General features: G+C 47.5%; 1 protein-coding gene across 1 annotated transcript; it reads right to left on the bottom strand.

Moving 5' to 3' along the window:
* Positions 1-3,267: 3,267 nt before the first annotated feature.
* On the bottom strand, positions 3,268-115,313 carry PIK3C3 (phosphatidylinositol 3-kinase catalytic subunit type 3). The gene is made up of 26 exons (XM_056848007.1): positions 115,226-115,313; positions 112,756-112,944; positions 111,621-111,764; positions 110,634-110,763; positions 106,207-106,233; positions 95,974-96,060; positions 94,758-94,853; positions 92,804-92,875; positions 91,469-91,573; positions 87,473-87,565; positions 86,688-86,873; positions 83,003-83,157; positions 82,122-82,212; positions 80,981-81,048; positions 79,915-80,020; positions 76,780-76,896; positions 75,805-75,936; positions 73,115-73,243; positions 71,584-71,653; positions 70,645-70,709; positions 67,902-67,986; positions 66,847-66,921; positions 51,613-51,781; positions 35,206-35,296; positions 16,447-16,572; positions 3,268-3,298 (listed from the first exon to the last, which is right to left on the bottom strand). Exons 1-26 carry the CDS (start codon positions 115,291-115,293, stop codon positions 3,284-3,286), a joined length of 2,691 nt encoding a protein of 896 aa, XP_056703985.1. The 5' UTR covers positions 115,294-115,313; the 3' UTR covers positions 3,268-3,283.
* Between the last annotated feature and the right edge of the window lie 28,866 nt (positions 115,314-144,179).

Genomic DNA, 144,179 nt, shown 5'->3' on the forward strand with positions numbered 1-144,179 from the left:
CATCCCTGACAAGTGCTTGTCCAGCCTCTGCTTAAAGACTGCCAGTGAGGGGGAGCACACCACCTCCCGAGGTTGCTGAATCCACTGTCGAACAACTCTTACTCTAAAAAAAAATAAATCCTTAATATCCAGGTGATACCTTTCCGCCAACAATTTATACCCATTCTTGGGAGTCCTATCCTCTGCTGCCAACAGGAACAGCTCCCTGCCCTCCTCTAAGTGACAGCCCTTCAAATACTTCAAAAGAGCAATCGTGACCCCCCTCAACCTCCTCTTCTCCAGACTGAACATTCCCAAGTCCCTCAGCCTTTCCTTGTAGGGCTTAATCTCCAGGTCCCTGATCATCCTCGTCGCTCTCTTCTGCACCCACTCAATTCTGTCCACATCCTTTTTGAAGTGGGGCCTCCAGAACTGCTCACAATACTCCAGGTGTGGCCTGACCAATGCAGTGTACAACGGAACTATGACATCTTGCGATTTGGATGTTATGCCTCTGTTGATGATTACTTACACATGGGGACACCCTGGTAGCCCCCCCAAACCATCAGCCCACCACATTTCCCCCAGTGCCTTCATAGCCCATCTGCCCCTGCACGCTGGACCAAAATGGAGAAGGGAGTTTAGCGTCTCTTTCAGCCTAGAGATTCTTCAGAAATTATTGCATTGCTTACATCCGTGCTCAAAATGACCAGATATATTGGTAAAAGCCGAAGAACCACCTTTCGATAAGAGGAGAAATATATATATTTCTTTCGCATGGAAATTGGAAGTTCCATCCCATTCTTCATCCTCTTCTGCTGCTGTCAAGACACGCCATGCCTCTGGGATTTCACTAATGCACAGTAGGAAGGCACATGAATATACAGTTTCATATTGGTGGCAGATAGCGCACTGTTTTTAATATACAAGATCTTTTGATTCTGAGTCTTATTAAATCAACAGATATAATTAAAAAAAATAAGGCTGGGTAGAAGATCCGAGTCCCCCGCTTATTCTTTAACTAAGCAGACCCAATATTTCAGAAAGCTAGGCTCTAGTCTAGACAGATCTCAGCACAATGTCCCCAGGAGAATTAAATGCCCACCCAGCTACTGACAAGTCCCACCAAGTTGTAAGCAGAAAAGTGTTGGGTGCTGGGGAAACAGTTCATGTTCGCAAAGCTAAAACCTGTCCGGCCACTATGGTCATCTTTGGAAGCCCTGCTTTGGGTGCTCCCACCTTCTGAGGTTAGGCTGGTGGCAACTTGAAAGAGGGCCCTCTGGGTCATGGCACCTTCTCCCCAGAAGAACAAAAGTTGGTTTTTATATGCTGTCTTTCTCTGACACTTAAGGAAGAATAAAACCAGCTTGCAATCACCTTCCCCTCCCCACAACAGACACCCTGTGAGGTAGGTGGGGCTGAGAGAGCTGTGACTAGCCCAAGGTCACCCAGCTGGCTTCGTGTGTAGGAGTGGGGAAACAAATCCAGTTCACCAGATTAGCCTCCGCCGCTCATGTGGAGGAGAGGGGAACCGAACCCAGTTCTCCAGATCAGACTCCACCTCTCCAAACCACCGCTCTTAACCATTACACCACGCTGGCTCTCTGGGTAGTTTGTAGGATCTGGGTAGTTTGTGGGGGATCAGAGGAAATTTATTCCCTGGGGGTCACTACCCAAGGTCCTGAATACAAAACCCAACCAAATTCTTGCTTACTGTCCCACAACATGTAACCTCCACATAATTATCTTCAACAGGCAATAAATGAACAAAGACTGTGTTCTGTAACAAGGACAAACTGGTCCTTTGGGTTACCGAGCTGATTCTGCTTGCAGACGATCCTCTAGAACGTCCCGTTTTTATTGCTGCAATAGACTGGGGGGCGGGGGAGCTGAGCCCCTCCTGCAATTACAAGCTCTTCCGAGGCAGAAACCTCTGTGCGGCCTGCCGCTGGAAAAGAGCAATATTGCTCTGTATAGCCCAGGAGAACAATCTAATTTTACAGTTTCCACTCTCCCTCAAAGATGACAGGTTTTTAGTGCTGGCGATAAGAAGGATAGCGCCAAGTCGAATGTGACGTTCGGATATGAGAAAAGGAAAGTGGTTTGGCTGTTCGAAGTATTGCTCAATCTTTTTTTTTTTTTTTAATGAAACGAAATATTTAGACTTTCCACGGGGCTAGGGTTTGCAAAATGGCAGCTCTGTGATGAGACCCCACCCCCCAATAGCTAGTAAAATTTATTTTGTTACTGTAAATGCCAATAAAGGTTCTGTATTCTGTATTCTGAATTAGTAAAATTTATCACATGTCCCGGTGTTATTACAACGTGTGATTTTGCCACCCCAAGCAAAATAATGCCGCGGAATGTTGTTAGCCCAATGGAGCTTTTGCCTATGGACCGTTAATTAGGAGAAAATGCCATTTAAATTTTCTCTGATGATCTATTCAGACGTACAGGGGCCCATTTCTCCAAACAATTAAACCCCTGGAAAAGTGACTGGGGTTTCTAACGTTGTTGTAATATTGCCTTGTAAAAGGACCCCAATGTACATAGCATAGCCTCAGGAACAAAGACCGTTAGTAACACTTCAGAATCGCCACTAACCTGGAGCACCGAGAGCAGAGGAATGAAAATTGACAAATGAATCAAGAGGAATCAAGGCTGCATCAAAAGTTTTATTAGATTTAGAATATTTGGTCACTGCACATAATTTGTCATTGAGAGCAAACCATGAGAGCGCTCTCTCTCACTCTCTCTGAGGCCTTTTCAAGACCATGGACGCTATATTCTTGCAGGTGGGACTTGTAGTGGCTCTTGGTAAACCTTCTCTATCTCAATGAAAGAACCCTACAATTTCTCCCCCCCCCCAAAGTCTAATTTGGACAAGTCCCACAAATGTCCCCCTAGGTTTTGTTCCTTCTTCACAAAACTTTCATGACGGCTTTTCATCCAAGAGAGGAAAACTTGATAACGCATACATTGACAGTCAACATCCATGTCCAGGTGAAGTGCAGAGATACGTTTCGTCTTCTCGGTCCAATGATAAAGCAACATAATGCACTTAGAAAAAGTTAGCCTTCTTCTGTAGATGTCTTCTGGCCAATTTAACAGGTGGTTGCTTATTTTCCAAATGTTAGGCCAGATGTCTAGATGGGGAAGCATATCTTTGATCGAATTTTCATAGAAACCCAGACGACGTTACTATCTAAACTACCAAAGAGTCAGTTTACTCCTTCACGTGACCTTGTGAATCAATTGACAACCACCTTGTGTATGAATTGCTGCTATCAGAAGCTGATGAGGTTCACTTCCTCCAATACTGGGTGGGGAAAAGAAAGAAAAATAAAAAATAAAACATAAAGTAAAATATGCAGTTAGTTTGGATAACTCCCTCTATTTTTTTCTAATACAAACAAGAAGCAGTATCTTGGGGCTGGCTGTGATTGAACCCTATAACATCTGAGTAAACTTTAGCCTTAGTAGAAGAAGAAAAAGACTTGGTTTTTATATGCCGACTTCCTCTACCACTTAAGGAAGAATCAAACTGGCTTACAACCGCCTTCTCTTCCCCTCCCCACAACGGACACCCTGTGATGTAGGTGAGGCTGAGAGAGCTCTTAAGAGAACTGTGACTAGCCCAAGGTCACCCAGCTGGCAGCCAAGGCAGCCACCCTCCCCAGTCCAGTTCTGGGCTGGAGAGTCAGCTGTGGGCTCAGCAGCCAAGGCAGCCACCACCACCCCGTTTAAAATGTGAAAAAATAAATAAATGCGAGGGACTAGACATCCTAACTTTATAGAAGACACAGGCATTTTATGGTATTTATTTATTTATTTGGTACACATAGTCGGCCCGACCAAGCGACATTTATGTTATATACGGCCCACCTTACAAACGAGTTCAACACCCCTGGTCTAGATGGAAACTCTTTTGATTTAATTTCAACCCGTTGGTTCTGGTCCAACCTTCTGGAGCAACAGAAAACAACTCGGCACCCTCCTCTATATGACAGCTCTTCAAGTACTTGAAGATGGTTATCATGTCCCCTCTTAGTCTTCTCCTCTTCAGGCTAAACACATCCAGCTCCTTCCACCTTTCCTCAGAGGACTTGGTCTCCAGACCCCTCACCATCTTTGTTGCCCTCCTCTGGACACGTTCCAGCTTTACATCTTTCTTAAATTGTGGTGCCCAAAACTGAACACAATACTCTAGGTGAGGTCTAACCAGAGCAGAGTAAAGCGATACCATCACTTCGCGTGATCTGGACACTATACTTCTGTTGTTGCCCTCCTCTGGACATGTTCCTACTTGTCTACATCTTTCTGGAATTGTGGTGCCCAAAACTACTACTAGAAGAAGAAGACAACGAAGAAGAAGAAAAAGAAGAAGGAGGAGGAGGTGGTGGCGCCGGCTTTTATATGCCAACTTTCTCTGCCACTTAAGGGAGACTCAAACTGGCTTACGATCACCTTCTCCTCCCCTTCCCACAACAGACACCCTGTGAGGTAGGTGGGGCTAAGAGAGTGTGACTTTCCCAAGGTCACCCAGCTGGCTTCGTGTGCAGGAGTGGGGAAACAAACCCAGTTCACCAGATTAGCCTCCGCCAGGGAAGGAGAGCCTACCACCTCCCGAGGAAGCCTGCTCCACTGAAGAACCGCTCTAACGGTTCGAACGTTCTTCCTAATGTCTAGACAGAAACGTTTTTGATTTAGTTTCAACCTGTTGGTTCTGGTCCGACCTTCTGGGGCAACAGAAAACAATTCGGCACCCTCCTCTATATGACAGCCCTTCAAGCACTCAGTCGTCTTCTCTGTTATTTACCTCCATGCCATGGAAAGGTTCAGCTGTGCATTTCTATACATTAGAGGTCCCCAACCTTTTTGAGCCCCTGGGCAACTTTGGAATTCTGACACATTGTGGTGGGTGCAAAATTGCTGCCGCAACTTACGTTCAATCACACACTGAAAATACTCGTGGTGTGGTGGCAGCTGCCGCTGAAACAATGTTTTTTTTTAAAAAAACAACAACAACAACTGCACAGCCAATCAAATATCCAGTGCCCAATCAGAAACCCTGCTAGGGCAAAAGACCCACCTGGCTCCGACCACTTTCTCAAAACACTTGGCAGAAAAAGTGTTGGTGGGCACTGCAGCGCCCTCACGCATCACATTGAAGACATCTACCATTCTTTAAGTCTGTTAAAGGGACAAGCCACTTTTTCCGCAGGGCGTTGGCCCAACACCCCATCTCTTAATTGAGTTGTATTTCACTTTTTCTTACTTAATCAGGTTCATGCTTCATTTTTTGGTCCTAACTTTCATAAAAGGCACTGAAGTTCTTTTTCCTCTTGGCCAGTGGAAATTCCGTGTGTAGCAAGGAGTCATAGAGCCAATGCTTAACGGGGTTTTCGTAATGCTACCTATCCAACATGGTGGCTTAATTCCCCCCCCCACAATGCTTTGGCTCCTTTCATAGCATCTGAGCATTTTACACATGGTGTTTAGGAATCTCAATATAATTGCTAGCTAACTTGAGGAAGTCCTCTCCCTCCCTTTCACTCACAATGAAGAACAGAAAATCCAATGTTAGCGGCACAGAATTTCAGTCTCCGGATACCGCTGTCTTTATTTTATTAATGCTGTTGGTTCTTTCGGAGAAAGGAAATTGCTAAATCAGATTTTTTTTTTTTTACCATCCCCAAATGAACGAAGCAAGAACTGCCTCGCCTCCTTTATTTATTCTTCAGATATCTGTATATAAATTACAAGCCCAGAGACTGTTGCTTCTCTGGATTATTAGGTTAAAGAGGGGCTGTAAACCCGTTTAGATTTCTGCCCAGACACAGATTAAAAGCCTTCTGACAGATTGGTGCATTCTCTTTTGTGGGCTGGGAGGAAACTGGAGTCACACTGGATTGTGTTTTGCTAGGACATTTCTCAGACGTTTTGGAGTCTGTGTTACATCCCAAAGCTTTGTGTTCGGGGTGTCTTTCTCCCCCACAGCATTAGGACTTGATACAAACTGCCTCATAACCAGCTAGTCTAAAGCTTGCTCTGCCTTTCCTTCCTTCCTTCCTCTCTCTAAGTTGCGACATAAAAACTTTTGCTGATAAAACTGAATACAAAGACCCCAAGGGAGGAACCTAACCTAACCATGAAGCCAACTGTCTGTTTGCCAAAGCTATAAATATCCAGTGACTTCTTGACTGTACACGCAAGTCCTTAATTCATAATCCTTAGAACCCCAGTGTGAGGGTCTCTGTCTATGTGTCTCTGCTTCCCATCACCTGCTTTGTTATCAGTGAACTCGTAAAAGCAGTTCACACCTTCTGGTCTCAGGCGCCAGGCCTGATTGCCCCAAGTATCTTCCCCCCGCTGTTCTTCCTGTCAGTACTCCCTCAGGCCGATGCGGCCTTGGAAGTGTGATAGCTTCACCAGACTTCCTGGGACTCGTCTGATGTTTTGTATTATGCCAAGCTTGTAACTTCCCATAACAATAAGTGTGAACCCCAGTGCCCCAGTGCCCTGGAGTCAATATATTCTGTAAACCCGAATAGCCCCTCACTTGCAACTTTCTACCTGTGCCTGTCTCATCTCCTGATGTCTTCAATAAATCCTTTGTTTCTTTACCACCGTCTGAACATTTGATTTGGAGAAGCAAACTCAGAGAGAGGGGATCTCTCACATTAAGTTGCAAGTCCTTGCCTCTCGGACTGCTGCTGTACCTTTTGGGACAGAATGCAAGGCGACGAGGAAAACACCCCTACTACCCCTGTGGCACCGAAGGAACCGGTGGTGCCGGAGAAACCGGACCCCAAGGAGGAGGGTGCCAAGCCAAAGAAACCTAGGGATCCCATCCCCGACCAAGGCCGGGACGGACGTCCCCGAGGACTTTTCAACAATTGGCTGGACTCCCCCAAGGGTTGGTCTCTCTCCCGAACCGCGGCGAAGGATCGCCGATTAGCCTTCCCCAGCACGGGACTCGAAGGGGACCCGGCACGCAAGGAGGCCCTGATGGAGGAAGAACGCAAGCAGTGGCAGGAGGATCGCCAAGCTATGCAGGAGCAGATGGAGACCATGCAGCGTGTGATGGGTGAGATGGCAGCGGCCCTTGACGCACTGAAAGTGCAACCGCCCGCCGGCAATCTCCCGGACGGGGCACCGGCAGCCCCTCCCGCACCTCCTAGCCTCCCGTCCCGTCGGGACCTGAAAGTCACGTATGACGGTTCAGGGGACCAGTTGACCTTTTTCATGGTCCAAGTGGACATTTTTATGCGAGAACAAGGCCGAACCTTCACTTCCGAGGAGTCCCGGGTGCAGTACGTGGCTTCCTTACTGCAAGGGGAGGCGGCCGCCTGGATGGTGTTGCAGTATGAACTCCGCTCGCCGGTGCTGCGAACCCTGGACGAGTTTATGGTAGCACTCCGAAACCGCTTTGAGGACCCGACTCTGGGTGAGCGGGCTAAAGCCTCCCTGATGCAACTGCGCCAAGGGACCAAGTCGGTGGCGCAGTATGCAAGTGAGTTCCAGTCACTGGCCAGCCGAATCCTGGACTGGAGTGAGGCCACTTTGGTACAGTGTTTCAGGGAGGGCCTCAACCCGGACCTCCAACATTGGGCCTTTATGCAAGGGAACCCCCCGGATGTGGAAGGTTAGGTTCGCCACGCTGCCGACATCGAGAATCGCAAACAACTTCTGACCTTGTCCAAACAACGCGTTGGACGAGACCCGAGACCCCGGAGCGACCGGGGCCGAGACTTCCGACTGGGGGGCAGCGGGGGTCCCTCGGCCGCTGAACGCCGCAAGCGTTTTGAGACCGGTGTCTGCCTGACCTGCGGAGGTAAGGGACACTTTGCGTCGCAATGCCCCTCTCGTTCGGGCCGTCCCAACCCCCCACGCCAAGCCCCGACCGAACCACAGAAGGCGGCTGCCGAGGACCAGCCCCGCCGCAGGAGCGGACCACCGGGCCGACGTTCCGGCGCACCCTCCGCTCTCCATGCGCGCCCCCAGGACGGGGTCTCCACTTCTACTGGCCCAACGGGGTCCCGGATTACAAGTACTACTTTTGATTCGGACGGGTCCCCGACCGCCACCACTCCTTCCCCCTCTTCCAGCGAGGAGGAGGAGTGGGAACAGCCGGCAAAAAACGCCGTCGGTCTGCTGTAGAGGGGGCTCCGCAGCAGACCGCCCCTGTTGTTGTGCAAGGAGCTCCACCGATGGTAAGCGCCCAAGAGGACAATGTATATGTGCGTGTTCACCTTTCCCTACCAAAAGGGGGTCCCAGTTTAGAATTCCCCGCTTTGGTTGACTCGGGGTGTGCCCGCACCATGATTAGTGAGGACACTGCCAAGAAACTGGGAGTCCGGCGCAAGCGGCTTCCGGGACCCCTCCGTTTTTCCCAAATGGACGGGAGTGATTTTAAACGGGGCCCGGTGACCCACAGAACTGCAGCCGTGATTATGTCCGTGGGGGAGCATTGGGAACGCTTGTATTTCACCATCGCTCCTATAGTAACCCCTGTGGTGTTAGGGATGAACTGGCTACGGGGACACAACCCATCCATCGACTGGGTTGAACGGGTGCTCTCGTTTCCCGAAAACCCCTGTAGGTTACATGACAAGGAACGGGTTGTCCGGTCTCCGGCCGCCGCTGTGGTAGGGTTCCCCCCCCAGCCACCGTTCCTCCTCAACTGCCCACTGAATACTCGCAGTTTGCGGACGTCTTTGATGTTAGGGAATGTGACGAACTACCCCCCCACAGAGAGACGGACTGTGCCATCGAAATTGTGGGGGAAGGCAAACTGTCTAAAGGGAAGATCTACCCCATGAGCCCTAGTGAAAAGGCGGTGTTACGGGACTATCTGGATGCCAACTTGGCGAGGGGTTTCATACGCCCTTCCAAGGCTCCTTATTCGGCCCCAGCCTTCTTTGTGAAGAAAAAGACGGGAGATTTAAGACTGTGCATTGACTTTCGTAGGCTAAATGCCGTCACCCAGTCTAACGCTTACCCTCTCCCTCTTATTCCCGACCTTCTAGCACAATTAAAGGAGGGCCGAATCTTCACCAAACTGGACTTAGTGGAAGCATACCACCGCATTCGCATTAAAGAAGGAGACGAGTCCAAAACAGCCTTTTCCAGCTGTTTTGGAATGTTTGAGTACCTAGTCATGCCTTTCGGACTTTCGGGGGCTCCCAGTGTGTTCATGCAATTAATTAATGAGGTTTTACATGATTTGCTGTTTCGGGGGGTGGTGGTATTTCTCGATGACATCCTTATTTACTCTGAAACCATGGAAGAACATGTGCGCCTAGTGCGAGAAGTGCTCCAGCGGCTGCGGGAGCACAAACTATATGCTAAGGTATCCAAATGTGAGTTCCACCAACCTTCCATTACATTTCTTGGGTACGTGATTTCCCACCAAGGGTTAGAAATGGACCCCGCAAAGGTACAGGCGGTGCGGGATTGGGAACCCCCCACTACCCGCCGCCAGCTTCAGCAGTTTTTGGGATTCGCTAACTTTTACCGAAACTTCATTCCCAACTTTGCCCAAGTTGCGCTTCCTCTCACTGCCCTGTTGCGTACCAAGGACAAGGGGGCTAGCGCCGCGCTTCCCTCAGCCCGTTTGCAATGGTCCCCCCAGTGCCAACAAGCTTTTGAACGTTTAAAGCTGCTTTTTTCATCCGAACCCGTTTTAGCTCACCCGGATTGCACCAAGCCTTTTGTGGTGCAAGTGGATGCCTCGGATGTGGCCATGGGCGGGGCCCTATTGCAGAGGGATGAAGGGGGGCGGTTGAGGCCATGCGCCTACTTCTCCAAGAAGTTTTCCCAGTCCGAAATCAACTGGGCTATTTGGGAGAAGGAGGCGGCGGCGGTCAAACATGCCCTCACCATATGGAGGCACTTTTTAGAAGGTGCCGAACTGCCGTTTGAAGTGTGTACCGATCACAAGAATCTCGAGGCTCTCAAGGGAGCTAGAAAGCTCAACGCCAAACAAATTCGGTGGGCCCAATTCTTCGCAAAATTCCGGTTCACCCTCAAGCATGTCCCTGGCAAAGAAAATGCCCTAGCCGACGCTTTGTCACGACTTCCCCAGTATCGCAACGATTTCGATCGCCCAGTCGACTCCCTGTTCACTCCCGAGCAGCGAGGGGAGGTTCCTAGCTTAGCCGTCACTACCCGGTCCCAAGCCCAACAACCAGAGACCCCCCCTACGCTCAAAGGTATCCCGGAAGCCTTCCAACAGCGGCTCCGGGACGCCTCCTTACAGGAGGAGGAGCACCATCTCCTCCCCACTGGCTTGGAACGAACCAACACCTGGTGGGTGCAAGGGGGGAAACTATATGTCCCATCCTCCCTTCGTAAAGAGGTATTGGGACTTGTACATGGTGCCAGGTTGGCGGGTCATTTTGGTTTCATAAAAACTCTTCACCTGGTACGAAGGCAGTTCTGGTGGCCCGGTATGAGATCCGATGTAGAGCTGTATGTGCGCAGCTGCCCCACTTGCGCCACAGCTAAAAGACGGATGGGAAAACCCCCAGGGCTTCTCAAACCGCTTGAGAACCCCTCCCGTCCCTGGGAAGTCATTGCCATGGATTTTATCACCGACCTACCTCCAAGTCGGGGAAAGACGGTTCTCTGGGTAATCACGGACCTCTTTTCCAAACAGGTCCATTTCGTTCCATGTGCAGGTCTTCCTTCAGCCCAGGGCTTGGCTAAACTGTTCGTCACACACGTCCTCAGGCTACACTCGATCCCGAGGAAGGTCTTCTCCGACCGGGGGGTCCAGTTTGTTGCCAAATTTTGGCGAGCCTTCCTAAAGCTAATGGGGGTGGAGGAACAGGGCCTTTCTTCCGCCTATCACCCCCAGACGGATGGTCAAACTGAACGAGTAAACGCGGTGGTAGAATGTTATTTGCGTTGCTATGTAAATTTCCACCAGGACGACTGGGTCGACCTGCTGCCATTTGCCGAATATGCGTACAACAATGCGCCTCATTCCTCTACCGGCTTTAGTCCCTTCCAAGTAATATACGGGACGGAATTCGGTCCTTTCGGTTCCGCTCCCGTCACGCCAGATCTCCAGTCCACCCCTGACCTTCAGGAGTGGATTCAGGTAGTCAAATCTACCTGGCCATGGCTGCTCAAGAATCTTGAGAGGGCAAAAAGCAAGTACAAGGAACAGGCAGACAAACACCGGTCTCCGGGATGGGAACTTAAGGTGGGGGAGCAAGTCTATCTGTCCACTAAAAACCTCCGCTCTCTTCGTCCCTGCAAAAATCTGAGCGACCGTTATGTGGGACCTTTCCCCATTACCAGAGTAATCAACGAGGTTACCGTGGAACTGGAACTCCCAAAGACCCTCAAGGGGGTCCATCCAGTCTTTCATATAAGCCTCCTCAAACCTTATGTGCCAGCTCCCCAGTTCCACCCCCCTCCCGCACACGAGATTCCTACCGTGGTAGGGAGGGATACCCATTTGGAAATATCCAAGGTTTTAGATTCCAAATGGAAGAAAGGGAAACTGTTTTACTTTGTTCGTTGGAAAAACCTTGGGTCCGCTCACGACGAGTGGGTGGCCGCACCCCACATGGCGGCCCCTCGCTTGATCCGAGAATTCCACCTCGCTTATCCCGATAAGCCTCGCCCTCTCGAGGACCCTGGAGGGGGGCCTTAAGGGGGGCAGAATGTGAGGGTCTCTGTCTATGTGTCTCTGCTTCCCATCACCTGCTTTGTTATCAGTGAACTCGTAAAAGCAGTTCACACCTTCTGGGCTCAGGCGCCAGGCCTGATTGCCCCAAGTATCTTCCCCCCCGCTGTTCTTCCTGTCAGTACTCCCTCAGGCCGATGCGGCCTTGGAAGTGTGATAGCTTCACCAGACTTCCTGGGACTCGTCTGATGTTTTGTATTATGCCAAGCTTGTAACTTCCCATAACAATAAGTGTGAACCCCAGTGCCCCAGTGCCCTGGAGTCAATATATTCTGTAAACCCGAATAGCCCCTCACTTGCAACTTTCTACCTGTGCCTGTCTCATCTCCTGATGTCTTCAATAAATCCTTTGTTTCTTTACCACCGTCTGAACATTTGATTTGGAGAAGCAAACTCAGAGAGAGGGGATCTCTCACACCCAGCTTCTAAAATAAACGTGTTTCTAGTCCTCAAGGTAGTGAGGAAAGGTTTGGAAACACCTAGGCCATGTCTGGGAAAAACTGTCAAGGAAAAGGAGGGGTTTCATGGACCCTTATAATTCTCTACACTCCACCTTGAATGCAGAATAAATTATGACTTGATAAACGAAGCTGTTTGTTTCTTTCATTTGCATGGTTTCAACGCCGTATAACTGGTGTTTCTTGGCACAGAATTTGGGATGCCTGCTATAGAACATCTGAAGGGAAGGTGATTGTAAACCAGTTTGAGTCTCCCTTAAGTAGTAGAGAAAGTCGGCATATAAAAACCAACTCTTCTTCTGGTGAGCCTGCAGCTGACTCGCCAGCCCAGATCTGGACAGGGTGGTGGTGGTGGCTGGGTGAATAAAATAAAAGAATAAAAAAGAGGGAGAGGGAGAAAAAAACAAAGAGGGATGGGGGGTAGGTGGCTGGGCTCGCAGGGCACTGCAGCCCGGCTGTGCATAGAAGGGGATGGGGATAGCTGGGTGGCTGGGCACGCCAGGACACTCTGGCCTAGCTGCGCTCAGGAAAGAAGGGGCGGGGTGGGTGGTCGCATGGGGCCGCTCAAGGCTCACAGCACCCGGGCGAGGTGGGGTGGAGAGGGTGAGTGCGCTGGGCCACTTAGCCCTCGCTGCACCTGGGAAAGGCGAGGCAGGGCTGGGGAGGGTGAGTGCGCCAAGCCGCTCATCCCTACTGTGCCCGGGAAAGGAAGGCGCGGCATAGAGGGCAGGTGCACCGGGCCGCTTGTCACTCCTGTGTCCGGGAAAGGCGCAGTGCGGCACGGAGGGTAGGTGCACCAGGCAAGGTGTGGAGGGTGGGCACGCCGGGCCGCTCGTCCCTCCTGCGCCTGGGAAAGGCGAGGCGGGGTGGGGAGGGTGGGCATACCGGGCAGCTCAGGGTTCGTAGCGCCCAGAAAGGCAAGCAGCGCTGGGGAGGGTAAGCACGGCGGGCCGCTCGGGGCTCGCAGTGCCAGGAAAAAATGAGCAGGGGTGGGGAGGGTAGGCGTGGCGGGCCGCTCAGCCTTCCTGCACCTGGGAAAGACAGGGCGGGGTGTGTGGGTGGCAGCACGGAGTCCCTCAGGCCGGAAAGGTCCGGAGGAGGATAGGAAACCCAGAAAGGGAGTGGGGAGTGGGGGCTGTCTGCCTTGGTTTGCGGGCCGGAGAAGAGCCCTCCGTGGGCCGGATGCGGCCCGCGGGCCGCATGTTTGACACCCCTGATCTAGACATTAGGAAGAAATTTCTAACAGTTAGAGCGCTTCCTTGTTAGAACAGGCTTCCTTGGGAGGTGGTAAGCGCTCCTTCCCTGGAGGTTTTTAAGCAGAGGCTAGGTGGCCATCTGTCAGAAATGCTGATTCTATGAACCTAGGCAGTTCATGAGAGGGAGGGCATCTTGGCCATCTTCTGGGCATGGAGTAGGGGTCACTGGGTGTGTGTGGGGGAGGTAGGTATGAAATTCCTGCATTAGGCAGGGGGTTGGACTAGATGACCCTGCTGGTCCCTTCCAACTCTATGATTCTATGATTCTTATTCTTTTCCTCCTCCTCCAGCTTCTCTCCTTTTCGAACCAAGCAAGACCAACATGGCTTGATAGCACCACTTTCCATCTCAGACTGACCACAATTTCTGCTTTATCTTTAACAATGCAAAGCACATAGCTCCGAGACAGAATGCCGGGCTCCAAATGCCAGTCACAACTTTTTCTTTTTTTTTCTTTTGCTGCGGTTGCCAGTTTTAATCTTTTCTTTAAAAAAAAGAAAAAAGGTTAGAGTCCACTTCCGTGTGACCCTGCCAATTGGTTTCCAATGGCAAATGGCCAAGGCCTGCTACCAAAGCCCCCGAAAACTACCTGGAAAGAGGAAAAGGCTTGTCTTGATCCTTCCAGTTAATTAAACTTGATATCCATCAGTAATAACATATATTTACTTTTGCTTAAAAAGGCTTGTAAACTAAAAAAAGTCAAACAAAACTGAAGCCGGGGTTGTAGTTTGCGGGCAGCGGAGATAAGGGCTTTTAATAATGTCAGCTGTTATAAAGACTGCATTTTGTTGGCTTCACGTGTCAGAAATTAAAGATGCAATTATTTTCAACCTTAATTAAAAAAAAAGTCTTAACAAAAATATCTTCTGCTATTGTGGAATATACGAAGTTTGAAATGAACGCTTTGTAAATAAAAACTACTGACGTTTCTGGACTTTGACATGGTCATCATGGGGATACTTTAATTTCGCCCAAAAAATAAACCATGGCTACCTCCCCATCCGAGAGCCAATGTTGTGTAGTGGTTAAGGTGTTGGACTAGGATCTGGGAAACCCAAGTTCGAATCCCCACTCTGCCACTGAAGAAAAGTTGGTTTTTATACCCTGATTTTCTCTACCTTTAAGGAGTCTTAAAGTGGCTTACGATCACCTTCTCCTCCCCTCCCCACAACAGACACCTTGTGAGGTAGGTGGGGTTGAGAGTGTTTGGAGAGAACTGTGACTAGCCCAAGCAAGCCCGAAATTTCCCTACGCGCTGACAAGGCTCAATTCGAAACCGCGTCCGAAGGCTACATTTCAAATGCAGAGTAACAGAACAGAACATGCTTGCCGTTTTAAAACGGTTGGCCAAAGGAGGAAGGGAGAGGTTATGAATGAAGGAGCCCGTCTGAAAAAAGCAAAAATGGATGGCCGAGATCAAATCTGGAAACTCTGATTTATTAGCCCAACCTGGAAAACACATTAGCAGGCCGCGGGGAAAAGAGGGCTGAGAAATGAGGTCCTATCACAGAGGTATCCAAAAGAAATCAGCGCTTCTGGCCCCACGGGGAAGACAGAGAGGAAAAAGGTCTTTCTGGCTGGTCATTCGCCCCTTGCTTATTTGGGGTCCAATTATTTGTCTCAAGGCATGCTGACATATCTCTTTGAAAGAGTGTAGTGCTACCAAAAGCTTTGGGAGTCGCTAGGTCAATGGAAATTCATGTTAAGAGGCCAATACCCCTATATCCAGACACTGGGGGCAAAAACTTGCCTTCATGTCTTGTTTGAGGAGGAGCTTTGTCTCAATAGAAGAGCATCTGCTTGGCATGTAGAAGGTCCCAGGTTCAATCTCCGGCATATCCAGTTAAAAGGACCAGGCATTAGGTAATGTGAAAGACCTCTGCCTGAGACCCTAGAGAGCATTTACTTGGTATGCAGGAAGTCCCAGGTTCAATCTCTAGCATCTCTAGTTAAAAGGACCAGGCATTAGGTGATGCGAAAGACCTCTGCCTGAGAGACCCTGGAGAGCTGCTGCCAGTCTGAGTACACAATATTTGACGGATCAATGGTCTAAATCAGTATAACACAGCTTCACAGCTTTGAGACCCCTTAAAGGTAGAGAAAGGTGGAGTCTAAAAACCAACTCTCCTTCTTCCTAATTGCAGTCTGTCGGCATTACCAGACTCAACAACCCCTCTAGTTTTGAACCAGCCGGGCTTTTATGGCACTCATAAGAAAAGCCAGGCTGGATCAGACCAAAGCCCATCAAGTCAAGCAGTCTGTTCACACAGTGGTCAATCAGGTGCCTCTTGGAAGCCCACAAATATTCTGTAACTCCACTCTTTTTACTGTAGACCAGGCAGGAGAAGGTCAAGTGAACATACGCTGAAAGGGAAACTTCCTTCATTCCTGGAGCCAGAGCAGAAAACAGAGAGAACCTGATGAAATCCAGGTGACAGGTAAGACCACTGGAATTCCTCCTTTCCTCTCATGTATTTGGTTGATTTGGAAAGGGAATGCAAAACCCTATTCCAAACTATCAGGGCTCCTCCCTCCCAACAAACAGGTTACTCGGGAAGCTGGCAAAAGGGAAGTCCGTTTCTTCGCTCACGGTTCAATCCTCAGATAACTTGCTATCGGACATTTCAACTATTATTGCTCAGCGTTATACAAATTCGAATACAGAGCTATATATAAGATTAGCCTAATGTACAGAATGCAGTATTTCCAAGTCAACACGCACGTCTCTGGCGGCAACGTTTTAGGACCATCACGTTGGAGACAGACAAAATGGATAACGAAAGGGAATTCACGGCCCCAAAACTGCGAGGATGGCTTTAAAAGGCGATTCAGAACATTTAACAGGGGAGAGGTCTGTTACCCAGGATAGCTAAATGTAATCTCCATGCTCCGAGACAGTGTACCTCTGAATACAAGATTCGGGGGTCAGACAGCAGATGAAGAGAGTTGCCTTTGTGTATTTCCTGCGGGGACTTGGTTGGATCTGGCTGGAAACAGGATGCTGGAGCAGATGGACCTTTGCTCGGCAGGAATGTGCTGAAGTGCTTACCTGAGCGAACTTGTGGATCTGCTCCACCACCGCTGCAAAGAGCGCATGGACACTTTCATCTATTAGACTCTGCATGTAATGCACTGCCTCTTCATCGGAGAGGTCCAGACGGAACTTGTCTTGCACCTGGATAGAAAAGAGGACAGGGACATCTTGATGTGGGGATGCATCACTCCCTACACATCTCTCTTTCAGATACACCCCCCCACACACAACAGAGATGCTTAGAGTTTCACCATAAACATGTTTGACAGTCAATCTTACCATATTTTAGGGTTTTGGTCAGAGAGCCAGTGTGGTGTGGTGGTTAGGGTGTCAGACTAGAATCTGGGAGACCCAGGTTCGAATCCCCACTCTGCATTGGAAGCTTGCTGGGTAACCTTGGGGCAGACACAACCTCTCGGCTTAAGAGAGCCAGCGTGGTGTAGTGGTTAAGAGCAGAGGACTCTAATCTGGAGCACCAGAAAGGTTTCCCCACTCCTCTACATGAAGCCTGCTGGGTGACCTTGGGCTAGTCACAGTTCTCTCCAAACTCTCTCAGCCCCACCTACCTCACAAGGTGCCTGTTGTGGGGAGAGGAAGGGAAGGCGATTATAAGCCAGTTTCAGACTCCTTTCGGTAGAGAAAATCGGGGTATAAAAACCAACTCTTCTTCTTCTAACCTACCTCACAAGGTTGTTGTGAGGATAAAAGCGGAGAAGGCTATAAGCCACTTTGGGTCCCCACTGGGAAGAGCAGAGTGTCAATGAAGTAAATAAGTACATAAACAAACATAAGCTAAACGTGCTACTGATTTGTGCCGAATAGCAGCGAACATTGCCATATAGCTTTCCATTGGGTTGTTTGCAAAACTGTGCATGTGCAAAGGCTGATTCAAATTGATTGTCAGCCATTAGTTTCACCAGGGACTACTCAGACAAACGCTAAAGATTTGGTTTCTATTAAAGCACAGCATTTGCTTACGACTGATTTATATGATTGGTAAGTGATTTGTCTAGGGGCTATGGCTCAGTGGTAGAGCATCTGCTTGGCATGAGGAAGGTTCCAGGTTCAATCCCCGGCATCTCCAGTTAAAGGGACTAGGCAAGTAGATGACGTGAAAGACCTCTGCCTGAGACCCTGGAGAGCCGCTGCCAGTCTGAGTAGGCAATTTTGGACTTTCGTGGACTAAGGTTCTGTTTCAGTATAAGGCAGCTTCGTGTGTGTTCATGTGACCTTGGACTGTTTTCCTGATTATGCCACCTGCCTCTGGCCCTTGTTTCTGCCAGCAGTCCGGAAAGAACCCATGTTTCGTTTCTCCCTTTGACAGCCGGTGATGGAAATGTGGCGGCGAGAAAGTGTCGCGCTGGGCTTCAACGGCACAGAAGTAAGACCCTCAAAGCCCCAGTGTTCAAATCAAACAGACGCAAAGGCCTTCCGTCGGGGAACGCAGCGCCTGTTTTGCACGTGGAGGGGAAATGTCAATCGCGTGCTCCCCATGGGTTCCAAGGACGCTGCTCAACAGCCACCGAGCTGCAAAACTGGACCAAGGACAAGGAAGGGTCCCTGTGCAGCGGGATCACATTTTTTCCCCTTCCAAGGAATCATAAGGGCAGACGTGAGAGCAAAAAGGCCGTCTAATCCAACTCCCTCCTGTGAGGTTAAGAGCATTCATTCGCCAGCCCCCTACCGGTTAACCTACACAATCCAGGCCACGGTGGGTCAAAAGCAGGTAGCGGATGAACCAAAGAGAAAGAGCTTAACAAGAGAAAGGGCCGTCGGAGACGGAGCCAGGCCCTCCGCTAGATGAAAGGCATTCTGGTGTTGCAAGAACTGCAGGGAGTGGAAACATACATGCAGTTCAACTGTCCAGGCTCTGTCGCTTTGTACAAAGCTGATTATTGAGAACAGGGACTGGCAAACTCACCTTTCTTGGTTTCTTTCTTTCTGATTTTCAATGTTATCATTTGTCTCACACACACAAAGTACAGAAGAGGGCAACTAAAGTGAAAAAGAAGAAGAGTTGGATTTTATACCCCGCTTTTTCTCTACTTTTAAGGAGTCTCAAACCGGCTTATAATCACCTTCCCTTCCCCACAACAGATACCTTGTGAGGTAGGTGGGGATGAGACAGTTCTGCAAGAACTATGACCAGCCCAAGGTCACCCAACAGGCTTAATGTGGAGGAGTGGGGAATCAAACCTGGTTCTCCAGATTAGAGTTGCTGCTCTTAGCCACTACACCACACTGGCTCTTAAGAGGTTGGAGAACCTTCCCTATTAGGAAAGGCTGAAGAGTCTGGGACTTTTTAGTTTAGAAAAGAGATTAATAAGGGGGGGCACTATGACAGTTTATAAAATTATGCACCGAGTACAGAGGGGATGCCCTGACCTGGATAGCCCCAGGCTACTCTGATTTCGTCCAAACTGAGAAGCTAAGCAGGGTTGGCCCTGGAGCGAGTGCGCGCGCACATAGGGTGATATCACCCTATGGTCAGGAATGACCCAGTGCTTGCACAGGGGACTACCTTTATCTTTTAAAAAGAAATAAGATAGGGTGATCTTTACGCTGATGAAGTTACCAGCACAGCAAACTGTATTTCCTAGGGTCGTCCGACCAATCCAGGACAAGGATCTCCGTCTTCCTGTTTGGAAACTAAACTTGCCCACAAGGCAATAACCTCTCCCGGAGGGATAATGGAGAACAAAACTAGGGCGAACGCTCGGGATCAGCCTTCCCAGCATCGCTGGCGTCAGCTCCTCGGGGCCCGGCGATATCAATATTTAATGACCGCAGATTCCGAGTGGAGTACGAGAGAGGAAAGCGTTGGCGGCAAGTGCCCAGCCTGTAGGACGAGCCCCCTTCGGTGCGCCCCCGCCCCTCAGTATTTCATTCACACGGCTAATTGTCAGTCAATCACTCTGAAAGGTACCTGTGGCTACGGCAATCAGCCTCCAGCACGGTTAATAGGCATTGCCCACTCTTGCGCTGATGAACGAACAGCTTAATAGAAATCTTTGCCTGTTGCAAAGCCGACAGAGCAAAATTGGAGAAGGCGGCGGCGGCCCCCACAATTTACGACCCCGCTGGAAAAACAAAACAAAGCAACTTCTCCAAACCTGGAAAAGGCGGCATCCCATTTTTGGAAAGAAAAATCCCAAATCTTCTCCCAGAACTGTGACTCCTGCATTTGAAACCCTGTAAGAGCCCCGTGGCGCAGAGTGTTAAGCTGCAGTACTGCAGTCAAAAGCTCTGCTCATGACCTGAGTTTGATCCCGACGGGAGTCGGTTTCAGGTAGCCGGCTCAAGGTTGACTCAGCCTTCCCTCCTTCCGAGGTCGGTAAAATGAGTACCCAGCTTGCTGGGGGTAAAGTGTAGACGACTGGGGAAGGCACCCCGTAAAGATAGTGTGCCTAGTAAACGTCGGGATGTGACGTCACCCCATGGGTGGGTCAGGAATGACCCAGTACTTGCACAGGTGTTTATCTTTATCTTTAAGACTAAACTGGGGCTATCAAACTTTGGTCACATTATGAGAAGACCAGAGTCATTGGAAAAGACAATCACGCTAGGAAAAGTGGAAGGCAGCAGGAAAAGAGGAAGGCCCAACAAGAGATGGATGGACTCTATAAAGGAAGCCACGGCCCTCATTTTGCAAGACCTGAGCAAGGCTGTTAGAGATAGGGCCTTTTGGAGGAGATTGATTCATAGGGTCGCCATGAGTCAGAAGCGACTTGACGGCACTTAACCCACACACAAGACAAATTTTGATTTTCCAGCTAGGAAGACAGGTTGCTATGCAGGGGTATGTATTGTCCTGCTGTAGCGCGTAGGTCTCAGGGGTGCATGGCAGCATCTCTGACTAGAAATATTTTCAGGTTTCCAACTACCGTGGGTGACCCAGTGTTGTTCCTGCAGGTGTGGGAAGAGTCCCCAAACCATAGCACTTCAGAATGCTCAAAGCTGCCATCTTGTCAGGAACAGGAAAGAAGAGGGCCTATGGAGTTTGACTCACTTTAAGAATGATGTAGGCAAACTGGCATGGGTTCAGCGGAGGGCGATGAGGATGGAAAACAAATCCTACAAGGAGTGCATGCTTAGGACTGTTAACACAAAGCTGCCTAATATTCGATCAGACCCTTGGCCCATCAAGTTCAGTCTTGTCTACTCAGACTGGTAGCTGCTCTCTAGGGTCTCAGGCAGAGGTCTTTCACATCACCTAATTGCCTAGTCCCTTTATCTGGAGATGCCGGGGATTGAACCTGGGACCTTCTGCATGCCAAGCACATGCTCTACCACTGAGCCACGGCCCCTCCCCTAATTTTTTGAGCTGGCATGCATGCATTACTCACAGGCCCTCAGCAGCGCCATTGATGGTTCAACGTACACAAAAGTATTTAAAAATATTGTTTAAAATCACATTCAAGCTATGTGTACTCTGACCTGGAGAACCGGGTTCGATACCCCACCCCTCCACATGAGCAGCGGGCTCTAATCTGGTGAACCAGGTTCAATTTCCCACTCCTCCACACGAAGCCTGCTGGGTGACCTTGGGCCAATCACATTTATCGCTGAACATATCTGTTGTAGTTTTTTAATTGTTACTATAACCCGCTTGAGTCCTCAGAGAAAGGTGGGTGAGAAATGTCTTCATAAGTAAACGTACATATTTTAAAACGTGCTCTTGAAACACCTTAAGTATCAGATGGAAGAGGCCAAAGACTGGATAGCCGTTGTTCCAGAGACCTCGGTCTAAGTGACTTCAGCTAAAGTGGGGAAGGTTCTGGTTGACGATTAGGTCAAACGTTCTACTGGTAACAGCAGTCAAAACCAATGACCTGGGAAGATGGATGACTCTCTCTCGGTGGAGCTGTTCGTCTAGAGCACTGGTTCCCAACCGGGGGTCCGCGGACCCCCAGGGGTCCGCAAGAACTAAATTTAGGTCCGCGAAACAAAGTTATAAACCCATAATAAATTAATATTTTCAATTAAAAGTTCTCTATTATAAAAAAACATATTCAAATGTTATTCTAAGTTTAAAGTTTAACTAACAGTTATGATTAAAGTTTATTTTCAAATTCTCGGATTTTTTATTTTGAACCTTGGGGTCCCTGCACCGAACAAAAAAGTCCTAGTGGTCCCTGGTCAAAAAAAGGTTGGGAACCACTGGTCTAGAAGGAATGCTCTAATTTTGGATTTCCTGCATGGAGCAGGAGTTTCAAAGCACCTTCCAACACTAGGGGTCTAGAAAGCAACATGTGGACCTCATTCTGCTATCCATATCTGGCACTGACATCCGCCACTTCGTCAACTCGGATTCCAGCCGGGAGGGGACCGGCTGCCGAAAGACATGGCTCTCTGACTCAGCCATTTTTCATCTTCACAGTCCCCCTTTCCCCAGTGACTGGAGGAGCCCAGCCCAGAGACTGGGAGCAAACCTCAATTCCTTTTTTTAAAAAATCCCTGCCCGAGTTTTCATACGCCAAAGACAAGTTAAAATTTTGTCCAGGGATTCTGACTGAGCAAAGATTGGATATATTTTAAGCATTATTATATATGCACAGGAGAGCAATGAGGATGACCAGGGGCCCAGAGACCAAGCCCTACGAGGAAAAGCTGAGGGACTTGGGAATTTTCAGTCTGGAGAAGAGGAGGCTGAGGAAGGACATGATTGCACTCTTGAAGTATTTGAAGGACTGTCCCTTAGAGGAGGGCAGGGAGCTGTTCCAGTTGGCAGCAGAGGATAGGACTCACAATAATGGGTTTAAATTGAGGACGGAAAGGTACCGGCTGGATATTAAGGGGGGATTTAAAAGTAAGAGTAGTTCAGCAGTGGAATGGGTTGCCTAGGGAGGTGGTGAGCTCCCCCTCCCTGGCAGTCTTCAAGCAGAGGCTGGACAAGCACTTGTCAGGGATGCTCTAGGCAGATCCTGCACTGAGCAGGGGGTTGGACTAGATGGCCCCTATGCCCTTTTCCAACTCTATGATTCTATGATCCTCTGGGGCTACTCAAACTGGGCTGTCACCTTCGGTCTACGACACTGGTTCCCAACCGGGGGTCCGCGGACCCCAGGGGTCCGCAAGAACTAAATTAAGGTCCGTGAAACAAAGTTATAAACCCATAATAAATTAATATTTTCAATTAAAAGTTCTCTATTTTTTTTTATATATATATATATATATATATATATATATATATATATATATATATATATATATATATATATATATATATATATTCAAATATTATTCTAAGTTTAATGTTTAACAGTTATGATTAAAGTTTATTTTCAAATTCTCGGAATTTTTATTTTGAACCTTGGGGTCCCTGCACCGAACAAAAAAGTCCTAGTGGTCCCTGGTCAAAAAAAGGTTGGGAACCACTGGGGATGCTATCAATTTAAACACAGAGACACCCACACTACCGCACAGAGCAAACAATTAAATAACGCTATCGTCTTATCAGGGCCCCGAACTCCCGTTTTAGAAAACGCAATGCAGCAGCGCCCCCTACTGTGAGATCAGGAACAGCTGGAGCGGGGAGATTTGGCAAGCTGAGCGCTGCCCGTCCGAACACCGGCCGAGTTGGTTTTGTCTGGCAATCAATGATTGGTCCCGGAAGCTTTCTCGCATAAAGGTCACGTTTGCTATGAAAGGCAAACGCTGAACGATGAGGCAATTCAGCTCAAAGAGCTTTCCCCTCCCCATGCACAACCAACAACGAGTAAAGATGTTCATGTTCTGGGGTTACCTGGAGAGCAACGTTCCCTATGCTTCGCCCACTTTCTCCCCATGCCTGGCTTCCGACAGTCTTTGACAATGCCGTTGTTGTTAGCGCGGAGGTTTATGCGCTCAAACTGGGAGAGGGAGGAGAAAGGCAAGCAGACACAAGGGGGGATTTTTGCCAGCAGCAATACCCGCTTCTTCCTCCAAAGCAGGGCTGGCTTGGAAACGAGCATTAATCAATGAGGTTTTCATGAGAAACCGACAGCTGCAGTAGGCGGGCAGCGCACATTTCTCAACCGTTCGATCACTTTGGGTAATCAGGATATTTGATGGTGTTGTGGTGTAGTGGTTAAGAGCGGTGGACTCCGATCTGGGGAACCGGGTTTGATTCCCCGCTCCTCCACATGAGAAGTGGACTCTAATCTGGTGAACCAGGTTTGATTCCCCACTCCTCCACACACAGCCTGCTGGGTGACCTTGGGCTAGTCACCGTTCTCTGAACTCTCTCAGCCTACCTCACAAGAAGAAGAAGTTGGTTTTTATATGCCGACTTTCTCTACCGCTTAAGGAAGAATCAAACCGGTTTACAATCACCTTCCCTTCCCCACGACAGACACCTTGTGAGGTAGGTGGGGCTGAGAGAGCTCTAAGAGAGCTGTGACTAGCCCAAGGTCACCCAGCTAGTTTCATGTACAGGAGTCGGAAAACCAACCTGGTTCACCGGATTGGCCCCCGCCGCTCATGTGGAGGACTGGGGAATCAAACCCGGTTCTCCAGATCAGAGTCCGCCGCTCCAAACCACCGCTCTCAACCACTACACCACGCTGGTTCCCTCTATGGAGGTTGTCCCACCTTCAGTCATACAGCGAAGATCTACGTGGTTGTGGTGGCAGCTGCTTGCCAAAGCAATTCCCCCCCCCCAAAAAAATCTGCCCAGCCAATCAGATCTCCAGTGGATAATCAGGAGCCTTGCTGGGCAAAAGCCCCACCTGGCCGCCCCTACTTTCTAAGAACACTTAAGAGAACTGTGACTAGCCCAAGGTCACCCCCATGCTTTATGTGAGGAATCGAACCCGGTTCACCAGGTTAGAGTCCCCTATTCGTGTGGAGGAGTGGGGAATCGAACCTGGTTCTCCAGATTAGAGTCCCGTTCATGTGGAGGAGTGGGGAATTGAACCCGGTACTCCTGGTTAGAGTCGCCACTCTTTACCACTACACCATGCTGAAAGACCTTGCCTGAGAACCTGGAGAGTTGCTGCCGGTCTGAATAGACAATACTGAGCTAGAAGAAGAGTTGGTTTTTATACCCCAATTTTCTCTACCTTTAAGGAGATTCAAACCATTTTACAATCTCCTTTCCTTCCTCTTCCCACAACAGACATCTTGTGAGTAGACTTACCAATTGCCCAGTGGGCAAAAGCCTGCCAATCCACCAGGCTGTCCACCAACCAGCTGAGGGTCAGCGGGCAAAAGAGGGGGAGGCACGCAATATGCACGTGCGCAACTTGCGCACTGCGCTGACATCGCTTCTGGGTTTACCTAGAAGCGACACTGACACTCTTGCTACCTCTGGCTAAACTCTATGAAAACCATACAGTTTCTTGGTTCTTGTAGGTTATCCGGGCTGTGTAACAGTGGTCTTGGTCTTGGTGAAAGCCTTCGACAATATTTCCATACAGTTTCGCTGGAGATTGCTAGATCATCCGTGTCGCTTCTGGGTCAACCTGGAAGTGGTGTTGACATGTCGTGCGGGGTGCGCGTGTGTATCATGCGCCCCCAGCCACTCCCCTGCAAAGCTCCTGCTGGTGGAGCAAAGAGAACTGGCAACTCTACTTGTGGGGTAGGTGGGGCTGAGAGAGTTTGGAGAGAACTGTGACTAGCCCAAGGTCACCCAGCAGGCTGCATGTGTAGGAGCAGGGAAAGCAGCCCGGTTCTCTAGGATAGAGTCCACTGCTCCTAACCACTACACCACACTGGAGGAGCCTACACGTCTCACATCCTTCACAGGTGACCTCCTCCCAGGCCATAAGGTTCAGGAGATAAATCTCCAGGTCCAGCAGGTGACACCCACAATTCACAGGCACTATTGGGGAGGGGCTGTGGCTCTGGTGTAGAGCATCGGCTTGGCGTGGACCTGCTCGAGTCCCAGGTTCAATCCCCGGCATCTCCAGTTAAAGGGACCAAGCAAGTAGGTGATGTGAAAGACCTCTGTCTCCGTCCTTGGAGAGCCGCTGTCGGTCTGAGTAGACAATACTGACTTTGATGGACCGAGGGTCTGATTCAGTATAAGGCAGCATCATGTGTTCATTTTGAATTTCCACCCTTAACAATCCCCCATGGGTAAGACCAAATAGCCTCTGTTGTTCCTGCCAAGAGATAAATGGAAGAACCCTCTCCCCGGATGAAAAGGGCGAACCCCTGACTCGCTCCGCTCATCCCGTCCTGTGCCATAAACCACGCCAGACCGGCATCAATCTCGACGGGTCTTACAGAAGAAAGATGTACGTGGCGCGGGTCTGCCGTTTCCAATTTTTTTTTCTCCCCCCCCCCTTAATTCCCTTATTCTCATATTTCACCGATCCCGTTTCGCAGCTAACGGGCAGAAGAGAGAAGCGGGACAATTTGCTTCCAGTTAGATTGTGAAGGTTGATTATCAAATTGCATTCTTGCCAGCCGGCCCCTGAGGAATTTCACGGATGTTACCGGGCGGGCAGATGATTCCTGGGAGAAAATTGTCTCAATTTATAAAGGCCTCGCCTGTCTGCCTGTCCAAATAGCAGCTTGCTTGTGTGTGTGTTTTTCCCTCTCCGGAGGGCTGTATGTTCTTGTCGGAAGAAAACCTGGCCGGCTACTTGCGATAAATGTGCATTGCAGCCCCCCTGTGTTTACTGACTCTGCAGCAGAGGGGCCTGGGTGCTCTGCCCTCCCACATGGGAGTCTGGAGGGTCGGGTGGTTAGTAGGGTTTGCTAGCCTCCAGGTGGTTGCAACCAAAATAATACTTGAGCTGCTATCTAAAACTAGTACAATTCGCAGCCACTATGGCTAAAGAATTATATTTACCAAAGGTTTACAAAAAAAACCCTAAAGTCCCCATTTCATTTGTGCAAACATGTATTCAAATGTCATGCATTGCGGTAGTCTCACACTTAGTCAGTTACACCTTCCAAATTGAAGAATCCAGCTCATCCATTAAGAGTCCGGCTCATGTAATAAGAGTCTCTTGTAATCCTCAAAGGAGCCAGTATGGTGTAGTGGTTAAGAGCGGTGGTTTGGAGCGGTGGAGACTGATCTGGAGAACCAGGTTTGATTCCCCGCTGCTCCACATGAGCGGCGGACGCTAATCTGGTGAACAGGGTTGGTTTCCACATTTCTACCTGTGAAGCCAGCTGGGTGATCTTGGGCTAGTCACAGCTCTCTCAGCCCCACCCACCTCACAGGGCGTCTGTTGTGGGGAGGGGAAGGGAAGGTGATTGTAAGCCGGTTTGAGTCTCCCTTAAGTGGTAGAGAAAGTCGGCAACTCTTCTTTTTCTTCTTCTTATTGTGTCAAAATCCATGAGGGATGTAAATCGCTGAGTGATGGGCAGGTGTAACTGACTAAGTGTGAGACTACCGCAATGTATGATGTTTGAATACAAGTTTGCACAAATGAAATGGAGCCTTTAGTTTTTTGTAAACCTTTGGTAAATATAATTCTTTAGCCATAGTGGCTGCGAATTGTGGTACTAACCTCCAGGTGGTGGCTGGAGATCTCCCGCTATTACAACAGGTCTCCACGCGACAGAGATCAGTTCCCCTGGAGAAAGCGTCAGTTCGGCCATTGGACTCTATGGCATTGAAGTCCCTACCCTTTCCAAACCCCGCCCTTCACAGGCTCTGCCCCCAAAATCTCCAGTTATTTCCCAATCCGGAGCTGGCAACCCTAGGTAGCAGGGATGCCAGCCTGCAGGTGGGGCCTGAGGATACCCCGGAATTACAGCTGAACCCGCTTTTCGAGACAACTCCGCGATTGTAACGCAGGGGACCCCAACACCATTTGGCCCTTTTTCATTGACTGCAAGAAATATAATGTGGCCCGTGAGAAATGGATCAATACATATATTCAAAAATAGATCCCTGTTACTAAACAAGAGCTTGTAGTTAAGCTACTAGCAGGTATTGATCCAGACCTGTCCGTGGCGGTCGCAAAAAAAATTTCTGTGGCATTTAACAGTATTATCTTTTAAAACTTCAATCTGTATCTTTATTTATTTAAAATGAGAAAACTGAAATGAAAGTTAGGTATGATCTTAGATATTTGGTTTGCTTTATGTGTATTTCATTTTACTTTTGCTGGTGACCCGTTGGTCTTTGAGCAGTAAATAAATGGAATTGTACCCCACTGAGGTCCCTGTCCTCCTCATGCTCCAACCCCCCATATCTCTCGAGTAAGGAAGGAACTGAGGCTGGGGTGGTGGTGTACTATGACACAAGCATGGTGGGAGGGATCTGGCTAGCAGTCATAGAATCACAGAGTTGGAAAGGACCACCAGGGCCATCCAGTCCAACTCCCTGCACAATGCAGGAAATTCACAACTACCTCCCACCCCCCCACATCCAACCACAGTGATCCTTACTCCAGCCCAGAAGATGGCCAAGATGCCCTCCCTCTCATCATCTGCCTAAGGTCATAGAATCAGCATTGCTGACAGGTGGCCATCTAGCCTCTTCTTAAAAACCTCCAGGGAAGGAGAGCTGACCACCTCCCGAGGAAGCCTGTTCCACTGAGGAACCGCTCTAACTGTTAGAAAGTTCTTCCTAACGTCTAGATGGAAACTCTTTTGATTTAATTTCAACCCGTTGGTTCTGGTCCAACCTTGTTGAGGTTGGTTGTAGTCGGGAAATTTAGAACCAGGCATTTCCTGCAACCCCCCAGCAAGGGAAGCACGCACTCCCATCTCCTTTTTTGAACATAAAAACCATGGAAAACATTACACTCTAACTTATTCACCATTTTTACTCCACTGTTGTTTAAAGCTATGCGTTGGCTCCTTTCAAACGCCTGCAGAAGAAAAGCATCTCTCCTCCCCCCCACCCCCGTTTTCTTCCAGTCTTTGTCTATTTAAATAGAGCAATTTACACCCACTGATATCAACACTGATGCGGGGCTCCGTCTACCAAAATATTTCTCAGTGTTGGATCGCTATAGCAACTGTCGCCTTCATTAAAAATAATCAAAGCGCATAGACGAAAGTACCTCGCAACATGCCTGGTTTTCTGAAATAAAGTAAATAACAATTTTTCATCCCATTAACACCCTACTCACCTCGTTGTCTTTATATCCTTTTATTCCAAAGGTAATGATCAGAAATTGTATCAATACGCAAAACACCTCTCGCCCTGGGATTCTTTAAAACATAAAAACACTTACCACTACCTAAATTGTCTTGCCCCAAACACTTACCACTACCTAAATTGTCTTGCCCCTGTGCGGATGGTGAAAGCCGTGGAATGGGGCCACCTACAGACAAGGGATTGGATCCAGCAACCCGTCAGCAGAAGTCAGTGATCGTCACAGATCTTCCCACGTTCTGTCCATTCAACTCTGAGAAAATTGAATCCCGTGACTATGAGTAATTAAAATGTGGAATTCGCTGCCAGAAGATGCAATGATGGTCACAGGCTTGAAAAGGGGATTCAACAGATTGATGGAGGTTAGGTCTTATCAGAGGCTACCAGCCATGGAGACTGAAGGGAACCTCCACATTCAGAGGCAGTAAATCTCTGGATCCTAACGCCAGGAGGCAACATCAGGGGAAGGCCTTGGCTTCTATGCCCTGCTGTTGGACTTCCGCAGGAACTGGTCAGCCACGGTGTGAGACTGGACGCTGGACTAGATGGACCACTGGTTTGATCCGGCAGGACTCTTCAGCATGGTGCAGTGGTTAAGAGCGGTGGTTTGGAGCGGTGGACCTGGAGAACCGGGTTTGATTCCCCACTCCTCCACATGAGCGGCGGAGGCTAATCTGGTGGGCTGGATTGGTTTCCCCACTCCTACACACAAAGCCAGCTGGGTGACCTTGGGCTAGTCACAGCTCTGATGGAGCTGTCTCAGGGCTTGGTCTCCAGGCCCGATTATCCTCATCGCTCTCCTCTGCACCCGCTCAATTCTGTACACATCCTTTTTGAAGCAGGGCCTCCAGAACTGCACGCAACACTCCAGATGTGGCCTGACCAACGCGGTGTACAGAGGAACTATGACATCTTGTGATCTGGATGTTATCCCTCTGTTGATTAGGATCTAGGGGAGACAGGTCCAAATCCCCACACAGCCAAGAAAGCTCAGGAGATGACCTGGTGCCAATTACCGCCTCTCAGCCTAGCCTACCTCACAGCGTCGTTGTGAGATTAAAATGGGGGGGGGAGAAAAGTGTGTGCCCCCCTCTGAACTTCTTGGAAGAAGGGTGAGAGGAAAGAAAGTCCTGGAGAGTCTTCAAGGTTTTCAAATTCATGTTCAGCAAGGCCTCAGCAGGCACACACATAACCGCGGTGGTAGGTTTACCGCCTCAAGTGTTCTATCTGTATCCATAAAATTCACGAGAACTAAAACAAATAGCGATAATAGATTTGGACCATTATGTACCCCCCCCTCATTTCTCTGGGGACAACTTGCCCCACAAGCCAAGAAAATTGACTTAGAACCACTATCTGCATTAAGCAAATAGTTGAGTTTGCCTCGTTGCTAGGCAAACAGAACGTCTTTTTACAAGCCTTTCCCCTCAAGCCGTCTCCGAAAGCGATATTATGGCTGAAAACGGGCTATTGACTTTATTCAGGCGCCCAAAGGTAATTTAATTTTACAGGTCAAGCCAAAATGGATCCTTATCTTATTTGAGTTTTCTTGAAACACGTATAGATTTCTTGTTCAAACCTTTCGGGGGGGGGGGTGCGCGGAGGGGAAAAATCAATCAACACCAAAAGCATCTATTTAATTCTCCTCGCTGCCAACGTACAGTATTATCTTGTTAAATGACTTTGAGCAAGCCGCATCTTCGAGCCGATGGAAGTTTGAGACAGCAGCCTCCCCCGCCATTTATAGGTACGAAAAATATTTGTGTTTTCGACCTCGCAATACTCCCGCATGCTCATTTTTTTGACAACGCAGCGTGAGCTGCGGCATCCAAAACAGAACGCCTGCAGATCAGGATCTGAACACATGCTTAAACTTTGGACGAGCTCACACGCGGTGCACTCGGTACGCATGGACAGCATCATTAAGGGATGATGTTTGCACGTGTTTGACCAAAGGCTTCCCATTTTGGTTTCTGGGCAAATAGCGGTTGGTGCAAACCGCTGTTTGCCTTGTTTAGAAGTAACTGCAAACCAAGGACAGAGGGAATGAAGGAAGGAAGGAGGAAGAATGGGACCGTGAGCTTGAGACTCCTTGTAGAAACAGAAGAACACAAAATAAGCCATGCTGGATTCCGACCAAGGCCCATCAAGTCGAGCAGTCTGTTCACACAGTGGCCAACCAGGTGCCTCTAGGAAGCTCACAAACAAGACGACTACAGCAGCATTATCCTGCCTGCATGCCACAGCCACTAATATAATAGGAATGCTCCTCTTATACTGGAGAGAATGGGTATGCATCATGACTAGTGTCCATTTTTGACTAGTAGCCATTGATAGCGCTATCCTCTATGCCCAAGTCTGATCCCCTCTTATAGCCTTCCAAATTGGCAACCATCACCACATCCTGGGGCAGGGAGTTCCACAATTTCACTATGCCTTCGGTGAAGAAATACTTCCTTTTATCTGTTTTGACTATCTCACCCTCCAGCTTTAGCAGATGACCCCGCATTCCAGTTTTATGAGAGAGGGAGAAAAGTTTCTCCCTGCCCACTCTCTCCATACCATGCGTAATTTTATAGACCTCTGTCATGTCTCCCCTTAATCGTCTTCATTCCAAGCTAAACAGCCCTAAGAGTCTTAACCGCTCCCCATAGGGTAGCTGCTCTAGCCCCCTGGTCATTCCTCAGGTAAACTCAAACTGGACGTTTTAACAGACAGAACCCAGCCCCTTAATGGCTATGTCACAGGTAGGGTGCCCAGCTCTGCGCTGCCAAGCTGTGGGATATTTTTGGGGACGGGGACATGTAAATCGGCGTCGCTCCAACACTGTGACCTCAGGCATGATGCCATCGCATCAGGGTGACACTGTAGGATCCCCCGAAACTCTACGGTTTTACCAGTTTCAGTGGAATCCTAGCGAGTCGCCCCCACAGGATGATGTGACTTCCAGGGCTGCACAGGAAGTGATATTGTAGCATTAAAGCGACACCGATTCCCTGCTCCAATTTTCCCTCGCCCCCCTACTGAAGTGCAGTGGGGGAAGGAGGCTACTGGGTGACAGGTCTTTTACCAGAGGGGGTTTTAGTCACAGGGTCAACTGTTGTGTAGAACATCAGAGCTCACTGATAACTGACCATGACCTGACACATGAAGCTGCCTTCTACTGAATCAGACCCTCGGTCCATCAAAATCAGTATTGTCTACTCAGACCGGCAGTGGCTCTCCAAAGTCTCAGGCAGAGGTCTTTCACATCACCTACTTGCCTGGTCCCTTCAACTGGAGATGCTGGGGATTGAACCCGGGACCTTCTGCAAGCCAAGCAGAGGCTCTGCCACTGAGCCACAGCCCCTCCCCTAGATTCATTCGACCTTATGTCATTCATTTGATCATACGTGTTTCAAGAAGAAGAGTTGGTTTTTATATCCTGTTTTTTTCTCTACCTTTTAAGGAGGCTCAAAGCAGCTTACAATCATCTCCCCTTCTTCTCCCCACAACAGACACCCTGTGAGGTAGGTGGGGCTGAGAGAGTTCGGAGAGATCCGTGACTAGCCCAAGGTCACCCAGCAGGCGTCATGTGGAGGAGCAGGGAAACCAACCCGGTTCACCAGATTAGAGTCTGCCGCTCTTAACTACCACGATGGCTATCACACACCTCTTGCCCCAGGATCCTTTTCATCCCAGTCCGAGTCCCTGGAACTTAGACACCTCTACCCATAATGCCAAACTATGGTTTGTGGTTATATCACAACTGAGCAGTCAGGTGACAAACATGCCCATGCAAATTGAATCCATCTCATGCATTTATTGCCCACCCTTTTACCAAGACACTCAGGACCGCTTACAGAAATTGAACACGCAGACACAAAATGGTTTCGGGTCCTGCAGATATTTTTTTTAAAAAATGATACACATGTACAATTATATGTATGTGTGAAAGAAACCAATTCCCACCCAGGACTCCCCACCCCACTCCCCACCAACAGTAAAATATAAATCAAAAGATAGGAACACCACCCTAGGGCTATTAAACACCCCCCCCAAATGTAAAAAATTAAAGTAGCAATAAAGCTACAGAGATAAAAATCAATAGCCCCAGTAAACCCCAAACAATGAAATAAAGCCAAGTTCCAATTTAAAAAAAAAAGTCAGCAAAAACACACAAAAACATACTTGTGAGGCCAGTAATAAAATATTCTTACTGGGTTCAGCACCTCCCCGTAAGGATCTGTGGGAAATAACAGCCTTCATCATCTTCTGGAAGACCAACAATGAGGAGGCTGAACATACCTCCCAAGGCAGAGTATTCTCAAGCATGCCCTTAACCGAAGAAACAGTTTACTCATCTGGACCTTTCTGGAAGCATCATTTGCATGAGTTGCCCATTCACTGACCAGGCAAAGACATAAGAACACATTTCCTAGGCCCCTTCAGATGCCCCTTCTATTGTAGGAAGAATCCTATTAAAATATGGATCCTGGATCCACACCGACGGGACCTCAGATCCTAAAGTTGCACCAATCAGAACACAGCTAGAAGTCCATCCATGGACAGCCAGGGTCCAAACCTTTGGACTTTTGCTATTGTAAATCCCAGTTCCGCACCAGTCTTGGCCAATAGCCCGCCTTCTCCACTGGCACCAAGGTAAATTCATGTACATAAGGACATCCTAAGACCTCCCCTCCAGAACTTTTCCCAACAACACGAGCATGAAATCACATAGCGAAAGGAGCGGAAGGTCTACAGTGGGAGAGGGGAAAGCGGTAAAAATCACCCCCCACACACCCTTTCCCACTGCCAGAAGTCTTAGCTTTGTGCCCGTGCATGTGTTTTAACTGGAAGGCGCCTTGTTGTAGGTGTGTTGCAAATTGATAGCGACAAGATGAATTCAGTATTCGTTTCGTTGCTCCATTCTCACAGTGTTGTCACGCAAGTTCAACAGCAATTCGCTGATGCACCAAAAAAAAAATGGCTTCCCTTTCACAAGTATTGTTAAGTCGACAAAACCGTGACCCTCTCCTCTCCCTGCTCCAAAGCTTTATGTTTTGTTCTATCGGGCCATTTTGCACTGCTAAATTCCTTGCTGGGAAGATATTTTGCGGCTGCTAATGAAGAACGAAGTTTCGTGGGAAGTGTCGTTTCCACACCCAGAGACACAAAAGTTGCGTGTAAAAGATTGGCGAAACTCAACAAAGCCGTCCAAGCCAAAGGGCCTCGCGAAAATATTTATTTCAACGCGGAAAGAATACGGGAATAAGAAACGGGGACGGATGGCCCACGGTGAACTTTGGGAGAGAGAGGCGGGGACATACGGGAGCTGCTGCCCAGACCATTAATAATCAGCCAGCTACCATGCGCCTTAATTGGCACGGAGACGCAAACAAGGCGGCCGCGCACGAGAGAGGGAGAATGTCAGATCGCGCGCAAGCCAGAGTCCGAGGCGAACACAAATGCCGTCACGTCAAGCAACAGTGAACTCCTGACAGAGATGAATGGGATTAAACTAAGTGGGAAGTCAGAACTTGAAGGCTGGGGAAGAGGGGGGAAGAAATAAAACAGAAACACGACTCCTGAAATCCAGAACAATTGCCAATTTAGGTCTTTGACGGCCGAGGTTTCTACCAATTAGACATCCCCGACGACTGTGTTTCGGTCAACAACAAGAGGAAGAAACGTGAAGCTTTGTGAGAGAAATTGGACGGCTCTCAGAAGCAGCCATTTCTCCACCCCCACATTTACATTAAAACTACCTTGACTGACTGAATAAGACTAGTTACGGAATTACCAACAGACAGTGATATGATTGTTGTTGTCTGGATGGGTTATCCTGTTCTTCTTTGATCGATTTTCCCACAGAGGTCCCAAGAGTTGCTTTCCAATATTTTATTTTTTCCGCTTTCAAAGGTCTTTGGGTTGGTTCATAGTACCACATCATTCAGTGTGAATGCATAGGCCCACATGATTTACTGAGGAATTTTTAGTATAATAAGGGCAGGGGTGTCAAACGTAAGGTCTGCAGGCCGGATCCGGCCCCTTGAGAGCTTTTATTTGGCCCAAGGGCCAGCCAAGGCATACTCCATGGCCAGAAGATGGCCAAGATGCCCTCCCTCTCATGATCTGCCTAAGGTCACAGAATCAGCATTGCTGACAGATGACCATCTAGCCTCTTCTTAAACACCTCCAGAGAAGGAGAACTTACCACCTCCAAAGGAAGCCTGTTCTCCTGAGGAACCGCTTTGTTAGAAAATTCTTCCTAATGTCTAGATGGAAACTCTTTTGATTTAATTTCAACCCGTTGGTTCTGGTCCGACCTTCTGGAGAAACAGAAAACAACTCGGCACCATGCTCTATATGACAGCCCTTCAAGTACTTGAAGATGGTTATCATATCCCCTCTCAGTCTTCTCCTCTGCAGGCTAAACATACCAAATCAGTGGGTTCTAGATCAAATCAAGCCTGAACTTTCCCTAGAAAATAAAATGACTAAACTGAAGTTGTTGTACGTTGGTCACATTATGAGAAGTCAAGAGTCACTGGGAAAGACAATAATGCTAGGGAAAGTTGAAGGCAGCAGGAAAAGAGGAAGACCCAACGTGAGATGGGTCTACTCAACCCAGGAAGCCTCGGCCCTCAGTCTGCAAGACCTGAGCAAGGCTGTTAATGGTAGAACATTTCGGAAGCAACTCGACAGCATATCACACACACACACACACACAAGGAGCTCACTACCTTTTTGACGGTCTTGTCCGGTTCAAGAGCAATGTCTGGAATGTTGGCGTCAACCATGAGGGAGAACAAGTTCAAAATCAGGTTGGAGTATCTAGGGAAAGGAAGAGGACAGAAAGGGGTGAGCACTCTTTTTAAATGGGAGAAGATTTTGGATACCGATTGTCAACCTGAAATTAACCTACAAAGATATTACAATTTCCACCAGATGTCTCCCCAAAAGCCCTCTACATTACCCCCTCTTCCCACTCCCCCCCCCCAAATTTTAGGAAGGGTGGGAAGGTTATGGGTTCCGTCTTCCCAAGTTCTGCTGAACATTCTTGAATACACAAAGCTGCTTCATACTGAGTCAGACTACTGGTCTATCAATGCCAGTATTGTTCGCTCGGACTGGCAGCAGCTCACCCAGGACTTTCACATTCATTTATGTATTTTATTTTAAAATTTATATCCTGCTCTATCCCAGCCAAAGCCGGGCTCAGAGCGGTTCACATCGTAAACGTCATTTAACAATACGATTCCAGTCATATCAATTTACAATAAATAAAGTGTAACAGTTGAAACCACAATTCCAAAACTACAACTAAAACTTCAATTCCTACCTGGTCCTTTTACCTGGAGATACCATGGTCTGAACATTATCAATGGTGAAATCTCAGGTAAATTATGAGGAGTGTCTGAGGAAAACAAAATCAAACCCTGTGCCTTTGATCGCGGGGCCTTCTGACATTTCTTTGTAAGATCATTATCCCTACCTTAATGGGGTTTGTAACATTGGACATAAATCTCTAAACCAGCGGTCCCCAACCTTTGAGCCTTGCTGTTAGGGGAAGGGTGAGGCTCAGTGGTAGAGCATCTGCTTGGCATGCAGAAAGTCCCAGGTTCGATCCCCGGCATCTCCAGTTAAAGGGACTAGGCAAGTAGGTGATGTGAAAGACCCCTGCCTGAGACCCTGAAGAGCCATGGGGAGGGGCTGAGGCTCAGTGGTAGAACATCTGCTTGGCAGGCAGAAGGTCCCAGGTTCGATCCAGTTAAAGGGACCAGGCAAGTAGGTGATGGGAAAGACCCCTGCCTGTGAGACCCTGGAGAGCCATGGAGAGGGGCCGGGGCTCAGTGGTAGAACATCTGCTTGGCAGGCAGAAGGTCCCAGGTTCAATCCCCGGCATCTCCAGTTAAAGGGACTAGGCAAGTAGGTGATGGGAAAGACCTCTGCCTGAGACCCTGGAGAGCCGCTGCCAGTCTGAGTAGACAATACTGACTACGATGGACCAAGGGTTGAATTCAGTATAAGGCAGTTTCATGTGTTCACCTTTAGAATTCGGACACAGGTGGCCACAAAATGACTGCCACAGCTTACCTTCAGTCACACTATAAAGACCCATGTGATATGCTGGCAGCTACTGCCAAGGCAACTTTTTTAAAAATCTGCATGGCCGATCCAATCTCCAATGGCCAATCTGAAGCCTTGCTGGGCAAAAGCCCCAGCTGGACCCACCCACTTTCTAAAAAACACTTCGTGGGTACCAGGAAAGGTATTTGCGGGCACCGCGTTAGGGACCCTGCTTTAAACTAAACAAATCTGCGTACTAAACAACGTTTCGTGCTCCAGACAAAGTGAGCCGGGTTCACAAAAGAAGAAGACTTGGTTTTTATATGCCGACTTTCTCTACCACTTACGGGAGAATCGAACCAGATTACAATCACCTTCCCTTCCCGTCCCCACAACAGACACCTTGTGAGGTAGGTGGGGCTGAGAGAGCTGTGACTAGCCCAAGGTCACCCAGCTGGATTCATGTGGAGGAGTGGGGAAACAAATGCAGCTCACCAGATCAGCCTCCACCGCTCATGGGGAGGAGTGGGGAATCAAACCCGGTTCTCCAGATCAGAGTCCACCACTCCAAACCACTGCTCTTAACCACTACACCACGCGGGCTCTCAAACGCTCATGCCATGCTACATTTGTTAGGTTAGTTATAAGACTCTCTCTTAGCAAAGCCTGCGCAGCTCTTCAAACGGACGACGAAAAGATGAGGGAATTCTTTTGCGTTGGTCTGCATGGGAAAGAGATGTTGGTCAAAACTGGCATGGAGACCCCTTCTACTCTCCCGCCCACTTCGATATATGCCCCGCGTTCAAAATTAATTGTAGACACTGAGGACTGTGAGATCCAACCACACCAAGCATGAAGGAAAAACAAAACTTCTCAAAGCCATTTATAACCATTAAAGAGGAGCAGTTTGACAGCTGTCTGCGTTTTCCAATTTAATACGGTGTGCTTGAAACACTTGTCCATCTTCTAAGGATGTCCCCCTCCCCATAAATTGGTTTTCTTTCTCCTCATAGACAAACCTCCAAAGCTGTTCAACAACATCTGAGACTACGTATCCTTCAGGCAATTATTTAAAGTGTCATTTTTGGGGCGGAAAAGAAACATCAGTATGGATTTATACCAGAGAGAGAAAGAGAGAAAAGAGGGAAGAAAATGCGTATGAATGAAATAGCGTCCGTTGCAAGGCCCTTCAACGAGTAATGGCTACTGCAATTTGCTTAACGTGGCCAGAAGCGAACACTCGGTAAGAGGGTTGCCAGCTGAATGCTTTGATTCGGTGCCCCAGCAAAACAATTCACAAGAAAATAACCTTTGTCCTTTTGTTTCATAGAATCATAGAGTTGGAAGGGACCATCAGGGTCATCTAGTCCAACCCCCTGCACAATGCAGGAAATTCACAACTACCTCCCCCCAACTCACACACACCCAGTGATCCCTACTCCATGCCCAGAAGATGGCCAAGATGCCCTCCCATCATCTGCCTAAGGCCATAGAATCAGCATTGCTGACAGATGGCCATCTAGCCTCTGCTTAAAAACCTCCAGGGAAGGAGAGCTTACCACCTCCCGAGGAAGCCTGTTCCACTGAGGAACCACTCTTATTGTTAGAAAATTCTTCCTAATGTCTAGACGGAAACTCGTTTGACTGAATTTCAACCCGTCGGTTCTGGTCCGACCTTCTGGGGCAACAGAAAACAACTCGGTACCATCCTCTATATGACAGCCCTTCAAGTACTTGAAGATGGTTATCATATCCCCGCTCAGTCTTCTCCTCTTCCTCCAAAGAAATGTATTCTATGACATACAGTGCACCCCCTCATATGAAAGGGAACCATCCTCTTTACTGCTTCAAGCTTGAAATGCCCACAATTGCTGGCTATGCAATATAACAAATATAATAAAAATCTATAATACATTCGAAAAATTGAACAATTTAAAACCAGAGCAATAAAAAAAAAATCCAGATAAATCCAATGGGTGCCTACCATACCAGCGGTAGTGATAAAACAGTCACATGAGAAAGTGGTCAGGAATAAATAAAGGCAAATCAGAGATGGGACAGACACATGGTCACTTTAGCCTTCTTTATTCCCTGTTTCAGCCAGGATGCAGCCAGGATTGAATGCACGTTCGGCGAAACGCATGCATTTGACCCTGGCTGAATCCTGGCTGAAACAGGGAATAAAGGAGGCCAAAGTGACCATGCGTTTTCTCCCAGAGTTGGGACAGGGAGTCCAGCTTGCGATGGGACCATCACAGCCCTCAACTATAGGCCTGGCAAAACATCTTGCAGGCCCTGCAGAACTGAACTAAGTCCTGCAAGGCCTAGGTCTTATTTCTGTACTTTTGCACATATCTTTTAATAGAACTTATTCATTATACTCCTGCAGTATGAGCCAGCGTGGTGTAGGGGTTAAGAGTGGTCAGCTCTAATCTGGAGAACCGGGTTTGATTCCCCACTCCTCCACATGAGCGGCGGACTCTAATCTGGTGAACAGGGTTGGTTTCCCCACTTCTCCACATGAACCCTGCTGGGTGACCTTGGGCCAGTCACAGTTCTCTCCCAAACTCACTCAGCCCCGCCTACCTCGCAAGGTGTCTGTTGTGAAGAGAGGAAAGGAAAGGAAGGCGATTGTAAGCCGGTTGGAGACTCCTTAAATGGTAGAGAAAATCAGCATAGAAAAACCAACTCTTCTTCCTTTAATTGGGCTGTGGGGGCTTCCATCTAAACCCAGTACCTTGGCCTATTTTGGCTACAGCCACCAAAGTCATTCTTTGTGGAACTCAATTTGCAAGTGTCCTACCTTGCAGGGCTAGCTTCTGATTAATGCCTGGTAGGGCTGGCGGCTTGGTCCCTCGGTCCCTTGGCTGAGGAGGAGGAGGAGAAGAAGGTTGGTCTTTATATGCCAACTTTCTCTACCACTAAAGGAAGAATCAAACCAGCTTACAATCACCTTCCCTTCCCCTCCCCACAACAGACACCTTGTGAGGTAGGTGGGGCTGAGAGAGCTCAAAGAAAACTGAGACTAGCCCAAGGTCACCCAGCTGGCTTCATGTGTAGGAGTAGGGAAGCCAACCTGGTTATCCAGATTAGAGTCCACCGCTCCAAACCACCGCTCTTAACCACTACACCACACTGGCTCTCTCTGGGCAGAGTTAGCTTAGAGGGGCTGGTGGCAGATTGTTACCCTGGGCAGTGAGGATTCACTCCCTAGTATAGTGTGTTTTGCTCTTAACCTTCACCCAAAGCCTTCTTGTGGGTCAAGGAGGCTTTGGCACTAGGGACTGAACCTGGGATCTTCCACATACCAAAGAGATGCTCTACCACCAACTCATAGCCTCCCCTGCCTCCCCTGCCGCTATTTCAACGTCCTTCCCTACAATAATTTCTTCTCGCTTTCAGTGTTCTGCGGACATATTTAAATAACACTTGAAAGTTCCTCGAGACGCCCGCGTTGAAATTCAAACCAGATATTTGTTTTTCCTCCCTGTATCTTTTCAGATGCTTTATCATTTAGACGGGTAGTCTATTCCCCCAGCGTCGTCTCCCCCTCTTAAGACGGCCCTCCCCCTGCCCTTAAACAGATTCAGCGGTCATGAATTTCAAATGCCTTCCAAATATTACCTTTAATATTCCCCACTTTCCCGAGTTTTATTCCACATACATCATAAAGATCCAATCAAGAGGACGAGCCATTTACATCCCCCTTTCCAGTTCGAGCTTTCTGGACGGCAAAGGCTACCCCACGCACATTTTTCATGGCGAGGAACGTTTCAAAGGCAATCAGGCCGAAGACGTCCAATCCTAAACGCTCTTCCCCCTTTTTAATATTATCTGTTAATGGTTCCTTTGCAAAAAAAAAAAAAAAAAGTGGGAGACTCGGCAGTCGATATATTAAAACCGACTTCTGTCCTTCAGAGCCCGAGGCCGGGTTTGCGAGAAACTCCTGTCACCTTGAGCCAATCATCTTAATATCTAGACTATTATAATGTCCTCCTTGGCGGAGTAACCTCCTGACACATCACTCCTCTTCAGTCCGTTCATAAGGCTTCTGCAAAACTCATCGTTCTCGCATGACACTATCGCCACATCCCCCCCTGTCCTTTACGGCAGTGCTCCGTCACTGTCCACATCGACTTCCAGCTTAAAGTCCTCACTTTCCAAACTCTTCGCACCGGCCATCTCTATTTCGTTACCACCCTCCACCTGTTATTACTTCACAGAAGCAGTGAGTTGGAAGGGGCCACCAGGGCCATCTAGTCCAACCCCCTGCACAATGCAGGACATTCACAACTACCTCCCCCACACACACATCCCCAGTGACCCCTACTCCACGCCCAGAAGATGGCCAAGATGCCCTCCCTCTAATCATCTGCCTAAGATCATAGAATCAGCATTGCCGACAGATGGCCATCTAACCTCTTCTTAACATCCTCCAGGGAAGGAGAGCTTTCCACCTCCCGAGGAAGCCGGTTCCACGGAGGAACCACTCTATGAGAAAAATCTTCCTAATGTCTAGATGGAAACGCTTTTGATTTAATTTCAACCCGTTGGTTCTGGTCCGACCTTCTGGGGCAACAGAAAACAACTCGACACTATCCTCTATATGGCAGCCCTTCAAGTACTTGAAGATGGGTATCATATCCTTTCTCAGTCTTCTCCTCTTCAGGCTAAACATACTGAAATGGGCCAGGATGAATAGTGAATCTTAAGCAGGGCTCCATTTATAGAGTCATAGAATCATAGAGTTGGAAGGGACCACCAGGGCCATCTAGTCTGACCCCCTGCACAATGCAGGGAATTCACAACTACCTCCCATCCCACCCCCCCAGTGACCCTTACTCCATGCCCAGAAGATGGCCAAGAGGAGAAAAAGAGAATAAAAACAACTCAGTGGTGGCAATGTTATTCTAATCTGCTCCACCAACTTGCTCTCCAGTGGCCAATCAGACACCCTCCAGGTCAAGTGCCCCACCAGGCCCCACCCAGTTTCCACAAACACTCGGTGGGCACCAGGAAAGATCTCAGTGGGCATCATGGCCCCCACAGTAACCATGTTGGGAACCCCTGCAATAGGCACATGTTTTTGATGCCAGTTCCCAAATAGGGTTCCTTGAAACAGATGCGTTGAATACAAGAAGAAGAGTTGGTTTTATGTGGCGACTTTCTCTACCATTTAAGGAAGAATCAAACTGGCTAGCAATCACCTTCCCTTCCCCTACCCACAACAGGCACCCTGTGAGGTAGGTGAGGCTGAGAGTGTGACTAGCCCAAGCTCACTCAGATGGCTTCATGTGCAGGAGCGGGGAAACCAACCCAGTTCACCAGATTAGCCTCCCCCGCTCAGGTGGAGGAGTGGGGAATCAAACCCGGTTCTCCAGATCAGAGTCCACTGCTCCAAACCACCATTCTTAAGCATTACACCACGCTAATATTGCACCATTCCTTAGCCCCCTCTCTACCTACATGTAGAAGAAGAAGAAGAGTTGGTTTTTATATGATGACTTTCTCTGCCACTTAAGGGAAATTCAAACCGGCTTACAATCTCCTTTCCTCCCCACAACAGACACCCTGTGAAGTAGGTGGGGCTGAGCGAGTGTGACTAGCTCAAGGTCACCCAGCCGGCTTCATGTGGAATAGAGGGGAAACCAACCCAGTTCACCAGATTAGCCTCCGCCACGCATGTGGAAGAGTGGGGAATCGAACCCGGTTCTCCAGATCAGAGTCCACCGCTCCAAATCACCACTCTTAACCACTACACCACGCTGGCTGGCTCCAACTCCCAGGAACAGTCCCAACTCCCAGCACTTCCAAGGGTAATCAAGGAGCAAAATCCCAAAGCTACCACATGAAGCACAGCCGCACAAAAGAATCATTATGTCTTCCGAGTCCTATATGGCCAAACGTGGATGATTGATCCCCTGAAATGTCACCTGAGCAGGTTAATCCCTTCCTGATGATTCTCCAGGGGGCTGGGGGTTACGGCAACCTCTGATTAATAACTCATCTTTGTTTTCTCATTCTGCTGAATCGCCGCTAATGCATTACCAATGACAATCTGTAAAAGACAGCTCTCCCTTCTCTCCGTCTCTGCTTTCAATAAGACAGAGAGCCTTGGCCACTGTCTCAGATATTGCTTTGCGTTCCTCTCCCCGCCTACCTCCCGTGCCTACGCAGATCGCTCTCTGTTCGAGAGACATTTCTGTTTCTTCGTCGGACTCTGTTCCAGGAAGAAGAGAAATAGGGCGCATCCGGCGAAGACCTCAGAACCCAATATGATATGTATCGGGGAGGGGCCATGGCTCAGTGGTAGAGCATCTGCTTGGCATGCAGAAGGCCCCAGGTTCAATCCCCGGCATCTCCAGTTAAAGGCACTAGGCAAGTAGGTGATGTGAAAGACCTCTGCCTGAGACCCTGGAGAGCCGCTGCCGGTCTGAGTAGACAATACTGACTTTGATGGACCGAGGTTCTGATTCAGTATAAGGCAGCTTCATGTGTTCATGCATCAAAGGAGCCATTTTCTCCCTCGCGGACCCCTCACTCTGGGAGAGAATTAGACTCAAGGTGTTCAGCCTGTGCTGATTCCATGATCTTGATTCCACGGCCTTTCCCCATCTAGAGAGGTGTCCAACAGCCAGAGCCTTCTTGAACATTGAACCAGGATGGCCTGAATTCCCCAGAACTACTCATGTGTTCCTGAACAAAGAAAATAATGTATATTTACTCATAAATCTTAATGAGTGTGTGTTAAGTGCCGTCAAGTCGCTTCCAACTTATGGCGACCCTATGAAACAATGTCCTCCAAAATGTCCTATCTTTGACAGCCTTTCTCAGATCTTGCAAACTGTGGGCAGTGGCTTCCTTTATAGAGAGTCCATCTCCTGTTGGGTCTTCCTCTTCTCCTGCTGGCTTCTGCTTTTCCTAGCATGATTGTCTTTTCCAGTGACTCGTCTTCTCATAATGTGACCGAAGTACGATAGCCTCAGTTTAGTCATTTTAGCTTCTGGGGTCAGTTCAGGCTTCATTTGATCTATAACCCACTGATCTGGGTTGGGTTTTCTTTTGACAGTCCAGGGTATCCGTAACACTCGCCTCCAACATCACATTTCAAAGGAATCTACCTTGTTCCTATCAGCTTTCTTCATTGTTCAGCTTTCACACCCATACATAGTAATTGGGAATATGATGACATGAATTAACTTGCCAGTGACCCATTGTCACGACTGGCCGCCCTCTCCAGAGCTCCAGTTGTGTTGTAACGTAACCGAGTCAGGTCAAATAACTCAAACCACCTTTTAAATGAAAAGGTTTATTAAGAGATTAAAAGAAAATAATTAAAATGCGAGCACAGTAATCTTAAAGACACACTGGCAAAGAAAATAACAAAGTCTTGCTGGTTATACTTACAACTCTACTACATAGCTGAAGTTCCTTACTCTTAAGCTAAGCTGGTTCAGGCCTTAGTTTCTTGCATTGCGGCATTGCTGTATCTGAGCAGAGTGACGTGCCAAAGCAGTTCAGGTGATAATGATAGATAGTAGTTAGAATAGCATAAGCATGGCTAAACTTATGGAATCTGAATCCTAGTCAGATGACCCCTGACTTCCAATCAGGAACAGTAATTCTCCGAAACCTCTAGATGGTTCTGGCCGGTTCAAGCTGGATTGGGTTCAGGAGTGAAGAGTGAAGTCATTCCCTCCTCCCAATTTCTCACAGATGAAACCCATCTTCCAATTAGGCTGGTATGCTGGTTCGGCCTTGCACAGCCTTATCTATTTGGCAACAGGCTGCAGGTGCACCTTGTTTTTCATGGTCTTTGCTAGGCCTCTACAATTATAACAATGGTTTTCTAAGCATTCAAAATGGAAAATAGTGATGCTAAGCAAAAGTAACACTAAATGGCTTTTCCTGCCTTCACACGCCCCCCTTTAAGAGTTAGGCTCATTAACCAATGTTAATGTGACAACTCCACAAAACAACATCATTGATACATTGCCATCCTGTAAAGCTACTACTGCAACTAGCAATCATACATGCTTGAGGTAGATACTGATAGCAGCACTTTGAAACAAATTAATAAGCAATGCAATAATACACAGAAAATACATCAGAAACTGGAGAACTGAAAATTTACTCTCCACAACGACTTAGAGCATCTGCCACCACATTATTCTTCCCCTTAATGTGTGAGATGTCAAACTGAAAATCTTGTAGGCTTAAAGCCCATCTCAGGATTCTAGCATTGTTACCTTTCATCTTATTCAAAAAAGCAAGTGGATTATGATCTGTTTGAATGAAAAACTTGTTACCCATCAAGTATGGACGCAACTTATTGACTGCCCACACCACTGCAAGAGCTTCTTTTTCAGGAACTGAATAAGCCCGTTCCCGCTCTAGAAGTTTTCTGCTTAAGTAGGCCACTGGGTGTAACTCATGGTTTTCATCCATCTGCGCCAAAATTGCACCCAGGCCTCTGTCACAAGCATCTGTCTGCAGATAAAATGATTGACTGTAATCTGGTGCTCTGAGCACAGGAGCTTGCACCAGCTTCTGCTTGATTTGATCAAAAGCTAACTGACACTCAGGTGTCCATTGAACCTTAATAGGCGCTTTCTTTTTACACAGGTCAGTGAGAGGTGCAGCGAGTTCAGAGAACCCCTGGACAAATTTTCTGTAAAAATTAACCATGCCTAAGAACCTTTGAACACCCTTCTTAGTAATGGGCACAGGCCATTCTGCAATACTGGCCACCTTAGCCTCCAAAGGTTTGATTTTATTTTCTCCCACACTATGCCCGAGAAAAGTAACCTCATTTTTTCCAAACTGACATTTTTCTGCTCTAACTGTTAGACCTGCATCATGCATTCTTTGCAAAACCTCCCTCAAATGCTGAAGGTGCTCTTCCCAAGTGGAAGATATGATAGAAATGTCATCTTGGTATGCACAGGCAAAAGGCAGACCCTCCAGGACGCGATCCATCAGTCTCTGGAAAGTCTTACTGGCTCCATTTAATCCAAACGGCATGCGTGTAAACTGGAAATGTCCTGCATGACAAACAAATGCGGTTTTCTCTGAAGCTTCAGGTGTCAAGGGAACTTGATAATAGCCACGCAAACAATCAAGGGTAGAGATGTATTTTGAATTGGCCAAACGTTGCACTAATTCATCAACTCTTGGAGTAGGATAAGGATCCAATTCAGTAATGTCATTGAGCTTTCTATAATCAATGCACAATCTATATTCAGGTGGATCATCCTCTGCCAATTTTTTCTTTTGCACAAGCACAATAGGAGCTCCCCATCTACTGGTAGATTTCTTTATAATTCCCCATTCTAACATTTGTTGAACTTCAGTCTCCACGACTTCTTTCATGGCTCCATTGACAGAATAAGGTCTGGTTTGAATTGGCTTACTATTGCCGGTGTCAATATGATGAGAAATAACATGAGTCTTGCCTGGTACTTCAGAAAACAAAGGCTGAAAACACTCCAAAACTTCCCGCAACTCTTGCTGCTGTTTAACTGTCAGGTTTTCAGAAAATTGCACTTCCTGCAAGCTGTTTTGACCTTCTGGAGCAGTCTCAGGAATTTCACAATTCTCTTCTTGAACTGCTGTAAGGGGGAACACCACACTAGCTCTTTCTTTGTACAATTTCAAACGGTTTGCATGAAGCACAGTAGGTTTTTTATCAGAGTCTACTTCTTTGATAAGATAATTATCATGAGGCATCACTTGTAAAACTTCAAAAGGACCTGACCAAGCTACTGCCAGCTTAGTAACATGCTCTGGGTTCAAAACAAGAACTTTATCTCCGACCACAAAAGATCTATGTCTAGCATGCTCATCATGATACACCTTTTGCTTTTTCTGAGCTTCCTCCAAGTTCAGACTAGCAGCTTCTCTGACTCTGTCCAAAGTGCTCCTTAAGTTGTTCAAGTACTCCACAACATTCTTTGGACACTTTTCAGACAGCACTCCTTCCCAGTCTGCCTTGAGGATCTCCAAAGGCCCTCTGATATTTTTACCGAACAGGAGTTCATTTGGGCTGTATTGTAAAGACTCTTGGGGAACATCTCTGTATGCACACATCAAATAAGGAACAGCCACGTCCCAATCTTTGTGCTCCTGAGCAAAACATTTTAGCATCTTGCCCAAAGTCTGGATTATTCTTTCAGTTAGTCCATTAGCTGACTGATGATAAGCTATCACAGGGACATGCTTTATATCTGCCATTTCACACACTTTTGCCATTAGCTTAGACATCAGGTTAGAACCACGGTCTGTAATTATAGTCTTAGGAAAACCAAATACTGAAGCAAAGTCCAGAATGCTTTTAGCCACTGACTGCACAGTGATATTACTGAGTGGGTATGCGACAGGAAACCTTGTTGCATGATCTACAATGACAACAATATATTGTTTACCTGACCTTGACTTTGGAAGTGGTCCCAGCAAATCCAATCCGACAGTATGGAAAGCTTCTTTGATGACTGGGTAAGGATGTAACTCAGCCTTGGTCTTGTCTTGAGGAAAACCCACACGTTGACAAGTATCACACGTGCTCACATAGTCCTTCACTGATTTTGTAAGTCCATGCCAGTAGAAATTACGCTGAACCTTGGCTGTCGTCCTTTTGATTCCCAAGTGCCCTGCAAGTGGAATATCGTGTGCCACTCTCAGGATTTCTTCTCTGTACTTTCTGGGCACAACTAGAAGTTTCTCGGTGTCCCAGTCTTGAGAGCATCCTTTTGGAATCGTTTCTTTGTATAACAGTCCATTAAGCCACACAAAACGACTTGGGTTGTCAACTGACAAAGGTTGAGAAGTATTAGCTTGCTCTCTGCAACTCTGCAAAGTTTCACAGACCAATTGGGCCTCTCTAAAATCAGAAGCTGAACTTGAGAGAATAACTTGCTCTTCATTAAACTCAGCAGAAGGAAAGGTTTCAGGCTTTGCAGCTGCAGGTTGCTGCTCAGGCTGTTCTAGCCCCCCCTCTGATGGCGAGAGAGAGAGTGCACTCCCCTTGCCACTTTCATCCTCCCCATCTCCAGGGCTGGAGATTGCATCTGCAGTTTCATTCTCCTGGATCCCCTCTAGCTGTTTCTTTTGCTGCCTGGTCTGCACAGCGTTCATTTGGGCACATTGATAGAGCAAGTCAGACCCAATTATAAACGGTTGGTCTCCCTTACTATGGACAAGGCATAGCTTTTCTCCAGACCAGCCTCCAAACTGTAAGTGAACTTTCACTAGAGGCATTTGCTTTACAGCACTCTCAAAAGCTTCAACCTTCAAAATACCGCATGGAATAGAATCACAGTCATTGAGTAACTTACAATGCACGCTGGAGACATCAGCGCCCGTGTCCCGTGTTCCTTTTACTACATGGCGGTGATTTATGATGATCTCCTCTTCTCTCATCTGTTTAACCCAGGCTCGCTGATGAGGTGAAATTAACTCCTTAGAGTCCAGAATCCTCAGCTTCCCCACAGTAGCTGTGAAGCCCATCTTAGCTGCTGTGTGTTCACCTTCTTGAGCGTTAGCTGGTTGCTTTTTTTTCGATTAGCCACAGCCCCTCTCGGCCAATCTTGTGGAACAGGGTGCCTTCGAACGATCTGCTCTGGATTTATTTCCGGAACATATTCGGCCTCCCAGTTCTCTGTAGTCTGTGGTTGTGCTTCAGCATTAGAGACTTCTCCTCCAATACATTGGACTTTAGCTGAAGAAGCTTGCTTGTTCTTCCAAATAACACAGTCCTTTTTAATATGTCCTTGTTTTCCACAATGAAAGCATCCAGATGTAGCTGCTGGTGTAGAAGTGGCTTTGGGCTTGTCTATCCGCTGGGCAGGATCTTTGACTGGGGTGGCCCGGTTGCCAGAATTCGACTCCCGGTTCACCTCTGGTCTTCTTATCCCTGCTTCTTTCCCACGGAATGGTGTAGCCCCATGCCTCTCATGTCCAAGCCGAAGGAGAGATTTATGAGCCTCCTTCCGCCCCGCAAGTATCTGGTCAGCAAAAGCAGCCATCTCCACAACATTTTTAGGATTCCTTGCTTGAATCAAAGCATGCAGCTCTTCAGTTATAGACTGCCCAAATTGCTCTCTTACTAAAAGGGCGATAACATCATCCACAGAACGAATATCAGCTGCAACAAACCACTGCTCAATATTCTGGAACAGCCGGTATACAAAGTCAGTAAGAGTCTCTTTACCTTTGGGTGCTGCCTTCCTCAGCCGCACTCGAAGTTGCTCTGCTGTCAGGGAGAAACGCTGGATTGCCCTTTCTTTAAAGAGTTCATAGTCTTGAACTTCATCAGGACTTAACTGGGTGAGTAACTTTGCCAACTCTCCCGAGGTGTTAGTCCACAAAACTTGCATGTAACATTCCTTTGGCACTTTGAGACTTGCACAGGCTCTCTCAAACAGCGTTAAATAAGTCACAACACAGTCATTTTCCTTGTAGCTCGGTAAATCCTTACACGACCACTTAGGTGCCTGCTGCTGGACCCTTTGAGAACTTGCACTCTGCGCTTGTAAATATCCAAACATGTTCTTCTGGTAATCCATAAAGCCTTTGATGAATTCAGAGAAACCTGCGGGCTGACCTTTAGGCTCTTCACCTTTGCTGTTAGGCTTGTCACCTCCGTTGTCCCCTGGGCTGCCTCCTTTGCCGTCTCTGTCCCAATTCCTGGAACTCGGCCCTCCGGCTGCTTCTTGGACATTTGGTAACAACCCCTGCAATGGCCTCTGGTCATCGTCATCCGCATAGTCTCCATCCGTTCCAGCATCTGATCCGCTAGAGGTATCTGCGCAACATTGCTCTGTAGTTGCCCGGTGCCTTGAGCGAAGCTTTCCTCCGACCCGAGGGTTCACGCCGCCCATAAATCCTTCCTCAAACTGCAGGAGATTAGGCTCTGTATCTCCAAGCACAGTCACTTCAATTTCTGCCTGCTGTTTCCGCGGTACGGCTCCAGCTGATTTGTGCCACGGCTTGGTGCCTAACTCAAAACTCGCAGTACTCCTGAACGACATCCTGACTGCACAAAATAACAAACTGCCAGTGTTTTAAGAATTACTTTTGAGTAACTGGACCTGATCCCACCGCTGCCACCATGTCACGACTGGCCGCCCTCTCCAGAGCTCCAGTTGTGTTGTAACGTAACCGAGTCAGGTCAAATAACTCAAACCACCTTTTAAATGAAAAGGTTTATTAAGAGATTAAAAGAAAATAATTAAAATGCGAGTACAGTAATCTTAAAGACACACTGGCAAAGAAAATAACAAAGTCTTGCTGGTTATACTTACAACTCTACTACATAGCTGAAGTTCCTTACTCTTAAGCTAAGCTGGTTCAGGCCTTAGTTTCTTGCATTGCGGCATTGCTGTATCTGAGCAGAGTGACGTGCCAAAGCAGTTCAGGTGATAATGATAGATAGTAGTTAGAATAGCATAAGCATGGCTAAACTTATGGCAATCTGAATCCTAGTCAGATGACCCCTGACTTCCAATCAGGAACAGTAATTCTCCGAAACCTCTAGATGGTTCTGGCCGGTTCAAGCTGGATTGGGTTCAGGAGTGAAGAGTGAAGTCATTCCCTCCTCCCAATTTCTCACAGATGAAACCCATCTTCCAATTAGGCTGGTATGCTGGTTCGGCCTTGCACAGCCTTATCTATTTGGCAACAGGCTGCAGGTGCACCTTGTTTTTCATGGTCTTTGCTAGGCCTCTACAATTATAACAACGGTTTTCTAAGCATTCAAAATGGAAAATAGTGATGCTAAGCAAAAGTAACACTAAATGGCTTTTCCTGCCTTCACACCCATCCTTACACTTCCAAATTTTTTCAAGCTCCTTCATGGCTGCCCTTCCCAGTCTCAATCTCCTTCTAATTTCTTGGGTGCAGACTCCCTTTTGGTGGATGATGGAGCCAAGGAATAGAAAGTCTTGAACAATTTCATTGTCAACCTTAAAGTTGAGTAATTCTCCTGTAGTCATTACATAAATCTTAATACCACTAGATTTTTTTGTGGGGTATGTGTGTTGACCTGCATGGACCCGGCTAGCCCCATGTTATCAGCTCTTGAAAGCTAAGCTGATTCAGCCCTGGTAAGTACATGGATGGGAGACCACCAAGGAAGTCCAAGGTTGCAGGCAATGGCAAATGACCTCTGTTTGTCTCTTGCCTTAAAAACCCTACAGGGTTGCTATAAGACTGCTGTGACTTTAAGGCACTTTCCACCACATGTGCCTGTGTATGTTAACTTCTGAAATTATGATTCAGTAGAGCTATGGGGTATCAACTAAGGGTCTTCTGGAAGCTGAAGTGGAATCTTACTCCCTAAATTGATGCCTTAACCCTTGGACAATCACAGGTCTTCTGGGTCACGCCCAGCAGTTTCTCCAACCATGCTCCACTCTACAGGACCAGATTGGACCATCCGCACCATAATTGCCTCCACAGTGAAACACATTCTATGTGCAGTTGAGACCCAAGAAGGCCCTACCTGGCATAGTATCACACGTTGGCTCATGGAAGAAGAAGAGTTGGTTTTTATATGCTGACTTTCTCTACCACTTAAGGGAGACTCAAACCGGCTTACAATCACCTTCCCTTCCCCTCTCAACAGACACCCTGTGAGGTAGGTGGGGCTGAGAGAGCTCTAAGAGAACGGTGACTAGCAGAAGTTCACCCAGCTGGCTTCAGGTGGAGGAGTGGGGAAACAAACCCAGTTCTCCAGATTAGCTTCCGTCGCTCATGTGGAGGAGTGGGGAATTAAACCTGGTTCTCAGATCAGACTCCACAGCTCCAAACCACTGCTCTTAACCACTCCACCATGCTGGAACTAAGGAGGATGGAGACAGCGGAGGAACGGGCAGAAATATTTGGGGGAGGCAGGTAGAATAAGCAGGGGGTTCCTACAGCAACCACCCGGTCTCGGTTTCGGAAGAAGAATTCGGGGAGGGTGAGAGAGGATTCCACACGCAAGTGCAACAGCCGGTTAGGAGGAGAGGCCCGGGTCCGCCCCCACCCCCAAGTCAGTACACAGTCAGCTGATGACTCTTGCACCATCGCTTCGCTCTTACCTGCGGAGGTGAAGGAATGCCGTGTAGCACTGTTTGCGGAACTCCTGGTACTGCTCGCTCTGTGTCCCGCCCATGCCTTCCACCATCTCCTTATTCAGCTTCATCGGCGGAGGAAGTGGCTTTGGATCCCGGCCCAAGATGTAGCCAAAGTCAATGTGGAAAAGCTTGCCTGTGCATGGGGGAGATTCAAAGAGGCCACGTTAGATTTATACGCGGAAGTGGCACCTCGATAGCTACTCCGCTCACTGCCCCCCTCGGGGCAAACCCCGTCTCTCTCGCACCCTCTCTTGGGGTGGAAACGAAGAATGTTTCAGTCCCAGTAGCCTGAGGTTCATAAATGTTTTAAGGAAATAAAATGACGCGTTGGATCCAGACAACGTGCTCCACCCCAGAAAGATCCATGTGATCTGCTGGAACCTTGGATGCCCCTCTAAAGATAGCAATGAAATTCCTCCTAAAGCCAATGGCATACATTCAAGCATCAACACATAGGAGGAGGAAGACAACCTTGTGTGAACAGACTGCTGGACTTGATGAGCCTTGGTCTGATCTAGCAGGGCTTTTTTATGTTCTTATAACTTGGAAGGCTTTAAGAAGGGAGTAGAATGTTTCATGATGGAGTATAGGGCTATCCATGGCTACTAGTCAAGATGGATACTAGTCATGATGTATACCTATTGTCTCCAGGATCAGAGGAGCATGCCTGTTAAATTAGGTGCTGTTGAACACAGGGAGGATGGTGCTGCTGCAGTCGTCTTGTTTGTGGGCTTCCTGAAGGCACCTGGTTGGCCATGTGTGAACAGACTGCTGGACTTGATGGGCCTTGGTCTGATCCAGCATGGCCTTTCTTATGTTCTCTTAAGAAGAGAAGTTGTAAAGGACAAGCAGTCTCTACTACCCAGGATGATTTCAATAGTGAGGCAAAAGAGGTTACTGGCTTTGGCAGGGAAGGGTGTGTGTAAACACACCAAACTTTGTGGGTTTACTTTTTTTTGGTGGGGGGGAGAAGAAAATTTAAAACTACCCTTTCATGCAACCCAGAGACAAACGTGCTTGTGCCAAAATGTAATATAAAATGTTATGGGAACAGTTGCACATCTTGTGTGGTTTTACACACAACTGCCATCTCTTGACTTAGGTATGCATCATGATAAGTTTTCATTTGGACTAGTAGCCATGGATAGCCCTCTCCTCCATGAACATGTCCGCTCCTCTCTGAAAGGTGCTGTGGAGCACAGGCAGGATAAATGCTGCTGCAGTCGTCTTGTTTGTGGGCTTCCTAGAAGCACCTGGTTGGCCGCTGTGTGAACAGACTGCTGGAGCTGATGGGGCTTGGCCTCCCCTGTCTGGTGTAGCCCCAAGCACTGCAGCATAAAGCAGGACAGGAGAATGCTTCTTGAGTGGAAAATCCACATTCCTCCCCCAGCCCCCACTCAACAAGTACCACTGGATTCATCCCATTCTGTATAGCTGAACAATGAAAAATAAAAGGGGCTGGGGGTGGAACGATAAAGTAGCTCCTATTGGAGTGTACATCCCCTTTCCAGGATGAGATGGGAGGGCAGGACCGAAGGGAGAGGCGGACAATTCCAGGGGTCAGCGTAAAACGCGTCTGGGCACATTCTGCAATGCTGCATTTTACAGAAGTGGAATGGAAACCAGGCCGCAGAGGCATAAATCCTTTGGACTGTAAATCCAAAGCACATTTAGCAGGAAGGGATTTACTCCTCAGTAAAGATCTCTTAAAGTGCACAATAAAAAAAAAAGGAGCCAGTGTGTAACCTGACCAATAATAGTTATTGGGACAGGATGCTCTCCCACAGGTTCTGTTCCTCCGCAGCTCCTCTAGCTATTCAGCATTTCTTTCCATCTCTCCGGCCTTGTTTTGATGCTGGGTCACGGGCCACAGAGAGTGCGGTGGCGGCATTTGCTGTTCCTCGCTCGTGCGCTCGGAGCCAGTTTTAACCTATCACATGCAACCAACCCGGTCCCAATTAAAAACCTGGTGTGCTCAGCCTACACACAAGAGGCTCGGGTTAAATCGGAAGGACCAGACGGTAGGTGATGTGAAAGATGTTTGCCTGAGATCATAGACATCTGCTGCCAGTCTGAGTAGGCAATACTGATCCCGATGGACCGAGAGTCTGCTTCAGTATAAGGCAGCTCCATATGTTCATGTGAGGAACACTCTTTTGCAAAGCCAAACTGGTTTAAACTACAAGGGAAGCCAGCGTGGTGTAGTGGTTAAAAGCGGCAGACTCTAATCTGGAGAACCGGGTTTAATTCCCCACTCCTCCACATGAGCGGCGGACTCCATAATTTGGAGAACCGGGTTTAATTCCCCACTCCTCCACATGAGTGGCGCACACTAATCTGGTGAACCGGGTTCAATTCCCCACTCCTCCACATGAGCGACAGACTCTAATCTGGTAAACCGGGCTCGATTCCCTACTCCTCCACATGAGTGGCGAACACTAATCTGGTGAACCGGGTTCGATTCCCCACTCCTCCACATGAGCGGCGCACTCTAATCTGGAGAACTGGGTTCGGTTCCCCATTCCTCCACATGCGCGGAGGACTCTAATCTGGAGAACTGGGTTCGATTCCCCACTCCTCCACATGAAGCCTGCTGGGTGACCTTGGGCTATTACTTCTCTCATCTCTCTCTCAGCCCCACCTACCTCACAAGGTGCCTGTTGGGGGGAGAGGAAGGGAAGGCGATTATCAGCTGCTTTGAGACTCCTTAAGGTAGAGGAAAGTGGGGTATAAAAACCAACTCTTCTTCTTTTTCTCCCTCTCCCCTCCCCTGTTCTCGACTGCCCCTGGCAAGGAACTGCTGTAGCAAGTTTGCCCACGTAGAATAACAAATCCCTATGTTTTTTCCCCCAGGAGGGGTAAGCTTTGGTCTAAGATGCACAGTTACCCTACTTATTGAATTAAGAACATTACGACGGGCTCCACCTTTCTGCTCTTCCATTTCAAGCTTGTCATGGGGGTAATGTCTAGAGATACATGTATTGTTTTTTTTTTTAAGGACAACAGAAGAGCTCTTGGGGCTGTAATTACATTTCTTTCCAGCTCCGTACACGGGGAATAAGAGGTGTTAATTAATCTTAGCCTTATTTGCATCCGTCGCTGGTAGGGTAGCGTTCTCTCTCTCGTGGTTAAAAAACAAAAAATAACATGGTGATTACATCAATAGGAACAAATCTCTCGGAGATAATTTTGGACAGCTTTCATTCTACCCCAAACGCAAAGACAGCTGAGAAATGCACGGCTTCTGGAAGAGTTTTAGAAGGTTGCGGCATATGGAGAGCAGACATCTCAAAGGAGAGAAGCCGTTTGGCTACACCCTGGGGGGGGGGGAGGAAAGAAAGCAAATACGGTCCCCGCCAAAGGATGAACCCCCCGGAATTTGCTCCCGTTGGCTTCAGTGACTGAATGCCTGGGAATGAAATCCGCATCAAACAGATTACAGAGAAACAAGATCTCCAAAGGGTAAGTAAACTGGAATGATGGGCATTTTTGCTTCAACGGGCTAACTCAAATTATCACGGCACAGGCTGAGCCTGGCAGTGCAATTCTAAAAAAGAGTTTCTCCACTCTAAGCCCATTCATTTAAATGGGCTTAAAGGTAAAGGTCCCCTGTTCAAGCACCGGGCCATTCCTGACCCATGGGGTGACGTCACATCCCGGCGTTTACTAGGCAGACTTTGTTTACGGGGTGGTTTGTCGTTGCCTTCCCCAGTCATCTTTTCTTTACCCCCAGCAAGCTGGGTACTCATTTTACCGACCTCGGATGGATGGAAGGCTGAGTCAACCTCGAGCCGGCTCCCCGAAACTGACTTCCGTCGGGATTGAACTCAGGTTGTGTGCAGAGGTTGGACTGCAGTACTGCAGCTTACCACTCTGCGCCACAGGGCTCCTGTTAAATGGGCTTACGCTGGAGTAACTCTGCATAGGATTGCATTGTTTGCCTACCAAAGTTATCAGGTGCGAGACAAAAAGCAGGCAAAGAACAGAAAATAAGAGCTCCCCGGAACAATCTCTGCTTGGAGAAACAAGTGCCTGTAGATGGGATGACTGCAATTTTGAATGGTCCCTCCTTAAAAGCAAACCCAAAAACCACCCTGAACGTGGCCGTGTTATACGCCATCAAGGTACTTTTGACTTAAGGTGACCCTATGAATTAATGACCTCCAAAACATCCTATCATTTACTTGGGACTTGACAACGGAAAGCCGTGGCTGCCTTTATTGAGCCAATTCATCTCTCTGCAAGTAGAAATCTATAAATAAAAACAATTGTGGCTGTAGCTCTTTCACTTCAGTGCTGGCTTTCTGCTTCCGGGGATTCTTGCATAATGTGTGCCAGCACTCAAAAGAGGCAACTGTCCACCTCCAATCGGAACAACCGATTCTACCAGCGCATTGTAAGCAATCTCATAATCAAATGCCAAGGAGAGAACATATGTCCCTGCACAAAGAAGAACTGACAGGGAGAATTCTTGCTTAGGATCATACCTGACATGCTGGTTTCCTATCAGCAAGGCATTTGGGGGGGGGGGTGTATGGAAAAGCATTCAATAATGTGTTCCCTTACCTACAGTTTAAACAGGTAGAAGTTAACTCGAATCATAGAATCACAGAGTTGGAAGGGGCCATACAGGTTATCTAGTCCAACCCCCTGCTCAATGAAGGATCAGCCTAGAGCAGTGGTTCCCAAAGTGAACAGTACCACCCCCTGGGGGGCGGTGGGATTACCTAGGGAGGCTCTAAGAGGCAAGGGGGCAGCAGGGGGTGCTAGAGGTGGGTGCCTTCAACTGTGTTGTTCACACATTTACAATAGATCAAGCTATGGCACCATGCTGGCAAATTTGGTGGAAGCTATCAGAATTTTTTACTAGACTTTGAAGAGCTGTTACCAATGGATCAAGTTCATCTATTTTGTTGAATAAATTTCAACTAAAACATTTTAATTTGATTTTGAATATGTATGCAATTAATTGTTAATGTTTTGAAATTCTATTGTTATTATCTTCTTTAGTGAGTCATGCAAACCCCTATTTTGAATAATCCTTTTTATAGGAAAGGGTAGCGGGTGCTGGGGTTGAGTTTATGGAACCGGGGGTGGGGGTGTGGCCTGAAAAGTTTGGGAACCACTGGCCTAGAGCATCCCTGACAAGTGCTTGTCCAGCCTCTGCTCAAAGACTGCCAGTGAGGGGGAGCTCACCACCTCACTAGGTAGCTGATTCCAGGTTAAGAGTTGTGGTTTGGAGTGGTGGACTCTGATCTGGAGAACCGGGTTTGATTCCCCACTCCTCCACATGAATGGCGGGCGCTAATCTAGTGAACTGGGTTGGTTTTGCCAGTCCTACGCATGAAGCCAGCTGGGTGACCTTGGGCTAGTCACCGTTCTACTAAGAGCTCTCAGCCCCACCTACCTCACAGGGTGTCTGTTGTGGGGAGGGGAAGGGAAGGTGATTGTAAGCCGGGTTGAGTCTCCCTTACGTGGTAGACAAAGTCATCATATAAAAACTTCTTCTTCTTCTTAAAAAGTAAGCAAATAGATAAAATAAACCCTTTATTACCAGTCATGGGACCTGGCAGCAGAGTTTAAAGGTGTGTGATATTTTGCACACTGGAGACTTGAGCAAAGAACAATTCAGTAGCGTCAATCTCTAACAGTGCAATCCTAAGGAGAGCTACTTCAGTCCAAGCCTATTCATTTCACAGGGCTTAGACTGGAATAACTCTCTTTAGGATTGTACTGTGCGAGAGCCAGCGTGGTGTACTGGTCAGAGGCCTAAACAAGGATCTGGGAGACACAGAATCGAATCCCCGCACTGCCACGGAAGCCCATTGGGTGAACCTGGGCAAGTCGTGGACTCTCAGCCAAGCCTATCTCACAGGGTTGCTGTGAGGATAAAATGGAGGAGAGGAGCAGCTTTGGGTCCCCACTGGGGAGTAAGGTGGGGTATAAATGAGTGAAGTAAATAAGTAAGAAATAAGTAAATAAATAAATAAAATTGATACAGAAACGAAAAATAAAAAAATAAGGGGAGGGGGCCAGCACCCTTGGGCCCCGTATGCCCCCACCCATACCCATAATGCCACATACAGTGCTAACTGGCTCTTTAAGATTCAGCACAACAAGGAGAAACCCCATCCCTTCTAGGGTATAAGAAGAGCAGAGGTTTTTGACGGAGTACAAGATGCCCTTCGCCGGCTGGCCAGCTCAACCGCCGCCCTCGTCTGCACGAGAAAATGACACCGCTCCCCAGATCCTCTGCTTCAAACTATTAATCCGGAAATTACATGAGAATATCCCTACTGGATACGTGTCAAGGATTTCCATTCAGTGTGTGGTCTACATTTCAGCACTCTCGCAGGCTACGACCTTCCCCCCTAGCTGAAAGTCTGCCAGAGAACTTCTGCTCTTAACTGTCTTCCCCAGATGCCCATTTTATAGGGAAAGGGGTTACAAAAGGCCACCCGAAATGCCTCCAAGCTATTTGTCCCTGTCAATTTAATCAACTGTTTCCTCCCCGAGAAGGCCGCTCTTCGGAGCATTTCTTATTTCAGATTTGTCAGAATCAACAGACCTGACAACGCCTGGGGAAAAAAAAATACAGCCCCAAATAAAGGAATAAGGGGGAGCGAGACAACAATGAAGGGAATTCAAGAGCTACCATCACTCCTGGAAGGCTTTTTTTTTTTTTTAAATGATAAATTATATAATTGGGGTCTTTCATTTAGGGAAGCTTTGTTTGTAGATTTACTCGAGTCAATCTAACAAAACAGGATGTACACAATAGTTTCAGAAGGCAGCTGTGTTGGTCTGCATTAGAACAACTAGATTCAAGTCCAGCACCACCTTAGAGCTCAACAAGATTTTTGAGTATAACCTTCAAGAGTCAAGGTTTTCAGGGTATAAGCTTTTGAGAATAAGGCTTTTGGAGGATAAACTTTTGAGAATAAGGTTTTCGGGGACATAAACTTTCAAGAATACGTTTTTCAGGGTATAAGCTTTCGAGAGTCAATATTTTCAGGGTATAAATTTTCAAGAGTCTAGATTTTGGGGATATAAACTTTCAAGAGTCTAGATTTTGGGGGTATAAGTCTAGATTTTCGGGATATAAAACTTTAAGAGTCAAGATATTCGGGGTATAAGCTTCTGAGAGTCAAATCTCCCTTAGTCAGATGGAACATAGGGAACTTTAACTGTCAAAAGCGTATACCCTGAAAATGGTCTCTAAGGTACTACTGGACTCGAATCTAGGATCGACAAGATTAAGTCTCTAACTCGTAAAGCCTGGAAAATTCATTAGAAGCAGAAATTCATTAGAAGCATTATCCATGCCATTTCTGGTTGCCGGTATTGGGGAGTGCTTGTTAGGTATAATGAAGGCCGCACATGCACATGCCGCTTTTAGCGCAAGCACGACTGTAGCCGACTCCTAGCATATGTTCCAAACAGAAGCACACCAGACCCCAGAGCAAGTTCCCGATTTCGGAGGCGCTGGGCAGAGAGTGCTCCGGGGCATCCTATGCACACAACTAGCCCCCATTCTTGCCCACCCATGTCCGTGTCCTTCTTCTACCCACCTGCAAGCTCTCCAGCCATCTGCAGTCACAGCTGTCCATTCTGCCTGCATGCCCTTTCCCCGACGGGGCAGGGTGCAGCCAGGAGCACCAATGCCCAAACTACCAGGAACGCTGAGGCTTTGTTTACCACTTTGTTTGGGGAGGGGCTGTGGCTCAGTGGTAGAGCATCTGCTTGGCATGCAGAAGGTCCCAGGTTCAATCGCCGGCATCTCCAGTTTAAGGGACTAGGCAGGTAAGTGATATGAAAGACCCCTGCCTGAGACCTTGGAGAGCCCCTGCCGGACTAAGCAAACAATACTGATGGGGCCATGGCTCAGTGGTAGAGCATCTGCTTGGCATGCAGAAGGTCCCGAGTTCAATCCCCGGCATCTCCAGTTAAAGCAACTAGGCAAGTAGGTAATGTGAAAGTTCCACCAGGAACACTGAGGCTTTGTTACCCCCCCCTTCACACACACACGTATGCCCTTCTTCTGCAGTGCTAGGAAGCAAAGGCAGCTGGGGCCGCAGGTGACAGAGTATGCACAAGCAGGCAGCGGAAGGGTATGAGTGCAGGCATCAAATGCACGTGTAGGGAGTCAGCAGCAGTGGGCCCCGCCAGAAGCCATGGGTCCTGGCACCCGCCCCACCTTAGAGAATGCTAACGCCGGCCCTTGTGCACCATTTGCAGGCCGGTTCGCCTCCCCAAAAAGCGAGACAACCCCAAGATCCTGGTGGCACCCCTGAGGTTTGGCAGCGTGGGAAAAGGCTATGGGAAAAGGCCTCTGCCCCTCATCCCTGCCCAACATCAGCAGAAGGTCCGTTTGTGCTAGAGGACAGGGTCACCGTTAGTAGAAAGGCTCGCGGGGTGGGGTGGGGGTCCTGGCTAAAAATAAGGATGCTTTTCTGGGCGTGCACGCAAGCCAGAGCTGGCGATTGCAAATGAGTTCCTGCTCCAAACCTTCTCATGCATGCCAAGAGAAAGAAGACTTAAATGTCAGAGATCTCTCCCCCCCACCCCTTTCTTTTTGAGATTGCAGACAAGACACCCCTGGCTCTTCCGAGACTGCAGCCGGGATTATCACAGGCAGGCACTGCCCCCTGCAGGACTCTTTGGGATCTTCCAGTGGAAAGCTGGGACGGGGACGGGGAGAGAACCGCACACACGATGCAGCCTGATGCTGGATCAGAACATCGGTCCATCAGGTTCTGCCTTGTCTACTCAGAGTGGCAGCTGCTCTCCAGGATCTCAGGCTGAGGTTCTTTCAGAAAGCAGCGGGTGAGCGTCGGTAAATCAAAAGGATGACAATGAATTTGCAAAAGAATGGGAGGCATGGATTAATTCTTGTAGAGATGAACTTAAATGTGATATTAACCAATGTATTTTGATCTAATTCAGAACGGATGTATTGGGTATTGACGGTTTTGTTAAAATTGAATTAGAAAAATAATACAAAGAGAAAAAAATGTTAATTAAAGGATCAGAAGAGGGGGGAGGGGAAGTCAAACAATTAGATTTTTTACAATGTGTAATGAAATGTATAATGATTGCATGGAAAAATGAAAAATTATTATAAAAAAAAAACAAACAGAAAGCAGCAGGTCAGTCAGGAGCAAAAAGACCTGAATGTGCTGCGATGGATCTTGAAATATAGGGCCTAAAAAGACATATTTGTAAAAGTAGCCAGCCATTAAATGGTTAATGTTTATCTTCTCTTTGCTCACTTGTCCAGTATGCATTTATTTTAAAGAGGCAGCGTGGTGTAGTGGTTAAGAGCGATGGTTTGGAGCGGTGGACTCCAATCTGGAGAACCGGGTTTGACTCCCCACTCCTCCACATGAGCGGCGGAGGCTAATCTGGTGAACCGGGTTGGTTCCCCCACTCCTCCACGTGAAGCCATCTGGGTGACCTTGGGCTAGTCACACTCTCTCAGCCCCACCTACCTCACAGGGTGTCTGTTGTGAGGAGGGGAAGGGAAGGTGATTGTAAGCCGGTTTGATTCTTCCTCAAGTGGTAGCATACAAAATCCAACTCTTCTTCTTCTTTCACATCACCTGCTACCTGATCCTTTAACTGGAGTATCTGGGGATTGAACCTGGGACCTTCTGCATGCCAAGCAGAGGCTCTTCCACTGAGCCACAGCCCCTCCCCTTGAGCCAGCAACCCAGATTATCAACCTCCAGTTTCATTATTGAAATTGGCGCTATTATACCATTGGGAATTGGCAGTTTTTCTGCTTCTAGCATTGGGTGATATTACTGATGTTCTGACATTAACAGCAGTAATTGGTTCAAACAGGAAGAACAAAATTATTACGGTATATTTCCATTGCCTTGACCTGGATAGCACAGACTTAAAAGACAGTCACCATCCCCAAATTCTAGCATGACTTCTAAAATCTAATGGGTGGGGGGGGGGGAGGAAGAAAAAGAAAAGAAAAAGGAAGAAGAGTTTTTTTAAAAAAAATATTCTGACTTTCTCTACCACTTAAGGGAGACTCAGACCGGCTTACAAACACCTTCCCTTCCCCACAACAGACACCCTGTGAGGTAGGTGGGGCTAAGAGAGAGTGACTAGCCCAGGATCACCCAGCTGGCTTCATGTGTAGGAGTGGGGAAACAAATCCAGATCACCAGATTAGCCTCCAGCGCTCATGTGGGTAAATAAAATAATAGTTGCAGCTCAAGCTTGCCATGTTAGGAGTGCATGGGGCTCCTGCGTAGGATCGGGACCCAGGGTGTGTTCACACCCCCACTTAAAATGGCCACCTCAGTGAATTTAAGGGGTCGCTCCCCCTTAGGACAGGCAATCCATCTTTGAGGAGGGGCTGTGGCTCAGTGGTAGAGCATCTGCTTGGCATGCAGAAGGTCCCAGGTTCAATCCCCAGCATCTCCAGTTAAAGGGACTAGGCAAGTAGGTGATGTGAAAGACCTCAGCCTGAGACCCTGGAGGGCCACTGCCGGTCTGAGTGGACAATACTGACTTTGATGGACCAAGGGTCTGATTCAGTAGAAGGCAGCTTAATGTGTTCATGTGTATGTGTTCGACTCGCAATAATGGGGGAGAAAAGATACCAGGAGGAAAGATACCGGCTGGATATTGTTTTGTTTTTTACAGTAAGAGTTGTTCGACAGTGGAACCAGCTTCCTAAGGAGGTGGTGAGCTCCCCCTCACTGGCTGTCTTTGAGCAGAGGCTGGATAAGCGCTTGTCAGGGATGCTCTAGGCTGGTCTTGCATTAAGCAGGGGGTTGGACTAGATGGCCTCTATGGACCCTTCCAGCTCTATGATTCTATTAATTCTCTTCCCTCGGAGACTCGCCAAAGTCTGACCATGTGCATCTCCCAGAAACAGAACATTTTTTTTTAATTCAAGCAGGCTTTGGGGGGCCCAGAGATAGGATGAATGAAATATCATTACACGCTTCAAGCTCCCAGGCTATTTAAAACAAAACCTCAGCTACTGATTCAGTGATATTGAAAGACAGATCAGTTATCGCAGTAGGCGAGGGATTGAGAGCTAAGACGATAGCTGAATTGGGAGCTTACTGGTCTCCTACCCAATTACTTCCCATCAGCTCTGCTTTTCCTGCCATCTCGCACTGATGAAAGGTACCTAGCGCTTCATGACAGCCATTTGTTTGAGGGGGGGGGGAGGCTTGTACGCTAGGGAGGCCACGGAGCCACTCAATTCTCCGACAATAACCCGGTGGCCGTCTCTCTCCCACGGATCATATGTATCTACAGTGGTAGATCATTCTCAAATGATTCCCCCAAGAGGCAGATGGGAGGAGGGCTTTTCCCTTTCCAGGACACTCTCCAGACACAGACACCGTAACATCTGTGTGTCAGATGGTTACTTCCGTTCCTCATTTTCTAAAATACGTAGGCCTGATCTCATCAAATCTCTGAAGCTAAGCAGGGTCTACCCTGGTTATTACTTGGATGGGGGACCACCAAGAAGCTCCAGGGTTGCTACACAGAGGCAGGCAATGGCAAACCATCTCTGTCTCATGCCTTGGAAATCTTATGGGGTTACCGTAACTAGAAGAAGAGTTGGTTTTTATATGCCGACTTTCTCTACCACTTAAGGGAGAATCAAAGAAGCTTACAATCACCTTCCCTTCCCCTCCCCATAACAGACACCCTGTGAGGTAGGTGGGGCTGAGAGAGCTCAGAAAGAGCTGTGACTAGCCCAAGGCCACCCAGCTGGCTTCAATGTGGAGGAATGGGGAAACCAACCCGTTTCACCAGGTTAGCGTCCATCGCTCATGTGGAGGAGCGGGGAATCAAACCCGATTCTCCAGATTAGAGACCACTGCTCCAAACCACCACTCTTAACCACTACGCCACACTGGCTCTCATGGGGTTGCCAAAAGTCGGCTGCGACTTGACTGCACTTTCCACCACCAAGGACTTGGATGGAAGATTGCCAAGGAAGTCCAAGGAAGTCTATGCGCTGGCAAGTGATGGCAAACCACCTCTGTTTATCACTTGCCCTGACAGCCCTCTGGGGTTGCCGTAAGTGGGCTGCACTTTCCACTACCAAATCCACTGAAGTCAGTGATCCTCAGAAGGGTTTTAAATCTGTTTAGGATGGTACTCGCTGGATGGTATACCAGCGTGGTGTAGTGGTTAGGAGCGGTGGACTCTAATCTGGAGGGTTTGATTCCCCACTCCTCCACATGAGCAGCGGAGGCTAATCTGGTGAACTGTATTTGTTTCCCCACTCCTCCACACGAAGCCAGCTGGGTGACCTTGGGCTAGCCACAGCTCTCCACAGAGGAAATCCAGGGTTGCTCTGCAGAGGAAGGCAATCGCAAACCACTTCTAAATATCTCTTGCCTTGAAAAGCCTATGGAGTCATCTGATGGCCAGGTGGACCTGATTAAGTCAGCTCTTGGAAGTACTTGGATGGGAGACCACCAAGGAAGTCCATGGCCGCTGCACAGAGGCAGGCAATGGCAAACCACCTCTTCCGTCTCTTGCTTTGTAAACCCTACAGCAGAGGTCCCTGCCCACTTTCTAAGAACACGTGGTGGGCTCCAGGAAAGATGTCTGCAGGTGACATGGAGACCACGAGCACCGTGTTGGGGACCCCTGCCCTCCAGGGTCACCTTAAGTCAGGTACAACATGAAAGAGCTTTCCACCACCAAGGCCTCCTGGAGCCAGATGCCAGTTGACCATTCCTGCAAGGGGTCGTAGGACTGGGCTATAAAACGACGGGACTACAGATCAGATCTCACGAAGCTGTTCAGCGGATGCCCCTCTTGCACCAGCCTTCTTGCACGGGGGTAAAAGCACTGCCGTCCCTGGGACGGATCTGCAGGATCCGAGCCTCTATTTATAGGACAGCAGCTAACTCAATTAAGGACTGATTAATACCATCATTGAGAATTCCAAAAGAAAAGGGAAACATTTCTTTGTTCTGTATCGAAGAGATTATGGCCAATATCAATCTAATTAACTAGTCCTAATAAATGTTTTTAAATACGCTCTGTATTTGGAACGCAGTCAAGGGTATAATAGCTACTAAATCTGTCGAAAGACTTTTCTTTAAAAAAAAAAGACACACACAGCATATAATTAACAGATCTTGAAATTGCTTTGTGATAGTGTGGGCAGAAGAGTCTGCCAAGCGCCAGTTAGCTGTGTTATTTTATAAGGAACAAAATTAGGACTTTTGGAAACAACATGAGCGTTCAACCATTTGTTTTAGGGGGTTTATTTCCCCCCCCCAACTCCCCCCCCTTTTTTCTCATCTGCCAGCTCATTGGCAGTTCGCGCTTTTAAAAAGTTGGCTGAGATTGCTACAGTAGCAACTATCAGGTTGTCGCCACAAATGCTCGCAGGATTCAGGACGCCAGCTGTGACCAGCTGCTTGACTTTAGGCTTGTGCATTTCCATTGCACACGTGCTATTTTGTGCATGTATGAGAGAGCTATCGATCGATCGAGATTTAACTATCAAAACACGGTTCGTGCAAATAAAGCAGACAGCGCATTTCAATTCCAGATTGTAAAGAGGTGCTCAATGCAGAATTCAGATTAAGTAAATATGCTTGAAGGAGGGAGGGAGGCATGGTATAGCTCACTCTTGTCAGATCATGGGAGCTAAGCAGGGTTGGTACTTAGATGGGAGACCTCCAAGGAAGACTCTGCAGAGGAAGGCACTGGCAAACCACCTCTGCTTCTCACTTGCCTTGAAAGCCCCTTGCTGGGATCTCCATAAATTGGAAGCTAAGCAGGATCAGTACTTTGATAAGAGACCTCCAAGGCAGCTCTGCAGAGGAAGGCACTGGCAAACCACCTCTGCTCCTCACTTCCCTTGAAAGCCCCTTGCTGGGATCACCATAAGTCAGCTGCAACTTGACGACACTTTACACACGCACACACACACACAAATATGCTTGCAAAAAGAAGAAAAAGAGTTGGTTTTTATATGCTGACTTTCTCCACCACTTAAGGCAGAATCAAACCGGCTTACAATCACCTTCTCTTCCCCCTCCACAACAGACACCTTGTGAGGTAGGTGTGGCTGAGAGAGTGTGACTAGCCCAAGGTCACCCAGCTGGCTTCGTGTGCAGGAGTGGGGAAACAAATCCAGGTCACCAGATTAGCCTCTGCCGCTCATGTGGAGGAGTGGGCAATTAAACCCGGTTCTCCAGATCAGAGTCCACTGCCCCAAACCACCGCTCTGAACCACTATACCACGCTGGCTCCAGGAACATGTTATGTCAAGCCCCTCTTCCTACTGATAGCCATGATTTCTAGGGCACCTCTAGACCCCAGGGCTCCATGAATCCATGGCCGATAGGAGAATCCATCCTGCATCAAACAAAGAGAATCACACTCATAGCTACATGCAATTGAGGACGTCTCCTGATGACCCAGCCCGATTTCCATGGGAACACTGATGCATAGTGTTCCCATGGAGCCAGCTGGGTGACGTTTGGCTAGTCACAGCTTTCTCAGAGCTCTGTCAGCCCCACCTACCTTACAGGGTGTCTGTTGTGGGGAGGGGAAGGGAAGGTGATTGTAAGCCAGTTTGATTCCGCCTTAAGTTGTAGAGAAAGTCGGCATATAAAAACTCTTCTTCTTTATCTTCTTCTGTTTTGTAATCTGCTTAGAATTACCTCTGCATTTACATTTTTTGTTCTGAATTTGCCATTATATCAAGGAGCGATTACTCCTTCCCTGCCTCTGTTCTGTACTATTGGTTAGGTCAATAAGGATAACATTAATTAAACTCGTTTCTTTCTCCTTCTGTCTTCTTCTGGAGGAATATTAAATCTAAGCCTCGTCTGTCAAGACAGAGATTTCAAAGATCCCTGGAGTCAAGGGTCTAGGATTTGCTCTTCTGTGGACTGGAACACATGTACGTCCTGACAGGGGTATCCTTTTCAGTGACCAACACTGCAGCAAAGCTACCTGAGTTCAAAAGACAAGACTCCCAAACTTCAAACTCTTCTTATAGCACCCAGATACTTTCAGATCTTATATGAATTATGAGCATTGTTTCACAACACCACGGAAAACTGCAGCAAACTATGTGATGAAATCTCCGGTCTGGAAAGGGCCAGGTGCAAAGACGGATCTTTATCGCATGGCAAAATATATGCAAATAAGATGACAGACGCGCAAAACCGTTACCTGTTTTGGTGAGCAAAAGGTTATCCAAATGTCGGTCTCCCACGCCAAGGATGTACGTTATCACACAATAGCCGGCTGGAATGAAAGAAGTAAATAATAAACAAATACCCCCTCAACCTGATCTTTTCAACTGGAGGTGCCAGAGATTGAACCTGAGACACAGCCCCTCCTCAGTTCAGGAACTAGTCATTGCTGCAATATTCTTTAGGAATGCAGCTGTATGAACATTCACCATGTATATGATGTAATGAATTATTAGCTGAGTGATTCGGACCATACGCCAATGATCCTTCAGTACTTTTTTGGGATGAACGGCATGCATCATTCACCTGCCTCCAGTGAGAGCATCACTTGCCTGGTACGCGGTGAGCATGCGCTTCTAAGAACTGATCCATATCGTACAAAGGATGTTACCTTGGAGAGGACTAATCCCCAAACTGGGCCGGAAACACACAACCAACTTGGAAGGCATGAAGAGGGGAGTAGACATGATCATGGAGGAGAGGGCTATCCATGGCTACTAGTAAAAATGAATACTAGTCATGATGCATACCTATTCTCTCCATGATCAGAGGAGCATGCCGAATATATTAGGTGCTGTGGAACACAGGCAGGACAATGCTGCTGCAGTCGTCTTGTTTGTGGGCTTCCTAGAGGGAGGCACCTGGTTGGCCACTGCGTGAACAGACTGCTAGACTTGAATGGCCTTGGTCTGACCCAGCATGGCTTTTCTTATGTTCTTACGTTCCTAAAAGGAAGGATTTGGAATTCTTTACTTCTAGACAATGCCTGAATTTTCTCAGCAAGGGAATTGCTACTAGTCACAATGAATACTAGTCAAGTTGCACACCTTTTTTCAACAGTATCAAAGAAGCATGCCTATTATATTAGGTGCTGTGGAACACAGGCAGGATAACGCTGCTGCAGTCGTCTTGTTTGTGGGCTTCCAATAGGTACCTGGTTGGCCACTGTGTGAACAGGCTACTGAACTTGACAGGCCTTGGTCTGACCCAGCATGGCTTTTCCGATGTTCTTAACCCTGACCAGTAACTTACCACAGCTCTTGACATACGTGTCCATCACCTCCGCGCTTATCCCATGGGGCCCCGTTTCGCTTGGAGCATGCTTTCTGAAGAAGTTCTGGCGGGGGGAAAAAAGAACATTGGTATGTTTGTTTCTTAGCCCCTTCCCTCCGCAAATTTCCTTGAAATCTCCAGGGCCGGCTGGAAAAAGCAAACTCTGGTTGCAGCCTTGGTGAAAATCTATTACCATACGCAATGAGCAAAAAAACTTATCTATAAGTATCAATCTTGCCACTTAGAAGGAAAACAAGGCCAAATGCAGAAACATCCCATTAAAAAAAAATCTGGCAGATACCATTAAGCAAAAAAAACAATCAAGCAAATTACATGTTTTATTTTAAAGAGTTGACGGCATCACTTAGTTTACATCTGACAGGATTTCCTTAACCTCCGCAGAAGAAAAGATTTAAAATCACTTTGCGTCTTGGCACACTCAAGGGCCCCTCTTTCTCCTTGAAAGAATCCCCCCCCCTTGTTGAACTTCAAACGCAGAGTTATTGCATAATTACCGAGAGTGTTAAATGCTTCAGAAGTAGATGTATTTCTTTTTGCGCCAGGGTAGCAAAAAATTTAAATCGCATTAGCAATGCAAAGCAATTGTGAACGAAAGCAAGAGAAACAAATGGCAAATGTGTAGTCATGGACTATCGGGTGGGGGCACATATAGGGTTATAATGAATTCCAACTGGGAATTGGCATAGAAATACCAGTGAAAAGAACCCAGAAAGAACCTCACATAAGCAGTAGTGTGTGTGAAAAGGACCTTGGGGTCTTAGTAGACCAAACACTGAACATGAGTCAGCAGTGTAATGCGGTAGCTAAAAAGCCAAGTGCGATCTTGGGCTGCATCAACAGGAGTATATTGTCCAGATCACGCAAAGTGATGGTATTGCTTTACTCTGCTCTGGTTAGACCTCACCTAGAGTACCGTGTTCAGTTTTGGGCACCACAATTTCAGAAGGATGTAGACAAGCTGGAACGTGTCCAGAGGAGGGCAACAAAGATGGGGAGGGGTCTGGAGACCAAGTCCTATGAGGAAAGGTTGAAGAAGCTGGGTATGTTTAGCCTGAAGAGGAGAAGACTCAGAGGGGATATGAGAACCATCTTCAAGTACTTGAAGGGCTGTCATCTAGAGCAGTAGTTCTCAACCTTTTTCCAACCGTGGCCCCCTTCCGACCTTGTTTCCTTCCTGTGCCCTCCCTGTCCTACTGGTAGAAAGGTAGCTATTTAAACGTTTTGTTTGTAAATAGCCAAGGAACAAAGAAGCATAAACAGCCACACAAAATGCACACATGCAGTTCTTATTGGGAAACTGAAATTTACAAAAAAATACCCCACAAGGGAGAACAAAAGCCTCTACCACTGTTTTCTATTTTCTTCACTTCTGTTTTCTTTTCTCGGTCACGTCTCTGTTTTCTTCACTTCTCATTTCCCTCTGTGGCCCCCTAGTCTCGTGGCCCCGCATTTATGCAATTTTCACCTGTGGCCCCCTTGGAATATCCTGGGGCCCCCTGGGGGGCCATATGGCCCCAGGTTGAGAACCACTGATCTAGAGGAGGGTGCCGAGTTGTTTTCTGTTGCCCCCGAAGGTCAGACCAGAACCAACGGTGTGGCCAAATGGGTTGCCAATCTCCCGGACTGGTCACGGCAACCCCAGCAGACACGTGCACACACTGTTCCAGCCGCGCGCCGAGCCCCAAAACGCTATGGGGACTCTTCCCGCGCCAGCGAGTGAAACTGACAAGAAGGAGCCACGGGCGGAGAAGCCTCTCGGAGAGAACCAGAGGGAATCCATTTTTCTGTGTGCCCTGTTCCAGTGGAAGCCATCTCGCAGGGAACTGCCAGGCACGTAGTCTTTGCCAACACACACCCCCTCCAGCCTCATCAACATGATTAAAGACCCATCAAGGAACATCGAGATTGCAGCGAAACACCGATCCTCCGCCTATGCAAAGTGATGCGCCCCGGACACAGTTATGCGCGTCTTTGTGTTAGATCGTTAATCCCATCTTCGGACTACTCCCGACTCTCCCGGAATTGCACAAGTCAATGGAAATAGAATAGTTTGCTCAATGGCCCTCTTGCCTCACCCCGGCAGCCAACCATTAGGGTCTTTGTCACCTTCGAACATCAGTGTCTGTATTTGTGGATCCTCAGCTCTGGAGGACTTGCCTCACTACATCCTATTTTGCCCATTGTATGTAGGCCCCAGGGCTAAATTTTTGGCAGGAAAATTGCCGGGTGTCAATACACACTCGGATGCAGAGAAAATTATATTTCTGTTATCTGATATTGATGCAGCTACTTATCTTTTAAACTTCAAATGGCGAGACAGCACGGTGTAGTGGTTAAGAGTGGTGGTTTGGAGCGGTGGACTCTGGAGAACCGGATTTGATTCCCCACTCCTCCACATGAAGCCAGCTGGGTGACCTTGGGAAAGTTACAGATCTCTTAGAGCTCTCTCAGCCCCACCTACCTCACAGGGTGTCTGTTGTGGGAAGGGGAAGGGAAGGTGATTGTAAGCCATGTAGAGTCTCCCTTACGTGGCAGAGAAAATTGGCATATAAAAAACAACCCTTCTTTTTCTTCTGAAGGCCAGTAGTTCCTCCCCAATACCAACTTGTGAGACCCCAAGCATATAAACATGCATCACTGAGCCACGTCACCTCCCGCATCCACCCCACAATAGTCAAGGTACCCATGCCAAGACACATACCTGTATGCTTTCCTCAGTAGCAAGAACTTCTGCAACGGGCACAGACTGAATAAACTGCATGAAACCTGCAGAGATGGAGAGAGAATTTCAGAATTAGCAAACGCTTACTCATGCCGTAGTATTCCCCATTACTATGTATGGGTGTGATAGCTGGACAATGAAGAAAGCTGACAGGGAGCAAGTTGATTCCTTTGAAATGTGATGTTGGAGGAGAGTGTTACAGATACCGTGGATGGCCAAAGAGACAAATCAGCGGGTTCTAGATCAAATCATGCCTGAATGGCCAATGTCACTTGGTCAGGCCGGGCCACGCCTCACCAGCCCAGATTTAGAGTGGGGTAGGGTGTCTGCCTCGGCTGGTTTGTGGGCAGGTAAGAGCTCTCAAGGGGCCGGACCAGCCTGCTGGCCTTATGTGTAACACCCCTGACCTAGACAATGAGATCCTCTCATGAATACTTCAGTGTGAAGCAGATTTCCCAAACCTTAAGAATAAAGCCTAAAGTAACTTTTCCCCTTCTCCTTTGCCCCCCGCCACCTTTTCTAGTAGTAGTAGTAATAGCAGTAGAAGAAAAAGTAAAAGTAGAAAAAGAGTTGTTTTTTATACGTCGACTTTCTCTACCATTTAAGGGAGAATCAAAACTTCCCTTCCCCTCCCCACAACAAACACCCTGTGAGGTAGGTGGGGCTGAGAGAGCTGTGACTAGCCCAAGGTCACGCAGCTGGCTTCATGTGCAGGAGCAGGGAAACAAATCCAGTTCACCAGATTAGCCTCCGCTCATCATGTGGAGGATTAGGCAATCGAACCTGGTTCTCCAGATCAGAGTCCACAAGGCATACTATTTCGTGTCATTTTCCTTGGCAGCGATCCACTCCGAGATGTCAGAATGGCAAGGGATAAGTGTCTTAATAAACATATACAAATGAACAAAGCAGCCTTACCGTGCTTCGTGCTGGTAGCCAAGACCTTGTACGGGGTCAGCTTCAAATCCAGATTCTCCTTGCGCAGGAGCTGCAGACGAAAACGGAAAGGTTAAAAAAAAGAAAAGAAGGAAAGATGCAAAATCATCTGGGTTTTCTTAAGGGAACAAGAAAGCTACACCAAAAGGGGGTGGGGGGATGAAGAAGAAACACAGTTTTGCACGAATGGTTGATTAACTTCCTGCTTTCCAGGTCTGGCAAGACAACCCAGAACCTTAGGGTGAAGCTCCAGATTAGCGGTTCCCAAAGTGGGCAGTTCCGCCTCCTGGGGGGCAGTGGGATTACCTGGGAAAAACTAAGAGGCAGGGGGGTGGCAGGTGAGCGTTGGAAGTGCACACCTTCAACCTCATTGTTCATTTATTTATCATTGATCGGGCTAATGGAACTCCACGTTTCTGTCTCTATAAAGTGCTGAAATCTGGTGCCAACTATTGGGGAAAAAATTCAGACTCTGAAAGGTTGGTAGAGTAAATCGCGGAACTCCCTGCCGCAGGATGTGATGATGGCTGAAACTTGGAAGGCTTTAAGAGGGGAGTGGACATGCTCATGGAGGAGGGGGTATTCATGGCTACTAGTAAAAATGGACTTGTCATGATGCATACCTGTTCTCTCCAGGATCAGAGGAGCATGCCTAATATATTGGGTGTTGTGGAACACAGGCAGGCTGCTGCTGCTGCAGTTGTCTTGTTTGTGGACTTCCTAGAGGCACCTGGTTGGCCACTGTGTAAACAGACTGCTGGACTTGATGGCCCTTGATCTGATCCAGCATGGCCTTTCTTATGCTCTTATGATATCACTGGATCAAGTTCATCCATTTTGAACAAATTACACTAAAAAGTTTTAATTGGTTTTTGAATATAAGTGCAATTGTTACGGTTTTGAATTTTAAGGTTAATATCTTCCGTAGTGGGTCATGCAAACTGCTTATTCGATTAATGCTTTTTATTGGATTGGGTAAGGGGCATTGGAGCCCCACGGCGCAGAGTGGTAAGCTGCAATACTGCAGTCAAAAGCTCTGCTCATGACTTGAGTTCGATCCCGACACAGGTCGGTTTCAGGCAGCCGGCTCAAGGTTGACTCAGCCTCCCATCCTTCCAAGATCGGTAAAATTAGCACCAGCAAACCATCCCATAAACAAAAGTCTGCCTAGTAAACGTCGGGATGGGACGTCATCCCATGGGTCATTAACGACCCGATGCTTGCACAGGGGGCTACCTTTACCTTTAGGGGGCGCTAGGGATGAGGTTATGGAATCAAGGGGGCCGCGGCCCACAAAAGTTTGAGAACCGCTGCTCTAGACAACACTTGGTTTGCTGTCACAGGTTGTGAAATGCCCCTCCCTGGCTGATTCGCAGTGCAATCCTATGCAAAGTTACTCCAGTCTAAGCCCACTGAAATGAACGGGCTTAGACTGGAGTAACTCTCTTTAGGACTGCCCAGCTAAGCTGTTTTATTGTAAATTAGCAGACAGGCAAAAAGGGAAATCTGTCACCTTGTCCATGAGCGAAATTATCTGGAGAATGAGCTGATCTTGCCGCAAATCGTCCCCGTGTTTAAATATGACAGGATATTTGCCCCCATCTTCCGTCTTGAAGAATAACTGGGCTGGCATGAGGGCGCTCTGGGGGAGGGAAAGAAGGGAAAAAAAAGGATAACATCATCTGTGAGTTATAAAGCAACTGACATAGATCTGGCTTTGGAAACTGTGCTTGACAGAGGGCCGCAGATTCTGTTCAAAACGTTGAAGAGCAATGGTCTTGGTATTTTCTTTCCTGACGTTTCGCCAGCAGCTGTGGCAGGCATCTTCAGAGGAGTAACACTGAAGGACAGAACTCTGACCGTGAAAGCCTTCGACAATATGTTGAAGAGCAATCTTTGTAACGTCATCGAAGATTAGGGCCCATATTAAAAGTGGCGCTAACATTAAGCAATACTTTTAAAAGAATTAAAAATAACCATTTCCCCCCCCCCCCATCCTTTGGAAGAAGAAGAGTTGTTTTTTATATGCCAACTTTCTCCACCTTTTAAGGAGAATCAAACAGGCTTACAATCACCTTCCCCTCCTCTTTGTAAGAGAACTGCAACTCTTCAATCAGCAACTGAATGTCCTGGAAGGTTAAAATGCCTCTACTTAAGGATAGATGGAATCACATTCTAGCCATATCTGAAGAAGGGAGGTGTGGCTCACGAGACATCATACCCTGCCAGAAATTTTGTTCGTCTTGAAGGTGCTACTGGACTCTGGCTCTTTTCTACGCAAGAAACTGCTTTATGTTGAATCAGATCATCCGTCCGTCTTTCTGGCATTTCAAAGAAGAAGAGTTGGTTTTTATATGCCAACTTTCTCTACCACTTAAGGGAGACTCGAACAGGCTTACAATCACCTTCCCTTCCCCTCCCCACAAGAGACACCCTGTGAAGTAGGTGGGGCTGAGAGAGCTCAAAGAGAGCTGTGACTAGCCCATGGTCACCCAGCTGGCTTCATGCGCAGGAGTGAGGAAACCAACCTGGTTCACCAGATTAGAGTCCGCCGCTCATGTGGATGAACGGGGAATCAAACCCAGTTCTCTAGAGTCCACCGCTCTTAAGCACTACACCACGCTGGCTCTCCTGCACAATGCAGGGAATTCACCACTACCTGCCCCCACCACACATCCCCAGTGATCCCTACTCCATGCCTAGAAGATGGCTAAGATGCCCTCCCTCTCATGAACAGCCTAAGTTCATAGAATCCGCATTGCTGACAGATGGCCATCTAGCCTCTGCTTAAAAACCTCCAGGGAAGGAGAGCTCACCACCTCCCGAGGAAGCTCTTTTGATTTAATTTCAATCCGCTGGTTCTGGTCCGACCTTCTGGGGCGACAGGCATGTGAATGCAGCCTACAGAAGCTTAGGAACGAACAGAAAGAGGGAAAAGACTTTGCTGTCTCACAGACACTTTTAAAAACCTCTAAAGAAGGGGAACGTTAAAGCGATTAGCCATCCACCCTAATTAGCTTAGTGAAGAAGGCAGTCCCGTTTAAAATGCCCTTTCTGAACAGCCCTAATTTGTTTAGCCGGCAATTTGTCCCTCATAAAAAGGACAAGAAGAAAATCAATGGCTGTTTGCAAATGTATTTCTCAATCTCATTTACGTTGTCCAGTCCACCCCCACCACACAATAAAAGGAAACAGTAACAAGACACTGGCCTGAGCAGGCCATGGGTCTTAGAAACACATAATCAGAGAGTTGGAAGGGGCCATAGAGGCCATCTAGTCCAACCCCCTTCTCAATGCAGGATTAGCCTAGAGCATCTCTGACAAGTGTTTGTCCAGCCGCTGATTAAAGACTACCAGCGAGGGGGAGCTGGCCACTGTTGAACAACTCTTCCTGCGAAAAATTTCCCCCTAATATCCAGGCGGTACCTTCCCGCCCACAATTTAAACCCATTATTGCAAGTCCTGCCCTCTGCTGCCAGCAGGAACAGCTCCCTGCCCTCCTCTAAGCGACAGCCCTTCAAATACTGAAAGAGTATTCTGGGTGTAGGAGAGGTACAGGTGGGATTTCCTTCATCTCACACTACATGCACGAGGTGAAGCTCTGCACAGACGGAGACCTGCATAACCCCAGTCTGTGCAATCCTTGCCCCCATTTTTAATGGATGCCACGGGAACGGTCCATGCTGACCGACCATCATGCAGCCACAAAATTGCAAGAAGGTGTGGTGTTCCAAGCACCCAAACCCTCCTTCCACTGATTCCTGGTCCCCACTGCCCGGAGAAGGAAGATGAGCATCGCTCCTTGGTTGCCCTCACTGCACTTACAAAGAGGGAGCCACACTTCGAAAGCCAGCGTGGTGTAGTGGTCAAGAGCGGCGGACTCTAATCTGGAGAACTGGGTCTGATTCCCCACTCCTGCCACCGAAAAGGCCCTCTCTCGTATACCCACCAGACGAGCTTCTTTGGTCGATAGGACAGCCAAGAGGGCCTGTCCTTGTGATCTTAATTTCCGGGCAGGGACGTAGGGCATATTCTGATAAACATTTTTTTCCCTTGAGAAAGAAAAACACTATACAAGTCTACAAAATCAACCAGATACTAGAAAGCCAGTCCAAGGCACACCAAATTTTTCAAACGCCGGACGGCCCATCAGCATCTAACCCATCAGCAACACAGTCCAGAAGACAGAGCTTTGCGGTTTACCTTGAACAGTGTGGCTTTCTCTGGGATGATTCCTTTAATCTTCACCTGAGGCTCCAGAGGTAGCGGAATAAGCTCCATGTCCGCCAAGTTCATCTTTTCGTTGTCGGCCAGCAACGCCTGTAGCCGCTCATTCTATAAAGGAAGAAGAAGAAAAAAGAAGAAATAATGTTAAAAATTAAACGCTATAAAATCATAAGGGAGCCTCCCAGTGTAGAGCAGAAAATTGTTTGGACAGTTACAAAACATATAAGATAGTTATTCTTTGAATGCATTTATATTCTTGCCCAGATAATAGTTAATACAAAAGTTATAAAAGTTACAATGTAGTCTGCTAGATTAATCTTTTAAGATGAAGTGATTATGTGTTTTTTTCTTTTTATCCTTAGACGGACATACCTTTATGATTACCCACCCCTTTTTCCCTTCTGTACCCAATATGTATAAAATAAATAAAATATGTTTTTTAAAGAAACAGACACCTTGTGAGGTGGATGGGGCTGAGAGAGTTCACCTCTGGAGATGGTGAGCTCTTCTTCCCTGGAGGTTTTTAAGCAGAGGCTAGATTCTATGTCCTTAGGCAGATCATGAGTGGGAGGGCATCTTGGCCATCTTCTGGGCATGGAGTAGGGGTCACTGGGGGTGTGGGCGGGGAGGTAGTTGTGAATTTCCTGCACTGTGCAGGGGCTTGGACTAGATGACCCTGGTGGTCCCTTCCAACTCTACGATTCTAACTGGAGATGCCAGGGATTTAACCTGGGATCTTCTGCAAGTGAGGCAGATGCTCTACCAATGAGCTGTAGCGAGGGACTCCATTGCAAGAGGCATAAATGCCCAACTACAGTTGCCCAAGGAGCTGAATTAAAGTCGCACAAGTTCAACAGTGTGTCAGAAGGCATTCTGGGCCAAGCAGGGGGATTCTTGCATTCGGGCATTTGGCTACGGGCCAGAAAGAGGGGAAGGGGGAACGCAGCTCACCTTTTTCTTCCGATTCCCGCTTTCCCGCTGCACCGCTTTCATGAGATGCACCAGTCGATCCACGAACGTCTGCTGAGCCGCCAGGGAGGAGCGCATCACCCTGACGGACTTATCTCCCTGAGTAAACACGGAGGGAGACAAAAAAAATAATTTCCTTCTGCTGTACCGTATATACTCGGGTATAAGCCGACCCGAGTATAAGCCGAGGTGCCTAATTTCACCCCCAAAATGGGGAAAAATTAGGCACCCACGTATAAGCCGAGGGGGAAATGCACCCCTCCCCCCCCCCGCAGGCTTACCTGACCGGGCTCCAGGCGCGCCGGCAGGCGGTGGCAGCGGCGGCCCCCTCCCTGCGCGCAGGAGGCCCCGCAGGCCGCTCCTGGCCCACAGGGAAGGCATGCGGGCAGGCGGCGGCAGCGGCCCCCTCCCTGCGCCCAGGAGGCCCCGCAGGGTCAGCTGGCAAGCGGGAGGACCGGCCCGGGTGAGGTGGGGAGATGGGGGTGAAGAATACGCCGCCGCCCAGCAGAAGGCGGGGTGGGGTGGGGTGTGAAGAAACTGCCGCCGCCGTGCAGAAGGTGGGACAGCCCGCCCATCAGCTGGCCGGCGGGAGCGCGCTGGGAGAGGGCTCGGCAGGCGAATTACCGTATTGACCCGAGTATAAGCCGAGGTGAGTTTTTTAAGCCAAAAATCATGGCTAAAAAACTCGGCTTATACTTGAGTATATACGGTCATTATTTTACCAGGGACAGGTGCGCAGTGATTATCGCTCTCAAAATGGGCAGATAATAAACACTGACACTCGTTCAACGGGGAGCATTTCTTCCCCCCTCTCTCTTTCCTCAATAAACTGCAATCAAGGGATCCCCGTAGGCTGGTGGTTGGCATCCTGACCTTTCAGCTTTTTTATGACTGTGTACAACAATCGTTCCATATGCAACGTAGGTGTGACACGAGTCAATTGATACTTGGGGGCCTGAGAAAAGAATCACAGAATTCTGACTGGGACACCCAGTCCTACAAATAAGCAAAGAGACAGATCTGAAACACATGACGCTTAAGAATATAAGAAAGGCCATGCTGGATCAGACCAAGGCCTATCAAGTCTGATACCAGGCCCCTCTAGGAAGCCAACCAGGTCCCTCTAGGAAGCCCACAAGCAAGACTACTGCAGCAGCATGATCCTGCCTGTGTTCCCCAGCACCTAATAGAATAGCCATACTTCTCTCATACTGGAGAGAATAGGCATGAACATAAGAAAGGCCATGCTGGATCAGACCAAGGCCCATCAAGTCCAGCAGTCTATTCACACAGTGGCCAACCAAGCTCCTCTAGGAAACCCGCAAGCAAGATGACTGCAGCATCTTTATCCTGCCTGTGTTTCACCGCACCTAATAGAATAGGCATGCCCATCTATGCTATATTTCTGAGAATATGCGAATAAAGGTGATTTGATTTGATTTGAATAGGCATGCTCCTCTAATACTGAAGAGAATAGGCATGAACACAGGAAAGGCCATGCTGGATCAGACCAAGGCCCATCAGGTCCCTCAGTCTGTTCACACAGTGGCCAACCAGGTGCCTCTAGGAAGCCCACAAACAAGACGATCACAGCAGCATTATCCTCCCTGTGTCCCACAGCACCTAATATATTTGACATGCTCCTCTGATCCTGGAGAGAATTGGTATGCATCATGACAAGTATCCATTTACACTAGTAGCCATGAATAGTAGCCTCTCCTCCATGAACAGGTTCACATGTATAAGCTTGCTTTATACGGAATCAGACCATCCATCCAGGCCAGTATTGTCTACTCAGACCAGCAGCAGCTCTCCAGGGTCTCAGGCAGAGGTCTTTCACATCACTTACTGCCTGATCTTTTTAAGAGGAGACTCCAGGGATTGAACCTGGGACCTTCTGCATGCCTAGCAGATGCTCTACCATGGAGCCACTGAGCTCTACCATGAATACCCCTTTCCTCCATGAATATGTCTACTCCCCTCTTAAAGCCTTCCAAGTTGGCAGCCATCACCACATCCTGGGGCAGGGAGTTCCACAATTTAACTATGCATTGTGTGAAAAAAAATACTTCCTTTTATCTGTTTGGAATCTCTCACCCTCCAGCTTCAGCAGATGACCTTGCGTTCTGGTATTATGAGAGAGGGAGAAAAACTTCTCCCTGTCCACTCTCTCCAAACCATGCATAATTTTATAGACCTCTATCATGTCACCCCTTAGCTGCCTTCTTTCCAAGCTAAACAGCCCTAAGCGTCCTAACCGCTCCCCATAGGACAGTTGCTCTAATCCCCTAATCATTTTGGTTGCTCTTTTCTTCACCTTCTCAAGCTCTGTAATATCCTTTTTTAGATGCAGTGACCAGAACTGTACACAGTATTCCAAGTGTGGTCTCACCATAGATTTGTACAAGGGCAGTATGATATAAGCAGTTTTATTCTCTATTCCTCGTCTAATTATGGCCAGTATGGAATTTGCCTTTTTTTACAGCAGCCACACACTGGGTTGACATCTTCATTGAACTATCCACTACCACCCCAAGATCCCTTTTTTGGTCTGTCACTGCTGACACAGATCCCATCAGTGTATATGTGAAGTTTGGATTTTTTGCCCCAATATGCATCACTTTACACTTACTCACATTGAATCTCATTTGCCATTTTAATGCCCATTCTTCCAGTATCTAGAGATCCTTCTGGAGCTCTTCACAGTCCGATTTTGTTTTAACCACCCTAAATAATTTGGTGTCATCTGCAAATTTGGCTACTTCACTGTTTAACCCCAACTCCAGGTCATTGATGAACAGGTTGAAAAGCACCGGTCCCAACACAGATCCCTGAGGATCCCACTGTTTACATCCCGCCATTGTGAGAACTGACCATTGATTCCTACTCTCTGCTTCCTATTTTTCAGCCATGTTAGAGTGACAGACCAGGACCTGGGATGACCTGGTTAAATCCCTTGCTCAACCATGGAAGCCTGCCAGATGACTGCGGGCCGGTCACAACCAGCTTACCCTACCCTCAGAAGGTTGTTGTTGGGAGGATTCTGTGAAGAAATGGGGAGGGAACCGACAGAGAGAAAAGCAGATATAAATAAAATAACCAATGAACAAGCGTCACCTTTAGTAGAGCTTGGCTGAACCTCCGCGTGACGTTCAGGTACATTTCGTGAGTCCTGGGGTCTCTCTGCTGGGTATCTTGATCCTCGCATTCGACAATCACGTACCTGTAAGGAAACACACAAGTCTGGCATGCACACGTTCTGCCCATGCACAAGGATGGCGTACTGAAGACCGCTGGTGGATCTGGATTAGACAGCAGCTACAGACACACCAGAGGCCAGCGTTGTGTAGTGGTTATGAGCAGTGGAGTCTAATTTGGAGAACCGGTTTTCGATTCCCCACTCCTCCACATGAGCGGTGGACCCTAATCTGGTGAACCGTGTTGTTTTCCCCACTACTGTACATGAAGCCTGCTGGGTGACCAAGGGCTAGTCACAGTTCTCTCTGAACTCTCTCAGCCCCATCTACCTCACAAGGTGTCTGTTGTGGGGAAGGGAAGGCAATTGTAAGCTGGTTTGATTCTCCTTAAAAATTAGATTAATTCTGACCCAGCAGGGCTCAGAAGACTTCCGTTCCAACAAGTCTCCGCCCACTTTACTATTGACTCCACCCACTCCCTCCTTCTTAGAGTTACAACCTTCTACCCTGCACCCCAGACATGACAGCCAGCATGGTGTAGTGGTTAAAAGCGGTGGTTTGGAGCGGTGGACTCTGATCTGTCTGATCTGGAGAACCGGGTTTGATTTCCAAGTCCTCCACATCAGTGGTGGAGGCTAATCTGGTGAATCAGGTTGGTTTCCCCACTCCTCCACACGAAGCCAGCTGGGTGACCTTGGGCTAGTCACAGCTCTGTTAGAGCTCTCTCAGCCCCACCTACCTCACAGGGTGTCTGTTGTGGGGAGGGGAGGGTGATTGTAAGCCGGTTTGATTCTCCCTTAGGTGGTAGAGAAAGTCGGCATATAAAAACCAACTCTTCTCCTTCTTCTTTACATCTCTCAGTGTGGCAGAAGGCAAAAACCAACCATTCCTTTCTGATCCCTGTTACCCCTTCCCGCTACACCGCACAACCGGATATCAGCTGTCAGCGTAGAAGAAGGAAAGTGAACCCCCTGCGTCGTACTTACCAATATAAGTAGTTTGCCAGCGTGGAATTCTTGCATGCTCGGGATATCAGGAACGTGCACAGGTCTTGCTAACAGAGAATTTGAATAAAGAAATAAACAAACAAAGGGTTATTCATTACAATAGAGGAGCCATGATGATCCGTCACAACAAACTAATAAAAGGAACCGTGTATGTGTCCCACCCCCCATAGCAAATCAGGGCCATCCGGAACAATCCAAACCCAAGCCTTGGTTGTCTCCCTGCGATGGGTTTCAGCTTGCCCCCCCCCCCAACTACATCGGAGGTATGACCCCAGTTCAGACACTGCATTACCCAGGTATTTGTCCCCCTGCCCAGAAAAGGACCAATATAACACAATCAATATTACTAAACGGCTCAAAACATTTTCTTGTGTGGAGAGAAGTTAAAGAACGTGGGGCTTTTTATATAGAGAAAAGAGAACCAGCATGGTGTAGCAGCTAAGGTGTCGGACTCGGACCTGGGAAACCCAGGTTTGAATTCCCACTTGTGCTATGGAAACATGCTGGGTGACATTGGGCCAGACACACACTCTCAGCCTCAACCCTGTCAAGTATTTGGATGGGAGACCTCCAAGGAATATCAGGGGCTTGAGGTGGAGGCAGGCAATGGCAAAAACCACCTCTGAATGGCTCTTGCCCTGAAAACCCTATAGGGTGGCCATAAGTCACTTGACAGCAAAAAGAGAGAGAGAAAGATGACTAAATGTGTGGGATTGTGGGTTAGTACTGCACAGAAGAAGGCAATGGTAAACCACTTCTGACCAACCCGTACCTCAAAATCCTACGATGAGAAAATCCAAAATGGGGGGAAAGGGCTTTAAAAAGGAAAAGGGAGTCCCCTGTGCAACCATGGGGTGACGTCACATCCCGACGTTTCCTAGGCAGACTTTGTTTTACGGGGTGGTTTGCCAGTGCCTTCCCCAATCATCTTCCCTTTACCCCCAGCAAGCTGGGTCCTCATTTGGCCGACTTCGGACGGATGGAAGGCAGAGTCAGCCTTGAGCCGGCTACCTGAAACCGACTTCCGTCGGGATCGAACTCAGGTCGTGAACAGAGCTTGGACTGCAGTACTGCAGCTTACCACCCTGCACCACGGGTCTCTAAAAAGAGCTTTACTTACCTCTAGATTTTCACTTTCTGCAGGCTCCTTGGCTTTTGACGTTGAAGGCGGGGATGACACGAGGGGAAGCGGGCTGGTGATAATCTGAGAACTGGGGAAAATAACATGATGTCACTATGGGACTCTCTTTCCTCCATATTTCATGATATACGATAAATACCACTGAGCCACAGCCTCATCCCACTGGGTACTTCGGTCTCCAGGCACGCTGGCCTTCTCGAGCCAGGGCAACCGCCATGAGGATGGCTCACCAGAGCAGGGATGCCCTCCACTGTAGTTGGCCATTGAGCCAAAGGGCCCAACTCGGAACGCTTCGCAACTAATTCCCAGCATGTCCAATTCACCCACCCAGAAGACCAAGCAGTACCGCCAATTATGGGCCTGACACCCATGCTAATGCCAGTTTCCCCCTCTAGGCTCTTTGTGTGTGTGTGTGTGTGAATGTGGGTTACAAAAAACTTCCCCTGGGGTTGAAGCAGCTCTCTGCCCGTTGCCACGTGGTTCCTCACTCAGGAAGCTCACGTAAGAGTTCATTGAACAGGTTGAAATTAAATCAAAAAAGTTTCCGTCTAGACATTAGGAAGAACTTTCTAACAGTTCGAGCGGTTCCTCAGTGGAACAGGCTTCCTCGGGAGGTGGTGAGCTCTCCTTCCCTGGAGGTTTTTAAGCAGAGGCCAGCAATGCTGGTTCTGTGACCTTAGGCGGATCATGAGAGGGAGGGCATCTTGGCCATCTTCTGGGCATGGAGTATGAATCACTGGGGAGGGGGGGGAGGTAGCTGCAAATTTCCTGCATTGTGACCCTGTTGGTCCCATCCAACTCTATGATTCTGATTCTGTGATTGACTGGACAACAGCTCAAGACGTCAAGAGCTCCTCTACCTGTCTATTTCCGCCACCGTCGTCCCTGACGTCGCCATGCTCTCTGACAGGGCACCCTGGCTGTCCTTCTTGGTGGGTTCCAACCCATTCTTGATGTCGTCAAAGTTCTCGTATTTCAGCGCCTGGACGAGCTGCAGCAGGTACATCAGCAGATCCTTGGAAGGAGCGACAGGGAGAAGATTAGTGAGATAACTTCCCAGAAGTGCTAGGGGAAAGCAGCAGATTGAAATAGCATATCAAGGAGAGGGTAGATAAGTGATGATCAGAGAGGTTCATAGAGAGGAAGGGGAACAAATGACCACACAACCGGACTTGTACTGTATTCCAGGGGTCCCCAAACTTTTTGAGCCTGTGGACATATTATTCATAGGAACATCCAAAGAGCCCTGCTGGATTATAGAATCATAGAGTTGGAAAGGACCACCAGGGTCATCTAGTCCAACCCCCAGCACAATGCAGGAAATTAACAACTACCTCCCCCCACATCCCCAGTGACCCCAACCCTCCCCCCCATGCAAGATCCCACAATCAAAGCACTCCCGACAGATGGCCATCCAGCCTCTGCTTAAAGACCTCCAATGCGGGGACTCCACCACCCTCCAAGGCAGCACATTCCACCGTCGAACAGCCCTCACCGTCAGAAAGCTCTTCCTAATGTTTAGGTGGAATCGCTTTTCTGTTAGTTTAAATCCATTACTCCGTGTCCTAGTCTCTGAAGCAACAGAGAACAAGCTAGTTCCCTCATCAACATGACATCCCTTCAAATATTTAAACATGGCTATCATGTCTCCCCTCAACCTTCTCTTCTCCAAGCTAAACAAACCCAACTCCCTAAGTCTCTCCTCATAGGGCATGGATTCCAGACCTCTGACCAATCTGGCCGCCCTCCTCTGGACACGATCCAACTTGTCAACATCCTTCTTAAATTGTGGAGCCCAAAACTGGACATAGTATTCCAAGTGAGGTCTGACCAATGCAGAATACAGTGGTAGTATTACTTCCCTTGATCTAGACACAATACTCCTATTGATGCAGCCCAGAATTGCATTGGCCTTCTTAGTCGCCATATCACACTGTTGACTCATGTTCAGTTTGTGGTCCACTAAGACTCCCAGATCTCTTTCACATGTACTGTTGTCAAGCCAACTATCTCCCATCCTGTACCTGTGCCTTATGTTGTTTCTGCCTAGGTGAAGTACTTTACACTTCTCCCTATTGAAATCCATTTTATTACTTATGGCCCAGCTCTCCTGTCTATCGAGGTCATTCTGAACTCTGACCCTACCCTCCGGGGTATTAACTACCCCTCCTAACTTGGTGTCATCTGCAAATTTGATTAGCATGCTCTCTATTCCATCATCCAAGTCATTTATAAAAATATTAAATAGTACCAGTCCCAGGACAGACCCCTGCGGTACCCCACTGGTCATTCCTCTCCAGGATGAAGTTGTGCCATTAATGAGCACCCTTTGGGTTCGGTTGGTCAACCAATTACCAATCCACCTAACAGTAGCAGTGTCCAGACCACATTTTACTAGCTTTGTTTCAAGAAGATCATGGGGAACTTTACTGAAATCAAGGTACACTACATCTACAGCATTCCCTTCATCTACTATACTTGTCACTCTTTCAAAAAAAGATATGAGATTAGTTTGGCATGACCTGTTTTTGAGAAACCCCTGTTGACTGTCAGTGAGCACCGCATTTCTTTCTAATCGCTTACAGACGGTCCGTTTAATTATCTGATCTAATATTTTACCTGGTATTGATGACTGGGCGATAATTGTTTGGGATTTCTTTTTTCCCCTTTTTAAAGATGGGGACTACATTTGCCCTCCTCCAGTCTGCTGGAACCTCTCCTGTTCTCCATGAATTCTCAAAGATTATTGCCAGTGGTTCTGAAATCACTTCAGCCAGTTCTTTTAACACCCTTGGATGCAGTTCATCCGGCCCCGGAGACTTGAATTCATTAAGAGTAGCCAGGTATTCCTGTACTATCTCAGTGTCTATACTATGCTGTAATTCCCCTATTGCACCCTCTGCTCCATTATTCCCAGGTTGAGCACTATTCCCCTTTTGGGAGAACACGGATACAAAAAAGGAGTTAAGAAATTCTGCCTTTTCTGCCTCCCCTGTTAATAACTCACCATCCTCTCCACGCAATGACCCGATCGTTATCATGATCTTCCTTTTGTTATGGGCATAACCAAAAAACCCTTTTTTGTTGTTTTTAACTTCCCTGGCTAGCCGGAGCTCATTCTGCGCTTTAGCCTTCCTGACTTTTTCCCTACATGTGCCAGCTACTTGTTTGAATTCCTCTTTGTTGATTTCTCCTTTTTTCCATTTCTTGTAAATCCTATCTCAACCAAACGTTCTTTAGTCATCTACCCTGGTTTCTTCAAACCTCTACCTTTTTTTCTCCTCGTGGGAATTGACTGAAATTGCGCCTTCAATATCACCCTTTTAAGAATTTCCCATCCTTCATGTACTCCCTTCTCATTCAATATTCTCACCCACGGGATCACACCCAGTAGTTCCCTAAATTTATTGAAATCAGCTTTCTTAAAGTCTAGAGTACAAGTTTGACTATTTCTTGCTTCTCCTTTATGCTGTATAACAAACTCCAGGAGAACATGGTCACTCCCATCTAAAGATCCCACTCCTTCTACCCCATAAACCAAGTCATCATTATTGGTTAAGATCAGATCCAAAATGCTGTTCCCCTTGTCGCTTCTTCCACTTTTTGGACTATACAGTTGTCTGCAAGGGAAGAGAGGAATTTGTCAGACCTAGTTGTTTTGGCAGAGTTAGCCTTCCAACAGATGTCAGGATAACTGAAATCTCCCATTACTACTACATCTTTGTTTTTTGAATGTTTGGACATCTGTTCCAGGAAAGCATCATCTAACTCTTCAGTTTGGCTTGGGGGTCTATAATATACCCCCACAATGACATCACTATTTTTCTCCCCCTTAATGGATCAGACCAGTGGTCCATCTATTCCAGCATCCTTTCTCACACAGTGGCCAATCAGGGCCTCTGGTGGTCCAACAACAGGGCATAGAGACCGAGGCCTTCATCAGAACATCAGAAGAGCTCTGCTGGACCAGAGCAGTGGTCTGTCTATTCCAGCATCCTGTCTCACACAGTGGCCAACCAGAACCTCTGGAGGTCCAAAAACAGGGCACAGAGGACAAAGCCTTCATAAAAACATCAGAAGAGCCCTGCTGGATCAGGCCAGTGGTCCATCTAGTCCAGCATCCTGTCTCACACAGAGGCCAACCAGTTCCTCTGGAGGTCCAACAGCAGGGCATAGAGGCTGAGGCCTTCATAAGAATATAAGAACATCAGAAGAGTCCTGCTGGATCAGGTCAGTGGTCCATCTAGTATAGCATCCTGTCTCATACAGTGGCCAACCAATTCCTCTGGAGGTCCAACTACAGGGCACAGAACCTGAGGCCTTCCCCGATGTTGCGTCCTGGCACTGGGATTCAGAGTTTTACCATCTCTGAACATGGACGTTCCCTTTAGTCACCACAGCTAGTAACTACTGACAAACCTCTCCTCCATTTTTCTGCTACCCCCTCCCCCAATGATCTGCCATCTGGAAACCCAGGGTGTGGGGCAGGACGGTCAGTTTTAGACTCCGGGAGAGCTCTGAGAGCAAACCAAACCACTTCCACACCTCATCGTCGGCCTGCTGCAACCTGGCGACCGCGTAACGGCGCACCGTCGGGTTGGTAAAGTGAGAGGACAGGAGCTCCAAGCCGTCTTCCACATCCATCGGCTTCCACTTGCCCAGAAGCTCCAGGGCCTGCTTGGCTTCTTGCGGGAGGTGCCAGTTGACGCATTTCAAGAATTTTGTCAAAGCCTAAAACAAAACAAAAAAACATAATCACTGGCCATTTTGTTGTTGTTCATAATTTAGAGTCCAAGAAGGGTACTTTCAAGCCAGAGTACCACAGGAGATTCAGTAGCAGGGATGAAAATAAGTGCTTAAAAGCCGTGGACTCTAATCTGGAGAACCAGGTTTGATTCCCTGTTCATTCACATGAGCGGCAGACTGTAATCTGGAAAACCGGGTTCAATTCCCTGCTCCTCCACATGAAGCCTGCTGGGGGACAGGGCTAGTCACGGTTCTCTCCGAACTCTCTTAGCCCCACCTACCTGACAAGGTGCCTTTTGAGGGGAGAGGAAGGGAAGGCGGTTGTAAGCCGCTTTGAGGTAGAGAAAAGCAGGGAACAAGAACCAATTCTTCTTCAACTTTAGAACTCTTCCAGATTCCAGGTGGAAAGTATACAATCTGCAGCCTCTGGGGGGAATCCTGGCAATTTCAGCCTTAAATTAGATTCTCCCCCTTTCAAAGTCTCCATGGACTCAATTCCCAAGACACCTTTTATTTAAAAAAAAAAAAACAGAGGAAGGGGAAGGGGGAAAATATACTGTTTGGAGGGAAAATCCAATTCTTACCTTTTCTTGATTAGTGAGATAATATCGGAATTTCCAGACGAGATCCTGCTCTTCGTACGTTAGCTGCTTAGTTGGAGGATAGCTCAATATGATCTAAAGAAAAAGGACATGTATTGCCCCATTTCAATTTTTAGTAGCCCCCCTCTTGCCATAACCTGCATGGGGCTACCAATTGATCCCAAAGAAAAATGAAATGAAATATAGTGCAGTCCACATTTTTTTTTATTTTTTTTTATTGATTTTTATAATAAAAAAAAAAAAGAAAAAAGAAAAAAAAGGTATACATAATAATAAAAAGAAAATTATACATAGAGCGTACAATTCCATTATTACACTGTTATTTTGTTATACATATAAGAATATATATAATACGCCCTACTTCACAAAAAACCCACCACCCACCACAGTGCCCATCACCAATAGACTTCCGATGGGGTGTAGTGACAATTAGAAAAAATCACATTATTATATATTGATTAAAATCACATTATACTATAATTCGTTAAGTATATTTTTAAAATCCGTTTTTGCCGATTTATCCCAATATGCAGCGGCCTTTGACCACATAATTTTAAATTCCTCCATCTCTTTACCATGTAAAGATACTGTAATTTTGGCCATCCGCATATACAACCATAATTTTTCTCTCCATTCACTAATTAAAGGTTTAATCGTTTGCTTCCATTTTTTTGCAATTATGATTCTAGCTGCTGCAAAACTATATTGACATATGACTCTATCACCTTTATCCATTCCTCTATTTGGAATGCCCAATAAACAAAAAGCGGGATCTCGCTTAATTTTTACTTTAATAAGATTATTAGTTTCATTTATAACTAATTGCCAAAATTTCCTAATTTTTTTACAAAACCACCAACTGTGCATAAACGTTCCTATATCAGTACCACATTTCCAACATAACGCTTTGTCATCTTTTTTCATTTTACTTAATAAAACAGGGGTTATATACCATCTATAAAACATTTTATATAAATTTTCTCTTATTTCATTCGAAATAGTAAACCTAAATTCATTTTTCCAAAGCTTTTCCCAAATTTCCAAATCAATATTATATCCTAAATCTCTCATCCATTTCAACATGACTGGTTTAATCCTTTCTTGTTCTAAATTCAGTTCTATAAGTACTTTATAAATCCTACCAATCAATCCTTTATTACCTTTCAATAATGCTGTCTCAAAGTTAGACTTAGTTTGATTAAATCCCAATCTATTATCTTTAGTAAAAACATCATTTAATTTATAATACATAAACCAATCTTTTAGTTGAAGTTCTTCTCGCGTTTTCAATATCCATGTCCCATCTCTATAATGTATCAGTTCTCTATAAATATCACAATCCAAATTTAAATGTGCACCTCTTCGCATAAAAGCTTCTATAGGATTTAACCAACCGGGAGTTTTACTTTCTAGAACATCTTTATATTTATTCCATACTTGTAATAAATTTTTCCTGATAATATTTGAATTAAATTCCTTATTCACTTTCTGTTTCCCATACCACAAATAAGCATGCCACCCGAATCGTAATTTATATCCTTCTAATTCTAATAACTTAGGATTCTCCAAGAGAATCCAATCTTTAATCCAGGTGAAACATGCCGCTTGGTAGTATATTTTTAGATCCGGTAATCCCAGTCCTCCCGTCTCCCTTAATTCTATTAAGTTATTATATGCAATCCTATGTCTCTGTTTACCCCAAAGAAATCTCAATATATCTTTTTTCCATTCCTCAGATGAAAGAGACCCCCTGCGGATATTCCCACCTATATTGGATTCCACTGAGTCTTAAACGCTGGGCAATCTCCATAAAATCCTTCCTCTTCCTCAGCAGTCTTGCAGGTATTTCTTTCATCAACCTCAGTGACTCATCTCCAACTTTCAATGGTGTTTTATAATGAGTATTAAGTATTAAGTCTCTGTGGCTTCTAGAAAAAAGTTGAACCAGGCAGTCCCTTGGTACTTTATTCCTGGTTGCATATGCTGAATTTATTCTGTAGGCTGTCACAATCATCCCTGCAATCACCTCTTCAGATTCTTGCAAAAAATCTGCCAAGAGAACCATCAGATATCTTCGCAAGTCCCGATCCTCAATTTTCTCTCTCAATCCACGAATACGTAGGGAAGATTCTTTTATCTTAAGCTCCATCATTGCCATCTGATCATTTTGGGTCTCTTGTCTGTCAGCTACTGATGTTATTGACATCTCCAGGGTATCCACCTTCTTCTTGGTTTCCTTGGTTTCTTGTGAATTTTTTTTTAGCTTGGTTTCCACCCTGTCTTGCCTGACAGCCAAAGATGAAATAGTGTCCTGCAAAGAAGCTATTGCAGCTGAATTTTGAGCTATAGTAGCTGTATTCTGAGATAGCTCCTGTTTCATTTCTGTCACATCCTGGTGAGTCTTAGTTAAAAGTTCAAAGACAGAAGTCAGAGTCACTTCAGGTTTAGTTTCTGGTTTGACTTTTAAAGGCATCTTAGCAGCAATAGATGTTGTTGCTATTGGAGAAGTTATCTGTTTAGTTGTTTGAGTTATTTGAGTCACAGAGGACCGTCTGATGGGAGGCTGTACCACCAACTTTGTATCCTTTAAAATGTCCTTAGTGTGTTTCTCTTTCTCACCCATTGGTGAGCCAAAAAGACTGAAGTTAGCAAATTAGCAGGTTATAATCCAAGGGAGAGTAGGGGGGGGCAAAAGATTTCTTTTATATCATTTCATTCAGATGAAACATATGGAGAGAACAATCACCATGAGCAATAAGAAAGAATTCTATGCCATCTCACTTAATTGTCCTCTTTTCTGCTTCTGCTTCTGAATAGTCTTGGCTTTAAAGAGAAAACTTTTTGAGTGCGTCACTCAACTGGCAAAAAGCCAAAAATCATAAAACCAGAGCTTAACTGAATTATAGATGATTCCAAAAATTGTCCTTCACAAAAGAGGAATTGCCACACACCCCAAGTTAGTGATTTTAAATCCAAACAAAGATTCTTTATTTATATTTCAAAAAAAACAAAATCGGGTCCCACCTCGCTCTCTCCTGCCGTCTTCTTTAAGATGGCGCTGGTTCTTCGGTGGACTCTGCCAGAGCGACCGCCGCCGATTTCTCGGCGGTTATCGCTCCCATGGCAAAACCACCACCAGCACCCAGGACTGCATCCCCTCTTGCCCCGAGGGGTGCCGCTTGCCGGCTCTTCCCAGGGCTGTTTTCCGCCCTAAGGCAGCGAACGGCAGGAGCGCGGACGACTCCGCGCTTGTGACGGGGGGGCCGCCCGACCCGGAAGTCAGTCCACATTTTTTAAAAGCTTTGCTTTTGCTGCAGAAGGCAATCTCTGCCCTCTCCTTCCAAAAACAAGGCCTCACATCCTTTCTGAAGAATGTTGGGGAGTGAGGAAAAGGGTTTATTTAAAGCGTAGACGACTGGGGAAGACAATGGCAAACCACCCCGTCAACAAAGTCTGCCTAGTAAACATCGTAATGTGATTTCATTCCATGGGTCTGTAATGACTCAGCGCTTGCCAGCGTGATGTAGTGGTTAAGAGTGGTGGTTTGGAGTGGCGGAAGCTAATCTAGAGAACCGGGTTGGTTTCCCCACTCCTCCACGTGAAGCCAGCTGGGTGACCTTGGACTAGTCTCAGCTCTCTTAGAGCTCCCTCAGCCTCACCTACCTCACAGGGTGTCTGTTGTGGGGGGGGGAGATGGGGGGGGAGGTGATTGTAAGTCTCCCTTAAGTGGTAGAGAAAGCCGGCATATAAAAACCAACTCTTCTTCTTCTTCTTCTATTACTACTTCTTCTTGCACAGGGGGACTACCGTTACCTTTTTTACCTTTAATGGACTTTATTTTCTGTATTTCATTTATATTGTAAGCTACACTGAGCTCCATAAGAAAGAAAGGCAGCTAATAAATGTTTTCAATAAATAAACTCCCCTTCTAAGATGCCCAGAGAGGGGGGACAATCTAAACGGCAACAGACAACTTACATTTAGCTGATCCCGTGTCGCAGCGTTCGGCTTGAGATCGTGATCAGAAGGTCCACTTCGTAAGCTTCGAGCCAGTTTGTGGTGTTTGCTTTCTACTAAGTTTTCCTGAGAAGGGGAAAAAACCCAAGGAACCCGTGTCAGTAGTTGTCCAGATATTTCTTTTTTTAAAAAAAGAAAGAAAAACAAAACATGCAAAAACCAAGGTAATGTTAGTTTGGTTGAGACACAGAATCACGGAATCGTAGAGTTGGAAGGGGCCATCTAGTCCAACCCCCTACTCAATCCAGGATCAGCCTAGAGAATCCCTGAAAAGTGTTTGTCCAGCCTCTGCTTAAAGACTGCCAGTGAGGAGGAATCAGCTACCACCTCCCTAGGTAGCTGATTCCACTGTCGAACAACTCTTACTGTTAAAAAAAATAAAATCCTAATATCCAACCGGTATTTTCCGCCTGACATTTAAATCCATTATTGCGAGTCCTCTCCTCTGCTGCCAACAACAGCTCCCTGCCCTCCTCTAAGGGACAGCCCTTTGAATACTTCAAGAGAGCAATCCTGTCCCCCCTCACCCTCCTCTTCTCCAGACTAAACACTATAAGGTCCCTCCGCCTTTCCTCATAGGGCTTGGTCTCCAGGCCCCTGATCAACCTTGTCGCTCTCCTCTGCACCCGCTCCATTTGCCAGCTCTAGTTTCCGGAAACACCGAGGAAGTTAAGACCCTTAGTCAATCAAAAAATTGTAACAAAATTATAATATTTACCACACAGTGTACACCGTATGATAAATATCTTAATTTTGTTATAATTTTTAGCCCAACTTTCAAGTTCTTAGTTTAGTTCAGGTTCAGTTTATTCCCCGTTTTTTTCCTTAATGCTGAGGAAGTTAAAAACCTTAAAGTTGAGCTAAAAATGAAAACAAAATTATAATATACATTATACGGTATACACCGTATATATTATACACCGTATAATAAATATTATGCTTTTGTGATAATTCCTAGCTCAACTTTAGTTTAGTTCAGGTTGAGTTTTTCCCCCCTTTTCCCCCTTAACGCTAAGGAAGTTGTCATGGCACATGACATAAAATTGACATGGGGATTGCCTTGAGCATATGAGCTGCCTTCTGTTGAGGAGAATATTACAAGCTGCTTTGTTTTATTTATGTTACTTCATTTATTACCAAACTTTCTCTCCACTGGGGACACCCAAGCTTACATTCAATTTTAGAATAATTGAGGGTTCTTATTTGTACTTTTTTTTTTTAAAGGAAGAAACACCCCTCCCTCCCCACTCTACCCTCCTGCCCCCTACCGGCAATGTCATGCAGATAATAACTTACCATAGACATCTGGGGATCGGGAACCTTCACGATCTCCGAGCTGGTTAAAAATGGAGACGACTCATCACCATCCTAGGCGACAAAGTAATTCAGAGAGGCACATTAAACGTCTCGGGTTATAAAAGATCAGTGGGGCTTGCCAATGCTACTGAACATATTCCAGCAGCAGACAAGGGTTGCCAACCCCGTGATGGGAAATTCCTGGAGATTTGGGGTTGGAGCCTGGGGAGGGACCTCAGCAAAATATAATACCATAGGATCCATCCTCCAGAGCAGCCATTCTCTCCAGCATTCACCTGCCTATGTTCAACAGCACCTCATATAATAGGCATGCTCCTCTGATCCTGGAGAGAATAAGATATGCATCATGACTAGTATCCATTTTGACTAGTAGCCATGAATATCCCTCTCCTCCAGTAACATGTCCACTCCCCTCTTAAAGCCTTCCAAGTTGGCAGCCATCACCACATCCTGGGGCAGGGAGTTCCACAATTTAACTATGTGTTGTGTAAAGAAATGCTTCCCTTTATCTGTTTTGAACCTCTCACCCTCCAGCTTCAGCAGATGACCCCGCATTCTAGTATTATGAGAAAGGGAGAAAAGCTTCTCCCTGACCACTCTCTCCACACCATGCATAATTTTATAGACCCCTATCATGTCTCCCCTTAACCACCTTCTTTCCAAGCTAAGCAACCCTAAGCGTTTCAATTGCTCCTCATAGGGCAGTTGCTCTAGCCCCCTGATCATTTCGGTTGCTCTTTTCTGCACCTTCTCAAGCTCTGAAATATTCTTTTTTAGGTGTTGATAACTGGGCCTATCTACAAGTCTTGAGGGTTTTCAGAACAGTAGGGCAAATATGGTGTGTGTGTGTGTGGGGGGGGGGGGGCTAGGCCCTGCAGTGGCTTCTGACTGCCTGGCAACAGTGGACAGTAATGGTATGCTGTCAAAATGCATGCCAAGCAGATGCTCTGCAACTGATCCACACACCCTCCTCAGTCACCACATCTAAAAAAGGTTATTGCAGTTTGAGAAGGTGAAAAAAACAGCCACCAAAATGATCAGGGGATTAGAGCAACAGCACTATGAGGAGCAGTTGAAACGCTTTGAGCTATTTGACTTGGGGGGGAAAAGGTGGTTAAGGGGAATTATGACAGAGGTCTATAAAATTATGCATAGTATGGAGAGAGTAGACAGGGAGAAGCTTTTCTCCCTCTCTCATAATACCAGAACACGGGGTCATCTGCTGAAGCTGGAGGGTGAGAGGTTCAAAACTGATAAAAGGAAGTATTTCTCCACTCAACGCAGAGTTAAATTGTGGAACTCCCTGCCCCAGGATGGGGGGATGATTGCCAACTATGAAGGCTTTAAGAGGGGAGTGGACATGTTCAGGGAGGAGAGGGGTGTTCATGGCTACTAGTAAAAATGGATACTAGTCATGATGCATACCTATTCTCTCCAGGATCAGAGGAGCATGTCTGTTATATATTAGGTGCTATGGAATACAGGCAGGACAATGCTGCTGCGGTCGTCTTGTTTGCGGGCTTCCTAGAGGCACCTGGTTGGCCACTGTGGGAACAGACTGAGGGAGTTGGTGGGCTTCGGTCTGATCCAGCAGGGCTGCTCTTATGTTTTCTTACGTTCTCGCGGAGGGCAGGGGAAGGAAACGAGGGAGAACCGCCAAAGCAATCAATCTAACGACTTCTTAAATCACTCGTGCTTATTAAAACCCTGCCAACTTGAAGAGTATTACAGGAATGATTGGAACCTGTAATCACTCTGAAGCCTGAGCGTGCAATTTGCATGCAGTCAAAAGCATCCGCCAGCTGGCGGCTGTCTGCCACTATCCTGGAAGAAAACAGCCCCTCTCGGTAGGAAGACACGTTGAAAGCGATACACACACAATTTGGGGAGCACCCGCTTCCGAGAAAGCTAAAACCCAACAAAAGTTGCCTACCTTCTCATAATACACTATTGCGTATTCTTTGTCGTCATATTTTGCGCAACGAAACTCAATCATCAAATACATGAAATTGGAACTTCGCTTCTCGCTCTACATGAAAAGGGGGAGGGAAGAGGTTAAAGATGAGGAGTGTAATTTTATTTATTCTTTTTTTTTAATTTAAAACATTTCTACTCCACCTTTCCACCCAAATACGGTCCCCAAAGCAGCAAACATCAGGCACTGAAACATTTACACCATAATGAGAAAGGAACGTCGGCATTCAGGATCTTCCTTCGTGGGCACACAGGAAATATTTGTAACTTGTGGATCCAGTTAACGGCTGGTGTAGCAAAACCAAGGTTCTCCCAGAAGTAGCATGCTCCAAAATTCACCCCATGCTCCCAAATGAGCACTGCTGATCCCAGTCATTGGGTTGCCAACTCTGGGTTGGGAAATTCCTGGAGATTTGGGGATGGAGGCTGGAAGGGCAGATGTTGAAGGGTACGATGCCATAGAATCCACCCCCCAATGCAGTTGTTTTCTCCAAAGAATCTGTATTCTGGAGCTCAGTTGTAACTCTGGGAGATCTCCAGGCCCCACCTGGAGGCTGGCAACCCTAGTGGGGGTCAGTCTGCTTATTCTTCCTCTCCCTCCCCCTGTGGTGACTGCCCACACATAGGGCTACTGTCCAGTCCTAACATGGTTCACCTCATGCTCTTAAAACAGGCTGGAACAATTTCCCCTTCCAACTAGTTTTCTACATGCAAGGAGTCGTTACATATTTATTACTTCCTACAGCTCCCAAATAAACGAAGAAGAGGAAGAGCTGGCTTTCCTATGCCGACTTTCTCCACCACTTAAGGAAGAATCAAAGTGGCTTACAATCACCTTCCCGTCCCCACAACAGATACCTGGTAAGGGCTGAGAGAGCTCTAAGAGAGCTGTGTCTAGCCCAGGGTCACCCAGCTGGCTCCATGTGGAGGAGTGGGGAAACCAACCCGGTTCACCAGATTAGCCTCCGCCGCTCCTGTGGAGGAGTGGGGGATCAAGCCCGGTTCTCCAGATCAGACTCCACTGCTCCAAACCACCGCTCTTAACCGCTGCACCACGCTGGCTCTCCATCAGACAGAGCACGGAGATATTCTCGGAGGACAGAGAGGAAAAAAACTGCAGCCAAGTAAACCAAGTCTTGAAGCTCATTAGGAGTCCAACGCGTGCAGCGACCTACCTCATTGATCATTTCGATTTCTCGAAAGGTCAGTCTGTCCAGCCAGTCTACTTTTACCATGTGACCTTGCCGGTGAGATTTGGTGAGCTGCCAACGGAGGAAAGATACAGATGCATTATTTAAATCGCTGCAGCTAGGGAGGGGGGGATTATCCTTTTTTAAAAAATAATAATTTTTATTTTCTTCATTTAATATATCGACAAAAACAATATAATAGCAATAATAAAAAACAAACAAATGGTATCTCTAATTTAACAATAAAATGACTTCCCCCTCTCCCTCTTCCAGCTAAAAATGAATTGTATTAACTTTTGCTAACGGAGCTAATCCCAATATTATTTTAATTAACCTGTTCTTATTTTATCCAACATTATTAATTCAATACCTAATATAAAAATTAATACAAAGTATAAATAAGGGATTAGATCAAAAAGTATCCTTTAAATGATCCCGTTAAAAAATGAGGGGGGGTTATCCTTAAGGCTCATTGTGTTGAAGACATTAGGGGGGGCAATCCTAAATATTGTAATTTTTTATGAAACACCTGTTATTTCTGATCTCATGACCATAACTATTTATGCTAATAAAGGTTATATGTATATGCAAGGGGTGGGGGGGAGAAGAATAAACACCATTCGACATGATGTACATTTCACTGAAGAAGTTGAAGGAGGAAGAGGAAGAGTTGGTTTTTATATGCTGATTTTCTCTACCGTTTAAGGAGAATCAAACTGGCTTACAATCACCTTCCCTTCCCCTCCCTACAACAGACACCTTGCGAGGTAGGTGGGGCTGAGAGAGCTGTGACTAGCCCCAGGTCACCCCGCTGGCTCCATGTGCATGAGTGGGGAAACCAGATTAGTGTCCGCCACTCACGTGGAGGAGTGGGGAATCGATCCAGGTTCTCCAGATTAGAGTCCGCTGCTCATGCGGAGGAGCGGGGAATCAAACCCGTTTCTCCAGATTAAAGTCCACCACTCTTAACCACTACAGCATGGTACAGTTTGATTCTCCTTCAAAGGAGCGTTCAGAGAGAACTGTGACTAGCCCAAGGTCACCCAGCTAGCTTCACGTGTACGAGTGAGGAATCGAACCCGGTTCTCCAGATTAGCGGCCTTCGCTCTTAACTACTACACCATGCTGGCTCACATGGGTAATAATTAGGACGTGCTGAATGGCCGTTATGGACGAAAGATTCATCGCACAATCGTTGCCGTGCGAGAGGCCGAGGGGCAGAAAAGGTTTGCCGAAGGGCTTCATCCAGTCAAAAAAGAGATATTTTCAGTGCAACCCTTAGCATGCTCAACTCGGAAGCTTCACAATGACAATCCTAAGCATATTTAATTTTCCAGATTGAGCTAACAACAAACAACAGCATGAGTTGTTTTAGGAAAATTCAAAACTTTATTATCAATATGTAAAAGATTAGCCACATATGATGTTATAAGGGTAGAATGGATGTTATAACTTGATATAGTTTCATTGACTATCTCTTCACGTTCAGATATGCATAAACTATGTACTGTGATACACAATCATATGGACTGTAACAATTTTTCTTTTTTTCTTTTTTGACTTGTTTTTCTTTTTCCCATTTTTCCTATATATATATATATATATATGTATGTATATGTGTGTGTGTATATATATATATATGTATATGTGTGTGTGTGTGTGTGTGTATGTATGTATGTATATATGTGTGTGTGTGTATATGTATGTATGTATGTATGTATGTAAATCCAGATTGAAAGCAACGGGACAAATGTTATTCGTTTTAGCTGGATCATTCCCAAAGCACAACTGCGGCAACCCAAATGCATTCAAGATTATTGAAGCCGAGTTAGCATCTACGTATAAACTGAACATCTGGCAAAAGAGTCCTAAACTGAGCTTCACTGTTATTCATATTCCTCTCCAAAGGGAAACATTTCTCCATAGTTATATAGCGGTATCTATAGGGTTGCCAGGTCCTTCTTCGCCATTGGCGGGAGGTTTTTGGGGGTGAAGCCTGAGGGTGAGGTTTGGGGAGGGGAGGGACTTGCCACAGAGTCCAATTGCCAAAGCAGCCGTTTCCTCCAGGTGGACTGATCTCTATCGGCTGGAGATCAGTTGTGATAGCAGGAGATCTCCAGCTAGTACCTGGAGGTTGGCAACCCTACCAAACACACAACTTCCCTTGTGGGTGGAACAGCCCCCTCCCCCACGACATCTAGTTTTGTCCTTAGCAACACATGACTCAAATAGGTCCGCTGAACAACTCTCCCCCCAAAAAATCCCTGCTCCAAGCCAACAGTAGGGGCTAACCAGTGACTTGTGAAACTCCAGATTTTGCTGGGCCATCCAGGGATGCAAAGCCAGGGGCGTAAAACAGAACACCTGGTAGACTAAGACAAATGGCAGAAATGTCATGAAGAGTTCAGGGGGGCCAGCTGGGAGATCCGTCTGCAGATCATTAGTGCGCCTGATGTGTGCGTGCCAGCAGAGCAAGAAGAAGAGCTGGATTTTATATGCCAACTTTCCCTACCACTCAAGGAAGAATCAAACCGGCTTACAAACATCTGCCCTTCCCCTCCCCACAACAGACACCCTGTGGGGTAGGTGGGGCTGAGAGAGCTGTGACTAGCCCAAGGTCACCCAGCTGGCTTCATGTGTAGGAGCGGGGAAACCAACCCGGTTCACCAGATTAGCCTCCGCCGCTCATGTGAAGGAGCGGGGAATCAAACCCGGTTCTCTAGATTAGAGTCCACTGCTCCAAACCACCGCTCTGAACCACTACACCACGCTGGCTCTCTTGGCAAATCCAAGAAGGTCCTCTGAACAGAACTTAAAGTGTTTCGATGGAAACGTGTATCCCACAATGCCTTTCCAAGGTTCAACAAAAGCTCAAACTCAATACTTGGTGCAACTAGGAACCGGCATGCAACACACTTCTGGCTTACTGCTCCAGTTAGTGTTATTAGAGGACGCAAGCGCAAAGCCAAGGGGCATAACGCAAAAGCTACCTCTGCATCAAAGCCTCTAGTACTCGCAGGGTTATACCTATACCCACTGGGAATGTAAGAAATGTAACCCCTCCCTCCGAGGGGAGCCGTGGCTCAGTGATCGAGCATCTAGTTGGCATGCAGAAGGTCTCAGGTTCAAACCCTGGCATTGTTGGATGCAACAGCCACTCCCCTGTTCACTGGTGTGAGGGTCTCTGTCTTTGTGTCTCTGCTTTCCATCACCTGCGGTGTTATCAGTGAACTCGTAAAAGCAGTTCACACCTTCTGGTCTCAGGCGCCAGGCCTGATGGCCCATGTATCTTCCCCCCCGCTGTTCTTCCTGCCAGTACTCCCTCAGGCCGGTGCGGCCTTGGAAGTGTGATAGCCGCACCAGACTTCCTGGGATCCGTCTGATGTTTTGTATTATGCCAAGCTTGTAACTTCCCATAACAATAAGTGTGAACCCCAGTGCCCCAGTGCCCTGGAGTCAATATATTCTGTAAACCCGTATAGCCCCTCACTTGCAACTTTCTACCTGTGCCTGTCTCATCTCCTGAAGGCTTCAATAAATCTATTGTTTCTGTATCAACGTCTGAGCAACTGATTTGGAGAAGCAAACTCAGAGAGGGGGATCTCTCACATTAAGTTGCAAGTCCTTGCCTCTCGGACTGCAGCTGTACCGCTTTGGACAGAATGTCAGCCGACGAGGACACCACCCCTAACCCCGATGCCCCCAAGGAACCGGACGAGCCGGAGAAGCCGGACCCGAAGGAGGAGGGAGCCAAGCCAAAGAAACCGAAGGGTCGCGCCCCCGACCAAGATCGGGACGGACGTCCCCGGGGGCTTACTTATTGGCTGGACTCTCCCAAGGGCTGGTCGCTCTCGCGGACTGCGGCGAAGGATCGCCGGTTGGCCTTCCCCAGCACGGGACTCGAAGGGGACCCGGCCCGCAAAGAGGCCCTCATGGAGGAAGAACGAAAGCAGTGGCAGGAAGACCGCCGGGCTATGCAGGAGCAGATGGAGATCATGCAACGCGTAATGGGTGAGATGGCCACGACCCTAGATGCGCTGAAGTTGCAACCTCCAGCCGGTGCTCCCCCAGACGGGGCGCCGGTAGTTCCGCCCGCAACCCCTGCCCCCCCGGCCCGTCGGGACCTGAAAGTCACGTATGACGGGTCGGGAGACCAGTTAACCTTTTTTATGGTCCAAGTAGATATTTTTATGCGGGAACAAGGCCGAACCTTCGTTTCTGAGGAGTCCCGGGTGCAGTACGTGGCTTCCTTACTGCAAGGGGAGGCGGCTGCCTGGATGGTGTTGCAGTATGAACTCCGCTCGCCGGTGCTGCGAACCCTGGACGAGTTCATGGTAGCACTCCGAAACCGTTTTGAGGACCCGACTCTGGGTGAGCGGGCTAAAGCCTCCCTGATGCAACTGCGCCAAGGGACTAAGTCGGTGGCGCAGTATGCAAGTGAGTTCCAGTCACTGGCTAGCCGAATTCTGGACTGGAGTGAAGCTACCTTGGTACAATGTTTCAGGGAGGGTCTCAACCCAGACCTCCAACATTGGGCCTTCATGCAAGGGAACCCCCCGGATGTGGAAGGTTGGGTTCGCCATGCTGCTGACATCGAGAATCGCAAACAACTCCTGAACTTGTCCAAGCAACGGCTTGGGCGAGACCCCAGGCCCCGAGGTGACCGTGGCCGGGAACTCCGGCAAGGGGGTGGCGGGGGTCTCTCGGCCGCGGAACGCCGCAAGCGGTTCGAGGCCGGCGTCTGCCTGATCTGCGGGGGAAAGGGTCACTTTGCATCGCAATGCCCCTCTCGCTCAGGCCGTCCGACCCCCCCCCGCCAAACCCAGGCCGAGCCGACGAAACCGGCCGCCGACAGCCAGCCTCGCCGCAGAAGTGGACCACTGAGCCGGCGCTCCGGCGCACCCTCCGCTCTCCACGCGCGCCCCCAGGATGGGGCATCCGACTCTACGGTCCCATCGGGGTCCCGGATTACAAATACCGTCTTTGATTCGGACGGCTCCCCGGAAGCCACCACCCCGTCCCCCTCTTCCAGCGAGGAGGAAGAGTGGGAACAGCCGGCAAAAAACGCCGTCGGTCTGCTGTAGAGGGGGCTCCGCAGCAGACCGTCCCTATCGTTGTGCAAGGAGCTCCACCGATGGTAAGCGCCCAAGAGGACAATGTATTTGTGCGTGTTCATCTGTCCCTACCCAAAGGGGGTCCCCCGTTAGAGGTCCCCGCGTTGGTCGACTCGGGGTGTGCCCGCACCATGATAAATGAGGAAACTGCCAAGAAGTTGGGTGTCCGGCGCAAGCGGCTTCCGGGACCCCTCCGTTTTTCCCAAATGGACGGGAGTGACTTTAAACGGGGCCCTGTGACCCACAGAACTGCAGCCGTGATTATGTCCGTGGGGGAACATTGGGAACGGTTGTATTTCACCATCGCCCCTATTGTAACCCCTGTGGTGTTAGGGATGAACTGGTTAAGGGGACACAATCCCTCCATTGATTGGGTTAAACGGGTGCTTTCCTTCCCCGAAAACCCCTGTGGGTTGCATGACAAGGAACGGGTACTCAGAACTCCAGCCGCCGCACTGGTAGGGTCCCCCGCCCCAGTCTCTCCTCAATTACCCTCTGAGTACTCGCAGTTTACTGATGTTTTCGATGTTAGAGAGTGCGACGAACTGCCTCCCCACAGAGAAACGGACTGTGCCATCGAGATTGTAGGGGAAGGCAAACTGTCTAAGGGAAAGGTTTACCCCATGAGCCCTAGTGAAAAGACTGTATTGCGAGACTATCTGGATGTCAATCTGGCGAGGGGTTTCATACGCCCCTCCAAGGCTCCTTATTCAGCCCCAGCTTTCTTTGTAAAGAAAAAGACGGGAGATTTAAGACTGTGTATTGACTTTCGCAGACTGAACGCAGTCACCCAGTCTAATGCTTACCCCCTCCCTCTTATTCCTGACCTTCTAGCACAATTAAAGGAGGGCCGAATCTTCACCAAACTGGACTTGGTAGAAGCCTACCACCGCATTCGCATCAAAGAAGGAGACGAACCCAAAACGGCCTTTTCCAGTTGTTTTGGGATGTTTGAGTACCTGGTCATGCCGTTCGGACTTTCGGGGGCTCCGAGTGTCTTTATGCAATTAATTAATGAAGTTTTGCATGATTTACTGTTTCGGGGGGTGGTGGTATTTCTCGATGACATTCTTATTTACTCTGAGACCATGGAAGAACATGTGCGCCTAGTGCGAGAAGTGCTCCAGCGGCTGCGGGAGCACAAACTGTATGCTAAGGTGTCCAAGTGTGAATTCCACCAACCTTCTATTACATTTCTGGGGTATGTGATTTCCCACCAAGGGTTGGAAATGGACCCCGCCAAGGTCCAGGCGGTGCGGGACTGGGAAACCCCCACTACCCGCCGCCAACTTCAACAGTTTTTGGGGTTTGCCAACTTTTACCGGAATTTCATTCCCAACTTTGCCCAAGTTGCGCTTCCCCTCACTGCCCTGTTGCGTACCAAGGACAGGGGGGCTAGCGCCGCACTCCCCTCAGCCCGTCTGCAATGGTCTCCCCAGTGCCAGCAAGCTTTTGAACGTTTAAAGCTACTTTTTTCATCCGAACCCGTTTTGGCTCACCCGGATTGCACCAAGCCCTTCGTGGTGCAGGTGGATGCCTCGGATGTAGCCATGGGCGGGGCCCTATTGCAGAGGGATGAGGGGGGACGGTTGAGGCCATGCGCCTACTTCTCCAAGAAGTTTTCCCAGTCCGAAATCAACTGGGCCATTTGGGAGAAGGAGGCAGCAGCGGTCAAACATGCCCTTACCATATGGAGACACTTCTTAGAGGGGGCCGAGCTGCCGTTCGAAGTGTGCACAGATCACAAGAATCTTGAGGCTCTCAAGGGAGCTAGAAAACTCAATGCCAAACAAATTCGGTGGGCCCAATTTTTTGCAAAATTCCGGTTCACCCTCAAACATGTCCCTGGCAAAGAAAATGCCCTAGCTGATGCTTTGTCACGACTTCCCCAGTATCGCAACGATTTCGATCGCCCCGTCGACTCCCTGTTCACTCCCGAACAGCGAGGGGAAGTCCCTGGCTTGGCCGTCACCACCCGATCCCAAGCCCGCCAACCGGAGACCCCCCCTACGCTCAAAGGTATCCCGGAAGCATTCCAACAGCGACTCCGGGACGCCTCCTTACAGGAGGAGGAGCACCATCTCCTCCCCACTGGCTTGGAACGAACCAACACTTGGTGGGTGCAAGGGGGGAAACTATATGTCCCATCTTCCCTTCGCAAAGAAGTATTGGGACTTGTACATGGGGCCAGGCTAGCGGGTCATTTTGGTTTCATAAAAACGCTTCACCTGGTTCGAAGGCAATTCTGGTGGCCCGGTATGAGATCTGATGTAGAGTTGTATGTGCGCAGCTGCCCCACCTGCGCCACAGCCAAGAAACGGATGGGAAAACCCCCGGGGCTTCTCAAACCGCTTGAGAACCCCTCCCGTCCCTGGGAAGTCATCGCCATGGATTTTATCACCGACCTACCTCCAAGTCGGGGGAAAACGGTTCTCTGGGTTATCACAGACCTCTTTTCCAAACAGGTTCATTTCGTTCCATGTGCAGGTCTTCCTTCAGCCCAGGGCTTAGCTAAACTGTTCATCACGCACGTCCTCAGGCTACACTCGATCCCGAGGAAGGTCCTCTCCGACCGGGGGGTCCAGTTTGTTGCCAAATTCTGGCGGGCTTTCCTAAAGTTAATGGGAGTGGAGGAACAGGGCCTTTCTTCCGCCTATCACCCCCAAACGGATGGTCAAACGGAACGAGTAAATGCGGTAGTAGAATGTTATTTGCGTTGCTATGTAAATTTCCACCAGGACGACTGGGTCGACCTGCTGCCATTTGCCGAATATGCGTACAACAATGCGCCTCATTCCTCTACCGGCTTTAGTCCCTTCCAAGTTATATACGGGACGGATTTTGGCCCTTTCGGTTCTGCCCCCGTCTCGCCAGAGCTCCAGTCTACCCCTGATCTTCAGGAGTGGATTCAGGTGGTTAAATCCACCTGGCCATGGTTGCTCAAAAATCTGGAAAGGGCAAAAAGCAAGTACAAGGAACAAGCAGACAAACACCGGTCTCCGGGATGGGAACTCAAGGTGGGGGAGCAAGTCTATCTGTCCACCAAAAACCTCCGCTCTCTTCGCCCCTGCAAAAAACTGAGCGACCGTTATGTAGGACCTTTCCCCATTACCAGAGTAATCAACGAGGTTACCGTGGAACTGAGTCTCCCTAAGACTCTCAAGGGAGTTCATCCAGTCTTCCATATAAGCCTCCTCAAACCTTATGTAGCAGCTCCCCAGTTCCACCCCCCTCCCGCTCATGAGATTCCTACCGTAGTAGGAGGGGATACCCATTTGGAAATATCCAAGGTTTTAGATTCCAAATGGAAGAAAGGGAAACTGTTTTACTTTGTTCGCTGGAAAAACCTTGGCTCCGCTCATGACGAATGGGTGGCCGCACCCCACATGGCAGCTCCTCGCTTGGTCCGAGAATTCCACCTCGCTTATCCCGATAAGCCTCGTCCTCTCGGAGGGGGGCCTTAAGGGGGGCAGAATGTGAGGGTCTCTGTCTTTGTGTCTCTGCTTTCCATCACCTGCGGTGTTATCAGTGAACTCGTAAAAGCAGTTCACACCTTCTGGTCTCAGGCGCCAGGCCTGATGGCCCATGTATCTTCCCCCCCGCTGTTCTTCCTGCCAGTACTCCCTCAGGCCGGTGCGGCCTTGGAAGTGTGATAGCCGCACCAGACTTCCTGGGATCCGTCTGATGTTTTGTATTATGCCAAGCTTGTAACTTCCCATAACAATAAGTGTGAACCCCAGTGCCCCAGTGCCCTGGAGTCAATATATTCTGTAAACCCGTATAGCCCCTCACTTGCAACTTTCTACCTGTGCCTGTCTCATCTCCTGAAGGCTTCAATAAATCTATTGTTTCTGTATCAACGTCTGAGCAACTGATTTGGAGAAGCAAACTCAGAGAGGGGGATCTCTCACAACTGGCCAGATTTACCATGAACAGAGACGACTCAGGATTTATTTATTTTTCAGAAGCAAGAGGTAATTTATTTTGCCAGCAGGAAGAGTTTTGTCTTTTGACAATTTTTTTTTACTCTTCCCAATGTCCACGCCTTCCATCTCAGTTTTTATACAATTTCGAAGCCTTTTGTCTTTTCATATTTCATGATGCAGTATCCGTGATATGCCCACCCCCCGAGCTCAATTTAGATTAGCTCATCATCCTGTTTATGGGTATCAGTCTGTATCAGTCTCTGACGTTACCTTTACACCTGTGCAAAAGTTTTAAACTTTTGTTAGGATGTACTGCTCCCTACTGGCTTATATAGATAACTACAGCTTACAAGTATTAATTAACAAATGATATTATCTTATAAACTTGTACTTTTTTTATGCTCCCATAATCTTTATATCTCTTGTGAGTGACTAACATGCTAGGATTAAATCAAATAAATTGAAATTCTACACTTCCCTCAGCATCTCCAGCTAAAAGGATCAGGTAGAAGGTGATGTGAAAGACCTCAGCTCCAGACCCTGGAGAGCCGCTGCGGGTCTGAGTAGACAACACTGACCTTGAGGGACCGAGGGTCTGATTCAGCACAAGACAGCTTCATGTGTACGTACATGTGTATTACTTTCGTGCAAGAGTCTAACTGCTCATTTTGGGGGGTTTCAAAGAAGAAGAAGAAGAAGTTAATTTTTATATGCCGACTTTCTCTCCCTTTTAAGGAGACTCAAACCACCTTCCCTTCCCCTCCCCACAACGCACACCCTGTGAGGCAGGTGGGGCTGAGAGAGCTGTGACTAGCCCAAGGTCACCCAGCTGGCTTCATGGGGAGGCGTGGGGAATCAAACCCAGTTCTCCAGGTCAGACTCCACTGCTCCAAAACGACCACACCATGCTGGCTCTCACTACCATTTCGGGAAGCCCCAATTTAAACGTGTGGCTAAACTGGGGTCTCGCGTGACCCCGCAACCTGATCGGTAAAGTGCTTGACGTAAGAGGGTTAAGAGGCATAAAAAGAAAGGAGGCGCTTCAGAACTGTATATCGCTTCCTGCAGATTCAGTACGGGAGAAGCATCCGGATTATGAGGGGTTAGTCACCCACAGGCCACGAACATGCGCTCTGCCAAATGCGGATGCTGCCAGACCACATCTCCTCGCTACTTACTTCCTCCAAGTGCTCCTTGTCAGAGGCCTACATCAAAAAGACCCATCTATTAGTCCCTTCCAGAACCACTTCCAGAACACTAACCAAACTCTTATCCTCCCCATGCTGAGAAACTTTGCATCGGCCTGGTTGGTCAAAGGTTGGTCTTTGCACGATTCTTATGGAGTTCAGTATCCCAGAACACATCAACCAGCTAGGAAAGATGCTAACAACAGGAAACACTCATAAGAACATAAGAAAGGCCCTGCTGGATCAGACCAAGGTCCATCAAGTCCAGCGGTCTGTTCACACAGTGGCCAACCAGGTGCCTCCAGGAAGCCCACAAGCAAGACGTCTGCAGCAGCATTGTCCTGCCTGCGTTCCACAGCACCTAATATAATATGCATGCTCCTCTGATCCTGGAGAGAATAGGTATGCATCACGACTAGTATTCATTTCGACAAGTAGTCATGGACAGCCCTCTCCTCCATGAACATGTCCACTCCCCTCTTAAAGCCTTCCAAGTTGGCAGCCATCACCACATCCTGGGGCAGGGAGTTCCACAAGTCTCACTTTCCACACCACCTCTGCAGCAGGGGTGCTGTTTTGGCATGCCCGAGGGTTGCCAACATCTAGGCGGGGGATGGAGAAATTCCCAGAATTGCAAGCGGTCTCCGGACAACGAAGGTCAGTTCCTCTGGAGAGATCGGCTGCTTTGGAGGGAATTTCCCAGTCTAGAGATGGCAACCCCAACACGGCCCTTTGACACCCTGGTCACGTGGAAAGAGACCACGGCATGACCCCATCAGAGGTCACCTTGCTCTCCCTGAGCATTTCCACGAATTTTGCCCACGTTTTCTCAACTTGTGTTTAGCCAGCATCCAGAAAATGTGGGGAAACGAAGGGGGGCAGCGAGGTGACCTCCATCAGTCGGAAAATGCTAGCATAATCTGCACGAAGCCCCAAAATAGTTGGTGGGGTGACCGCAAGGAAACAGCCATAAATGGCCAATGTTTCCACAGAAGCAATTAGGGTTGCCAGGTGGGGAATATATTTTTTTTAAATGTAGCCTAGTGTACTTATCAAAGGTTTACCCAGGAAATGATAAAGGGTAACTCTAGAAATTGCTAGTAGCTATAGTTTCCGGCGATTCCTAGAGCTACCCAGGAAGTTAGCTCTAGGAATCCCTGGAAACTCTATGGTAGAACTATAGAGTTTTCTAGCGATTCCTAGAGCTACCATTTGTCACTTCCTGTTAGAACTTCCAGTAAGTACACAAGACCGCATTAAAAAAAATTATCCTGCAGCCACTTAGAACAGAGGCAAGCCACAGTACCTGAGGGCAGGGATCCCTAGCTTGTCAGCCCAGGGAGCAAACCACACTACATTCATCGCTGGAAGACAGCTTCTGATTTGTCTTCATTGCTGAAACCAACGTCTTGCAAACTTCAAACTCAGAAAGGTGCTGACACCTTTCTGAGAATCCCAGAATTATAGGGGCTGAACTCAAAAGGAAGGATTTGTCTACAAGGGGTATCAGACAGCGCATGCTCTGAAAACACTGAAACGTTGGACCCCACATTTCTGATCTGTTTTTTTTTTTAATTGCAGATTATGTCCGCCGCTCATGTAAAGGAGTGGGGGAAATCAAACCCATTTCCCCAGATTAGAGTCCGATGCTCATGTGGAAGAGTGGGAATCAAACCCGCTTCTCCAGATTAGAGTCCGATGCTCATGTGGAGGACCAGGGAATCAAACCCACTTCTCCAGATTAGAGTCCACCGCTCTTAACCACTACGCCACGCTGGCTCTCTAAATTGCTTCAAGTCCCCAGCAGAGAGAATGGTGGGACATAAACGAAGTAAATAAATAAATCCTGCTCACGAGCCTCAACAATACCTTTGAAGTATGTATGGCATCGGACAGCCGACCCAACGCTCATGCAAAGTAACACTTAAAAAGTTCAACCTTGGGAATGTCAGCGCAGCCCGCTGACCATAAATGTGGGGATTAGAATGCATTTTTATTAGGATCCCAAGGTAAGCTAGCCTTAGAAGAGATACGTTGCAGCTTCAACATGCCTTAGTTTATGGCTACGATAAATCTCAAAGGGATGAAACAGACATATTTATAACCCTGTTCCAGCTGTTCACTCCGATTTGAGCGCGAAATCAAGGACGGCCGCCTTGAACGTTGTGACATTTGACATCCAATTTTTTTGGGGAAAGATCAGACATTAAGCCTCTTGCCAAAAATGGTAGGGGGAAATGATAATGCAACAGACCTGGGCGCTTATACCCAACGTGCAATGCGCTTACCGAGGTGGAAAACACCTAGAGAAGAAGCGACAAAAAGAGCTCTCACACATGACGAATACAGGTTGAGCACCCCTGATCCAGACATCTATATCTGGACTGATCCGAAAACCGGACACATAGGCACACATGAAGCTACCTTCTACTGAATCTGACTCTTGATCCATCCAAGTCAGTATTGTGTACTCAGACCGGCAGCAGCTCTCCAGGGTATCAGGCAGAAGTCTTTCACACCACCTACTTGCCTACTGGAGATGCCGGGGATTGAACCTGGGACCTTCTGCATGCCCAGCAGATGCTCTACCACTGAGCTATGGCCCCTCCCCTAATTTTTTGAGCTGGCATGCACACATTACTCACAGGCCTTTAGCAGCGCCATTGATGGTTCAATGTACACAAAATTATTTAAAATATTGTTCAAAATTACATTCAGGCTATGTGTACAAAGTGTGTGTGTATATATATACACAAAGTGTGTGTGTGTGTATATATATATATATGTAAAGGTCCCCTGTGCAAGCACCAGGTCATTCCTGACCCATGGGGTGACGTCACATCCCGACGTTTCCAAGGCAGACTTTGTTTGTTGGGTGGTTTGCCAGTGCCTTCCCCAGTCATCTTCCCTTTACCCCCAGCAAGCTGGGTACTCATTTTACCGACCTCAGAAAGATGAAAGGCTGATTATTACTAATACAACCGACTTCCATTGGGATCAAACTCAGGTCGTGAGCAGAGCTTGGACTGTAGTACTGCATTTTGTGTTTAGGCTAGGGGTATAAAGTGTATGTTTATGTATATATATAAATAAATGAATTTTGTGTTTAGATTTAGATATCATATTATGTATGTGCAAAAATTCCAAAGTATTCCAAAATACGGACAAGGGATACTCAGCCTGTAACACACGTTCGATCATTTGCAAGTGTATTTTGCCATTCCGCACTGTAAAAAGCCAGTTGTCAAGTGAACTGAATCGTCTCTAAGCCAGGGGCTCAATCCTTGGCATTTACAGTTAAAAGGAGCGCTATCAGAGGGAGTTCTCAAAGGACTTCCAAGGCCAGTTGAACGGTGGGAGAAAGCCCCACTGTTCCACGTTTCGCAGGCGCCCCTGATATCAGTGTAAGGTCAGAGAGAGCCACGGTCTGCTTCCAGGTAACAGAGATGCATGGGGCACTCACCAGATATCAAGATGGGGCTGAACCCGTCTGTGAAGCAAAAACCCACTAAGAATGTGTGTGTGTGTGTTTGTGTGTGTGTGTGTGTAAAGTGCCATCAAATCATAGCCAACCTATGGCAACCCCTCAGGGTTTTCAAGACAAGAGACTAACAGAGGTGGTTTGCCATTGCCTGCCTCCGCATAGCGACCCTGGACTTCCACGGTGGTCTCACATCCAAATACTAACCAGGGGCGATCCTGCTTGGCTTCGGAGATCTGACGAGATCAGGGTAGCTTGGGCCATCCAGGTCAGGACGAAGAGAGAGTAACTATCACCAGTTCAGGGCTAAAATTTGCATTCTTCCATTTATCTTTTCGAGGACATCAATGTTTATGAAAACCCCACCAATGTCTCCAGCCTCGCCCTGAAGCCTTGAAGATGCTCCGAAACAGATGCGCAAGGCTAAATATACGCCTTGCCCTAGGTGCACCAGAGTGGGGGAACACAGTGGACTAGAAAAAGAAAAGGGGCTGTGCCTCAGTGGTAGAGTATCTGCTTGGCATGCAGAAGGTCCCAGGTTCAATCCCCAGCATCTCCAGTTATAGGGAATAGGCAGGTAGGTGATGTGAAAGACCTCTGCCTGAGACCCTGGAGAGCTGCTGCCAGTCTGAGAAGATAATACTGACTTTGATGGACCAAGGGTCTGATTCAGTAGAAGGCAGCTTCATGTGTTCAAGAGTTGGTTTTTATATGCTGACTTTTTCTGCCTTTAAAGGAAGAATCAAACCGGCTTACAATCGCCTTCCCTTCCCCTCCCCACAGCAGACACCTTGTGAGGCAGGGGAGGCTGAGAGAGTTTAAAGAGAACTGTGACTGGCACAAGGTCACCCAGCAGGCTTCATGTGGAGGCGTGGGGAATCGAACCCGGTTCACCACACTAGCACCATGAGCAGCCCACGCGAAAACGAGCCCTCACCTTGGCTAAGCGGCTCATCTGATCTTCCGAAAGGGTACTGCTCGTCCTCCCGGGGGTCTTGGTGGGCTCTGAGCCGTCCGCTTCCACATTGGGCCAGACTTTCAAATCGTGCATTCCTTGCCGGAACATCCTACGAAAAAGCATGCTACGTGTTAACAGAAGCTGGGGAGAAATCCACGCTACCTGGACGTGGCGCTTCCTCTCCCCACAGAACTCCAGGGGGCATTATTTCCCTCTCCCTGCCCTCAGCCGGCACACCATTTTAATTTTATTTATTTAAATAATTTATAAGCCGCCTTTCTACCTTACAGAGCTCCGGGCTCTATCGGGGAGAGCGGGATAGAAGAGTAAAATTATTGTCATTATTATTATAAGGTGGTTTACAATTTAAATAGTGCAACAGAAACAACAATTAAAAAGACGTAAGACACATTTTTAAAAGGCGGTATTAGCTGGAGATCTCCTGCTACTACAACTGATCTCCAGCCGATAGACATCAGTTCACCTGGAGAAAATGGCCCCTTTGGCAATTGGACTCTATGGCATTGAAGTCTCTCTCCTCCCCAAACCCTGCCCTCCTCAGGCTCCACCCCAAAAACCTCCAGCTGGTGGCTAAGAGGGACCTGGCAACCCTAGTTGTTGTGGGGATAAAGCAAAGGGAGGGAGAACCATGTATGCCACTCTCCTAAGAAGAAGGGTGGGATAAAAATGTACTAAATACATGTCCCTCTTTGGGGGTACCCAAGAGAAGAGGAGGGAATCCCAGCACCTTTTCATAAGGAAGAGCCAGCCCCATGTTTGTGAATGTGTGTGTTTTCAGTAATATTACACCCATAATAAAAACCCTGGTTCCAAAGATGTGTTCAAGCCTGGTGTGTAAAAGAAAGCAAAGCAGGCACCAAACATGGCTCAAGGGGGAGGGTGCCCCAAAGGCAGGGGGCCACTGCAGAAAAGGCCCCGTCAGCAGACAGCAAGACGCATACGTACCCGTATTTCCCAAAGAGTGAGACTGTCGTTCCCCCAACAGGGACGGCTTTGCCGGGGCCGTAGACATCCCATATTGTCAGGGCCACCTGGGCGTTACGGGGCAGGTCTGGATACTTGACGGGGAGTTTTAACCATTCATTCCAACTGAGGAGAGAGAGCATCCTTGTGAGTTAGAAGGGAGGGCCCATTTTGCTCCATATCCCTTTCGTAGAGTTGGAAGGGACCACCAGGGTCCAACCCCCTGCACAATGCAGGAAATTCACAACCACCTGCCCCCCCACACACACACACAGTGACCCCTACTCCATGCCCAGAAGATGGCCAAGATGCCCGCCCTCTCAGGATCTGGCTAAGGTAATAGAACCAGCATTGTTGACAGATGGCCATCTAGCCTCTGCTTAAAAACCTTCAGGGAAGGAGAGCTTACCTTTTAGATGCCAAGGGCATCAACCAGGTTCCTTTGTGATTTAATTACTTGGTTAATTACCTGGTTGTTTTTTGCTTTTCCATCAATTCTATGCCTGTATATTGTTTCTGATCCAGGTTGTTTTTAGGGGAGTGCAGGAACCTGCCTTATACTCAATCAGACCATTGCTTGATAAAGAGCAGTATTGTCAGCAGCTCTCTAGGGTCTCAGGTTAGAAGTCTTTCAGATCTCCTCTGACCTGATTCTTTTAACTGGAGATGCCGGGGATTGAACCTGGGGCCTTCTGCCTGCCAAGTAGAGGCTCTACCACTGAGCAATGGCCCTTCCTCGCCTTTGGTCCATGAAGTTAAGGATTGTCTACTCAGGTGGGCAGCAGCTGTCCAGGGTCTCAGGCAGAGGTCTTTCACATCACCTACTTGCCTAGTCTCTAACTGGAGACGCCAGGGATTGAACCTGGGACCTTCGACATGCAAAGCAGAGGCTCTGTCATTGAGCCACAGCCCCTTTGAGCCACAGCTCTTTACAACCTGCTCTGGCTTTTACCATTCTGGATGACCCGGAGCCCTCTGAAAAGCTGCTTTAGAGTGAATCAAATCTTTGGTCCATCAAGGTCATTATTGTCTACTCAGACGGGAAGCAACTCTCGACAAAGTGGAACGAAAACAGCATGCCACCCAAGTGTCCACAACAGAGAGGAAAGGGACTTACTTCCATCTGGTGCTAAAGGCTTTGTAGGACGTCCGTACGGGAAGAGCAAGGGGCTTTCCTTCTGCAAACACCTGGCACGTCACGTACAAGTCAGAACAGGTCTCCTGGTAGAGCCCCGAGAACCGCAGCATCGGATTTTCCAAAACCGCCTTGTAGCTCTTCTGCTCTCTTTTGCCCTCCAAACTTCCTCTAAGAAAAAGAAGCGCAAAATAAGATCATAAGGCAGGATCGAGACAAATCCAAAGCTGAGCAAATCCATCTGCTGACAAATGAGTGTGCTGCAATTATGAACGTACAGGTCTCATTCTCACTAACAGCCTATTTTGGTTTGTTTGTTAGTTTTGTACCCCGCGCTCACTCCCCGGCCGAAACTGGGCTCAAGACGACTCACAACATACAGTCCATACAATAAAATCTATTAGTTGCAATAAAATCATCATGGATTGATTGGTCCAGAGTGTAAAACCACAAATAGAAAATCAGACGACTGGGAGATCTCCAGCCATCACCTGGAGGCTGGCAACCTTACAGCCCACCCACCAAAGCATCCATTTTCTCCAGGGGAACTGATAATAATACACACACACTGCATCTAAACAATAAATGAAGATGATAATAATAATACACATGCACTGCATCTAACTTCCTCATTAAGATATTGACAGAATGCTCTCTCACAATGCATCTAAGTAGGTACCTGAAGAAGTGAGCTGTGACTCCCGAAAGCTCATACCCTGCCAGAAATGTTGTTAGTCTTTAAGGTGCTACTGGACTCTTGCCCTTTTCTACTGCATCTAAGTAATATAAAATATATTACTTCCAGGTCATTCAGTTGCCGATTTAAGAGTAGCAGTTTTCTTACAAATGGGAGATTAGAGAGACTGCTGAATTACTACTAATAATGAAGATCAAGACTATGCATTCTCCCGGATTGAATAGAGACCTGGGATTCCTGTCTCATTACCAATGCTAATTTCTCCACGCCTACCGCCCCTCTGCATATCACACCTAATCCAATCACACCTGTCAATGTCATTTACTTGCAATTGACATGTATATATTATTGCCTTTGGGTGTCTGAATCCACTCTTCTCTACTTCGGGACAGATGGACTCACATTCTAGCTGTATCTGAAGAAGTGAGCTGTGGCTCACAAAACCTCACACCCTGCCAGAAATCTTGTTAGTCTTCAAGGTGCTGCTAGACTCTTGCTCTTTTCCACTGCATCTAAGTAGGGGAGGGGAACAACACTGCATCTTCTCTTCTCTCTACTCTACTTCTCTCCAAACCAAAAGGTGCATCCCCTTGCAAAAGGGTCGACACCCAGAAATCACCTGTGGGTTGGTCCTACCACTAGCACATAGGAAAAAAAACACACGATGTCATGCACAACTGTAAAACAGTTCACAGTGGGTGGCCGGGTTAGTCTGTCTGCAGTAGTAGAAAAGGGCAAGAGTCCAGTCGCACCTTAAAGACTAACAAAAATATTTTCTGGCAGGGTATGAGCTTTCGTGAGCCACAGCTCACTTCTTTAGATACAGCTAGAATGTGAATCCATCTGTCCTTAAGCTCACTTCTTCAGGTACCTACTTAGATGCATTGTGAGAGTGCATTCTGTCAATATCTCAATGAGGAAGTAGTTAGATGCAGTGCATGTGTATTATTATCATCATTATTATCATCTTCATTTATTGTTTAGATGCAGTGTGTGTGCATTAGTATCAGTTCCCCTGGAGAAAATGGATGCTTTGGTGGGTGGGCTGTAAGGTTGCCAGCCTCCAGGTGACAGCTGGAGATCTCCCAGTCGTTCTGATTTTCTATCTGTGGTTTTACACTCTGGACCAATCAAAGCTCACACCCTACCAGTCTTTAAGGTGCTATTGGACTCTTTGCCCTTTTCTACAATTGCAAAACAGAGACCTTTCAAAAAAAAACTCAGATCACATCAATGCACCCATGCGCACAAAAAAATCTCAGATCGCAATAAATGCACCCATGTGCACAAAAAAAATCTCAGATCACATCAATGCACCCATGCGCACACAAAAATCTCAGATCACAATAAATGCACCCATGCGTACAAAAAAAAACCTCAGATCACAATAAATGCACCCGTGCGCACAAAAAAAACCTCAGATCACAATAAATGCACCCATGCGCACAAAAAAACCTCAGATCACAATAAATGCACCCATGCGCACAAAAAAATCTCAGATCACAATAAATGCACCCATGCGCACAAAAAAATCTCAGATCACAATAAATGCACCCATGCGCACAAAAAAACCTCAGATCACAATAAATGCACCCATGCGCACAAAAAAACCTCAGATCACAATAAATGCACCCATGCGCACAAAAAAACCTCAGATCACAATAAATGCACCCATGCGCACAAAAAAACCCCCAGATCACATCCATGCACCCATGCGCACACGTGCAGCCGCCCCCTTCCTCACTGAGGACTCACATCTTGAGTTGCACATTAATGTCCAGGTCGCAGCTGTAAACATAGCAGAACTTCTCGGGTTCGCCCATGGCGGCTGCTCCGGGATCCCTCCCTCTCCTCTCGCGGCTGATGCCTCCCCGGGCGCCCCTCCCACCGCGCCGCCGCGTCCGTCCAATCAGCGGCCGCGGAAGCGCCGCCCGCTTGCGCCTGGCGCCGCCATCTTTCTCGAGGGCGCCTCGCCGCCGGGGAGGAACGCTGGCGGGTGGGGCGGTGGGGGTGTTTTGCCCGACGCAAAGATGGCGGGCTCCGCGTACGGCGACGCGCCTGCCCTCGCGGGGCGAAGCGAACATGGCGGCCCCCAGCGGCGGGAGAAGAGGCCGCCATTTCTCGAAATGAAGGGATGGGGATGGCGGCTGGGAGGGGGGCGGGGCTTGAGTTGGGTTCCGTGACGTCGCGACGCTTCGGGGCTGCGTGCTGCGCCCGGGCGGATTAACCCTTGAATGTCCAGATTGAATTTGATCGCCTGCGTTTGGTCTTGTTTTGTTTAAAGAGGTTTATTCCCAGTAAATAGGCAAATAGGGTTGTACTCGATGATGCACAAAGTTACTTACGCTGCAATCCTAAGAAGAGTTGCTCCCAGTCTAAACCTACTCATTTTTGTATTCTTTTGTTTTTTTTAGTTATTTGTTTATGTGATTTATAATTTGTTATTTTTTTTGTTTTTTGATTAAAATTAATTTTAAAAATATATTAAAATAAATAAATAAACCTACTCATTTCAATGTGTTTACACTGGAGTAAATCTGCACAGGATTGTTGCACTGCTAGAGAGGCCATTAGGGACTAGGGTTGCCAGCACTGGGTTGGGAAATACCGTGAGTCAGCAGTGTGATGCGGTAGCTAAAAAAGCAAATGCGATCTTGGGCTGCATCAACAGAAATTTAGTGTCCAGATCAAGCGAAGTGATGTTATTGTTTTACTCTGCTCTGGTGAGACCTCACCTAGAGTACTGTGTTCAGTTTTGGGCACCACAATTTAAGAAAGATGTAAAGCATCTGTGTCCCAGTGAGGAAGGCGGACTATAAATGATGTAAATAAAGAAATAAAATGAATAAATCATTCATGTTGGCTTTGTGTATGATGCATAAAGTTTCTTTGGCTATGTATTCTTACACACGACATAGATGCTTTCAATGCCAATATCAATGTATTAAATATGCAATATACTCTGTGTGGGGGTGGGGTTTTATATGACACAAACACATTCAGTTGAAATTAAATCAAAAGAGTTTCCGTCTCGACGTTAAGAAGAACTTTCGAACCGTTAGAGCGGTTCCTCAGTGGAACAGGCTTCCTCGGGAGGTGGTGGGCTCTCCTTTCCTGGAGGTTTTTAAGCAGAGGCTAGATGGCCATCTGTCAGCAAGGCTGATTCTGTGACCTTAAGCAGATGATGAGAAGGAGGGCATCTTGTACATCTTTTGGGCATAGAGTAGAGGTCACTGAGTGTGTGTGGGGGAGGTAGTTTTGAATTGCCTGCATTGTGCGGGGGGTTGGACTAGATGACCCTGGTAGTCCCTTCCAACTCTATGATTCTATGTATGTACTGGTGTGTGCGGAGAGAGAGAGAGAGAGAAATAGTGGCATTTATTTTCATATACTTTATTTATACTTGCTCTATCTATTTGTCTGTCTATCACATTTTAGACTATCCTTCCTCCTCATTTTATCCTCACAACAACCTTGTGAGGTAGTCTGGTTTGAGCAACTGACCCAAGGTCTTGTTAAATATTTTACAGCCCCACAAACCCTAAGCTGCCGATCCCACATTCTGCTCATCAAATGTTGCTCACCCTCATCTTAGTGGACTCGGACAATGAAATTATAGTGCTGTTGCCAACCTACGGGTGGGGCCAGGAGATCTCCCAGTAGGGTTGCCAGGTCCCTCTTCACCACCGGCAGGAGGTTTTTGGGGTGGAGCCTGAGGAGGGCGGGGATTGGGGAGGGGAAGGACTTCAATGCCATAGACTCCAATTACCAAAGTGGCCATTTGCTCCCGGTGATCTGATCTCTGTCGGCTGGAGGTCAGTTGTCCTAGCAGGAGATCTCCAGCTAGTACCTGGAAGTTGGCAACTCTAGCCCACAATCAAGACGACTGCAGCAGCATCCTGCCTGTGTCCCATAGCACCTAATATAATAGGCATGCTCTGTTGTCTCCTGCCATAAAAACCTTACAGGATCTCTGTAAGTCAGCTGCAATGATAAAAAAAATACTTTTAGTACTCTAATTCAGAGGAAATCAGACATAGATATCCTTGGCTCTAGAATTTCCTTTTGCCTCAGAGAAGGGGGTAGAACTTTGCAATATAACACACACACCCAATTAATAAAAGAAACTAAAAGTTGGAGGGGCTAGTCTTCAAGGGATCACCCATTTCCAAAGCAGTTGGAACTGTAGCTAGGACACACATTAAGGACTGGCAGCTGCTCACAGATCAGTTCAGGTGCTGTCCCCAAGAAACAGTAGGCTTGCCAACCTCCAGGTGGTTAGCAAACAAAAAAACAGCTTCAAACTGCAAAACAGTACAAGTTTGTATTAACAACACATAAACATGCACCATACATACGGTACACCAAACATGGACAATGTCCAACCAAGTAAATACTATATACAATTGAAGTCACCGCAGGGAATATCTACAATCCTGGGCTTGAGAGCATCTTTTTTTCTCCAAGAGGTAAGGTAATAAGTCAGTTCTACAGAAGTCCGGTTCACTTTCTGTTTCGGCTTATCCCAGCCTTCCTCAGGGGCTCACTAAATATAAGGCAAAAATAAACATGCAGTACAGGACGGCATAAATCAAGAATCAACAAAGTCATATATACAATCATATACTCACACGCTAGCTGTATTCACACAGCTTATGCGTTGGCAAATTAAAGATGCTAAAGCCCCATTTTTAAGGGCTTTAGTCACATGACAATGTAAGTCACTACAGCTGTTAGAAAATTATAGTTACAGGTGCATTGTATTAACAAAGTCACAAAATACCATCTTACAAAAAGCATGCCAAGTCTAGTGCAGTATTTAATCCTTTTGGGTTCAATGTGTCAAAAAAATGTATGTATTTAGAGTCTTGACGTTGCAAAATTAGATCAATGTTTGCTTTCTCATATTTATATGTGCTGGTATAATGCCACAGCACGAAAAATGACAGATCTTCATCAGAATGATTTCTCTCCAGGAAATGAGAAGTTAAGGGAGCCTCTAAAACCTTATTCCTTGACCTAGACCTATGTTCGCTGATGCGATATTTAATAGGTCTGGAGGTTTTACCAATGTACCAAAATTTACATGCACACATAATGCAGTAAATAAGGTTACGTGAGTCACAATTGTTAAAGCTGCGGATAGAGAAATTCTTTCCTGTGACAGTTAGAGCCATTCCTCAGTGGAACAGGCTTCCTCGGGAGGTGGTAAACTCTTCTTGGCTGGAGGTTTTTAAGCAGAGGCTAGATGGCCATCTGTCAGCAATGCTGATTCTATGACCTTAAGCAGATGATGAGAGGGAGGGCACCTTGGCCATCTTCTGGGCATGGAGTAGGGATCACTGGGGGTGTGGGAGAAGGTAGCTGTGAATTTCCTGCATTGTGCAGGGAGTTGATGGCCCTGGTGGTCCCTTCCAACTCTTTGATTCTAGAGATCTCCTGCTATCCCAACTAATCACCAGGCGACAGAGATCAGGCCATTTTCTCCAGGGGAACTACAGCATTGAAATCTTTCCCCTCTCCAAACCCCACCTTCATCAGGCTCCACCCCAAAAAACTCCAGGTATTTCCCAACCAGGAGGTGGCAACCCTAAGAATCAGAAACTGGGAAAGCAGGCAAGGTCTTCCAGACCTCAAGCCCATTTGCTTCTCTAGCTGACCGGGATGGAGCAGGAATTAGTCCGGCAGAACGTTGAACTAGCAAACTGAAGTCTTGCAAGACCTGATGGCTGTTCCCTTCTCGTTGAGTAACCAAACTGCTGAGACGAAGGATTAAAAAATACATCAATTGGGGAATATATCATTTTAATAATATCTCACCCAAAAACCTGGAATATACATGGTACAGAAACCTCCCTGACCAGAAAAAAACTTGTGAATTGCCAGTCTGACAATGTCATTTCCAGGGACAACCTGGACGTGACAATGGGTAGCGCCATCACTTCCGGGTTTTCCATCGAATTGATGTCATGCTGGTGATGATGCCTTTTTTAAAACCCCGCCGCCACCAGAGCATCAGAGGGCAACGGGATGTCAGGGTAGGGGATTCCCCTCTCCCACTGGGCTTAGGGCTGTTTAGCTTGGAAAGAAGGCGGTTAAGGGGAGACATGATAGAGGTCTATAAAATTATGCATGGTTTGGAGAGAGCAGACAGGGGCTTTTCTCCCTCTCTCATAATACTAGACCAGGGGTCGGCAAACTCATTAGTCAAAAGAGCCAAATATCAACAGTACAATGATTGAGATTTCTTTTGAGAGCCAAATTTCTTAAACTTAAACTATATAGGTAGGTACACTTTTTTTTAACTTAATAAACTTTAATTAAAGTTTTAAGTCTTAATTAAACTATAGGTACACTGAATAAAACTTGATATCATACTTAGTAGTGATCTTATTTATTGATAAAAATTAAATTGTAAGTCCCTGCCATTTCCCCCTCCCCGTCCGGAGTCCTCATCTGGAGGCCTGGTCTACCGCCATAAAAGCCTATTGGTGGACCTGGCCTCCAGCTGAGTCCCATTGGGAGGCCAGGTCTACCCATTGGCTTTCTTGGCAGTAGACCTGGCCTCCGGAGGCCCTTAGACGCCAGTTGGTAGACCTGGCCTCTGAAGGGGGACTTTTCCCCCTCCTCGGAGTCCAGGTCTACCGCCAAGAAAGCCAGTGGGTAGACTTGGCCTCCCAATGGGACTCAGCCGGAGGCCAGGTCTACCAAAGGAAGCCCGCCCCGCCCAACAGCGGATAGGCGGGGGGGGCAGGAACTGCTGAGCCGCCCGCCCAGCAATCGCGCTGCTAGAGGGGAGGGGAGGCTTTAGCCTCCCAACCATTGAAGGCAAGGGGAAGGGGGACCCGGCCATTCTCCATGGTGGGGGGGGGGGAGACAGCACGCCCGCTCACCCGCTCTCTCTCTCTCTTTCTCAGGCGCTCTGGCTCCACAGCACGGCTGCCGGCGCGAGTGGGCGCAAGAGCAGGGGCTCCGAGCCAAGTTCGGAGAGCCGCACTCAATGGGCCAAAGAGCCGCATGCGGCTCTGGAGCCGCAGTTTTGAGACCCCTGTACTAGACCACGGGGTCATCTGCTGAAGCTGGAGGGTGAGAGATTCAAAACTGATAAAGTGAAGCATTTCTTCAAACAACGCATAGTTAAATTGTGGAACTCCCTGCCCCAGGATGTGGTGATGGCTGCCAACTTGGAAGGCTTTAAGAGGGGAGTGGACATGTTCATGAAGGAGAGAGCTATCCATGGCTACTAGTCAAAATGGATACTAGTCATGATGCACACCTATTCTCTCCAGGATCAGAGGAGCATGCCCATTATCTTAGGTGCGGTGGAACACAGGCAGGATGGTGCTGCTGCAGCCGTCTTGTTTGTCGGCTTCCTGGAGGCACCCGGTTGGCCCCTGTGTGAACAGACTGCTGGACTTGATGGGCCTTTCTTATGTTCTTATGTTCACATACAGGAAAGGATACCTCTTGTAAGGTGGAGTCCCCTCTAAGAACTGCCCACCTCTTCCAAAACCAAATGAAGATGGTTTCTGTCTCTCTCGGACTTTTTGCTTCATCTACGTGCAATTTTATGCAGATTGACCCGTCAATTACTGGATTAAAATCAAACAGAAGAAATTAACTTTGGTTCAATCAGGTCTCATCCCTAATAGTTACCATACAACATAGCTTGACAATGATTTGAAACCGTACAGCATCTTAAACTGCAAATTCCACTGCTGCCACTAGATGGGACTAAAACCTAAACATTGGGGCCTCTTTCATCCTCGAGGGATGTCTCTAAAGAAGGCTCAAGTCCGGAATGCTTACATATATTTCAGATATCAAATCAAATGAAGGAGGAAGAAGAAGAAAGCAAATCTGCCCCCCCTTACACACAACTAAATCTCTTTTCTGCCTTTTTTGACTGAAAAAAAAGAAAAATGGGCATTTCAAAAATCTTCCTGATTAGATTGGAACAAAAAGATGATGCATCCTTTCGGGATGAATCACAAGGCGCAAAGCTTTCTGTCACCCTTTAGATATAGACCTGAAATGCTTAGCTGAAATTTATAGCCCCGTCTATGAGCCGCAAGACTCTGTTTACTCATACGGGAGAATTGGGTGCAGTTCCCGCCGCTCCTCGGAGAGGCCGGTTACTTTATCACCTTGATGGATCCGGAAAATACAATAACTCTCCTTTCTAATACGCGGGGGCTACAGTGGATTCTTTATCAGTCCTCTTTGGGGTTTTAATCTCATTTTGTGAGGATAGAGACCCCCGTGCCATCTCTCATTTTGAGATGTGCACACACAGAGAGAGAAAAGACTCGCATTACTGCTACACCTTGCAACAGGATAATTTATTTATTTTTTCTTGACAGCAGAGGGATTGCTCTTTTGCTATCCAAAGTCGAAACTTAAACAGGATGTGAACTTTCAGTAATTCCTATGTTTAAGCAAAGAGAGAGAGAGAGGGAGACTTGTTTTCTGTTGCCCCAGAAGGTCGGACCAGAACCAAAGGATTGAAATTAAATCAAAAGAGTTTCCAGCTAAATTTTGGGGATGGAGCCTGAAGAGGGCAGGGTTTGAAAAGGGGAGGGACTTCAATGGATAGGGTTGCCAACCTCCAGGTAGCGGCTGGAGATCTCCTGCTATTACAGCTGATCTCCAGCCAAACAGATGCTCTACCACTGAGCCATGGCCCCTCCCCACACTGAGACACGTGGATTTGTAAAGGACACTTTCTGTTTGAGCACAAGGTAACATGTTAAATGCTTGAACTTGTTTGATTTGCATATTTTGTGATGTGCATTTATCAGCAAACGTCCTCCACTGCAATCTGCGCTGTATTGTAATGATGATGATTGTTTCTTTGAAAATGGTACTATTCTCCCTGCTCGACAAAATTGAATAAAACTAGCACATGCGTGCAAATTAAAAAAAAAACTTGCAACAATACATACATGTGCATAAAGCACAAGGAAAAATACACTTACATGTTATAGAAGTCTTTGTGCAAATGAAATGCAAATCAAGGGTAGTTTTTTTAAATTACAACTTGTATTTCTTTTTGGTTTTACCATGAGGGGTTGTGGCTCAGTGGTAGAGGATCTGCTTAGCATGCGGAAGGTCCCAGGTTCAATCCCCAGCGTCTCCAGTAAAAAGGACTAGGCGAGTAGGTGATGTGAAAGACCTCAGCCTGAGACCCTGGAGAGCCGCTGCCAGTCTGAGTAGACAATACTGACTTTGATGGACCAAGGGTCTGGTTCAGTATAAGGCAGCTTCATGTGCTCATGATAAAAAAATATGAAATTTTATTCTGTCCTGCCTACAATCATGGAGGGGGAAAATCTATTAATTCATGCTCAAATCACTATTGGTCAGAAATTTGACAGCATCTGTGTTCCTTAATAGGGAAATCTGTAGGGGTACCAGGTCACTCTTTGCCACTGGCGGGAGGTTTTTGGGGTGGAGCCTGAGGAGGGCGGGGTTTGGGGAGAGGAGAGACTTCAGTGCCATAGAGTCCAATGGCCAAAGCAGCCATTTTCTCCAGCTGAAGTGATCTCTACTGGCTGAAGATCAGTTGTAGTGGCAGGAGATCTCCAGCTGGTACCTGGAGGTCGGCAACCCTAGAAATCTGACAGCATCCCTTTTTCATAACATAGGGTTGCCGTTTGCCAACCTCCAGGTGTGGGGTGGTGATCCCCTGGAATTACAACTCATCTCCAGACTACAGAGATCCGTTCCCCTGGAGAAAATGGCTCCTTTAGAGGGTGAACTCGATGGCATTTTGCCCTGCTGACGTCCCTAACATCCCCAAACCCTGCCCCCTCGGCTCCTTCCCCAAATCTCCAGGAATTTCCCCACCCAGAGTTGAAAGCCCTTATTCACACTGAAAATGGTCATCTCCGTTCAAACACTGTTACGGTGTAGTTCATTCTGCACTTTCATTATGCAGATAATTACATTTTGAGATTGGGGAAAAAAATGGGTGTTTGTGCTTTGGGACAATGTTTCTATAAGAATCCTAAGGGAGTCATCCTACACTGATATTTGGTTACGGATCACAAGGAGATGTAGCTGGTGATCAGCTGCTTCTCCGTCCTCCCAGTCTTATTTGATTCAGACCTTTGAATTGCAAGGGAGAAAAAGAGCTTATTCAGAACTTTCTTGAGACATTGACAATCGACCCCATTGAAGTCCCTCCTCTCCCCAAACCCCGTCCTCCTCAGGCTCCACCTCCAAAATCTCCAGGTATTTCCCAACCCATTACTGGCAACCCTAAACCCTAGTCAAGGCTGAAGCCTTCTTCCATTCCTTTTGACTTCCTGGAGTCATCTAGAGGGGCACTGTTGAAGAAACAGGATGCCGAACTCGATGGGTCTTTGGCTCCAGTCTAGGGTCCCCAGCTCCGGGTTGCGAAATACCTGGAGATTTTGTGGGTGGAGCCTAAGGAGGGCGGGGTTTGGAGAAGGGAGGGACTTCAATGCCATGGAGTCCAATGGCCAAAGCGGCCATTTCCTCCAGGCGAACTGACCTCTATCAGCTGGAGATCATTTGTGACAGCAGGAGATCTCCATCCACCACCTGGAAGTTGGCAACCCTACGCCACTTTCAGAACTCTTTTTCCAGAGAGGTTCTTCTTCTTCTGAGTCTTTCCAACGCCAGGATTCATCCACCGCCTCGTCCCCCCATCTTTTCCCCTCCCCTTCTTCTCCTGTTTTTTCTTCTTCTCTTGAGCGTGCGTTTGCGCTAATGTTCTGAACATCTACGCCGCATAGCCGATGACTATTTGCAAGACAGAGTGACTTTACGCAGATCGGCAAGCTGTTCCCATTTGTTAAATGTCAGGAAAACACATGCAAGTCGGTGGCTTTGGCACTTAGCTGCCAGCTGGTTCTCCGGAAAGGAGGGGACCAACGGCACTCTATCAAACAGCAGGCTCTCCGAAGAAGAGGAGAGGACCTGTTCCAGAACTGCGCTTCAGATGCTCTTTTAACAACAGAAGCAAAACAATCAGCATCTCCCCAACACACTCACACAAACACATTCCTCGTCCCTCCATTTATATTCTCTTGGAGCCCAGTTCTTCGCTTTTATTTTCTTTTAATGCCGCTTCCTGGTCCATAGGTTTGCCAACCTCCAGGTAGAAGCTGGAGATCTCCTGCTATTACAACAGATCTCCAGCTGATTGAGATCAGTTCCCCTGAAGAAAACAGCTGCTTTGGCCATTGGACTCTATGGTGTTGAAGTCCCTCCCCTCCCCAAACCCCGCCTCCTCAGGCGCCACCCCAGAAACCTCCTGCCGGTGGCGAAGAGGGACCTGGCAACCCTACTGGTCCACAGTATTGCCTAGAACAGACAGGAAGTGTGCTTAGGGTTGCCAGGTCCCTCTTCGCCACCGGCAGGAGGTTTTTGGGGTGGAGCCTGAGGAGGGCGGGCTTTGGGGAGGGGAGGGATTTCAATGCCATAGAGTCCAATGGCCAAAGCAGCCATTTTCTCCAGGTGATCTGATCTCTATCAGCTGGAGACCAGTTGTAATAGCAGGAGATCTCCAGCTAGTACCTGGAGGTTGGCAACCCTAAGTGTGCTGATTCCTGTGTTTCAGAAGCATCCTGGGTGGTGACGGGAAACGCCATCAACTAACTTATGGTGACCCCGTAGAAATATGAATTTACCTTATAGAGCCAGGCCATTACAGCAGTAGACTTATACATGTGGTATGATGAGACATTGATATGTCCATGTTATTTAATTCATGTTGAATAGCACAACCACTGTTGAATTATTCTTATTATACCTTGTATAGTGCGTTGTTTTGTGTCGACCTATGTATTGTTTGGATTCAATCTCCAGGTGGTGGCTGGAGATCTCCTTCTATTACAACTGATCTCCAGGTGATAGGGATCAGTTCACCTGGAGAAAATGGCCACTTTGGCCATTGGACTCTATGGCATTGAAGTCCCTCCCCTCCCCAAACCCCGCCCCCTCAGACTCCACCCCAAAAACCTCCCGCCGGTGGCAAGGAGGGACCTGGCAACCCTAATGGTGTATAACGTCACGGAGTCCACCTTCCAAAGTGGCCATTTTCTTCAGGTGAACTGATCTCTGTCACCTGGAGATCAGTTTTAATCTGAGGAGATCTCCAGCCACCATCTGGAGGTTAAACAAAAGAAGCCTGATTATTGTTGGATTATTTTGGAACTTGGACTTTGTAACATTGACCACGAAAGATGGACATTTGATTTGAATCATTAATTTTGGACTATCAATTGGATCTGGTTTGAGGCTTGTATGCCTTTATTACTGGTGAAGTAACCATATATACTTTCTTTGCTTTGATTGCATGTAAATTGATTGTACATTTTTTAGGTGTGCTTCTTTTGTTTGAATTGTTTCACTCTTATCTTGTTAAACCTCCCAGTGGTGGATAATACATATATTTGTTAAGATTGTAGAGCTGGTGCTGTTGTTCTCTTCAACCATCTGGAGGTTAGCAACCCTAGCAATAGAGCCACAAACGCGCCTGCAGAATAAACCAGCACCGATAATTCAGCAACAAACCTATGTAAACAAGATCTATCGGTCTCTCACAATTTTATTTTAAAAAATTGAAAAATACTAGGGGGGAAATGCTAATGAAAGTCCTTTCAGGGCATTTTGCCCTTCCTTGGAAACGAGTGACCAAGGCCTGGTGATACCCAAAGGGAGGCAGGCAAGGAAAAAGGGGGGGGGATCCCTCTTCCCGACATTAGATTTTCTCATATTGTGTGTTTGACAGTTAGCTCCATCTCTCCGGCTCCATCCTAGGAGATGGAAGTTGCGGCTGATAATGAGACCTTTCCCCCTGTCCCTCGTTCTCCGGCAACGCTGTTGAACAGCTACGAAGCACCTCTTCTCGAATTTAAAAAAAGAACCCTATGCCCGCGTCCACCTTTCATGCTCGAAAAGGGAATTTGTAAATTGCCAAGTGGACTTAATTTCCCCCTACCCCCCCACTCCGGACTCACACCTATTTGCTGCAATAAGAATTTCCCCCTGGAGTTTCACTCATCTTCTAGAACGTGGCAGGAGAAAAAAGGGATTAGGACTGTATTTGTCTCCCCCCCCCCCCTCTATAAGCCACGTTCAGCGGCTCGGCTATCAGTCCTGGCTGCCAAAACTGCATTTTAATACTTTGCCTTGAGGGTCAAGCGCTTTATTTTAAGTTAACGTCCTGCCTCCGCCGATGTCTCTCTCTCTCTCCGTCGCCCCTCCATCCTATTTACTCCACAAGCTCTACACTTCACAGTGCTGGGTGTTATTTTCTCGGTGAAAAGCCCCACAAATCTCAATTAGCCTTGATTTCCTGCAAAAGAAAGGAGGTGTGTTGGAGCAACCGCCCATGGAAGGTAATCTTGCAGTCGGCCCGGATCCAGCCATCCTCTGTGTGACAATGGAAAAGAAGAAGGAGAAGGAGAAGAAGAAGAACTTGTTTTCATATGCCGGCTTTCTCTACCACTTAAGGGAGACTCAAACCAGTTTACAATCCCCTTCCCTTCCCCTCCCCACAACAGACACCCTGTGAGGTAGGTGGGGCTGAGAGAGCTCTTAGTAGAACTGTAACTTGCCCAAGGTCACCCAACTGGCTTCATGGGTAGGAGTGGGGAAACCAATCCAGTTCACCAGATTAGCCTCCACTGCTCATGTGGAGGAGTGGGGAATCAAACCCGGTTTTCCAGATCACAGTCCACCGCTCCAAACCACCGCTCTTAACCGCTACACCATGCTGGCTCACTACACCACGCTGGCAGAACCCTTCATACTTGTTAAATTATGGCCTTTATGCGTTCATATATTTTATTCTACGTTTTTATCTGTGTAGGGTGGGATAGGGGTAGGGTTGCCAGCTTTGGGTTGGGAACTACCTGGAGATTTGGGGGGCGGAGCCTGAGAAGGGCGAGGTTTGGGGAGGGACTTCAATGCCACCGAGTCCAATTTCCAAAGCGACCATTTTCTCCAGATAAACTGATCTCTATCAGCAGGAGATAGAGCTGCTGCTGCTGCTTCTTCTTCTTCTTCTTCTTCTTCTTCTTCTTCTTCTTCTTCTTCTTCTTCTTCTTCTTTTATTACATACCCAGATTGTAGTGTGAGCCAGCATGGTGTAGTAGTTAGAAGCAGTGGACTTTGATCTGGAGAACCGGGTTTGATTCCCCACTCCTCCACATGAGTGGTGGAGGCTAATCTGGTGAACCGGTTTGGTTTCCCCACTCCTACGCATGAAGCCTGCTGGGTGACCTTGGGCTAGTCACAGCTCTCTCTGAAGTTTCTCAGCCACACCTACCTCACAAGGTTTCTGTTGTGGGGAGAGGAAGGGAAGGCGATTATAAGCTATTTTGAGATTAACTTAAAGGTAGAGAAAAAGCAGGCTATGAAAACCAACTCTTCTCCTCCTCCTCTTCCTCCTCTTCCTCCTCCTACTTCTCCTCCTCCTCCTCCTTCTTCCTCTTCCTCTTCTTCTTCTTCCATTACATACCCAGATTGCTCTACTGGAAAGTTTTGCCTTCCGAAACTGGAGGCCCACCCTTATCGACGGGTTCTGACGTCTAGTAGCGACTTGCCCTTGGTGGTCAGCACGAGAGGCTTTGGGGTCTTTAATGGAGCTCCTGGAGTGCATGCTTAACAACAGGAGCCGTTTTACAAGCCTGTTGAACTGAACCACTTAAGTGCTATTATGTTGATGGCTCCTGCTGACAGTAATTTCGCGAGAGACAAGTCGTCAGACAAAACCCGAGCCACGGTTTTTATCGAGGAAGGGTGTGTGTGTGTGTGGGTGCAGCGGGGGATTTAATACCATTGTTCCCTGGAACTTCCTCTTGTGCTAACACAGCACCGGCACCTTTTCACCTCGCCATGGGTGTGTTCTTTCCACTTCTAAAGATGTGACACATTTGTGCAACAATCTCCAGTTTTGTCATGGAAATGGAATGAATAAATGAATGCCAAGTAAGGCCTTGACGGCTCCCTGGCATTAGCATTTTCAGAACACAGGCCATTGATACTCCTTGGGGGGGGGAGAATAATAAAGGCAGCCAGGATGGTGATCCCTTACCATCTATTTACTGCAGAGTAGCCCTTTTTAAAGCCAATGGACTACTCTCAAGAAATAAGGTTGTGGATTGCTTTTGGTGGCAAGACGTAGGGAGGAATCCAGGGGCTAGATCTGTTCCGCTGAGGTTAACGCTGGTGCAAGGAGCCTTCCGCTGGTGGAAGAGTCTTTTGCATTAGTGGAAGGCTCTTTCCGCTGGAGGAAAGCACTGCTGTTAGAGAGTACAAGGGCCGTGCCTCATCTTAGCTGCCCACCCGGTGAGCTCAGTCAGTTGCTCAGATAGCTGAATGATTGGCAGCTGCCACAGATGCCAGCCCCTCACTCTTGGTAGTGAGCAAGTAAGCGGTGTTGTCCATTCACTACCCATTCTGCATTGCCCGGTTTTACACCCCATAAACTGTGTGTGAACAGGGAGTGGACAGGGAGAAGCTTTTCTCCCTCTCTCATAAGGCCAGAACCCAGGGCCATCTGCTGAAGCTGGAGGGTGACAGATTCAAAACAGCTCAAAGGAAGCCTCACCTACCTCACAAGGTGTCTGTTGTGGGGAAAGAGGAAGGGAAGGTGATTGTTAGCTGGTTTGAAACTCCTTAAAGGTAGAGAAAATTGGGGTATAAAACCCAGCTCCTCCTCCTCCTCCTTCTTCATCTTCTTCTTTGAAGTCTCAGTCCCCTTGTCCATCTCCTGGCGCATGTCATCTACCAGGGCGACCTAGGCCATTTCAGTCCCATAAACAAGATTAGAATGGATCCAAACAATTCACTTCATTCAGGAATCCCTGAATGATCTGTTCATAGATCTCCCAGCATCTCATAGAGTTTGACCAAAAATGAACAAAGTGGTGACATTTGGCAACCAGAGATCTCCTTTTCGACAGTTCTTTCTTAGCAGCCATTGCTCTATAGTACCTCCCTGCCCCTCATTGTAAGCTTAAAAATGAATACTTTTATTTTATTTTATTGGATTTATATCCCGCTCTTTCCTGGCCCAAGCCAGGCCTTGGGCATCTTCCAACGATCTACAATAGTTGTATTTTATTTTAGGTATGTCCACAAAACTTTGCACCAACAGGCTTGGTTTCGGCTTAACAAACGATCATTGTTTTGGTGGGGGGGGGGTTAAATGTTCACTTTTTTTGTAATGTTTACCCCACTTTTGCCATGACAATGAAAGTGTTTGATGATATATATATTTAAAAAGTCTCTGGCTTTGAAGGGGGCCGGTTGTTGCAGGTAATTGTTAAAATATCAAGGGTATTGCGTCCTCCATTACTTAAACTTTCATTTGTGGCTTTCAGGGTTTTGAAGAATGTTTATGACTGACAATCCTTTCTTTACGGCTCTATCCTTCAAGCTCTGGCTGATACCGTGGAGAATGACCGCATGACTGGCTGATAAAATGTCAGGACGCCATTATTTCCAGGAGAGCGTTTGGAAGCAATGAGGTCCAATTCAATTTATCTCAAACAGCTGACTTTAGAGCGCCAGGTTCTCACTCCCTTGGACGTGGCACAGACTCGCGCGAGAGGGAGTCTTCGTCTCCAATGGCCCGGCCGTTATGTAGAAGGGCCATAATTACAATGCCAGCAAGGTGGCGTCTCCGCCATATTTCAAGAAACAATGTTTGGGATTTAATTAATTGCGCGCAAAAATGCGGGTTTATGGACGATGATAACCATCTTTCAAGATGCTCGAAATATCACCAGAACGAGAAAAACAAAAACAAAACCCAGGCATGGCAGATGGTGGGAACCAGGCGCGAGTGGAAGCGGAAGTGACAGATTTACAAGGAGTCCCCTGTCTTGAGACCCTTGCCAAATCTCATCGTTTTGCTGGGCTGGTATGATACGTGCACACTAACCGAGAAAGCAATTCAGTGGAAAAAATAGTTTTACGGGGACGTTACGTTAAACAAATTTCTCCTTTTTGATGCAGTCATGAATACATGAACACACAAAGCTGCCTTCTACTGAATCAGACCCTCGGTCCATCAAAGTCAGTATTGTCTACTCAGACCGCCAGCAGCTCTCCAGGGTCTCAGGCAGAGGTCTTTCACATCACCTGCTTGCCTGGTTCCTTTAACTGGAGATGCCGGGGACTGAACCTGGGACCTTCTGCACATCAAGCAAATGCTCTATTATTGAGCCACGGCCCCTCCCGCTCGACCAGAATCTTTCAGAAGTCTGGATTCAGAAGCCACATTGTAATGCTGAATTGTCCTTCCTCAGAAACCAGCAAAGGATGAATCCAGAATTTGAATATTTAACTGACAATCACGTTTAGTGTTTCCAACCCCCCGGATGGGGTAGAGGAGGACCTGCCCCAGCCCCCTGCTGCTGTTGCTCTTGGCTGACCCATGGCAGTAGGGTTGCCTGCTCTGGATTGGGAAATCCCTGCAGATTTTGGGGGTGGAGCCTGAGAAGGATGGGGTTTGAGGAGGGGAGGGAATTCAGTGCTGTATAACACCATAGTGTTGACCTTCCAAAGTGGTCATTGTCTCCAGGTGAACTGATCTCTGTCACCTGAAGATCAGTCGTAATCCTAGGCCTCCAGCAACCTCCTGGAGGTTGGCAACCCTAGGCAACAGGGGAAAGGAAAAATTAAAAATGCAATGCAAGCTGAGGCATCAAGTCACATCAGGTAGAAAACAGGAAGTGACAATTGGTAACTCTAGGAATTGCTGGACACTCTATGGTAAAACCATAGAAACTGCAAATATTCCTAGAGCTACCTATGTCCCTTTTTTAAAAGGGGGGGAAGTGATGTGATGTCACAGTCAGCGTTGCATTTCTCCATCCCTGTTCACAGCCCTCCCACCGGCTGCCAGGCTCTGTTTGGCAACCCTAATTCCCATTGCCAATCAGGGCTGGTTATGGCTTTGCTGTGACTCAAGGCACAAGGTGTCCATGGTGTCTCCAGCCCGTATCGTCCCTCCACTCCAATTATGGCTCTCTTCTAGCTGTGTACCCACTTTCAGGTCTGGACTCCAACTCCTGAATCTCCGGATTTCAGCCTCCTCCCTCTTAGGGTTGCCAACCTCCAGGAGGTGTTGACTTCCTGCACTCCAGAGGCTGATGGGAGAAAATAAAATAAAAACCCACTGTTGGAGAAGGCATGGCACCACTTCTGGGAAAACCTGGAAGTGAAGACCCACCTCTCTAGGAATAACTGGAAATAAGATGGTAAAACCACAGAGTTTGCAGAGCTCCCTAGAGAGGACTAGTGTCCAACCCTGATGCCTTACAAAGTAGGGCTTTTAAGTAGGATTGCCAGGTCCCTCTTTGCCACTGGCGGGAGGTTTTTGGGGCGGAGCCTGATTAGGGCGGAGCCTGATTAGGTCCCCAATTGCCAAAGTGGCCATTTTCACCAGGTGAACTGATCTGTATCGGCTGGAGATTAGTTGTAATAGCAGGAGATCTCCAGCTAGTAACTGGAGGTTGGCAACCCTACTTTTAAGGTCAAAATAACAGGAAGATCTGAAACCATACTTTATTTTGAAAGACCTAACAGGCCACAATACATGTCTTGGCTGTCCTCAAATTGTGCAGGCCTCATTTACGTGAGCGCAGCAAAGGTATATTTTCCATCAAACGTTTTAGCTAACCTACCTGCTTGTGTACTGAGCCGCCTACAGGCATGCCCAGGTCTCCTTGGGAATCGGTTCCAGTCAATTTAGAACCTAGCAATCTGTGTCAGCCCTGCAAATGGTTTCTTCCTGATGTGCATCGTTTTACATTTGTCAGCATTGAATTATATAGGAAATCTTTTAGGTTCCACTGCTTGAGGGTTTTCGTGGAGCCCACACAGCAAGTCTGTTGTTGTTTTTTCCCCACATGAATTTTTCAGTAGTGGTAGCCTCTGAAGATCGCAGCCCAGACAGTGTCCATATTGAATTCTGGGTGTGTCACATGTAGAGCAACAGGAATAGGGTTGCCAACCTCCAGTTAGTTTCTGGAGACCTTCTGCTATTAAATGGTAGAGAGCTAGAAACTTGACAGTCAATTTTGCTGGAATCTCTCCTAGTGTGATGGATAGGGTTGCCAGCTCCCTCTTTGCCACTGGCGGGAGGTTTTTGGGGTGGAACCTGAGGAGGGTGGGGTTTGGGGAGGGGAGGGACTTCAATGCCATAGAGTCCAATGGCCAAGGTGGCCATTTTCTCCAGGTAAACTGGTCTCTATCAGCTGGAGATCAATTGTAATAGTAGGAGATCTCCAGCTAGTACCTGGAGGTTGGCAACCCTAATAAAGTAGATGGGACCAAGTACACACCAGAAGTGTTATGATGGCATTGCCGGTGATGCAGGGATGCTCTGGTATTTTGGCAAAAAACCCGTGGTAGAATACATTTTTTTACCATAGAGTTTTGTCAGAATACCAGAGCTTCCCTGTGGCATAGGGTTGCCAACCTCCAGGTAGTAGCCGGAGATCTCCTGATATTGCAACTGATCTCCAGCCATTAGAGATCAGTTCACCTGGAGACAATGGCAGCTTTGGCAATTGAATCAGCTCGATTAACCTGATGTAAAGTAGCTTTTGCATGGCACAATTGGCAGCAGTGTCAAATTTCCTCAATGACTGCCACTCAGAAGGCCTTCTGCCTTTGAACATGGAAGTTCTACGTAGCTATTCTAGCAATTCACCCTTGATAGCACTCTCGTCCGTGGACGTGCTACACCATGTTGTGGTAGCGAATTCCATCCATAGACGGCATCTTGAGTTGACTTAAATCCAAATATTTCAACTGAAATGGATTGCTGCAATTCAGCATTTCCAGTGGGATGTAGAAGAGCTTGAGAATCTTTGGAAACATACCCACCTAGATGCCATAAATATCATGTCTTCTTAATCCAACCACAAAGTGCTTCCAAAACGAAATAACTTCGCAACTAAAATTCTCTCATGTGAATGAAAGTGTGGGGAAGGGAGGGAGGGAGGGAAGGGAAGATGAAAAAGCACTTTACCGGGTCAACATTATTTCACCAGATGCCAGGGTATAAATCAGGAATAGGGCGACCTTCAAAGAAATTTCAGACTTATTTACAGTAGGATGCACTGATCACTTTATCTAACCTTAGCTCCATTTCTCCCCTCCCTTGGTGACTCATAAGTAATGTGGTCCATGCCACCCCCCCGTGTAAATAGATCCAATATTTCAAGGAAGGTCATGCTATATACTCCCTTCCTCTCTCAAGAATATACGGCGGCGTACCACAGGTCTGCTACAACATCTGTCTTCATGAGCGAGGGGTTTGATTGTGAGATTCTTTAAGGCCAGCGGGCACGGCTACTGGACTCCTGAAAAAGAATGGCGCGTGGTCTGGCGTCGTCTTCTCAGGAGACTGAGAACAGATTGAAACTGTACTTTCCGACGGGCGGTAGGGAACTGAGCTGAAAAAGGGCGATTTTTGTAAAAGTAAAACAACTGAATATTATTTCTATTTGGTTTTCCAGCTTTGTTGGCATGGACCGGGGGCTTTTCGATACATCACTCGCCAGGGTCGCCAACCTCCAGGTATTAGCTGGAGATCTCCTGCCATTGCAACTGATCTCCAGCTGATAGAGATCAGTTCCCCTGGAGGAAATGGCTGCTTTGGCCATTGGACTCTATGGCATTGAAGTCCCTTCTCTCCCTAAACCCCGCCCTCCTCAGGCTCCGCTAAAAAAACCCCACCGATGGTGAAGAGGGACCTGGCCAACCCTATCACTCGCGGAGGTGCTGTTGCGTTTTGCCCATATTGAATCTAGGTGGAAGAACTGTTCCAATTCTTGCAGACAAAATGTGGTTTCCATGGATTGTTTGTCTCTGTCAGATTCATCCCCCATCTTTTTATGGTTGCCAGCCTCCAGGTGGTATATATACAACAAGGCAAAATTCATAAAAAATCAAATTCAACAGAAATTAGCAATTGACTTGTGGTGTCTTTCTTTCATGAATTATGCATATATTGTCCATAAATGTCCTTGAGTCCAGTTGGGTAGAACAGGATTCCGGTATCTTTGCCAGACTACAGGTGGTGGCTGGATATCTTCTGGGATTATAACTGATCTCCAGGAGACAGAGATCAGTTCACCTGGAAGGTTGACTCTATGGCATTATACCCCATTGAAATCCCTCCCCTCCCCAACCCCCTCGCAGGCTGAGGAATAGGGCTTCCAGTCTCCAAGCGGGGCCTAGAGATCTTCAGGAATTACAACAGATATCCAGAGTAGAGGAATCAGTTCCCCTGGAGAAAATAGCTTTGGAGGGTGGACTGTATGCATAGGGTTGCCAAGTCCCTCTTTGCCACCGGCGGGAGGTTTTTGGGGCAGACCCTGAAGAGGGTGCAGTTTGGGGAGGGACTTCAGTGGCTCTTTTGGGACTGTACCTGTTATTGGACTCATTGAAGAAAGACAAATACATACTTTGAAGAGCATGGCTGTTGGTGCATAGAGACTGCACTTAAACTTAAGCTGTATATATTGTATATATCTTCGGGAGTTCCTATGTGTAATTTTCACTCTGTTCTGTTGTTGTCATTCATGTATAAGCATTAATAAGAATTGTTTGCTACTTTTGTATTTGGAGACTCCGTTGCAGTTTTTCTAACCATTTGGTATTGGCACAGAGGTGCCTATTTTGGATTGTAACCTCCAGGTAGTGGCAGGAGATCTGCTATTACAACTGATCTCCTGCTGATAGAGATCACTTGGAGAAAATGGCTGCTTTGGCAATTGGCTTCTATGGCATTGACATCCCTCCCCAAACCCCACCCCCCAAAAAAATCAGTTCCTCTGGAGAAAATGGCCACTTTGGAAGGTAGACTGTATGCTATTATACCCAAAACCCGCATTCATCAGGCTCCACCCCCAAAATCTCCAGGTATTTCCCAACCTGGAGCTGGCAACTGTACCAAGCCCAAATAACGTTAGCAAATCACCTCTTTTGTGGGCATTTCCCCCCTAGTCTCTTCTGGTTGAATTGGGTGGAAGCTGGGATAGGAGAAGGTAGGGAAGCCAACCTCCAGGGAGGACCTGGGGATCCCCTGGAATTTCAACTCATCTCCAGACTACAGAGAACAGTTCCCCTGGAAAAAATGGCTACTTTGGAGGGTGGACTCTATGGCATTGCACCCCACTGAGGTCCCTGTCCTCCCCAGGCTCCATCCCTAAATCTCCAGGAGTTTCCCAACCTGGATCTGGCAACCCTGCCCCCATCCCCCGCCAGTGACCAGGGGAGACCTGGCAACCCTTGGAGAAGGAGGGAAATCACATTGTTTCTTCATTCTCTTGCGCATAAGCATAGGGTTGCCAGCTCCAGGTTTGGAAATACCTGGAGATTTGGGGGCTGGAGCCTGAAGAAAGTGGAGTTTGGGGAGGAGAGGGACTTTGGTGGGATATAATGCCATAGATTCCACTTTCCAAAGCAGCCATTTTTCTCCAGGTGAACGGATCTTTATCACCTGCAGGTCAGCTGTAGTAGCAGGAGATCTCCAGCCACCACCTGGAGGTTGGCAAACCTACATAAGCATAATTTCTAAACTGAAGTGCAGGAATGCACAGGCATGAAATATTTGTAATACCAATTTAGAATGACTGAGAATGTTAATGGGGGGGACCCAAAATAGTACATTTTTTTCAAGTGTTTGAAGATTCTGCTCTCAATCATGTTATGATTTGTGCAGAGGAGTGACAGCCCATTTCTAAAATTGTTTTATTGCTTTAGTAATTTTTAATTGTGTTTAAACTTTTTTTTATGATTCTTGGGAGTGATTTCAGCAAAGTATTTGCATAGCCCTTGTACAAACATATGTAAGACAGGGGCCATTGGGACAGAAGAAATAGGGGAAGGAACAGAAAGATATTTTCGTACAACCCTTCAAACACTTTTTTTTAAATAGAAAAGAGGATTTAAGGTAAATGAGTAAGGGTCAGATCTATCCAAAAATTATATTGTCTCTGATTTTGAAAGAATATGTTTAACTCCACATGTTTAATTCCATGCTGGCCAGAATTAGACAAGGAATAGTGAATAAAACTGCTGCTATCATACTGCCCTGTACAAATCTAGGGTCAGACCACACTTGGAATACTATGTACAGTTCTGATCACCACACCTTAAAAAGGCTATTGCAGAGCTTGAGAAGGTGCAGAAAAGAGCAACCAAAATGATCAGGGGGTTAAAGCAATAGCCCTATGAGGAACGATTGAAATGCTTAGGGCTGGCTAGCTCGGAAAGAAAGCGGTTAAAGGGAGACATGAAAAAGGTCTGTAAAATTATGCATGGCATGGAGAGAGTGGACAGGGAGAGGTTTTTCTCCCCCTCACATAATACCAGAATGCAGGGTCACCTGCTGAAGCTGGAGGGTGAGAGATTCAAAAGAGATCAAAGGAAGTATTTCTTCATACAACGCATAATTAAACTGTGGAACTCCCTGCCCCAGGATGTAGTGATGGCTGCCAACTTAGAAAGCTTGAAGAGGGGAGTGGACATGTTCATGGACGATAGGGCTATCCTTGGCTACTAGTCAAAATGGATACTAATAGTCATGATGCAGACCTATTCACTCCAGGATCAGAGGAGCAGGCCTATTATTTTGGGTGCTGTGGAACACAGGCAGGATGCTGCTGCAGTCGTCTTGTTTGTGGCTTCCTAGAGGCACCTGGTTGGCCACTGTTTGAACAGACTGCTGGACTTGATGGGTCTTGGTCTGATCCAGCAGGGCTTTTCTTATGTTCTTATGTTATGTTCTTAACTCTGTCCCTTTCAAATAAATGGGATGGAAGCTTATTTAAATTTGGCAGGATTGTGCCCTAAGTAAGTAGCAATTTCCAATTGCCATAACAAAGTGCAATGCGTAAAGAGCTCCACCTAAGGCTGCTGATTAAACAATTTAATTAATTGTCCACCTCTTTTTCTAACCAATTAATTTAATCAGTTGCATTTAAATGCATTTGCATATTCCCAAAACCACCACATCGTTTCATTTCTGTTTGGGCTCAGGAAGACATGAAGTGTGTGTGTGTGTGGGGGGGGGGGGGGGACCAAGATTGTCCCAGAGCGTCTAAAAGGCAAATAACCGTAGTAACAATAACAGGAGGTTTCAATTGTTTCACCCCTGTACAGTTTGACTGATTGCAAACTAGGGTTACCAACTCCGGGCTGGAAAATTCGTGGTGATTGGAGGGTGGAGGCTGGGGAGGGTGGAGTTTGGGGAGCGGCGGGACCTCAGTAGGGTATAATGCTATAGTATCCACCCATGTAGGAGCCCCGTGGCGCAGAGTGTTAAGCTGCAGTACTGCAGTCCAAGCTCTGCTCACGACCTGAGTTCGATCCTGACGGAAGTCAGTTTCAGGTAGCCGGCTCAAGGTTGACTCAGCCTTTCCATCCTTCCGAGGTCGATGAAATGAGTACCCAGCTTGCTGGGGGTAAAGGGAAGATGACTGGGGAAGGCAATGACAAACCACCCCGTAAACATGGGGTGACGTCACCCCATGGATCAGGAATGGCCCGGTGCTTGCACAGGGGACCTTTACCTTTACCTTATCCACCCATGTAATTACAAAATGGTCATGTGGGAGGCAGAACCAACCACACACACATACGTAAATTTTAAAGATACACAGGGAAAAAAGGAGTCAGAGGGAGAATAAAATCATGAAGCTGCCTTATACTGAATCAGACTTTTGGTCCATCGAAGTCAGTATTGTCTATTCAGACCAGCAGCAGCTCTCCAGGGTCTCAGGCAGAGGTCTTTCACATCACCTACTTGCCTGGTCCCTTTAAGTGGAGATGCCGGGGATTGAACCTGGGACCTTCTGCATGCCAAGCAGAGGCTCTGCCACTGAGCCACGGCCCCTCCAACACTGTGATGGCAGTGGTTGGTGAAATCTTATCTAATTCTGCACAGCCAATCAGATCTCAAATAGGCAATCAGAAGCCCTACTGGGCAAAACTTTACCTGGCCCCACCCACTTTCTAAAAACACTTGGCAGGCACCAGGAAAAGTGTTGGCAGGTGTCATAGCACCCCCGGGCACCACATTGGGGGCCCCTGGTGTAGGTCGACCATTAACAGCACCTTGTTCAAATCACAATGCCTCCTTTTTCATTCTGGGGTGTTGGTGGGGTGCCAAGTTCAGGTTGGGAATAGGGTTGCCAGCTCCGGGTTGGGAAATACCTGGAGAATTTGGGGCAGAGCCTGAGGAGGGTGGGGTTTGAAGAGGGGAGGGACTTCAATGCCATAGAGTCCAATTGCCAAAGTGGCCATTTTCTCCAGGGGATCTGATTTCTATCTAGGGTTGCCAACCTCCAGGTGGTGGCTGGAGATCTCCCGCTATTACAACTGATCTCCCACTGATAGAGATCAGTTCCACTGGAGAAAAAAACCGCATCAGCAATTGGACTCTATGGCATTGAAGGCCCTCCCCTCTCCAAACCCCACCCTCCTCAGACTCCACCCCCAAATCTCTAGGTATTTCCCAACCCAGAGCTGGCAACCCTGTTTCTATCGCACAGATATCAGTTGTCACAGCGGGAGATCGTCAGCCACAGCCTGGAGGTTGGCAACCTTAGTTGGGAAAGAGGAACTGATCTCTGTAGTTTGGAGATGAGTTGTAATTCTGGGACATTTCCCGGCACTACGTGGAGTTCATCAATCCTAAGCCATAGGTGGTGGAGCTCAGAACATTATTCTGAGTACCTGTACTGAGAAAATTGTTGGATCCGGAGATGTATACAGATCAGAAATGTTTTTGTGCCTGCTTCCTCTGGACCATCAAAATATAGGGTGGTCTAAATGTGTGCAGGTATTTAATAATACATAGGATTGCCAACCTCCAGGTACTAGCTGGAGATCTCCTGCTATTACAACTGATCTCCACCCAATAGAGATCACTTTAGCTAGAGAAAATGGCCACTTTGGCCATTAGACTCTATGGCAGTGATGGCGAACCTTTTAGAGACTGAGTGCCCAAACTGCAACCAAAAACCCACTTATTTATCGTCGAGTGCCAATGCGGCAATTTAACCTGAATACCACCCCCAGAGGGGGCCCAGAGGGAGAGGCTAGGGTTGCCAAGTTCCTCTTCGCCATGAGTGGGAGGTTTTTGGGGTGGCGCCTGAGGAGGGCGGGGTTTGGGGAAGGACTTCAGTGCCATAGAGTCCAATTGCCAAAGTGGCAATTTTTTCCAGGGGAACTGATCTCTATTGGTTGGAGATCACCTGTAATAGCAGATCTCCAGCTAGTACCTGGAGATTGGCAACTAGTTCCTTAGTGTTTTCTCTCTACATATCAAGACAAATGGAAAGGTGTTTGGAGGATAGCGTGTGGGCACTTCAAAGGTGGAATAGGACTGCACGCCCCTCCGCCCGCACAGACCCAGAGGGTGCCGGAGAAGCCGCTGGAGGGAAAGAAGGAAGGAAGGAAGGAAAGAAGGGAAGGGAGGGGGAAAGGGAAGGAAGGGAGGGAGAGAAAGAAAGAAAAAGAGAGAGAAAGGGAGAAAGAAATGGAGCAAGGGAGAGAAAGAAAAGGACAGAGGGAGACAGAAAAAGAAAGAGGCCATTTATGCATGGGAGGTTTTGCCTTGGATTTGCCACTCGGTGGGGCGCGGCAGCAGGCTTGTGAGAGGCGAGCAGGGTGGGGCAGAGGGCGCCTCCTTCGCACCCACCGACCAGCCATGCCCCTCCGCCCGCACAGGCCCAGAGGGCGCCGGAGAAGCTGCCGGCCATGCCGAGTGTGAGCGCTCGGCTTCTGTTCCCCGCTCTCCCACCCGCCTGGCTGGCCGCGCACGCTCCAGCGGCGGCAATGGCGGCAGCTTCTGTGGGAGAGTCCGGGGGCCACCACCAATCATGTCGGAGGTTCCCCACCCCTGGGCTACAGCCTCCCCCATCCGGGGTGGGGCAGAGCCGGAAAGACCAGTGGCTTGGAGGAACCGTGCGTGCCGGCAGAAAGGGCTACGCGTGCCGGAAGTGGCACCCGTGCCATAGGTTCGCCAACACGGCTCTATGGCATTGAAGTCCTTCCCCTCCCCAAACCCCACCCTCCTCAGGCTCCGCCCCAAAAACCTCCCACTGGTAGCGAAGAGGGACCTGGCAACCCTAATAATACATGAACACATGAAGCTGCCTTATCCTGAATCAGACCCCTGGTCTATTCAGATCGGCAGCGGCTCTCTAGGGTCTCAGGTAGAGGTCTTTCAAATCACCTACCTGCCTAGTCCCTTTAACTAGAGTTGCCGGGGATTGAACTGGGACCTTCTGCATGCCAAGCAGATGCTCTACCATTGAGCCACAACCCTTCCCCAAGTACCTTAATATTCCCTCCCTTTCACCCCAAATGCATTGGGAAGTGCCACATTTAGCCAGTGATTAAAGTCGACATTATGCAAAATCTATCCCGGCTTTGATGGCCGCCGACAGAAGACGCTTAGCTGTAGGCGCTATCAATCCCTCTCTGTCTCTGCTGGAGGACTTTGCCTGGAAGGAACGGGGTGGGGGGGATGTAAATGCCCGTCATATTCTATCCGTCAACCCGAGCCGCTTGTCCTCCGTAGTCACCCTGGGCAACACAGAATCAATATGTATGAATTTTTGTCACTCAGCCGGTGTTTGTCTTTGAGGGCGAGACCATCACTCAAGCTTTCAGCATTGGAGGCCAGGTCAGAGTTGCGGGATGGCGTTAGCGTGGTGAAGGGAAAGCGAGTTGACAGGTGGCCAGGGGAAAGGTCGGGTGTTGTCGACTGGCAAGAGGTAAGGGAGAGGGAGGAGGGGAAATCAAAGGGGAGCCAAGAGCTCGGTTGGAGGAAGCCAACGACCTCAAGGTGAGAAAGAAGAAGGAAAACCAACTTCAAGGAAGGACTCTTGTCCAGCAGTAACCTGCGGGACCTCCAGAGCGTCGGTGAGCATCCCCGGTAAAAACACACACACACACACGAAAGAAGCAACGAACCAAAGTTGGCATTTGAAGAACAGCTGAAAATCTGAGGCTGCTTTCGTTGAAAAGGAAAATGGGAAGTTCATTGGGTGCCAATTTCAGCACCAAGCCCTTTAACTGTACAGCCCTTCAGAGGGTTTGCACAGTCGTATCTCGGGAGAAAGTCTTTGTGCGATAGCTATTTGGTTATATACAGCTATTTGATTATGATTATATACAGTGTTAATTTATCCTAAATTAGGGTTGCCAACCACCAGGTGGTTGGTAATCAAAATCGGGCTGCAAGTACAAAATAGGAGAACGTGGAATCAAAGTTATGTACTCGTTGAAAGCTCAATAAAGCACATATAAGCAATATGCAAACAATTGTATTCAGGAAAAAGGAGGAACTTCAATGCAAGAATATCCAAAGGATATAAATATAGAGCAAGGTAAGTTAATACACAAAGAGAATACAAAAAGTAATTGTGTACAAGAATAAGTCAGGTGGTAGCTGAATCTCCAGGCAATAGAAATCAGTTCCCCTGGAGAAAATGGCTGCTTTGGCTTCTGGATTTCCGCTGGTGATTCCGCAGTGCTCTGGAAACCCCAGGGCTTTCTCCAGGGCAAACAAGGACATGCATAGCATTTTCAGGATTCAGAACAGAAAAGTGTGGGTCAAGAAAGCCTTGGACCCCAGATCAAACTCCCATGCATAAAAGACCTTTGACTGGTGGGTCAAGACAGGTAACATCTTTCCCACTATGCTTTTCCCTGGAACTAGGAGTATACCCTGTGTAGACTGAACACGATGGGTAGCCGTGTTAGTCTGTCACGAGCAGTCGAAAAGAGCAAGAGTCCAGCAGCACCTTAAAGACTAACAAAATTTCTGGCAGGGTATGAGCTTTCGTGAGCTACAGCTCACTTCTTCAAATACAGCTAGAATGTGAGTCTGTCTACCCTTAAGTAGGGAAGTGTGAATTAGACACACAATGGCAATGTAAATGTCAAAAGCTAGTAAATGACATTAGCAGGCGTGATTGGATTAGGTGTGATATGCAGAGGGGTAGTAGGCGTGGAGAAATCAGCATTGGTAATGAGACAGGAATCCCAGGTCTCTATTCAATCCAGGAGGATGCATTGTCTTGAGCTTCATTATTAGCTGTAGTTCAGCAATCTCTCTTCCTAATCTCCCTTTGAAATCTCTTTGTAAGAGAACTGCTACTCTTAAATCAGCAACTGAATGTCCTGGAAGGTCAAAATGTCTCTACTTAAGGATAGATGGAATCACATTCTAGCCGTATCTGAAGAAGTGAGGTGTGACTCACAAAAGCTCCTACCCTGCCAGAAATTTTGTTAGTCTTGAAGGTGCTACTGGACTCTTGCCCTTTTCTATGCAAGAAACTGCTTTATGTTGAATCAGACCATCCATCTGTCTGGTTGGCATTTCAAAGGTCGGTCTGTCCACTATTAGAAGGAGAGTTCTGGACGGCATGGACACTGTGCCCGACCCAGCAAGCCTTTTCTTCCCCCCCCTTGCAAACATGATTCTTTCCTTCTTTGTTCTGATGCACATTTAATATTTCCCCCCACACACACACACACACACACACCGAACGCTCCTGACTCACACAGCGAATTGGCTGCACTCTCTTCAAGCCTTTTAAAAGGGGTAATGATTTCCTTTCTTCTTTCCCCAGTAGGGACTGTATTCATCCAGGCAGATATGATTTAAATATAAAGGAGAAAGTTTACTCGAATAGAATTTAAGAATATTAAGAAGGGATTTGGTTCCGAGAGAAATATTAGCAGCAGAGGCATGGATAAGGATTTTGAAGGAATTTAATTAAAATTTAATCTTCTTTCTAATTAAATTTCCTTTTAATTAAACTTAAAATTAAATTTGCTTTGTTTAATTGGAGGAATTTAAAAAGTATTACCTTGGAGTGTCAATCAATTATTTTAAATATATATTTTAAAAGTTTACTTTGGTTCGCCCAGTTTAGAAGAAGGGGTCCTGTGCTGATCTTGAAAGGAAGTTGTGAAAGTATAGGCTTCTTGATTCGGCAAGCTCTTCCCCTCCCACTTCTCCCTGCCTCGCTCAGCAAAAGAAAATGCCTTTTGCCTGCTGTCCTGATTCATTTCTTCTGGGTCACCCCAACTTGCATAAGAACTTGGGTTGCCAACCTCCAGGTACTAGCTGGAGATCTCCTGCTATTACAACGGACCTCCAGCTGATAGAGATCAGTTCCCCTGGAGAAATGGTTGCTTTTGCCATTGGACTCTATGGCATTGAAGTCCCTCCCCTCCCCAAACCACACCCTCCTCAGGCTCCACCCCAAAACCTCATTCTGGTTGCAAAGAGGGACCTGGCAACCCTAGTAAGAACAGACAGCATATGGAGTGACACGGTGCCATTTGTGTAGGTGTCCAGGCATTAGGGTTGCCAGTTCTGGGTTGGGAAATACCTGAATATTTTGGGGGTGGAGCCTGAGTAGGGTGGGGTTTGGAGAGGGGAGGGACTTCAATGCCATAGAGTCCAATGGCCAAAGTGGCCATTTTCTCCAGGGGAACTGATCTCTGTTGACTGGAGATCAGTTGTAATAGCAGGAGATCTCCAGCCGCCACCTGGAGGTTGGCAACCCTCCCTCGTGGGCTCATTTCAGACTTACCTCCCACTGCGGAAGTAAATCCACATCTCTCCGGATAGAGAGGTCCCAAAAACCTCCCACCGGTGGCGAAGAGGGACCTGGCA

Source organism: Euleptes europaea, chromosome 4, assembly GCF_029931775.1.
Source record: "Euleptes europaea isolate rEulEur1 chromosome 4, rEulEur1.hap1, whole genome shotgun sequence".
Taxonomy (NCBI): domain Eukaryota; kingdom Metazoa; phylum Chordata; class Lepidosauria; order Squamata; family Sphaerodactylidae; genus Euleptes; species Euleptes europaea.

Excerpts from the sequence above, each read along its gene's own strand:
- PIK3C3 (XM_056848007.1), bottom strand. The coding sequence starts at position 115,293 with ATGGGCGAACCCGAGAAGTTCTGCTATGTTTACAGCTGCGACCTGGAC. Across the intron at positions 96,061-106,206 it reads ACAAGGAGCACTTGGAGGAA|CTCACCAAATCTCACCGGCA; the intron begins GTAAGTAGCGAG and ends CTCCGTTGGCAG. Across the intron at positions 83,158-86,687 it reads TGCAGCAGGCCGACGATGAG|GATCTGCTGATGTACCTGCT; the intron begins GTGTGGAAGTGG and ends GCTCCTTCCAAG.